This window comes from Mustela nivalis, assembly GCF_964662115.1.
Source record: "Mustela nivalis genome assembly, chromosome: 17".
Lineage (NCBI taxonomy): Eukaryota > Metazoa > Chordata > Mammalia > Carnivora > Mustelidae > Mustela > Mustela nivalis.
Window position 1 is genome coordinate 40717408 of NC_139036.1, and position 132396 is coordinate 40849803.

At 39.4% G+C, this 132396-nt stretch overlaps 2 protein-coding genes and 1 pseudogene across 4 annotated transcripts; 1 reads left to right on the top strand and 2 right to left on the bottom strand.

Moving 5' to 3' along the window:
- Positions 1–7633: 7633 nt before the first annotated feature.
- On the bottom strand, positions 7634–99668 carry IKZF3 (IKAROS family zinc finger 3; the record flags this gene model as incomplete). Its single annotated transcript, XM_082704930.1, is given in 10 exon segments — positions 7634–14251; positions 26944–27060; positions 36391–36507; positions 38373–38540; positions 39488–39748; positions 72346–72447; positions 74797–74850; positions 99341–99488; positions 99490–99647; positions 99650–99668. Coding segments are annotated over 10 exon segments (1848 nt in total). The 3' UTR covers positions 7634–13547.
- Positions 88679–89430, bottom strand: LOC309852248 (ATP synthase subunit ATP5MJ, mitochondrial pseudogene; annotated as a pseudogene). The gene has a single exon. The product of its transcript is annotated as an ATP synthase subunit ATP5MJ, mitochondrial pseudogene (transcript).
- A 3665-nt stretch (positions 99669–103333) lies between the features above and the next one.
- Positions 103334–112381, top strand: ZPBP2 (zona pellucida binding protein 2). Of its 2 annotated transcripts, none has more exons than XM_082704973.1 (8): positions 103334–103571; positions 103718–103783; positions 104874–104999; positions 106296–106457; positions 108595–108813; positions 109445–109527; positions 110481–110661; positions 111238–112381. In XM_082704973.1, the coding sequence occupies exons 1-8, from the start codon at positions 103523–103525 to the stop codon at positions 111330–111332; spliced, it is 981 nt and encodes a 326-aa protein (XP_082561099.1). In that variant the 5' UTR covers positions 103334–103522; the 3' UTR covers positions 111333–112381. The 2 variants fall into 2 exon arrangements, with proteins under 2 accessions (XP_082561099.1, XP_082561100.1); XM_082704974.1 differs by having other exon boundaries at positions 103334–103468.
- Positions 112382–132396: the final 20015 nt, after the last annotated feature.

Consider the following 132396-nt stretch of genomic DNA (forward strand, 5'->3'; position numbering starts at 1 on the left):
CCCTCCCTTCTCTGTAGCCCTGGTCTCTGGCTTGGGGGGGGGGGGGTTGTCCTGAAGTGACCCTGAGAAGGACCAGCCACCACAGTCAGCCCTTGGGCCAGGCTTGTCACCCCCAACCTTTGGGGCTGGGGAGCCAGGCCTGTCAGACAGAGTGGGGAAGATAGGCCTCATTCACCCTCTAGCTTAGAACCTTCTGGGGACTTACCCTGAAGAAATTACTGCGGCCAGGCATGAGAGAGGTACCGGTTTTGTTTTTTGTTAGCAGGACTCCCTCAGGCAGCAGCGACCAGAGCAACCTGTTGCCTGCTGCCTGCCATGGTTTCCTGAACCATCCCATCACCAGCTCCTCCTCGGGCCTGAGCTGACTGGTACTGGCTATGTGACTGGCCAGGGATACCCAGGTCCCCTTCTAAGGTGTGGGTGCTAGGGGTCCATGCTGGGGTGGGAGAAAAGCGGCCAGAATGAGTCATGTCCAGGCATTTAAGCTGTATTTATAGAGCCCGGTGTCTCTTCATAGCCTGAGGCACCAGTCAGGGGACAATGGCCTTCTATGTCAATCAGCTAATTAGAGTATGTGGCACAGATATCGTTTTCACTTCATGCACAGGAAACTGAGGCTCAAAAAGCATGACCCACCTGAGGTCTTATATGGAGTTAGAGGCAGAGGTCAGACTCTGCCCAGCTTTAGGTGGTAGAACGTAGCCCTTCTCTGCCCTTCATTCTCTGCCCCTTCTGTTCTTTTTTTTTTTTTTTAAGATTTTATTTATTTATTTGACAGAGAGATCACAAGTAAGCAGAGACGCAGGCAGAGAGAGAGGGGGAAGCAGGCTCCCTGCTGAGCAAAGAGCCAGATGCAGGGCTCTATCCCAGGAACCTGAAATCATGACCTGAGCCAAAGGCAGAGGCTTAGCCCACTGAGCCACCCAGGTACCCCTACCACCTCTGTTCTTAGTGCTGGCTACTGTGAAGGACCTGGACCACTGGGGACCCTTTGAGGAGGCAGCTGGCTTGACCCTGAGCAGCACACTGGCAATCAACAGATGAACGTCCTCATGGGGTGGCTGAGATCTCTGACTTCTTGGAGGAAAGGCAGCTGCTGAGAAGGTGGGGGACAAGGGCCCCTCAAGATCAGCTTGCAGAGGGATCCAGGACAAGACTCCCCAGCTCTGAAGACATGGGAAGGCTGCTGTTCTACTGCCGAAGAGGCTGAAGCATGACCCACAGAGGCCAGACGGCAGAAGGGACTTCCATGGACAGCTGCAGTGTGGCTAGTGGAGGCTTGTGGTTTTGATGGAATCTGGGCTGCTGGGAGGGCAGCAGGGGCCTTGTGGAGATCGTACAGACCAGCACCTAACAAACGGTCTTTTCAGTATCAAGCTATTGGGTTTGATTTTAAAAAGTGTATGTGATTTTTTTTTTTTTAAGATTTTAGTTGAGGGGTGCCTGGGTGGCTCAGTGGGTTAAAGCCTCTGCCTTTGGCTCACGGCATGATCCCAGGGTCCTGGGATAGAGCCCCACATCAGGCTCTCTGCTCAGCGGGGAGCCTGCTTCCTCCTCTCTCTGTCTCTGCCTGCCTCTCTACCTACTTGTGATCTCTGTCTATCAAATAAATAAACAAAAGCTTAAAAAAAAAAGATTTTATTTGAAAGAGAGAGCAGGGGGAGGGGCAGAGGGAGAGGGAGAGAGAGAATCTCAAGAAGACTCAGCCCAGAGTTCAGAGCCTGCCTAATGCGGGGCTCGATCTCACAACCCTGAGATCATGACCTGAGCCAAAATCAAGAGTCACATGCTTAACCCACTGAGCCACCCCAGTGCCCAAAAAGTATATGTACTTATTAAAAAACATTTCAGAAATCAGAAAAAGACTTTGGAAAAGAAAAAAGAAGATTCCCTGTCATCTCCCTGAGGGGGAGCCAGGCTTTGACAGGGGGTGACACATGGTCCCTATCCAGGCGCTGGCCCAAAATGGTCTGTAGCACATCCTGGACACCAGCTCTTAGGGCTATTATGACTGGTGTGAGCCTGGAGCCAGGGTATGTGGCTCACCCCAGGCCTATAGGAGGACGCGGCCACAGGGCTGACCTCCCTGCCTGGTCAAGTGTGGAGGGCAGGGAGGGCTGCTGGCAACTTTCTGGACTTTGAGAACAGGTGAGCATGATTCTAGGGAAGCCCACCTCCCCCAGGATGCCCTAGGTGGGACATCCAGACAGACAAAGCTCTGGACAATTGATGCTTTCACTGATCCCCAGATATCCTGTTCAGTGAAATCTACACGGACTCCAAGTTCATGGGTGGAGGGCATCCTGGTGTCAGCGGTGGGTTCAACACTGGGTCAGTGATCCTGCCTGGCTCCTTCCTTGTGCCCAGTGCCAGGCACCCTGAGGAGGGAGGGAGGAAAGAAGAAAAGGAGATAGGCAAGAGAGACCAAGGCTATTCAGAAGGATCCTTTCTTCCAAAACGTCTACATAAGCAGTTTTCTACTGCCTTTCTGCAGTCCAAAGGTTCCAGCAGGAGTTGGGAGGCAGGTTGGGGTGGGGTTGGGGAGAGCATTGCCTTTGTATATGGTAGTTCGGCTTCATGGTATAGTTGGAAAAAAAGGCTTCCATGACTATAGGACTGGTCTGGTCTAGCAGACAGAAAAGAGGGCCCAATCACACAGAGGTGGGGTCTGTGGCAGAGTCTGCTTTCCTGTCCCATGCTGTTGGCAGAACCTTAGCTTTGCGGCTTGGGAGTGAGATGCAGAGTGTGGCTTCTTAGGACAGGATTCTCAGCTTCCAGCTGGGGCAGGGAGTTGAGCAAGGATGGAAAAGACATCAGGATCTTGGGGAAGTTGGTGTTGCAGAGTCTAGAGCCACAGAATGGGTGTCCCTGGGGGCTGAGGCTGGTCCCCAGGGGTTCTCCATGATTTCCATATGGGTAGGGGTGTTGGGAAGTGGGGGTACTATCTGGGCTGAGATGGATTGTGCCCTACCGGGCCTTAAGGAAGTCTGAAATTCAGTCCCTTGTGGGGTGAGCTGTGACGGTAGCTAGCACCCTATGGGAGGAGGGCTGCATCTGGTCTGAGGAAGAGGCAGGTTTTTCTTTGCTGGGTACCTGAAGGGGTGTTAGCTGGAGTTGCGATTTCATGGTGGGAAGCTTGTTTTTACTTGGATCAGGTTTATCTTGGAGTGGTTTAGGGGCGACTGAGGGAGACTGGGAGGTTACCTGCACCTCCACAGAACTGCTGCCAAGGCAGTATTCCTCTACGTTTACCTGAACACCTCGGGCCCCGAGGTAGATGCAGGACGTGATAGAAGTTGGTATTCCCACTAGACACGAGCGCGATTTTTCAAAGGATGCCAGGGCATCTCCTCCCTCCCAGCCCTCTTACATCCATCAGTCCCGATACAGGTTCCCACCTTTTGGTTCTCTTCTTCCCAGCTGAGCCACCACGTCCCACAACAGCTAAGGAACGAGCTGGCGGTGGTGGTGGGAAGGGCAGCGGCATAAGTAAGGCGAGACCTGAGTCGGACGAGGCAGGAGTCGGAGTGAGGATCCCGCCGTCGCTCTGGTCCCCCAGCACGTGCGGAACGCTCAGGTCCCCCACCCTGCCCCCGCTGCCCGCCCCTGGGCTCCCTTCTTCCCGCGGCCTGCGCGCGGTTGCTGGACGGAAGGGCGCCGAGCCGTCTAGGGGCTGCGGGCGCTGGGTCAGTCCGGCCCGCTTCTCCAGGGGGCGCGCTCGGGGGCCGCAGAGTACGCGCTTCGGTCCCCGGTCCCCAGGGAAGGAGGCTCGCTTGGCGCCACAGCCGTAGGCCCGTTCGTCTCGGGGCAAGGAGTTAGGTTGTTCTTCACTCGAGTTGGTGGGCTGCGTGGGGGCCTCCGGACGCCAGGCGGGGAGGGAGGCCTGAGCGCCGCAGCCAAGCTTCTCGCGACCTCAACGGCGAAGGCGGGGCAGGACCTGGTGGGCGCCGCGGGCCGGACGCTCTGGTTCCTCGGGACCCGCGCCCCCGCCTCCTGACGGCGTCCGAGCCTCTCAGCCGCGCGGCGGCAGTGACACCCAGTGGCCGTGGCGGGAAGTGCAGGCGCCGCCCCTTGACTCCCGCTGAGCAGGTCGACGCCTCTCGAGGTTCCCACTCGTGGTTACGCGCGGGCACCCCCAGGAGAGAAGGCCGCGCTCTGCAGACTGCCCCGCGGGGCACTTCCCCTTCCCCTCCCCCAGTTTCCTCCCCGGCAGTCGCCCGAGCCCTGGGAGATCCTGCGGGGCTGCAGTGCCCGGAAGGGCGGGGCGGGGCGCAGCGGCGGCGCTGGGCTGTGACCCGGAGCAGTTTCACTTCTGGATCCTACCCCGGTGTGAAGGGACAGCATCTGGGGTGGGGGTGGAGGAGAGGGGGGGGACACACAGGCGTGCGGAGGGCTGGCGCTCAGGACCCCGGAGGAAGGATGGCCTTTTACCCCCGGGTGTCACGCGCCCCATGCCTCCCTGCATTTTCCACCCCCACCCCACGCCACGGGTTCCACCACGCTGTCCCCGGAGCTACCGCTCCTCCCCAGCAGCCGCCTCCGCGGGGGCTGTCGACCCCCGGAGAGGCCCCGAGCGGCGTGGGCGGCAGGAGGAGCGAGCTGTGAAGCCGCAGGCAGGGGGTTAGGCTGCGGGCTGCTGAGACGCCGAGCTGTTTCTCAGAAGTGCAGCTGCCCCTCCCCTCACACCCCCCCTCAGCTCCCACCTCGCACCGCACCCCTTCCCCCTCCTCCTGGCCTTCGCTATCCTCGCCTGGGCACTCCCAACCCGGGAATCTGGTGTCTGAGTCCACGCAGAATTCAGAGAACCTGAGAGAGGCCGGGGCCGGGGGTTAAGACCCAGGCTCCGTGCCCATATTCGGAGGCCACAATTCCACTGTCACCTCCCTGTCCTCCAGACTCCTGTGGGCCAGGATTGGACTTTCACAGAATGGTTTACAACGTGGCCACTTGGGGAGATCATAGGCCGGCCATAACCCTTGCTTCCAGGGCCCCACCTCCCTCAGTGCCTGAGTGTGATGGGGAGAGAAGGGAGAGGGCACAGGACCCTCTTTCTCTCCTCTTCTTTCTGGAGTTAGAGGAAGGGCCTGGCTGGAGCCATGGGGTCGAGGCTAGGCTTAGTCTCCGTTGGAAGGAACTTGAGAAGATCCAGTTCCAGGGAAAAATTTAAGGCCGGGAGAGGGAAATGGAAGTGTCCAGGGTCACCGAGAGAGTGACAAGGCTGGGGTTGGAAGCCAGGAGTCCAGACACTGAGCTGGAGTCTGCACCGGGTTGTCATTTGCTTTATTCATTGACCCTGTACCCTTCTCCCCAACCCCAAGAGTCTCGGGAGGGTGGCTAGGGCCTGTGAGTGACAGGGAGGTTGAGGTGCTGAGACTAATCCAGTGGGGGTGGGATGGGGATTGACCTGGTGGAAGGACAAGTCTGGGGAGGAGGTGGCATCTGCCCCCCTAGTTCCCACCAGCCGCCCCCAGGGCTGTGGTTTATTTGACTAGGCAGCTCTTCTAGGGGGCCTGCGGGGTGGGCCGGTGATGGGGAAGACTGCTGGAGGGCTTCCTGCCCCTTCAGTCCTGGGGAACGGGGGCAGCCTACATCACCCACAGGTCCTCTAACCTCCGTACTTTCCACTGCAGTGCTCTTTCCTTGGGTAAATTCATGTTCTTCTGGGGGAAGATCTGTTATTTGGGGGGCAGGGAGGCAGCTGCCTACTTCACGGGTCAGGACAGAGTTAAAAACAAAACCGCAGCAAATTCAACACCCCGTGTCCTTCAGGGACTTTCCATGACACCTTCCTTCCCCCTCTCCCCCAAGCCAGGGAGTACCTCCCCAGAGGGCCTCCCCACCCCAGGTGCAGTGGCTTTTGGCTTTTATGCAAACAACTGTCTGACCGGGAATGCTCCCCAGCCAGAACTGGTATCCCCAGCCCCACTCACTCCCCAACCAGCCCTCAGCATTCCTGGCCTTCCCTGAGCTCTCTTCTCGCTTTTCCTCAAACTCCGGGTGCTAGGGAACAGGAGGTGAGGGAAGGGACACAGGTCCTTGTCCCCTTGCTTGCTCTTGGATGGCAGTTGTCTGCAGGTGGAGGTTTGGCCTGGTTGTGTTGAGGGATGGGGGAGGGGGAGGAAGAATGTGCAGGTGTGGGGTGGCCTCCCCTGCTAGGCCCACTACCCTCTGAAGTGTCACATGAGTTCCCAAGAATTAGGAAAGGAAACTGTCCTTAGGCTGGAAGCCCAGCCAGTCCCCGGGCTGTCTCCATTGCTCACTGGCAACTAGGAACAGGTCTACCGGTCTTCCTTACTCTTGGAGCTGCTTTTGCTTTGGGAAGGGAGTGGGGAGGAGGAGGGCCACATACCACTCTCTCTTAGCCACCCATAGACCACTCTGCAATGTATTTAGTGTTACACTAAAAAGGCAGGCAGCAACACAATTCCTCTCTCCCTGCCCTGAGCGCTGGGACTGCAAAACCTGCTGGAGGACCTCCCAACAATCTGGCCCTGTGGGAGGGAGGCGGTGCTGAGCTGGGAGCCAGAGGACGCTGCCACCAACCCGACCCCATCTTTGTTAACCCTAAACTTCAGAAATGGCTTCTTCCTGCCTCGCTCACAAAGGAGGGGAAAGGGAAGATGTTTTGGAAGAGGCTGAGCTGAAGGCCAGATCATCTCCTAGACTCTTTACTGATATGTTCTAAAAGAGAACAGAAGACAGCAAGTCAGGGAGAAAGCTGGATAATTTTTATGTCATTCTCCTAGGACTTTGTCTTCAGCGCCTTAGGTTTAGGCCTCCAAGTATCTTAAGACTATATTTAAATGCAGCTGGGGCCCCTGGCTGGCTCATTCAGTAGAGCATGTGACTCCTGATCTTGGGGTTGTAAGTTTGAGCCCCACATTGTGTGTAGAGATTACTTAAAATCTTCTTTAAAAAAAAAAAAAAAAAAAAAGTAAAAAGGCAAGTGTGGCTGAGTTTAGTGATGGCGCTTGAATTTCCCAGATTCCCAAGAAATTTGGATGTTTCTGAGACCCCAGAGATGAAAAAGCCAGGACATGTCTATCTTCTAGAAATAGCCTCTGCTGAGAGCAAGGGCAGAGCTGTGTCTTGGAACTGGGAGACACTGCGGTGTTGATCCTGCCAAATCCAGTTCCCAAATTTCTCGGGCCCCCTTAGAGAGCTAAGGGCCAGTGGAACCAGTATCCCACTCTAGGGGGCTGGGAGCCAGCAAGAGGATGCCAATGGCAGGCTCAGCAAGGCATCAGAACAGATGCCTTATTTTGGTGGTAATTTGTTTACCTTGGTACTTGGACTAAGAAATAGCCAGAGGGGCTAAATTAAGAAAATAGTCCTAGGGGCGTCTGGGTGGCTCAGTAGTTAAGCATCTGCCTTTGGCTCAGTTCATGATCCCAGGGTCCTGGGATCTGGAGCCCTGCATCCGGCCAAGCACCTGCTTGGCAGGAAGCTTGCTTCTCCCTCTCCTGCTCCCCCTGCTTGTGTTCCTGCTCTCACTGTCTCTCTCTCTCTGTCAAATAAATAAATAAATAAATAAATAAATAAATAAAATCTTAAAAAAAAAAAAAAAGTCTTAGAGGCAAAATTAAACCCTTCCATTTTCTGACAACTACAAATGATAGGCATGCACAATGACTAATTTTAAACACACCAGTATTTTTTATTTCTCAGTGTAAAAATCAAACATGATACAGAAACCTTGAAATCTATCAGCAGGGTTTTTTTGTTTTTGTTTTTTTAATGTGACTGTGCACTCATTATGGTTCTAGCAAGGTTAGCATTGCTACATTTCAGAAGCTGACTTTCTTTAAACAGTCTTTACAGAGGAGTAGGACACCTTATAGTGCTCCCAATGGTTGGACTCTGGGTAAAACTCAAGAGGAGTTAAGAGGGAAGGTCACTGCTGGGCAGGGAGGGCATTTCTGAGAAACCCAGATGAGAATGTTATGAGCACAGGCCGTGTCAAAACCACTCGGCAAGGCCTCCCTCCCTTCCTCCCTGGGGGAAGGCCACCCTGAGCCCCTTTGAACCCCCAAACCAGGTTCCCTTCTTCCTCCGCCATTCTGCAGACAAGGGTCATCCACAGACCACACGTGTGGTGGCTTTGGCAACCAGAAATTAAAAATAACCTATGGTTTTTCCAGTAGCCAAAATGATCCCTCACCAAAGCTCATAGACTGAGAACCTGAACATGCAAAACCACAGTCTGGGTGAAGAGATGTCTGCTTTTCAAATGACCTGCTAATTCTTTGCAACCCACAGTAATTTGGTTTCTGTGAACCCACAGAAGCAGGCCCACCAAAAAGGGTTTTTGTTTGCTAACCTGGAAAAGTCCTTGTATAAATGAGTCACTGGCACTGGGATCATTTTGAATGCTGCCCCATTTTCCTAAAGTGTTAAAATATCTGTTCTCAGTCTATTTAGGAGAGGAAGAAGCAAAGTAACTTCAGAAGCTAGGTCCCACATGCTTGAGAGGAGGTGGGTGACATTTTGGGATGCTCTCCAGGATTTCTAGAGTAGGGTCAACAGGGAGATGGACAGTGAGGACCATTTGAGGAAACTCTAAGTTACTTGGGGAGTCGATAGTCGAGAGCTCATGAGACAGGGAGGGAGCAAAGCCATTCTACTTCCCTGGCTACAATGTCATGAAGTATCTTTAGCATGAAGTTCACTTATACTGGTTCTAATTGTCAGCATATTCTTTACTCTTACACATTAAAATAACATGAAGGAAACTCTGTGTTTGAGATTAAAGGCCTCCACTGGCTACTGAATTACTGAATCATGGTCCTAGAATGGCCTTTGAATATCTCCATGTCTTTAAATTCACATATAGTGCATACAGTAGAAAACTTGTAACCATCTCAAACAGCCCCTGCCCAGTAACACCATCCCCTAGACAAAATTACATAAGAGCTCATAACATCCTCGGGAGGTAGATACTACATCCTTACATTTTTTAATCAAAACATTAACATTCCATTTTCAAACGTCAGCTCAATCAACATCAATGTATACGATAGTCCAGTCTTGTAATATTCAGAGGAAACTTGCATTCAGCTTTTTCAAAGTGCAAAGACCTGGTTATCATGTTGATGGCATGGTGGGGTACACACTATCTACAGCTTGGGTGAATGGAGCTACCGTCCTGTGTTCTGAACTCATGTAAGTCTGAAGCCTACACTTCTCTTGAGGGCTCTTCTGAGTCCACGGTCGTTAGAGACAATGGTGTCCAGCCCTGGCTTCACTGATCATTCAGAGAACCATTCAGTCCTTCAGCTTTAGAGAACAGAATCCTTTTCCTAGGGTGGCCCAGGTCTAGCCTTTGGTTTCAGGCCAAAATTGTCTTCTTTACAGGCACTTAAGTCTCAAATCCATTGTTTTTCTGAACTCTGCCTACAGAGAGAGGTTCTCTGATCTATACTCTCTGAGCATAAAAATAGCTCCCAATTCTTTAAAAGAGAAGAGACATCATTGTGTATCTCTTATCTTCCTCTGCAAAGCCTGATGGTATTTTCTAGAACAAAATTTACCTTGCTCCACTATCTTTTTATTTTTTATTTTTTAAGATTTTTATTTATTTATTTGACAGACAGAGATCACAAGTAGGCAGAGAGGCAAGCAGAGAGAGAGGAAGGGAAGCAGGCTTCCCTGCTGAGCAGAGAGCCCAATGCAGGGCTTGATCCCAGGACCTGGGATCATGACGTGAGCCAAAGGCCGAGGTTTTAACCCACTGAGCCACCCAGGCGCCCCATTCACTCCACTTTCTTGTCTTTAGCTCTTAAATCTCAATTCCAAGTCTTTGTGAAAGAACCTGGCTGTCTCTGAAGGTTCAAATCTTGAGTGGTTTGGTTTCTAGATCTCCACTAGAGACCAATGGATCTGTTATCTGTGGGGTACACTTTAAAGTTAGGATAGTAGCCATTTATTTATTTTTTTTTTTAAGATTTATTTATTTATTTGACAGACAGAGATCACAAGTAGACGGAGAGGCAGGCAGAGAGAGAGAGAGCGAGAAGCAGGCTCCCTGCTGAGCAGAGAGGCCGATGCGGGACTCGATCCCAGGACCCTGAGATCATGACCTGAGCCGAAGGCAGCGGTTTAACCCACTGAGCCACCAAGGCGCCCCGGACACTAACCATTTAATATTTCCATTATGATCTTACTGCCTGTGTTGGGCTTTTTCCTTTAAAACATGCTAAACCTCACATTTGGCAGAGGGGAAAAAGCAGAGGAGGAGAGTAAGAACAGTGATACAGAGACTACTTGGAAAAACTTTATGTTGGTGTGAGATTTGTTCATAACACAGTGTTTCAACTGAGCAAAATTTTGTGCTTTTTTTCTTTGCAAAAGAAATCTGAGGTCACTTTATATCTGGGCCACTGTGAATATGGGCCTAGCAAAATGTTAAGCACTGCATTTAAAAGGTGAGAAAAGTTGTCACTGACAAAGTCAGAAGCTGCGTCAGGAACAGTTCAGAGTCGGTAATAAGGGAAAAGATTAGTTAGCTTATCTGTGTCAAGCAAGGATCTTTTAGGGAGAATGACTTAAGGAATCTAAAGGCTGGTGAATTTATCTATATCTTTTTTTCCCCTGGTAGTGGTGGTGGAAGTAATGGGGGAGACACTTCTGTTTAGTTCTTGCCAGTAGGAAGTACCTGTGCAACAATTCAAGAGGAGTGATGAGGAACATCTGGAGAGCCAATTCCCTTCCCTTCCCCCCTCATCCCAATTCTGTCACCTTGGCTGCAAGGGAACTTTTCGTGGGGTTGGTTATTCCCTGGATTGTGGCCCCCTGGGTGTGTGGTGGGAAGTGACAGACAGCTCAGATCTACAGGCTGCTGCAGGACCTCACTGTCCAATGTGGTTGGATGTGAATCCTGACTCTGCCCTTCTCTTTAAGCAACCGTGCTAAGATTGTCCTACACCCTCTCCCCGACCCCCAGCACAGGGAAAGGGCATTTATTGATATAAGCGGTGCCTACAGAAGGACATGTTTACCAGTGTGGTGATAGCCACTACATACTACCTGGTTCAACTTGATGGTTTACAAACGTGGAGTTTGCATATACAAATTTTCTCTGCACTCCGTGTGCCCCAGCTAGGCCCAGAAGGCTACAATGAAAGTAGCATTTGTGAGTGGTCACTGCACTTAGAAAACTGACCTCAGAAGAATGGAAATCATTCAGAAAATCTGTTAGTCACAGGGAAAATGAGGCATGTCTTCAAAAAAAAAAAAAAAGTCCCCAGCTTAGTGGGATGGGCCTCTTTCACTATCTTAAGGAGCCAACACTGGTTTCTTCAGAAAGACTTTCCCACTAATCTGTTGGAAATGCTTGCTTTCCCCAGTTTTCTCTCCAACCAAATTCTCTTTCTTTTGTCCCCTGAAGAGTCAGCAGGACGTGTGGCATTTCAAGAGTATAACAAGCAGCTCCTCTGCCACAATGCGTGTCAGTAACCTGGCGTAGCTTGGAGTCTAGGATTACGGAAATACAGTGAAATGCTGAGGACTACGAACTGAAATACATCCAGTCTTTTAGCTGAAATCTCAAACATGTTGGGACTGTTACCATGGAATTTCACAAAATCTGTTTTCCTGAGACAGACACCATGCTACAAAGAAGGCTAAGCCATTTGTGCAGTCTGAGGGGGAACATTTTAATTACTGGCAGCACATAAGTTAGTTGAGTTTGAATCTAATGCCTAAGCCCTTTTGAAATACCAAGGCAGATACGTAAAATGCAAATCTAACAGGAATTGGGGATTCTTGACTCTGGTAGAAGTGTGCATAAAACTACTCTCAATTTGTAAATAGATTCCATGAAGTTGTCCCTGGAAGCAGAATTTATTCTAACACCAGTTCTTAAAAAAGAAAAAAAAAAAAAAAAAGGCTTTGGCAAGCAGCTGCAGGTGCCACTTTGTGTGTACACTTTGGGGCAAGATCAAAATACCTTCCTGTTTTTTGTTCCTCCCCACCATCCTCTTCACATTCACAACTCAGTAGTTAAAGGAAAAATTTAACACTACCATTTTCACACCAAAGAAATGTGAAACAGGTATTCACATACATATTCTCTTGCTTAGTACCCATACATGAAAAGGCTTAAAAGATAACTGAAGCTACAGCATAATCACATAAATTTAAAGCTGGAAGGGACCTTAGAGAGCGTTTAAGCCCAATTCTTTATTGTTAAAGAAACTTAGTTTTAAGAGTTTAGTGATTTGCCCAAAGTCATATAGCTAATTAGCAGCCAATATGGAATTTGCAAACAGATTTTGGGACCTCTACTGCAGTACTAATTTTACAATTATCCCTGCACTTTTCCTTGATAGCATATCTCTCATAATTAATGACAAAGCTGGCCAATAGATCCGCAGAACCAAGAGCAGACTTTCAGGAATCTTCCTGGCATACAGCAGCTTAAAACAGGGAGAAAACCTTATCCGCCTTGATGAAGAACCTGTTAGCAGGGGTACGCCTCTCTTCACTTCTTCAGGAAGCTTAACACTGAACCAGACAATACTCATGATATCTGTCCCTCATTCATCTCCTGTGGGAAAGGGGAGACTAAGTCATGCTTTTTGGATTGTCTATTTTCTGTCAAAAAAAAAAAAAAAAATTATCGGCAAATGTGCCTTAGGTCTGTATACTAATGCTCCGTGAAGGAGACCAAGAACGTTCACAGAGCTGCCCCTCTCCTCCTGCTGCTGAACTATTTCCCCTTCAGAGTCCAGTTCTGCCAATTTCGACAACAGGAAATGGATGCCTTAAGAGACAACTTTGTGAAGTTTCAATGATAGTCTATGTTTAAAACCATTAGTTCTTCTGGTATAGAATTTCTCTTATATAGGACTGGTTTAACCCAAAGCAGTTTTTTTAATTGGTATGGGAGGCTAGAAGCAGAAGTATCATCGAATAACTTGATTTTTTTTTTTCTTTGTGTGATAAGAAATGGGTCTGCTGCTTGGAGACTGGGGTCTTCAGGAACTGGTAACAAATACTTATTTTATCACTGTTCTTTTCCTTACTATTAGACTCTAATTAGGGATGAGGAGATTATATCCTAGACTTTCAGCCTCTGTTAAGTGCAGAAGGGCATGTCTTCCCACCGAAGTTAGCTGGTGAGCTCTTCTTATGGACCTGGGTGTATGACTTTTCCACATATGGCACTGTATCTCAGAAAGAATGTCTCATGCAGCACAGCTGGGGGACTCTTTTGACTGGCAACAAACTCCAAGGACTGCTTGTTCTATTGCTGCAAAAGGTAATGACCAAATACTTCAATGGCTTTTAAATGTCATAAAAACTCAAGTCCCCGATGAGAAAACAAAGGTCTCACAAAAATGATAACATGATATAAAAGCAAACAATTTCTGAATGAAGACAGCATTTCTCTGTTGTCCATGTGAACTTGACCCTTTGGACACTAAAAGTGGTATGGAAAGGGGTTTGGAACTGAGTTTGTTTGGAGAATAGCTTGTTAGGCGGGGTGTCGGTTTTTACAAATTATGTTGAATGCTCAGGCATAAATCATCTCTGGGACCAGATGTTCACTTTAGCATGGCTCTGTGCTCTCCTCTGGCTATGTGAGATGAGAACTCATACCGATCATGGCTTCGATATCCGCACATGTTACACTCAAAAGGGTCACGAAAGCCGTGGCAACCCATGTGAATAGTGAACATCACGTAATCCAGGAAGAGGACTCGACAGTGGTCACACCGATACACATCCATCACCTCCCCTTCTTTGCTGATCACTTTGATGGAGTCTCTCGGACAGATGGGTGGGGGCTTGAGGAGTTCATAAGAGCGGGGGACCTCCTTCAGAAGTGGTATCCCATTGCGGGCCCTAGCGGGGACCATGTGATTTTGCTGGTAGATGTGATTCTGGCGTTCTTCGTGGTTGCTGTCAGTGTCCGTGGAGTCATGGCCACTATTGTTGGGGGAGAGGCCTCTTTCAGAGGGCAAGCTCTTCTCTGGCAGGTGGATATTCTTCTTTTCTAGGTCTTGGGGGGCACCGTTTGGCATTTCGGCACGGGTGAGGGCTATCGGATACATACTGCTAATTACTGGAACCATCTCTGAGGTGGGAGCAGGTGGGGTCTGGACCAAGGGGCGCAGGGCTTCAGCACCAAGGTAGCTGATGGCATTATTGATGGCTTGGTCCATCATCCGGGTCTGGATTATCTCACTCTCTTTCTCGTACATATAGCTAGGATTATAGTTGACGTCAAAGCAGTGACGCTTCTCACCTAGAAGTGAAAGAAAGAATTATAAGAGGAAGAACACAAAGGCAGAGCTTGTTAAATAATCTTCCGGAATCCTTGAAAAGGGAGGAAAGACATGCGGCTTGCTTAAGAACACCCAGCCCAGGCAGGATGCTTCCATTCAGAGCTGGGGACAATCTCAAGGGACAGTGGCTGACAGCACACATTTGGATAGTCAAAATGAACTAAGCCAGTAGGCAAAAGGGGGAAGTCAGAGATGTTGTTAAGCTGAAGCTACAATGTGAGCTGTTTCTACCGCTCACATCAGAGGGGTGTGCTGGAGAAAAGCAGAGAAAAAGAAACAAGAGGACAACAGGGCAGGGTGCCAGGGAGCCAGGGAGCTGCCCCTGTGCAGGAGCGTGGCCACCTGTGCACTCCGACTGTCCATGGCCTCTCAGCACCCAGTCAATTCCCAAACTATTATTGTGCTTGTTATTTTCTGCTTGTAATACAAGGGAGCTCGGGGGACGGAAGTGCTGCAAGAAGTGGAGACACTCAGCAACTGGCCTCTGCAGCTTTTTAAATAGCTACAGAGGCAGAAAAAATAGCCCCCAAACCTCCAACTTATCACTCCCCAAACACATCGTCACCAGACTGAGATTTAAGTAAAAGAACTTCAAATGTAGAAAGTTTTAGAAAAGTTTTCTTGAAAGATCATGGTCTTTGTCCCTTTTATAAAGTACATTATTATTTTGCTTGAAAAAAAAAAACAGTATCATTGATACACATGTGATCATTAGGGCCCATCTCACATTTTTTTTTTAAAGACTTTATTTATTTATTTGACAGACAGAGATCACAAGTAGGCAGAGAGGCAGGCAGAGAGAGAGGAAGGGAAGCAGGCTCCCGGCTGAGCAAAGATGGAAGACTCGCTTCCCCGCTGATGGAAGGCTCGATCCCAGAACCCTGGGATCGTGACCTGAGCCGAAGACAGAGGCTTTAACCCACTGAGCCTCCCAGGCACCCTGGGCCCATCTCACATTTAACTGAAAAATTTATTTGTGGTCACCCTCTCTTACTGCTCATGTCAAACTGCTGAGAAATTCTGAAAACAGAGTTTAGCCACCTTTGGGGCGTGTGGGTGTTGTGTGTTAGAAAACAGAGGCTCTCTGGCCACAGGGAAGGCAGGAGCAGGGTCTGCCGTGATGGCAGATGTGCTCAGTGGTGAGTGGCTGGTAGAAGGCAGAGAAAGCAGGATGTGTCAGGTACTGAAAGTGAGGCTACCGTATTGCTAATGCTTTTCCATTCTGCAGACACTAGATTCTGGAGAGATTTGCTGAACCATATCCTCTCTTCTGCAACACTCCCTAGGCATGTTATGGTTCCCAGACCTGTCACTGCCACACAGTAAAGGGTCCAATAATGAAAGAACACAAGGAAACAAAATAATTGGAAAAACCGGTTCCTGTTCTTGAGGAATTTCCAACTTAGTGGGAGAGAAACAAGACCTGTATCCGTGGAATCGGAAAAAAAATAAATGTTAGAAGTTGTGAAAGAGTTGTCCTGCTCTGTGGGGACCTTTGATTTTATTCACTTTTTTTAAAGACTTTATTTATTTTGAGAGGTGGGGAGGAGAGCACTCATGTGTGCAAGCGGGGAGAGGGACAGAGGAAGAGAGAGAATCTCAAGCAGACTCCACATTGAGGGCAGAGTCTGACAAAGGGCTCAATCTCATGACCCTGAGATCAAGATCCGAGCCGAAATCAAGAGTTGGACCCTTAACCAACTGAGCCACCCAGGAACCCCTGATTTTATTCTAAATGCCATGTTTGAGGCACTTAAGCAGGGGAGTAACATGTCTTCTGTAAAAAGAATTATAAGGCACGATTACAGCAGGTTGGTGTAAATTGCATATTTAAGTGTTAAGGAAGTGCAAAAAATTCAGGAGTACCTGCGACAGGGAAAGCATTTCTTAGAAAACCCAGATTTTGAGAAGAGTCAATATTACTAGTACAACTTAGATTTTCAGAGAGGTCAACAAGACAATCGAGGGAGGAGCCTGACTGAAGGCAGGGAAGTGGGACTACATAGCACATGACCAGGGAAGAGTAAGAGAGTCTGGCTGTAGCTGTATCTGGAAGTATGAAATACAGAATTTTCAAACTTCACTTATTCCTTCACATTCTGCAATACTGACACCTCAGGGTAATGTGGTGGTTGAATGCCTGGGTTCTTGGATCACGTGGACTGGATCTGACACTGGCTCATCAGTTACTCGTTGGATGACCTTGGGCTAGTTATTTGACATGTCTGTGGCTCCGTGTCCTCATGTGTAATGGGATAATAATTGTATCTACCTCCCAAGGTCACTGAGAAGTGCATGGAACAATGCCTGATACATAGAAAGCACCTGGTAAATGTGACAGTGTTTTGTTTTGTTGCAGTGAGCTCACATTTTTTTTCTTTCTTTCCTTCTCTTTCTTTTTTCTTCTTCCTTCCTTTCTTTCTGGCTAAAATGAATTTCCTTTTTTTAAAAAAACATTTTATTTATTTTTTATTTTTTATTTTTTTTAAAGATTTTATTTATTTATTTGTCAGAGAGAGAGCGAGCACAAGCAGACAGAGTGGCAGGCAGAGTCAGAGGAGGAAGCAGGCTCCCCGCGGAGCAAGGAGCCCAATGTGGGACTCGATCCCAGGATGCTGGGATCATGACCTGAGCCGAAGGCAGCTGCTTAACCAACTGAGCCACCCAGGTGTCCCTAAAAAAACATTTTAAAATTTATTTTTGAGAGGGAGCATGTGTGAGCTCACAAACAGGGGGGAGGGGCAGAGGGAGAAACAGACTTCCCGCTGAGCAGGGACCCCCCCTCATTGCAGAACTTGATCTCTGGACTCTCAGATCATGACCTGAGCTGAAGGCAGAGGCTTAACCAACTGAGCCACCCAGGAGCCCAAAATAAATAAAATCTTTTTTTTTAATGTTATTTATTTATTTTGACAGAGAGAGAGATCACAAGTAGGCAGAGAGGCAGGTAGAAGAGAAGGGGAAGCAGGCTCCCCACTGAGCAGAGAGCCCAGATGCGGGACTCCATCCCATGACCTGACCCGAAGGCAGAGGCTTTAACCCACTGAGTCACCCAGGTACCCCTAAATAAAATCTTAAAAATAAAAAAAGAAAGAAAGACAAGGAAACAGAGAGATTTATTTAAGTTTTGATCATATATTGTGAATACCTGGACACAAAGAACCCCTCTCTTTGTTAAAAACAGAGATTACCAATTGTGAGATCAGTTTGAAAGAAGACTAACATCAAATTAAGTCTAAATCTTTTTCCTTGGTATAATCAGGGAGATTGAGAGAGAACTTAAAAACAAAATAATTTTCTTGCCCTGTGGGCTTCCTGACACTTTGCATCCCAGATTTAGGGAGATATTGAAAAAAGTTAACACGTGGTAGAACCAAAAGATGGGCATTCTGAATGACCAACCATATGATTAGATTTGAACAAAGAGCAAACCGCTTCATGCCCTTAAGCAAGGTAGGCTTGCATCAAAATGTTATTTTCCAAATATTACTGGAAGAACCAAGTGTAAGACCAGAACAATGAGGAACTGGAGCCAGAAAGACCAGCTAAAAGATCTAATCGAGTAAGATGGATTTGTCCTGTGTCCACACTATCTTAAGGCCAACCTGACAGTTTCTAGAGAAATACCTGAGAGAAAAAAATCTGCAAAGAAAAATACTCTGCCTTAGCAACTCAATGAAAAACAACAGGAAAGTAGACCTTTTCCAAGGTCATCAGTGGTTCCTATTTTCAACTTCCAGATTGGATATATCTTTGATCAAAGGTGTTTGAAAGAGTGAGGCTGAGAACATGAAAGCCAGCTAAGGTCACAAATATTCATTCCCCTGAAAGTGACACAGAAATAATGAACGTTGGTTTCTTGGCCTTTTCGAGGTCATTGATGATTTCCCAGTGTGGCTGGCTCTACTCTGCTCCTCAAATACCAGGGTCCCCTGAGAATGTTTTTATCTTTTTGTCTAACGGAGAGGTTCCAGAAAGTTTCCGGGGTGGGGCAGGCACATCACAAACTCTGCTTTTATCCTTTCTCCCAAGAGTTTGCTTTACTGAACTAGACCTACAGTTTCACAGTCTCTCCCACCTGCAGCACATGTCAGAAGACAGCTGAATGCTCAAGTTGTAAGAGGCAAAACAGTAAGAGGAAAATACACCCCTGGATGAGTGGAAATATGTGACTGAGTTCTGTGGTTAAGGCAGACCATTGTTCATTGTGAAGACAGGAGAGCCTCAGATCTTCACGTGCATGCAACCTGCAATCATCAGATCCCCTCATCTCTGAGTTACGGTAACTTGAGTAGTGCAGATGATTATCAGTCACCTGTAGACACGATGACTCAATGTGTATGAAACCCAGAAGGGGTAAGCTACAGTAATTGAAAAGCCAACAGCTCACGTTTCTTTAGTAACACACTCATAAAAAAGGTTAGTCAAACCACAAGAGTATAACTTCTCCCAAACCTGCAAGGAGCCTCTAGTCCAGCTTGTAGTCAGAATCATACCACACCTTTGAATGATTAATGATCGCAGCTTCAGGCTGAATTAGAGGTTTCCTTCTGATCACAACTGGCAACAGCAAGTCCTGACTTTAAGAACCAGGACCATTCCTTACCTGTGCTATTTTTTTTTTTTTTTTAAGGTGTCCATCCCTACCATCAAGGCTTTGGTAAAGATTTTAAAGATTTTATTTATTTATTTGACAGAGATCACAAGTAGGCAGAGAGACAGGCAAAGAGAGAGGGGGAAGCAGGCTCCCCGCTGAGCAGAGAGCCCAATATGTGGCCTAACCCAGGACCCTGGGATCATGACCTGAGCCGAAGGCAGAGGCTTTAACCCACTGAGCCACCCAGGCGCCCCAAGGCTTTGGTAACTTTAAACCGAGTAACTGGCTGACCCGAAGAGCTGCACTGGGGAGAGGGTGTACGGTTGTTGGCTTCCAAGTGCCAACTTGAAAGTACAGAATCACCACCTAGAGCTAAAAGGGACCTTAACTGAGCACGTGAATTCAGACCTCTGCCTTTGGGGCCGAGTGACAAGATCCACCACCCTAATCTGTTTACCTCTGGTTTTTATACTTCACGCTATCTAGCACTCTGCCTTATATATACTGCTACCAAGAACAGCTATGATTTATTGAGCATTTACTATATATCCAGTATTGTCCTAGGTACTTCTTGCATATTCTCTCATTTGCCTAAAATGAATTAGCATCTCTGAGTCAGATGAAAAGCCTAACCTACAAACAGGTTAACTTGCCAAGGTCACTTAGTTAGTAAATGGAGAACTAGGATGCAGCCTAAGGGCCAATATATATAATCTGTCTGTGTCTTACCAGGGAAAGGGAGAGAGAGGATCTTAAGCAGGTTCCACGCCCAGTGGAACGTCTCTTGAGATCATGACCTGAGCTGAAATCAAGAGTCAGATGCTTAACTGACTGAGCCACCTGGGTGCCCCTGTGCTTGAGCTTTTTTTTTTTTTTTTTTTTTTTTTTTAAAGATTTTATTTATTTATTTGACAGAGAGAGATCACAAGCAGGCAGAGAGAGAGGAGGAAGCAGGCTCCCTGCTGAGCAGAGAGCCCGATGTGGGGCTCGATCCCAGGACTCTGAGATCATGACCTGAGCCGAAGGCAGTGGCTTAACCCACTGAGCCACCCAGGTGCCACCCCTGTGCTTGAGCTTTAAGTGATGTTTCCTGGCTGCTACCATGGCTGCACAATCTCACCACTGGGAGTGGCTTCAGATTCTCTGCTGGGATCGTCCCATAAGCAGTGGACAAGCAACTGTGCTTTGTTCCATGTGGACCAGCACCATGCATTCAAGAAATATCTATGATGCACAGAGTTGCTGTGGTGTTTGTATGTGCTTAACAGAGTGCCTAGCATATGTAAGCACTCAGTAAGTGCTAGATCTTTTATTATTACTATTGTTATTATTAGCCTCACACCATGTTAGGTGCTTTGAGGAGTACAAACAGAACTACAGTCCAACAGGAGATGCAGCATTTACACAATTTCATTACAAATTGGTACCCCTAAAACTATGTGGTGGGACAAAGTATAGTCAACAAAGTGAAGAGAGAAAAATACAGCTTCTCAAATATGCCAAGTAATGTGGGACAAATATTACGTTTATTTTTAAAACTCTCCTTGTAATCTGAGGAGGTGGCAGTGGTGGTGGTGGAGACAGTTCTGTACATCACAACAAACTGTTAAACTCATCCTGAGTACAGTGGGAGAACAGAGCAGAAAGAGAACTCAGGAGACTATGGGAATGTAGACCACGTGTACGTTTTTTTTTTTTTTTTTAAGATTTTATTTATTTATTTGTCAGAGAGAGTGAGCACAGGCAGACAGAGTGGGAGGGAGACGCAGAGGGAGAAGCAGGCTTCCTGCTGAGCAAGGAGTGTGATGTGGGATTCAATCCCAGGATGCTGGGATCATGACCTGAGCCAAAGGCAGCCACTTAACCAAGTGAGCCACCCGGGGAATCCTTTTTTTTTTTTTAAGAGATTTGGGATGCCTGGTTGGCTCAGTCGGTTAAGCCACTGCCCTTGGCTCCAGTCCTCCATGGGGCTCCTTGCTCAGCGGGGAGCCTGCTTCTCTCTCTGCCTATGTCTGCCACTCTATCTGCTTGTGCTCTCTCTCACAAATAAATAAATAAAATCTTTTAAAAAAGATTTATTTATTGGGGCTCCTGGGTGGCTCAGTCAGTTAAAGGTCTGCTTTCAGTTCAGGTCATGATCTCACGGCCCTGGGATCAAGCTGTATGTCGAGCTCCCTGCTCAGTGGGGATTCTGCCTCTGCCTCTGCCTCTCCCTCTGCTCTCTCTCTCTCTCTCAAAATAAATAAAATATTTTAAAAAAGAAAACAAATAAAGATTTATTTATTTGTTTTAGAGAGAGAGAAAAAGAGCAAGGGGAGGGGCAGAGGGAGGAGAGAGAGTCCTAGGCAGACTTGTCACCAAGTGTGGAGCCTCAAGCAGGGCTCCATCCCAGGACCCAAGATCACCACCTAAGCCGAAACCAAGAGCTGGATGCCTAACAGGCACTCCAACCACATGTACTTTTTTTTTTTCTTTTTTTCTGTGTGTACTTTTAAGGGCAGATGGGAGGGAGGGCATTCCAGACAGACAGCCTGGACAGAACCATTACATACAAAAGGGAAAGTATTACACAGAAGTGCAAGTAGTTCACTGTGGCTGAATTAAAAGATTAGTTGGCTGAAATGATAAATTTAGAAAAGGTAACTTGGAGACAGATTGTGCAAGGCTCAGAACACCTGGGTGGTTCAGATTTTATTCCAATGGGAAGCCACTGAAAGGTTTTTTGAAGGGGAGGGGGATGATTTGAACTTTAGAAATATAACACATTTCCACTATTATAGGTACCATGAGGGGTGATGGGAAATACTTGGGTTTTCTTTTTAAGTTTCTTCAAGTCACTGAACTGTACCTTCTTTTTCTTTTTTTTTTTTTTTTTCTTTTTAAAGATTTTATTTATTTATGTGACAGAGAGAGAGATCACAAGTAAGCAGAGAGCCTGACACAGGGCTTGCTTCCAGGACCCTGAGACCATGACCATGACCTGAGCCGAAGGCAGAGGCCTTAACCCACTGAGCCACCCAGGCATCCCTGAACTGTACCTTCATGCCATATCCCATGTGCACTATCGCTTACAAAAGAGTTGGGGACCAGGCAGGAGGGTAAATGGAATATCTGTGAGGTGATGGCTCTGCTCTCAAGCTCAATGAAAGTAAAGTGACTAACATTTCTTTCAGGAGGAGGAAAGTAAAAGGGAGCCACAGAATAGGCAGGAAGGAGAGCAAACACAGAGAGAGCCATGGGGTGGCGTGGGGTGAGGAAAACTGAGGTGAAGACCATGTTCTGTTGGGGCAGAAGCCTTGTCCTCTACGAGACGAGCTATTCGGGTGTCACCAGTTCTGATGGAGTCACCAGGGGAAAACTATTTTTCTCAAGAAAATATACCCTCTGGGCGGGAAATGACCACCCTTCCTCAGGGGCTTTTTCTTCCACCAGCTTTCAGTGACTACATTCCTCTCTGTCCAGAGCCTTGGTGCAGCACACATGACACACGCTGCTCAGGGTGACCTCCCAGGGCAGGAAGGCCTTGGACTGTAGCTCGTCGTAGGCCTTGGTCCTTACCCTGCTCTGTCACCGCTAGGTGCATCTCTCCATCTCTCCAATCCTCTCTCCTTCCCTGGGAAAAGACCTCTGCTGGGTGTTCCTGATATCCCTTCAAGCTCTAAAACGGTATGATTCTGTAGTACTTATAGGATTATAATTTCAGCCCTTCGGGAAGGGGTAGTAGAAGATACTTTTTGCTGTTAGAAACAGGTATTCAAACTGCTTCCTGCCGCTCTGTTAACCAAAGCAGACAATTTCTCATTAGTTACTTCACAGGGAGAATTGATGGTGTTTGTTGAAGTGTCAAAACCTCACTAACATGTTTACCGCGGGTGAGTGAGATCTTTTTTCATGTTCTTTTCAACATGCAAACTTCCTTTAATAAAATAATACATAAAATTAAAAATAATAAGGAGATGCTATGGTAACCACTTTGGTCGGAATAACACATCTGTTTTTGGAGAAAGAATGAAAATCAGAAAAAGAAATATGCAGAAATGTAGTCATTTTCCTCCTCCCTCCAGGAGAGAAATCTGGCCTCTATTTTGAGCCAAGTATTTGAAGATGGCCTAGTTAGAAGTCTAGTCAAACAAGTTTATAATAGGAGAATAAGATGCAGAGAAAGGACAACTTTTAAGAGGGTTAGGTGCTAAAAGAGCAATGAAGAATTATTTTGATGATGTAAAGATGCTGATTTCTAATGAAGGTATGTCAATTTACGTCTAAACACAGAATGAAACAAAATTTCTTGGAGAATTAAGAAAGAAAGGATTTTATTTTTCATCTACATGGGCAATTTAATTGTACTTTTACTCTTCAATAGATGAGTGTTTTTGTGTTTCTAAATGCACTTAGACTTAACCCAATCTGTCTCTCTTCCTCAGTTCACTTCTAATGTGTGAAAAATGCTACCTACTGGTAGTTCTCTTGAGCCTGCTGAAAAAGTAGCAGGCTGCCCTGAAGGCATAATTTCACCTTTAACCTCATAGTTCAAGAGGTCAGGGAAGCCAAGGTTGGTCTAAATGCTGTGCAACTGTCAGCAAGGATTAAAGGGAGTGACTCATTCTTCCTTCACACTTTACTTTTTGCCATTTCTCTGGCAGCTGAATCTTTTCAGAAGACGGTGCCGTGGAGAGGAAATACAGGAGACAGGAGAGAAGAGGTAGGAAAACATTAGCCCTGTATGTTCTGCAGCTCTTCATCCCATTCAGGGTCAAAATGCTCCTTCTCTCTCCCCAGTATTACTGTTTTCTCTGAAAAAGGTTGATTCTATTAAATGACTCAAGGGGTTTCCTTTATTTGAAAACGATCTCCAAAAGGGAGGTTCAGGTTATAAACTAATTCCAAAAGATTAGAACAGGGCTTAGGAACAAGAACATCGTGGATATGGCAGGAGTGCTGTCGCCACTTCCAGAAGGGAATGAATGGGTGGGCGAGAGAGCAAATGAACAAGCAGTATGGCCTCAGTAAAAGAGATGAATGTTGGGCTAATGCAGCTGTTTCACAGATTCCCAGATTTAACCACACCTTCCTAAAAAACAACAACAACAAAAAACCCCACAAAAAACCTAAAGTATATGACATGGTTCATAACATAAACATGTTGCCTGTATAACCTTGAGAAAACAGTTACCTGAATCTACACATATGGGCTTAGAAACACAAAATGGTATTCATAATTGCAGCCTTTGCTAATTCATCGTGCAGACTTGTAGAATGAGAGAGCTGGGAGGGACATTCCCGATCACCTCATCACCTATTCAGTCTCCTCATTTCACAGATGAGTAAACAGAGGCCCAGAAAGGTTATGTGATTTGTCTAAACACACACAGTTAAGAAATGACTGAGCTAGAATCGGAACCTGGGTCATTTGGCTTCAAATCCAGTGTTCTTCCTACTATGCAATACCAAATTTACCAAACAAAATTTCCCCTGGTTACTCAGGGCCCTGAAGCCCTGAAGTTGCTACCTCAGCTTAAATCAAGAGCTAACTCTTACTAGGTTTCCTGATTCCAGCATAGAGAGAACATAATGGTTCTGAAGATGAGAGACATCAGTACCTGTAAGCATCTCTCCTGAGTCTGGAAATGAAGGATTAAAAATCCTCTGTTTACAAGGGTAACAAATGGAACAGATCCCTGATGCAACAAGCAGAATGGTATGGACTTGGACATAGGAAATGTGTTTTCTTTCTTTTTTTTTTTTTTTTTAAGTTTTATTTATTTATTTATTTGAGAGAGAGACAGTGAGAGAGAGCATGAGTGAGGAGAAGGTCAGAGGGAGAAGCAGACTTCCCATGGAGCTGGGAGCCCGATGTGGGACTCGATCCCAGGACTCCAGGATCATGACCTGAGCCGAAGGCAGTCGTCCAACCAACTGAGCCACCCAGGCATCCCAGGAAATGTGTTTTCTTAAACCCATGAAAATATCACAGCAAATTTTATTATATTAAGTAGGGTTTCAGCTCAACTATAGGTTAGGACAGGGGCGTCTGGGTGGCTCAGTTGGTTAAATATCTGCCTTTGGCTCAGGTCATGATCCCAGGGTCCTGGGATGGAGCCCTGCATCAGGGCTCTCTGCTTCTCCCTCTCCCTCTGCCTGTTGCTCCCCCTGTTTGTGCTCTCTATCAAATAAATGGATAAATCTTAAAACAAAACAGGGTGCCTGGGTGGCTTAGTCGTTAAGTGTCTGCCTTCAGCTCAGGTCATGATCCCAGGATCCTTGGATGGAGCCCCACACTGGGCTCCCTGCTCAGCGGGAAGCCTTCTTCTCCCTCTCCCACTTTCCCTGCTTGTGTTCCCTCTCTCGCTGCATCTCTGTCAAATAAACAAAGTCTTTAAAAAACAAAACAAAACAAAACAACAACAACAAAGCAACTACATAGGTGTAGGACAGCTACAGGAACCAAGCATCTTCTTTCATATGTTAGTTCTCTTAGACCAAAGAGCCTTGACCATAATTCCATTGAAATTGAGTCACTTCACATTTTTTTCCCTTGCCCATTTCTCCCCATGTCCCTCTCCACATCAAGTACAGGCATTTCTAGAGTCAAAACTGTCCCCAAATCAAATTACAAAGTAAATTACCCTTACAGAATAAAAACCTCTACTTTGCTTTGTTCTGACTCCAGTCAGAACTTCTTCACAGAAGTGGAAATCAAAAGATGTATGAGCAATGTCTTAAGATCATGTCTTGGAATCACAATTGGCCCACTTGATCCACTGCTCCTAAACCCCAAATGAAGGTCACTACACGCCCCCTGACATTTCTCACAAAGGAGGGGTAAGATGGTAACAGGGGTGGGGGGCGGAGGGGTGTGTCTCTCTAAACTGAAATGCACCAACTTTATTCAGTCTGACACAATTCTTTAAGTGATTAAAAGGATACAAAACTCTCCAGCTAATCACAATAAAATAAATAAGGCATAAGCACTTAAACAAGCATAAATATTTACCTAGGTAATTTAAAAATATATTAGTTCTTTCAATATGTCTCTATACTGCATATAAAATATCTGCCTGTAAAAAAAGATCTAGACCAGAATAAAATTTAACCAGATTTAAAAACTAGGCAGGTACTTAGTATCTATCAAAGCTACTGAAAAGAATTAAGCACAAAAGGATTGTAGTAAGACATCAGCAGCACCAAATAGCTTTGGAAAAAGAGATTGACAGGTTTCTAAAATTCTACTGGTTTTGAGGGAGATCTATTTTCGTGTGATAACTATTTTTGTTCGATATCACCAAATTTCAGTTTATAGCAAAACTGATACATTCAATTCAGCTGCCCCCTTTACAAATACAAATCTATTTTAAATACCATGGTCACATTCATGTAAACATCTGGGAGAGTTGGGCAAAACATCTCTGCCGTTCAGCAGCCTGAACACTTTAAAGAATATAATTCTTTCTTTGCCATTTCATTCTGCTATATTATTTGACAATGTGAAAACCGGTGGCAAAAAAATTAACTCCAGTGAGACAAATGATTGAATCCAGACTTGTTATTTAAATCTATGTTTTCCCAACTTTCTCTTAAAGCCAATCTTCAATTAAATTCAAGAAAGTATGAAAAAGAAAAAGGGAAAGTATGGCAATTAGTTTTAGAATGTGAAAAAAGTTGGGGCATGATTACGGAACCCACTTGTAAAATATAATTACAAAAGATTACAAAAATGCTATCTCAAACATCTTACTGGTGTCAATTGCCTAAACTCTCTCATGCAACATATGTCATTCAGAATAAAGAGGAAGGAACAGCATTTTTAACACCAACTCCATTTAGGAAATTGGATGTCAAATACTCCCACCATCAGGAGTTAAGATTATTCAGTTAAAGTATTTTGTTCTATTTGCCCTAGTTATCAAAATGAAGCACGAAGAATAAACGTGTATAATGGAAAACCAATTATCTTATTTTAACAGAGATTAAGGGCCTGTGTAGTATATAAGCATCCTATGTTATCTCATTTAAACTATCTACTAACAACAGCAGGAAAAAGGCTCGTATTCTTACCAATGAATTTCTGAGGCATTGAGCTTTTTCGTTTTGCCACATTGCTTGCTAATCTGTCCAGAACGAGAGCTCTTTCACTTCCCATCTCTGCTTTGATGTGTCTTGCCTCCGCACTTGCTGGTTTGGAAAAATGTAAAAAGAAGAGGGAAAAGAACACGGTGGTAAATGAGGGAGAAAAAGGAAATATACTGGAAGGAAAAGTGTCAGAGATCTGATGCACACTCTGTTGTTACCTGTTATTACTGCTCAGATTCTTGCCTGGGGTACCTGCTGTGGTCAGTGAAGCCAGCACCAGGGCACGTTCAAATCTTGCAGTCTTATGCTGAGATGGGAAAGCCCGACCCATCCCCAACGAGTATCTTCATTAGCAAGAGGAAGTATTAAATAAACAGCCTGGACGTGGTTGGTTGCAAAAAGATAGATAGATGGAGATCTTCTAACCCCTGATCAGCCTTCTTTCTGATTCTGAGTAACTGCGTGTGACACCTGCAGACTGATATAATTCTTCTTAACAACTTAAAAAAAAAAAAAGTATGGTGCCCCAGATTTACTGCTCTGTTTATGTTAATAGCACTTTTGAAAATAGATACACTTACCCAGACAGCAAGAAATCTACTCAGTGATTTGTGTATTGAGATTTTTAGTGTTTTTTTTTTTCTTTTCTTTTTTTTCTGGCATGTTCCTTTCAGTTCCTATCTTTTAAATTCTATTTCTCTGGGCTCTGCATTATCTGTTTCATATGCTCCTCACATTTCAAAGTTGTCTCAGCTAAAATTTCCCTGAGCAACACTTCTGTTTTGAAATTAAAGAGCAATTTGTATAATTCATCTTTATTATATTTCTAATGAACAATGTGAATAAAAACTGCCTAAGAATATGGTCTAGTTGTTAATCCATGAATAGACCATTAAGTGGTTTAGGCCTGTGGTTCTCAGACCTGCTTGAACATTAGAATCAATCTTTCTGAAGAGAATGTAGGAAAACACCTATGCCCAGGTTCTCCTTCAGATCCTGAAATCAGGATCTCTGGGGTAGGCGCCTAGGCAACAGTATTTTTAAAGCTCTCCAGATGATTTTAAAATGCAGCCAGAATTGGAAACCACTAGATTATATAAATAGTACTAACATCTAGTCAACTAAATAGTACACTAGAATAAATAGAGTATAATTTACCCTGGTACAGCAGGCAGTAGTCCATAAGAGTCCAAGCCTAAAGTTCAAAGAGATACCAGCTGCTCTAAATGTTAAGGCTTTGAACCTGAACACATGATGCCAGCCCAGGCTGCAGATCTGCAAACTTTTCTGTAAAGGGCCAGATAGTAAATACTTTAAATTTTGTGGGACACATCTAGTCTCTGTTCCATATTCTTTGGTTTTTCCCCCAACCCACTACCCTTTAAAAATGTAAAAACCTCTGCACACTGTCTGCTGCCTACATTTGGCCCAAGGGTCACAGTTTGCTCACTCCTGTCCTACACATTCATATTGTGTTACTACAAACATTTCTTTCTGTTTTAACATAAACATTTCAGCAGAACCAAACTAAAATGATGTATCCATACATTTCTAACATCTCTAAGGAGGAAGAAATTGAAATTAGCTTAAGAGACTAGAATAAAAAGAAGTGATGGTTGCAGAACAGATTTTTCCCCCCAAACATATGCACAGTTTTAGGAATGGTCAGTGATCATTCTGTAGTTGAAGAGTTTGCTGTGTGAAGAGATTCTAATATACAGAAATAATGTCACGAATTCTATGGTCCTCTCAGACATTCAGTACCACAAACTGACATGTCCAGAGAGGGAAAAAAAAACCAGTCACCTCTGCAAGTAAACAAGCGAAAAACCTCCAGGGCAAGACTGTCAAGTAAGAAAACTGTCAGGGCAAGAAAACTAAAGCCAAATTAAAGAAAGAGAATTCAAAATATTAAATATGTTTTATTTTATTATTAGCATGTTTTTGTTTGTGTTCCCAGTCATTGCACAATAAATTATAAAGCTGATGGTTTTTAAATTCAGGAATAAAATAAAATCTGGCTCCAAAAAGGATTAAAAGGACAATGACCATATTTACTAGACTTTGGGAGTTTCTTGTCAAACGTAATTATATGCTTCAAAGAAGTAAGTCCCAGGCTCCGGGTTCAGTTACTAACAATACTATTTGTGTAAATGAAAACAGTAAAGGTTAGGGCCTGGTGGTAAAGCACTATCACTTTGGCTGACCTGCTGTTGCAAATAATGGGCACTTTAGAGACAGGACATTTTGTTACTGAGTGAAGTGGGTCAAATTCTGTCCAGCACAGGGATAGGTTTAAATGACCAAACAGGAAACTATTATATATATATTATTTCCTTTCACACAAACCACCACCAGATGTGGCACTACCCAGAGCCCCAAGAGCAGAGAGATGAAAGACAAAGGCCTGGGATTTGAAATCAGTTCCTGAGGCTGTTACAAAGACACTTTTTCTTAGAATCATCTGAGAGGCAGTGAAGTGGTGCTTTGACTGAGAACAGTCATTCTGGTTTGAGCAACTTTGAGGGGATTAAATCCAGGTTAACCCCCCTTTCCCCCTCCCACCTCCCCTTCCAACTCTGTATTATTATCAGAAAGCTTTACAGCGAAACATGAATGAAAAACAGTCCTGTGGGAATTTTTAAGTCCACCCCCATTTTACCACTATTCATATTGGTTCTTCAGTCACTCCTCTAATGGGCTAATCATCCCCCAGAAATCTGTCCCTTTAAGCCCCAGGACTCACCCCAAGCATTATATCACCAGCCTACTTTTCCCGTTCAGCTCTCTGCAGTCACTGTCTACATTTTACCAAGTCACTATCAATTACCACTAGCAGCTTTCTGAGGACACATACTCAATACCTTCTATATTCAGGAGGATGCTAGAGCGGGGATGCATGACCTAAATAACATAATGAGGGCATGTCACTAAATGGCAGCCTTCTGAGATAACATCACCTTTTATCCCTGGTTACTCACCAAGCTTGTCTTGACAAGTCATTTCTAGATAAATCTTACTCTGTAGAACAGTGGCCAAATGCCTGACATTTAAAAAGATAACATTCTGAAGTGTTTGGATGGACAGATAATTGGGGGCATGGGTGGAGACTTTCCCATCTCCACAACTCTGGTTAGAGCCAACAAAACCCTCTGAGGCGAATCGAGAGGGCTTCCCCCACCCCACCCCCTCTCCCTGGTTTGTTCACTCAAAATATGAACTCCAAGATCCCAACTGTCATTGGACATGTAAACACACTCTAGAAATTAAGTTCATCTTTACCAAGTTAACCGTTTTTTATTTGGCAAGTTAGGCAAAGGTTCCAACTTTAACAGAATATGCTGCACTCTTTTTTTCCCCCAAACTGCTGGTCTTTTGCCTTGCAGTCAGTTGGACAGCTTGCTGGGTACTACTACTACTTGGGCATGCTTTAAAACAAAAGGAAATGCTCTGGAATTAGAGGATCTCTCGGGATTATAAACTTAGGCAGTACTCTTTTCAGCAGAGGACCTCTGCCTTTTGGTCCTCTGCTTCAACTTGAAGACCCAACTGTCTATTTATATAGTCTAGACTTGTTATCTTGCCACATCATGTCTCAAAAATGTAAGTGGAGGGAAACCAGTTTGGCAAGATAGCAAGGGGACAAGATAATGGGTTTAAATGATGAAATAGGAAATCCGTTCCTGGGTGGTGTTTGGCAGTTTAATGTTGCAAGAGGTGGGTGTGGAATACGGATAGTGGCCAGGAGTACAATTTACATACTTGGTTCATGAGAGCCTTGGAGGAGGGCTGTAATTCTGGATCAATTCCTCATGTCACTTGCCTACTATATAGTGGATGTATCAATTTTCATTAGCAAAATGATTTTAAACACACGTTGAAGATATAAATAATAAAACTAATATGAAGCCATAATTACAGAACCGGTTTCTATCTTTCATCTCCATATAAGTCTTAATTGTCTGGTTTTCAGTTAACTATTTCCATGATGCAATTCCTATCTCAAAGTGACTGCAGATTTAACCATGTAATTGGTTGTGTTTTTGTGTTTGTTCAGAATCTTTCATTTGATCTTGAAGTGTTAAATGGAGCTCAACTAAGAGGCATTGCTTCCTGTCTCTTCTCTGGTGTGGTCAGTAGGTAGCTGATGGACAGTGGAACAAAGGGGTGTTATTGTGTAACAAGAATTGTCTAACAAAAGATTGCTATCAAAGATTGAGGCAGGTTCTAGCAAAAAAGTTACATAAAATTGTTGCCTTTTTGAGCAAGTAGAATAAATACTACCTGTCAGATGGTAGCACTTTTTAAGAAGAAAAATCAGTTGGGAAAATCAACTTTTAAAACATTTTAAAGTTTTTCATTGGCCTCTTACTTCGCAAAAAATGTAAGTTTATTTGAAAATTCTCGTGCTTGTATTGGCTCAGCCAAAACAATGAGCATGAAGATAAAAGGCTGTGACTCAAAGATTCATAAAGAAATTTAATCATTCAGGGTGCCTGGGTGGCTCAGTGGGCTAAGCCGCTGCCTTTGGCTCAGGTCATGGTCTCAGGGTCCTGGGATCGAGTCCCACATCGGGCTCTCTGCTCAGCGGGGAGCCTGCTTCCCCCTCTCTCTCTCTGTCTGCCTCTCTACTTGTGATCTCTGTCAAATAAACAAATCTTTAAAAAAAAAAAAAAGAAATTTAATTATTCAATTACTTAAAAAAATCTTTTTTTAAAAAGATTTTATTTATTTATTTGACATAGAGAGAGATCACAAGTAGGCAGAGAGGCAGGCAGAGAGAGAACGGTAAGCAGGCTCCCCACTGAGCAGAGATTCCCAATGTGGGGCTCGATCCCAGGACCCTAAGATCATGACCTGAGCCGAAGGCAGAGGCCTACCCCACTGAGCCACCCAGGCATCCCAATTACTTAAAAAAAATCTTGTTATTGCTAGAACTCACAGTCAAAAAATGTCCCACTTCAAGTACTCATAATGTGTGTGAAATTAGGCTAAATGAATTTCTATTCCAGTCCCTTTCTGGAATAAGAATCAAGCTAATGTGAAAATGAAGTTCGTGCTCATCTCCATTCTTCTTTTCATATATACTCCATTAAGACCGTAGAATTGGAGCATCGGATGACATCATCTGTGAGGTCTGGAGTAGAAACCTGGACTGATGTAGCAATATCACATGTGAGTGATAGACCTTGGTAGTTTATTAACAGATCAAGCACCCATTGCCTTGCTGGATTGCGAGTTGTCCAAGGGTAGGGGCTAAACTTTCACTCATTTTTATGAACAGCTCTGGCACACAGAGAATCCAACGACTGCTATCTGAATGAAATAAAAATTATTAGTAAGGCCAGAAGTCCCATTACCTAACACAGCATTCTTTTGTAGACTGGTGCCTAGCCCAGGGCTTTTTTTCTCTTTTGCTTCCATAAAGACCTGCTTACCCAAAGCTAGGGATTTACACTAGGCTGCACTTTAATTGACAATAAGCACTTGATGAATAAAGTGCCATAGCCACAGTAGCAATGGAGTGTCATCTCTTTAAAAGCAAGGGAGGAAGGGGTAAGAAGTACCACTGGTTAGGTTGGTCAGGTTCAGAATGGAACATGATATCCAGACTGGGACTCCCACTTTAAAGAAGAAAACAGAAATGAAAACCACATCAGGAGTAGTGGCAATAACAAAAGGCTTGGCTTGTGTGAACTGAACATTCTTTACATTTTAGGGGCACCTGGCTCGCTCACTCAGAAGAGCCCATGACTCTTGGTCTTGGAGTCATGGGTTGGAGCCCCATGGTGGGTGTAGAGATGACTAAAAGAAATAATAAACTAAAAAAACCACATTCTTTACATTTTGGATTTCAGGAAAAATCATGGGAACTATCTGAAATACAAAAGAGTAATATATCGATTGACATGCTGTTTTTATTTTACTTGATTAAACTGTGACTTTATACATTTTATAACATGAAACCAACATTACAAAATATTTGTTTTAAACAAAGAAATGAAAATTTGCTGACTTAGTTAACCCCTTATTTTTTGCTGAGACTTAAAGAATTTGCACGCATAAAACCACCCTATGAAATGCAAATTAACTCAACCTCTGTTTTTCAGCATTTCCTGAATCACCGTAAACCACTGAAGATAGCTAAAATATTTCTTTCATACTTTCCTAATTTGACATTCCTAAAAAAATAAAAAAAACGTTATGGGGATGGGAAATAAGGTGGTAACCTCACTTTGAAATCAGTATTTTGAACTTAATACTCATAGAGGATAGTATACTGGTTTTCCCCCTAACTCCAAGAAACTCAAGATACACATACACGCATATGTGTCTACTGGTGTGTGTGCTTCTCTATTTCTTTCACAAACCAGATAATATATAACTTTAAACAACAACTAATCAAGCCATATTTTCCCAAAGTGGAAAAAAAACCAAGATGTGTAATTTTTTAAAAAGATTTTATTTATTTAGGGATGCCTGGGTGCCTTAGTCGGTTAAGCCACTGCCTTTGGTTCAGGTCATTATCCCAGGGTCCTGGGATCGAGTCCCACCTCGGGCTCCTTGCTCAGTGGGGAGCCTGCTTCTCTCTCTGCCTCTGCCTGCCTCTCTGCTTGCTTGTGCTCTCTCTCTCTCTCTGACAAATAAATACAATCTTTTAAAAAATTGTCAAAAGAAAGATTGTATTTATTTACTTGACAGAGAGAGACAACAAGAGAGGGAACGCAAAAAGAGGGAGAGAGAGGGAGAAACAGGCTTCCCACTGAGTGGGGAGCCCCATATGGCGCTCGATCCCAGGACCCTGGGATCATGACCTGAGCCAAAGGCAGACACTTAACAACTGAGTCACCCAGGCACCCCCCAGATGTCTATTAACTGATGTACGGATTTAAAAAAAACAACAACACTAAATCCATACAATGGAATATTATTAGGCCATAAAAAATAATGAAGTGCTTATATGGGATACAACATGGATGACCTTGAAAACATTATGCTAAGTGAAAGAAGCCAAACAAAAAAGGCCATGTATTGTATGATTCTATGTACGTGAAATGTTCAGAATAAGTAAATCCATAGAGACAGAGAGTAGATCAGTGGCTGCCAGGCGCTAAAGAGGGGGGAACTGGAGAATGACTGCTAATGGGTACAAGGTTTCTTTTGAGGGTGATGAAAATGTTATGGAATTAGTGGTGATGGTTGTATAACTTTGTGGATATATTAAAAACTACTGAATTATACACTTTTTAAAAAGGTGAATTTTTTTTAAAAGACTTTTTATTCATTCATTTGGCAGGCAGAGATCACAAGTAGGCAGAAAGGCAGGCAGAGAGAGAGAGGAAGAAGCAGGCTCCTTGCCGAGCAGAGAGCCCGATGCGGGGCTCGATCCCAGGACCCTGGGATATGACCTGAGCTGAAGGCAGAGGCTTTAACCCACTGAGCCACCCAGGCGCCCCTAAAAAGGTGAATTTTATGGTAGGTGTATTATATTGCAGTGAATTTTTGAAAATAAATATAGCTAACCATGAAAAAAACAAAACTTCCAGTGATTTTGAAGCAAGTCACTCAATTTTTTATGAGTTTCAATTTCCTCACCTCTAAAATGAGGTGGTAGGATTAGATGCTGTCTTTAAACTTCTAGCTTTAAATATTAATAATTTTATTTGGAATATAATAGATTTTTATAACCTGGGAATGTCTCACAGAAAGAGCTCTATTGCAAACATTTCTCTTTAGAAATAAGGAGGAAATCCAACTCTTTGATAAAACCAAAGATGCCATCAGGATAAAAAGCAGAAGCATTGCAAACAACAGAATTCAGTTGGCCAGCTCCTAACACCATAAAATAGGCTTTATCTAAAAGAAAAGTTTCCTCTCACTCAAAGTAAGTACAGCTAGGCTACTAAGGATTTCCAGTCCATTTTCCCTGAGTTTCACATTATTTTTTTCATATTTTTGTAATCTTTCTGTTTTACAATATTCAAACCATTCAACAGCACCTACTGCTGGCAAACAACACATCCCCTAAGGATTCAATACTCGGAATACACAACATGTCCAATTAACCAAATAAAAATGTCAGGCAACCCAATCTATGGAACCAGAATAACAGTCACCTGCATGGGACAAAGGACAACTGCAAAGATGTGAAACAAAGACGTTTCATGCTGTTTCAACTGTAGAGTGAGAAGGAAATAAAACCACAATTGATATATGAAAAGCATCTAGTGTTTCAACCAATTGCCCCTAGGCATATAATTCAAAACACTGAATAAAATATGATATTCCTGAAGCCAAAGACAGACATCACAATAAATCATATGAGTAGACAAGTATATGATTTGAGGGCTTTGGGCAAAGAAAATCCTTGTAGTGTTGTTGTCAGTGTTTAAAGATATTTATTTATTTATTTATTTATTTATTTATTTATTTATTTATTTATGAGAGAGAGAGAGTGGGGAGGGGGAAAGCATGTGCATGGGGAGGGTCAGAGGGAGAGGGAGGAGACTCCCTGCTGAGCAGGGAGCCCAATGTGGGGCTCGATCCCAGGACCCCAAAATCATGACCTGAGCCAAAGGTAGACACTTAGCTGACTGAGCCACCCAGGCGTCCTGAAAATCCTTGTAGTTTTAACTGACTCAGCCTCAGCCAGCCCTCAACCTGCTCTACTCTTAATTGCTCTTTCAGGGAATGGCAACTGCATTCTTCATCACATCCCACATCAATCTGTTAGGAAATCCTGTTGGCTCTACCTTTAAAATGTTTAGAGAATTAGAACATTTCTCATCACCTCTACCACTACCCCAGACACAGTCTTCTCCCACTTGAATTACTATAATGGCTTTCTAACTAGACTCTCCAAATCCCAATCTTGTTGCAAATAAAAATTTCTTCTTAATAGCCAAGTAGAGTGATTCTTCTAAAATGAAAAGTCCAATTATGTTACCTCTCAATTCAAAACCCTTTGAAGATCTTCAGTTTCACTTGGTAAAAGCCACCCTTTATAATGGCCAACAAGGCTTGATAAGATCTGGTTTCCCATTTCCTTTCTGGCCTCATGTTCCCTTCCCCACTCTGCTCCAGCCACACAGGACTACTTATACTTCTTCAAACTCAAGCCACAGGGCCCTTGCACTTGCTATTTCCTAGTTCTCTGCAGGGTTTTCTCCTTATCCCTTTAAGTCTGTTCAAATGTTGCCTCCCTGACTTACCTTCTTTCCCCCCAGGACGTACTTCATTTTGCTTAATAGTACTTACTACCTTCTAATATACTGTATATGTTACTTATTTACTTTGCTTATGGTGGTCTGCCTTTCCCCATTAAAATATAAACTGCAAGGACAGACTTTTGTTTGTTTGTTTGTTTACTATGTCTCCCATCACCTAGAAGAGTAGATGCTCACTACATGTGTGTAGAACGAATGAACTCACCAGTCTCACCCAGGTCCGTGTTCTGAAGTAATGTACGGCAGCGCTCCTTATGCTCCTCGAGGGAACTTCTCTGCTTGTAACTCCTTCCACAAAACTCACATTTATAGGGTTTCTCAACTATAAGGAGAGCACAAGGGGGCACTCAGTGACCTTTAGGGGTTACAGAACAAGTGGTGTCGTGGGGCTCTGTGCATATTGTCCTTTAGGAATGAGGCTGCTGAAAGAAGTCAGGGTATTTGGATACCTATGCAGCTATATTATTTTTATATTTAGTAAACTGAAATAAAGTGATAATCTTCAATTGACTGTTATATTTAAGTTTTCTTTAAAAGAATAGCCTCCTTTCACATGTGGAAGGATTTGGATTTAATGACTATCACTGAGCACAGTGTTTTGGTTCTAGATGAAATGTTATTTCTTTAGGAAAAAATATAAGGCTGTTTGTTTGTTTTTTTCTCCTCAAGGAGGTTAGTGTGGCTTAAAAATGAAATAGAAAGAAATCCCTTATTTTGTGACATCCATCTGGTTGTAAGTAAAGAATGCTGGGAGTTAGACATTCAGCCAGAAACTGATGGATTTTTCAGAGTTCTGACATATTTGGATAAATTTAGTTTATCCTTGCTAAGTGGTTATAGTGAAGTCTGGGCTTGAAAAAAACTGAGCTAATTATAAGTAATAACTTCAACTCTGTGTCCAGGGCTGGCCTTTCTGATTTGTTGATAAATGTACCCTATGAATATGTCAGAGTTTTAGGAACTGAGATTTTTATTTTCTAATCCTGCTGCTCTGGTTAAAACAGAGTTTTGGGACTTAAAGTACTAAAAGATCCCTCTCGAATCCCAAATTAAAATAAATGCAGGTTTGCTAGGGCTAAAAATGTTGTTATCCGCATAGTGGGGTCCTTGAGAATCTATCTAAAAAGTGACCACTATGTTTGGATCTTACTTGAAAAAAGCAACAAAAGAGAACTATTCTAATTTATTTGGACCAAATTCATCCTTAATTCATTACTTTGAACAATGAACTATAAAAGAAACCTTTCTCTTACTACTTATGGTCTCTCATGGTGGGTTTTGCTTGGGCTGACTTGTTTAATCCTTAGTCTCTGAATTGTGACCAGTTGTGGGTTTGGGGCTGGGTTTTAGTCAAAGCAGTATGTGGATTGACATAAAAACAAACCTTTTTTTTTTCTTCAATTAAAAAGTTTGTCAGATAACATCAAGAACATGAGGTCCCAAATTTGAAAATAAACTCAGTTTTATTTTTCTAGGAGGGAAATTCTAAACGTTGAAAAAAGTTTTATTATCTTGCTTGGTTAAAATAAAGAGTGAAAACATCAAAATAGAACATAGTTGGGTTTTTTTTTTATGAATTCTTTTGCTGCTCATCTTCTAGAGATTAAAAATAAATACGCTGACCAAGAAGAAAGTCAGGTTTAAGAGATGCACACTTAAAACCAATACAACGTTATACTGTCAATTATATCCCAGTTTTAAAATTTTTAGCCCAGAATGGCCAAAAGGAACCCTCTGACAATGATTCATACTCCATTTACACTTTTATGTAACTTACAGACTGTATGTACATCATGTGCTTGTCCAGACTTCTGAATGAAAAGTGTGTCTGTGTGTTTTTTAGGAAAGTAATCTCTTAATAAAGTTTACCATAAGAAAATACTGATGACCATAATTTTTTCACAAAAAATTTAAAAGGCATTTTTATAGAGCAGACTTTTCCTGTCTCACTGTCTTGTTCTCTAGGGGAGCAAGGATGGTAAGGAGATGATCATCCCCATTGAGCCAGACGGAGAGCAATTAATGCCTTAATGGAAGTGTAATTAGCCCTAGAGGTCTCTGCTGTTGTAACCCTTCAGAACAGGAATGACGGATTGAAACCTCCATACTTAACTCTTTCTAGTTTCCTCAATGGGCACCAAGGAACACATATTTACTAGATATGGAACGCTCATTGCTCTCACTTACCAGAATGTGTCCTAAGGTGACCTGTGAGTGCGTCTCTTCTCTGGCATGCATAGTTGCAGAGGTGACACTTAAAAGGTTTTTCCCCTGTGTGCAGTTTAATGTGGCGGAGGAGGTTACCTTTCTGAGTAAAAGATGCCCCACACTGATTACACTGGAATGGGCGTTCACCTTTAAAAAGGACAAAAAGGAGACTTCTGATCACCCAGCAAGCAAGTGGCAAAGCATATGCACAGATTAGATGCCTATGGCAAAAGCTCATCTTTTAGATAATATCTGTTCATATCATATTGGGATCAGCTGGAGCTATACTTCAAGGCAAGTGTACAACTTACTTCTGGAGTCTTCCCTGTAGGAGAGAAAAAACATTTCCCTTCTTCAGTCCTCCATTCCCAAATAGCAAGGCTATTTTACTTATCGTCTTGGATTACAGCAAAAAATAAAGAAAGAACCAACATTCCCCCGCCATAAAAAAAACAAGAGTAGCTCTGGAAGTGCTTTCCAGATGTAAGTTTGTAACACCACTTACCATTCTTTTTTAATATAATCTCAATCTGAGAAAAAAAGAATCACAGACTCAAATCTTAATAAGGTATGGAGGGCCAGAAGTGCTTCTTTTTTAAAGTTTCAGATGTCAGATGGAGTCTATTGGGCTCAGTGGGACTGTGTGTTTGTATGCATTTCTACAGGCTGGCTGTTTATTGTCTGAAAATAAAATTTTTAAACTGGTAATAAAAACTATATCGTTTCATCTATCAAATTTGAACCCAAATTGTCTGCTTTTTAAAAAGTTATGCAAAAATGTATGAATGATGCTTAGGAAGCACATCACACAATTCAACTTTTACTTATTAAGTGAAGAAAAATATTTGGCTGACCTAGAACACTCAGCTTACTACAGTATTTTTATTCATGACATTTGCAATGTTTGCCAAACGGATAGTAAAACAGGAATAAAAATCACTGGGTAAATGAAAAGGCAGAGAGGGAGCAATACATCAGAATTACAGCAAAAATCAATGGAAGTAATCAAAAGTCATCCCAAATTCCACCATTTCACTTCTCACATGGTTGCATTAGGACAGTTTTCAGAAGAATGGATAAAGAAAACTATTTACCAGTATGGCTCCGCTTATGAACCATTAAGACATTGAAGCTAATGCAGGATAATCCACACACATCGCAGTTCATCTTGCCACTGGCTGGCCTGCTACTATCATATGAGACAACATGTCTTTCCAACTTAATGTTTTCATATTCATTATATTCTCTTGAATAGCTGTATGGAATTTCAGGCTCTTCCACATTTCCCATGGGCTCTGGCTTTAAAATATTCTCATCCCTTTCAGAGTATTCATCTTTCACTTTCATGCAATCATCTGCAGGGAAGGAAATGCAAGAAATGAACAATGATTGTATTTGGAGTTATCAAAGCGGCTCAAAGAGAGAGACCCACAACTGACAATTAAATACCAAATGAAGCTAATATAATACAAGAAACCACCATTAGGATGAGCATTCATTATTTGAATTCAGAACCACAGTCAGTGGAAAACACACACACACACACACACACACACACACACACAAATAGATAAGAGTTTTAGACCATCCAGAAAATGAGAGAACGGATTTAGCCGTCACTGCTTAAAGCGACCATGAAAAAAACATTCTGAGCAACTCTTCTCCAGTATTGGGGGAGAAGAAAGGTTCTCAGATTTAGTACCTTTTCTGGTGGCTGTAGTTAAAAGGCAATGTGGTGGAGCTCTTCAGTTTCAAGAAGAAAATACTGTTTTAATCCTTTAAATGCATTCAATTTAAGCAACTAAGAGTGAGGTTTGAATATTTAAAATGATTTTTCTGATTTTAAGAGCCATGCTTTGCCTCTTCCCCTTCCATGTATATGTACTGCTAAAATGAGTCTTATCTCTCTGTTTCTCTTGGAACTGATAATGAGACAACCTTGTATATAGAGGAAGCTGGCTGTGCTAGTGAAATACTGTTGAGAAAGATAAAAAGAGAAGTAATTCTTTAACATACTCTTCTAAGGAGTCACTTTCATTGACATAGGTAAATGGAGCTCAGCCTAAGCAAGGGGAAGCACACCTACACCCATGGCAGGGCAGGTGGAACTCAAAATCTTAGAACTGTAGGACGGGACAGGAGAGGAGGGCCTGGCCCACATGATTCAGCTGACCAGGCACTGTCTTACAAAGAGCTGCAATACTCTTAAGCTGAAGAAATAAGAAGTGAAGAAGGCAAATTTATGTAGTGACACTAATAACACCTAAATAATTGCCTGATAAAATCATAATAAATACTTGCCAGGGATTTTCATATATAAAATAAGCTGTATAAATGCTTACTTTTTCCCAACATTTATTCTTAGAAATTGGAAGTTATGCTTCCTCATGAGGAATCATAAATCAGTGGAGTCTTTGGGCTGGAAGAGATCACCTAGTCCAACCCTTTGGTGTTTTGGGTAAGAAAATCTGGCACCAGAGATCTTTTCAGTGACTTGCCCAAGGTTACACAGTCAGTTAACAGCCAGTGTGTGATTAGAATGCTGACCTCACACACTAGATGTAGAAAGTCTAGGTGGCTTCTTACTAACATATTCCACTCTCCCATCAGTGGTGTAGACATTAAAAACCAAAACACTGAACAAAAGATACTTTAAAAAACTGCATCCCTTCCAAAAAACACCAGTAAGTGCAGCTCCTGTTGCCACATAGGAGGAAGTACAACTGCAGCTGTGCCTGGCTTGCTACCTTCAACTCAAGTTTCAATTTTCACTTCTATCAAGGTTACCTTTTATCTATATTAACTGTGTTTGCTTAATAGAGCAAGACAGGGCCTAACCACCAACCCAGGAGCCATTGCTGCAACACTGTTCCTCTGCTTCTCACCACGGTTCATGGTTCATAGCATTTCACTCTTTGCTTAGAAGAGATGTAGGGCTGTAGGATCAGTCCAACATGTTTAAAATTTGCCCATTTAATGCATCTGAGTCACATATGAATTCATATCCATTTCCTACATGGAGAGAGATTCATTCCCTTCTTTCTCTGGATAGGTCTTGCCTGCCTTTCAGATAGAATTTGTTTGCTTAAGAGGTTTAGTTTAAGAAAAAAAATTTAAAAGAAGGATGCACCTGAGGCTTGTACCCTCCTCCCTTCCTTCATCACTCCAGCTGTGGGTGATATCCCACCAAAGCTTGAGTGCTCTTCAGTTTGCATGTAGGCGTTTAAAAGAACCTCAACGGAAAACTTCAGCTACTGAAAACCAAAAACAGCAGATAGGGGCCAGCAGAAAGAAGATCCTTTTCATTTTGGTTATAAAATGTTAATATGAACAGACCCAGGCCAATCCATGGACAATGACAATTAAAAACTAGGAAGATAAATGTGTGAGGTCTTTCTGAAAACACAGGACAAAAGAGAGTTGTTCCTTCCCTCAGTACTTGGTCTTTAATGGGTTTGACATCAAATTGAAATACTATACCGACCCGGCTCAAGAGAAAATCTTGGATTTTGTCCCTTAGGATTTAGCTGTAGAACAAAAAAGATGGTATTTGAGACACAGAATTCTGCGGGAAAGATAAGAGACACATGGATAGGATATAGGAAAAGTCCCTGGTACTTAATGGACCAAGAATTCTTCGGACAGTTGTTGGTTTGTCTTTGGAATTGTACTACTTTTAGATGAAAGAACTGAATGGCCTCTCTGTATGGTTACTGGGGATGAACAATTCATCATGCTTTACCATGTAAAGATACACAGAATTGAATATTAGAATACATTAGTACTGAGATACACATGGGATTTCTGAGAGATTACTGGGTGTAGCACTTAGCCTCCAAACAGAGCCCACCACAAAGATCAGCAAAGACACTAATCTCCTTCTCTTGGGAAGATTTATTGGAATCAAAGGGGAGCATTCTACTACTTAGTATCCCTTGAAAATATTAAAAGTATGTCTAAAATCAAACTTGTCATCTTTGAACCCAAGCTTGTTTCTAATTTTTTTTTAAAGATTTTATTTATTTATTTGAGAGAGAGTGGGTGACAGAGAGCATGAACAGTAGGGAGGGGAGCAGCAGAGGCAGAGAGAGAAGCAGGCTCCCTGCCGAGCAAGGAGCCCGATGTGGGACTCGATCCCAGAACCCTGGGATCATGACCTGAGCCGAAGACAGCTGCTTAACCAACTGAGCCACCCAGGCATCCCAGCTTGTTTCTAATTTATGACTTCATTATAATTCCAAGTGGCATCTTCCTTCTTCCCGTTCCAAGTCTTAAAAGTGGAATCCTTTTCCTTTAAATCTCCACATCAAATCAGTCTTCAAGGCCTACAGATTCAGGGTGCCTGAGTGGCTCAGTTGTTAAGCATCTGCCTTCAGCTGGGGTCATGATCCTGGGGTCGAGCCCCATGTTGGACTCTCTGTTCTGAGGCAGAAAGCCACTTCTTCTCCCACTCCCTGTGCTTGTGTTCCTCTCTCACTGTTTCTCTGTCAAATAAATAAATAAAATCTTAAAAAAAAAAAAAGACCTATAAATTCTATTTCCTCAGGCTCTCTGGTGACAATTCCTCTTTTCTGTTTCCTATTGCAATTTGGTCTAGCCTCTCATCCCATCATACCCAAACTCATCCTGTCTCAACACTCCTTTCCAGACAGTTCTACTACAAAAGTAAGCTATGCTTTCTATATCCATATTCTCAAATCTTGTGTAAAATTCCCTCTAATAGGGCTCCCACTTTCACAGTTCACTGAACTCACTGAATCTGCTCCCCTGAAGATTATAAGTCATCTCCTGATTCCTATACCAAATGGCCTTTTGTGTGCTATTCTCCCCAACTTCTCTGTAGCCCTTTATACTACTGACCATCCTTCCTTCCTCTTCTATACTCCTATTTGTTCAGTGAAACTGTAACTTCTTTCCTTACCTCTCTGATTGCTTTTTTCTATCTCTTTTTCCTCCATCTGCCTCCAAAACACTACCTGTAATGCTCTTTTTCCTTCCCTTGACATCTTATCCCCTGTGGTAATTTCATCTACTCTTCAGGCTTCAACTACTGTTTTATATATGATTAATTCCTAAATGTGTGTGCCTGATCCAGATACACACACACACACACACACACACACACACACACACACACATGCAGGTGTAATCTCTCTCCCCTTCTTCAGTCCTCCATTCCCAAAGGACTCCATAGATATCTCCCCCGTTACTCAAGCTAGACTCCTTACAATCATCTTTCCTTCGTCTTATTTTTGTGCCCCACTTAATCACCCATTGGTTCTATTTTTGTATCCTCTCTCCAATCTGTTTCTCCTCCCTACTACTTTGTATTCCCAGTATCCTGGATCTCAGGTAATCTCTGATTACCCTCCACATTGTTCTCCCTGCTCCCTTTCTCTCTCCTTCCCAGTTCATCCTATACTATACTACCACACTATCCTTCCTCTACTATAGCTCTGGTCATATCATGACCCTGTCAAAATTCTTCAATATTCTCTATTGCCGAGTTTAAAAGGCCTTTCAGCATCTGGCCCCAACCTGTCTTCGTAATGTTTATTTTGAATACTCATATATCTTTAACCAAACTAAACAACTTCTAAATATTCTTGCTTTTATTTATTTATTTATCTATTTAAGATTTTATTTATTTATGACAGAGACAGTAAGAGAGGGAATACAAGCAGGGAGTGGAAGAGGGAGAAGCAGGCTGTCTACTGAGCAGGAAGCCCAGATTCCAAGCACTGGGATCATGACCATAGGCAGATGCTTAATGACTGAGCCACCCAGGGGCCCCTATTCTTGCTTTTATTATTTCCACTGCCTATAAGGTCTTTCCCCAATGTTGCCACAGGTGGGTCCAAAACCTAAAGATTCTTTAAAGCCAATACTAGTATGTTACTTCTTACCCACCCTCCATCCCCTCCAGGTGCAAAATAATCTGTTTCTTGTTTCTCTGAGTTACTTATAAATTCACCTCATCTCCCATATGATCATATAAGCTATCTGAGGTCAGAAGCTACACAGGTTTTTTTTTTTTTTTTTAAGATTTTATTTATTTATTTGACAGATCACAAGTAGGCAGAGAGGCAGGCAGAGAGAGGAGGAAGCAGGCTCCCTACCGAGCAGAGAGCATGATGTGGGGCTTGATCCCAGGGCTCCATCCCAGGGCTCTATCCCAGGGCTCTGGGATCATGACCTGAGCCGAAGGCAGAAGCTTTAACCCACTGAGCCACCCAGGCGCCCCCCTCCCCCCCTTTTTTTTAAACTCAGTATCCCCTTTGACACTACTTGACCTGTATCTGTAGAGACCAGAGGCTTTGTGGTTTGAAGATAGAAATGTTGGGGGTCTCATCATAGACCTACTAATTTGGGTGTGGAGACTGGAAATATGCATTAAAATTATGCTCTGCAGGTAAATCTTAGGTACAAATGGACTTTAAGAACTGCCACTCCAGGGGGATGGGATGGGGGCAGAAAAAAGCACAGCTGCTCTACAGTTTGACGCAATGCTCTGCATAAACTACACACACATTAAATACTTAGTACACGAATATACCACTGCATTAGCCTCCTAACTGGCTCACAGTGTATGTGACCTCTATTTTATACTACATTTTATTTCCAGATTAATCATCCTGTAACACTAAAACTCCTTTTCAGAAACTTTTCAATGATTTCATTTTGCTTATAGAACAAAATCCAAACTCCTCAGCAAGACCTTCAAGGGCCTGTCCAGAACCTGCCCTGTGCCTACCCAATCATCTCATTCCTCCTCAATCGACCTTTTCTCTATACTAGAACCTTGCTACTAGAAATGAGGGCCTTGGATCAGCAGTTCCAGCATCCCCTGGGAGCTTGTTAGAAACACAGACTCTCAAGTCTCACCCCAGACCTACTTGATCAGAATTTGCATTTTAACAAGATCCTCGGGGCGCCTGGGTGGCTCAGTGGGTTAAGCCTCTGCCTTCGGCTCAGGTCACGATCCCAGGGTCCTGGGATCGAGCCTCGCATCAGGCTCTCTGCTCAGCGGGGAGCCTGCTTCCTCCTCTCTCTCTGCCTGCCTCTCTGCCTACTTGTGATCTCTGTCTGTCAAATAAATAAATAAACTCTTCAAAAAAAAAAAAAAAAACTTTTAACAAGATCCTCAAGGATTTCTATGCACATTAAAGTTTGAGAAGTTACAGCAGCAATCTAATGGCAATTTTCCAAGCCTGTTTTCTAGTCTTTCCAACACCCAAATGCCCTTCCCTCACATCAATATTCTATTCAAACTTCCAGATGCTATATAAATGCCATTTCCTCCATGCAGTCTTCCTCGATATCCTAACATAGAAAAAAATTCTCATTTCTATTCTTTCTCCTATACCCACTTCACTCAACTTTATGTATATAGCATGATACCATTAATCTCTACAGATTCACCTTAATGTAGTTGATGTGTTCATAAAATGTTACATGTAAAACTGATAATATTGTTCCACTGATTTACATTACACGTTCAGAAAAGTTTCTCTTCATTTTTCTTTGATTTTCAGTTGTCAGTGACTAGCAACATTTGAACTGTTAATAAAGGCCAAAAATCTTAAAAGATCTGGCAAGAAATACTTGAATATAGTGAACTGCTCCAAAATACCCTAAAGTTTTTATGAAGCGAATACAACTTTTGTGATGTGAATAATCTCCCATTTTAGTTTTGTAAATTCCAGTTTCCTATAATACATGTCATGTTTCTTAGACACTTAAATTGTCACTTAAAATACTATCAAGAATCTTCACAGGCACTAGCAATATTTTATTTCTTAAGCCAGGTGGTGGGTCCATGGATGCTTGTTTTGTTGTTATTCTTTAAAGTATACATGTAATTATATCTGCCTTTTTGCATGTATGATGTATGTCATACTAAAAAATGTTAAAGGCTTCCTGAGTAAATTTTTTCTAAGTGAACTTGTGGAGAAAAGAACATACCAAACCACAAATTGCTGATAAAGGTAATTGCTAAACATTCCCAGAGGGGGGAAATAGATGTCTAAATTGAATCTAACCCATAGAAAATTAGATTAAACTGAACTTCTTCCTAAAGGAGCTACTCTGGGGTACAATTGCTCCCATCTTTGTCTATGTTCTGGAGACCTCTTAGGAAGATGACACACACTAACACACACACACCCCCCAGAGAGAATTTTGTAGGCTGAAGAGAACAAAGGCTTGGCTCACTGGGGCTGATGCACATGGTTTCATTTCCTGGGGTGATGGTTATCACATGAAAGGCTTGCACTCCAGAGTAGACATTTTTGGTTTCACCTGAGACATTGCAAAAACAATGGGTCTTGGAAAGGATCCAAAATCTAAATCCTTCAGGGGCAATAGCAGTCTCAGCCAACTGTGCCTCAGTTTGTTTTTACAGGCACATAAAATGCTCAGTTGGAGAGAAGAACCTATCAAAGATGGCAAATGGAACAGACAACTTGGGTGTCCTGGATAACATGTTAGTAGGAATTTCCCAGTGCAAAGAGGGGATTCTGAATTTCCACTCTGAATTACGGGCTCTCAGAATCCAACTCAAAGAACGACAAAGTTTAGAGTGATAGCCTTAAGTTTGCCAGAGATACTGTGAGAAGAGGCAAAATAAGATAGAGGCTGTTAGACAAGGAAGACACAAAAGGGTGATGTTGTTTAAGTGTTTTACAAGGATTAGGGGTCATAACCATGAAATCCTCAGCACATGCAAAAGTCAACTGGATAACAAAGAAGCTTAATCATCTTAATGTGGCATTTTAATGATGCCACTGATTTGCTATGCCAATTCAGAGATAATGAGGCCCTAATGCTACAGATGTTCAGCCAGGCTAAAAGAAAGGGGGGGTAGGGTGGGTGGGCTTTTCTAGTATGCCATTTTCTAACTATCCAATTAAACAAATTGTGAAAGCATCTAAATAGTTTACCAGGTTTTGACAGCTGTTAATAGGATTTAGAAGCTTGAAGCACTAAAGAGCAAAATGGGAGATATATGTATGGTAGGTATTTAGTCTACAGAATTTGTTGCTATCATCCAATACCTTAGAAATAGATAAACTAAAACAGTCTTCCTTATAAAATTAATATCTCTAATCCTTTCCCACAATGGCCTCTTTGTATTAGGAATAAGAACACTGAAATCATGGGTCATTTTCATTTTCTAATTTACATTTTTATTTGTAAAGTGAGGAGGGGGGAAAACCAATGATATTTTGCCAACTAAAGAATACAAAGTTCTAGTATTTGTTAACCCATAAAATTATAAAGCTTCAACAAAAGCAAAACTTCTGGGCATTGATTTACACGATCCATTGTGTTGTCATGTTTCTCTTCTTTTAAAATTTAAAATGATAGGTATCCATTAATTTTTAAAACATGTATTTAAAAATTAGGGGAAAAAACTGGAAAGGGTGAATCAGACCACTAAGAGATTAAATATTAATATCTCATTAGTAGTGAAATAAGAGATAAGCAGTTTGGATAATACTTGGTTTAGTTAAAGTTTGCATTAAAACATATTCTCATCAGACTTTCAAATTTGCCTTTAAAAAATCTAAACTGGTAATTACTAAGTCATGTCACTTCAAATTCAAGAACATTAGCATGAAAACATGAAGAAAGTTTCAGTTGCAAAGGAACCACCCTCCGTTTTACTAATAACATTAATCTTCGTGTTATTATCTGACTATAAAATAGATTATTCATTGCCATAATAAAAATAATTTTAATAATTTCAGTATAATGCTTTACTTCCCCATTAGAACAAGAGGATATTTATTGCTTTTAATGACAGGAATATACTACATATCAGCAGTAGGTGAGATTCCCACTGCTCAGTTGGCCTAACTTTACTCTTCAGATATGTGGTTGGGTGAACTCTTCATCTACAGTTGTGAGGACTGAAGAACATGATGTGTGGAAGTTCCTTCTAAACTATGAAACAGTATATAAATGTAGTGACTTTTTCATTTCTGTCCATTGTAACTATGAACTCTTCCTATTGATCATGTAACCTATATATTATATTATTTTATATTTGTATTTCTGAGAAATAACAGCAATCCATTAGAAAATAATGAATGAAAATCTAAAAAAGATGCAGTTTTAGATGCTGCCCAAACTTACTAGAGATAGATTAAGGTATTTACGTGGTAGACGCTTCATTTATAAACCCAGAGGAAAAATATTATTTTTCTTTTATAATTCCTTTGTATAGAATATTCTATTTTTGACAGAGTTCAATCAAAAAATTTAAAGCACATTAAAATATGCTACTTAGAAAAACTAAAAAATTATCACCCAAATACAGTTAAATTGGCTAAAAACATTCTGATTGTCACAACATCCACCTCAGGATCATATGTTAGGGAAGGAATGAAAATGTCTCCATATCTACAACATAACTTCCTGGTATGCATAGTATGTGTTGTGTTACATGACAGTTAATTTATTCCCCACATAGATTAGGAGTATCTTCAAACCATGGGCCAGGTTTTGATAATATTTTGTGTCCCCAGAATCTTTCAGAGGACTGGCTTATAATAGATGTTAAATGAATGAATGAATGAATGAACTCTTTGATCAGCCTGAATCAATTTAAGAAGAAGGCGGCCAGGCAGGGAAGAAGGAATAGGGCACTTTTCTGTACCATTCTCTAATTTGTCTACAACATTCTGAGGCTGATACATAGTATGCAGAATTTCTCCTCATGATACATAAGAAAAAGACACAAGCCCCATAGTGATAACCAGTCCTCTAGCTTACATCTTTGCCCATGGTGGTCAGCTTTTATCTCCACTATTCCCTGCTTTGGAATAGGATGCCATCCTTTGGAATAGGTTGACCAGTTCCTGCTTCTTGAACCTCTTCCCTCAGATCTATTCCTGCTTGATTCATTTCTACCTTACTTATTTCCTCTGTCTACTCCTCTTTTTCTTTCTATTAAGTGTCAATGTGTCAATGGTCTCCTCAGGTCTGTTTCTTCAACCTTTTGTTTTCTCACTTTACATATTCTCCTGATCCAACGTTCTGTGGCTGATGACTCCAACATCTATATTTCCAGCCTAGTCTTCCCTGTTCAGTCCAACAGATATTTCCAATCACTTCTTGGATTTCTTACACTTGTTCCACACTCAACGAGTTGCAACCTAGCTCATTATTTCTCTCCCTTTGACTTCTCTTCTAAATCTGCTCTTTCTGATAGTCCCTGTTTTCCCCCTCTACATAGTGGTTGCATGATATCAATGTCTGTATATTATTCCACTCACACCCTTAACATATAGTAGCACTGAGCCAGGCACACAATTTAGCAATTGCTTACCAAATGAACAGAAGGAAGGCAGGAAAGAGGGCAAGAAGGAAGGAAGGGGTGAATGATTATCCTGTTCTTTGCTTCAAATATAAAATTAAGGTTGGAGACTTTTTTAAAAAATTGCACATATTGCAATTTTGCCCAAGGCTAGCGTATTAGGCCACAGCAACAACAAATTGTATTTCTAACTTAAGGTATGCCAACCTGACCTGAAGGGCATAAAGGATTCTTGAAAGAGAGGAAAATTAATATTAGGATCAATAATGAAAAGATTCTTGCTCTTTTTAACATTAAATCAATTAAAACAGAATACATAAAAAAATAATATAAAATTTACTATTTGCTACATATTAATACTCTTCCTCCTCTATGCTTCCTCCATTCTCTTCTCTCTGGCTAAGAAACATGGAAGAACTCAGCACTGATTTGTCCTAGGTGAATGTATAACACTAAAAGCCCATTAGGGAATAAGCTATCTTGTCACTGGAACAGGCTTGTCCCTGGGGGTAAAGTATAACAACTGCTTAACAGCTGCCCAGTAACACACTTCAAGGCTGCAAGCAAAGATGCATCCTTGCTCCACTAGAAACAGTGGAGGGAATATTGTCTGGAAGACTATAACTAGAAGGAATCTAACCAGTAAACTGGAGTATAAGTTTTTCTTCATTTCAAAAGGCAACTTCCAATGATCACGAATAGAGGGGTTTGTACTAACGGTATTCAAATAGCACCAGAATGGGTACTGATAATTACAAGGAAAAGACAGTATAGTATTTCACTCTTATTTTGCCCACTGAAAATGGATTTGAAAAAAAAATTTTTTAAGTTCTGATGAAAGAGCACAGGCTTTGGAGTAAGATGACATCTAGGTTCGAGTTGTACTCTGCCTGTATGATCTCAGCAAGTCACTTGATTTCTGTGAATTTTCTCACTTGTGCAATGATGATATTATCTACCCTTAACAGGGTTGTTACTGTAATTACATTAGGCAAAATAATGTACAGAAATATAGCATAGTAGCTGACACATATTATCTTCATGACTTTGAATTAGGCAAAGATTTCTTAGTATGATATCAAAAACATGAATCATAAATGAAAACATCTTATAATTCAATAGTAAGTCAAATAATCCAATTAAAAACGTGAAAAATATTTGAATTGACATTTTACCATAGAAATTATACAAATGAGCAATCGGCAAATGAAATTATGTTCAACATCATTAGTAACTAGAGAAATGCAAATTAAAACCACAATGAAATGCCACTTCACACCCACTGGAATGGCTATCATCAAAAAGACAGACAACAATGAGTGTTGGTAAGGAGGTGGAGAAAATGGAACTGTAATCTGCTGCTGGTGGGGGTGTAAAATGATATAGTCATTTGGAAAAAAATTTGGCTGATAGCCTTCTGAAAATGTTTCTAACAATCCCTGACTCCTAGTATTCGTATCCTTGTACAATCTCTGCTCCTTGAATGTGGTTTGGACCTGGATGATTTGCTTCTAATTAAAAGACCATGGTGGGGCACCTGGGTGGCTCAGTCAGTTAAGCATCTGCTTTCAGCTCTGGTCATGATGCCAGAGTCCTAGGATCAAGCCCCCTATTGTGCTTCCTGCTTCCTCTCCCTCTGCCTGCTGCTCCCAACTTGTGCTCTCTCTCCTTTTCTCTGTGCCAAATAAATAAATAAATAAAATCTTAAAAAAAAAAAAAAAAGAACATGGTCAAAGTGATGGGAAATCACTCCTGCTGTTAGATTATAACTGTGACTTCCATTTTGTTCTCACTCTTTCCCTGGTGCTTCTCGTGTGCTTCTCTGACAAAGTACGCTAGGGAATCCACATGGCAAAGAAGTGAAGGCTGTCCTGGCCAACCTACAGTGAGGAAATGAAGTCTATTCCAATAACTGTCAAGGAACTGAATCCTGACAATGACATGAGTGAGTTTGGAATTTTATCCTTCCCTAGTCAAACCTTCAGATAAGACCACAGTCTGGGTCAATACCTTGACTGCAGCTTCATAAGAAGCTGAGGACCCAAACAAATCATGCCTGTATTCCTGAGATAATCAATTTGTATTGTTTTAAACTGCTAAGGTTTGTTATATAGCAATCAATAACAATATAGATGTTTCTTATAAAATTAGACATAAATTTATCATACAACCCAGCAGTTTGACTTCTAGGTATCTACCCTAAAGAAATGAAAACTTATGTCCACACAAAGACTTGTACACAAATATTCATGGCAGGATCATAAGAGCCAAGAAAATGGAAATAGAAGGCCCACTATTTCACAAATTAATAAACAAAATGTATTTTATCAATACAGTAGGATACTGTTCAGAAATAAAGAGAAACGAAGTACTGAAACATGTAACAACATGGACAAAGTTAAAAAAAAGAAATATGCTATGCAAGTGAAAGAAGCCATAAGCAAAAGATTATATACTATATCATTCCTTTTGGGGTGCCTGGGTGGCTCAGTAGGTTAAGCCTCTGCCTTCAGCTCTGGTCATGATCCCAGGGTCCTGGGATCAAGTCCCATCAGGCTCTCTGCTCAGTGGGAAGCCTGCTTCTCCCTCTCTTCCTGCCTGCCTCTCTACCTACTTCTGCCTACTTGTGATTTCTCTCTCTATCAAATAAATTAAAATATATATATATATAAATATATAATATGTAAATATATAAATATATAGTATAGAAATAAATAAATATTTAAAAAAACAAAACAAACAACAAAAAAAACCCCTGTATCATTCCTTTTTTTTTTTTTTTTTTTTTAAAGATTTTATTTATTTATTTGACAGAGAGAAATTACAAGTACACTGAGAGGCAGGCAGAGAGAGAGAGAGAAGGAAGCAGGCTCCCTGCTGAGCAGAAAGCCCGATGCGGGACTCGATCCCAGGACCCTGAGATCATGACCTGAGCCGAAGGCAGCGGCTTAACCCACTGAGCCACCCAGGCGCCCCTGTATCATTCCTTTTATACAAGATGTCCAGCAATTGTAAATCTATAGAGACAGAAGTCAGATTAGAGGTTGCCTGGGGCTGGGAGTAAGAATGGGGATTCACAGCAGACTAGAGATTTTTTTTGGATGATAGAAATGTTCCAAAACAGTGCTAGTTGCACAATTCTGTAAATTTACAAAAAATCCTTGACTTGAACACTTAAAGGTATGTGAATTAAAGCTGTTAAGGGAAAAAACTCAATAAGTATTAAAAACAAACAAACAAACAAAAAAAAAACGGGGCGCCTGGGTGGCTCAGAGGGTTAAGCCTCTGCCTTCAGCTCAGGTCATGATCTCAGGGTCCTGGGATCCAGCCCCGCATTGGTCTCTCTGCTCAGCAGGGAGCCTGCTCCACAGCCCCCCGCCACCTACCCCTCTGCCTACATGTGATTGTTCTCTCTGTCAAATAAATAAATAAAAATATTTTTTAAAAACCCAACAACTGATATTTAGCTACACTGATACTGACTCTGTCTTAAGAGGGTAGAGTTTAGTTACTCATTTACCAACTATTACAAGAAGCATTGTGACAAGTGTAGCTTTTGGTCTACTATTGAGCCTTTATGACAAATCCTCATGAGACTATCTTTAACCCCTTTTGTTCCCATGTAACTAAAATCATGTCCTTTTCACAGAAATTAATAAGTGTTGTGTTTTTTTTTTAAAGATTTTATTTATTTATTTGACAGAGATCACAAGTAGGCACAGAAGCAGGCAGAGAGAAAGGAGGACGCAGGCTCCCTGTGGAGCAGAGAGCCCGACGTGGGGCTCGATCCCAGGACCCTGGGATCATGACCCGAGCCGGAGGCAGAGGCTTTAACCCGCTGAGCCACCCAGGCGCCCCGCAATAAGTGTTGTGTTAAAAAACACAAGGTGCATCTGTTACTTGGCAGTAGGGAAGACTTCTAAACCAACTCGAAGAGTTGGCCTCACAGGACATTTCTCATACTTAACTATTTTATTATCAACTTCAGAGAACACCTAAGTAACTACTGATTTTGCTATTTTCCTAAGTTGTGCTAGAATCCATAAAGATCCTGATTTTCTAATTACATTTTTTCTTTATCATATTTTGTACTTTTATGTTTTCATGTCTCACTTTCTATTCTGTTAATAATTTAGTGCCTTACTAGGCTATGATTATTAATCAATGAGCACTATTCCTGACCTACAAGTCAGCAGTAGTATAAAATCATATGGGGAAGCTCTCTGAGGGTTTACTCAGTGATATGAGAGTTTAGTTCTCCCATGAGAAAAGAAAAAATAAAGAAAAATCTTTTTTATATCATCTCAGAGACGGAACTAGTACAACCTGAAGTATTAGACCCAGAAAATCAAGATGATTGTAAGGAACAGTTCATAACAAAATGCCAGGAATAGTCCTGGGCTCCAAGCAATTAAGGGACGTAATAAAGGGACAGTAAATTGTGTCTAAATTTTGGTGAATGAGAAGTATGGCCATAAGCTTAGACTGACTTAAGAGAAGCTAATAAAGAGCCTTTCCTGTTTTCTCTAGGGCTGCTATGAACTTCCTTAAGGGTAACAAAGGCATGACTAGGATTTCTGCTTCTATAGACGCAGGTGCAAGAAAGCCTGGTTCTAACAAATCTTGTCAATGTTTTTAATGCCACCAGACTGACTAATATAGTGAAATATCTACCACGATCCCATTTTTACTTATTCACTTGACATAATTAAATAATCTATTAAGGGTAAGGTCACAAATTATTTTTAATTATTAAACCATCGGTCTCCATATGTTACTGTTTAGACAGCATCACCCCCTGCAGAATAGAGTTTTCAAGACTGTCATTTCTACAGCCTCAAATCTAGATCCAATTGCAGTCAGTTAAAAAGCAGATTTCAACCACACAGCTGAATGAGAAAACATCTGGACCTAACCAGTCAGAATGAGAAAGGTCACATGTTAAATCCAGATAATCTTGTTTATTGGTGTTTGAAGGTTATACACCAAGGGCTGGATTACCAGGGTCCTCCTTTAGGCTTGGCTCTGACATCTTCACTCATCTGCTGTGTGTGTGACACTTTAAAATCCAAAGCTTTCAAACTACTGTGCTGTCAGTCACCTCCAAATATAAACTTCCTAATTCTAAGCCTGAATACTACATCAACCTATTATTAGACTGCTGAGTATTAGGCGCTAAATTAGATGCCATATAACAGAATCATCAGAGGTAAATGCTGTCTATCTATTCTTTAAAAAACTGTTTTCAGAATTTCCATCTGGAATTTTTCTATGGATGAAGCATCTGTAACTTTCTTTATCAAAATTAAGAAAAAGGCCTTTGATTTACCCAATAATAAAATCAAAAGTTTGCCCTACGATAGCTTTCAGGTTAGTGAGAAAGGAGGATTATGCCTATTTCATGATTTTTTATAATAAGTATATGTTATTTTATATACATACAGAGCCGATCCAAAATTCTTTATGTTGGAAGCTGTTCTATAGACCATTACATATGGAACTATTATAAAAACAACAAAGTCTAGAAGCTGTAAGACCTTATATACCTTGGTCAGAGCTTTTTAATCTTTTGAGTTATGGACTTCTATGAGAACTGTACTCTTGGCCTAGATAAAATACACACATGCCCATAAACACAAAATTTCATATAGTTTTGAGACATTTCCCAAACCTTGAGATTTCAGGTTGAGAATCTTTGTATTAGGCCTTTAAATAGGCTTAAATTGAAGGCTCCTCTGTGCTACACTGTCTATACTTTATATGACGGGGGTTGGTCTTCAAATTATTGGCTCAAGTACCCTAAAAAGAATTTTTGAAAAGTTATGTTTCTTCCTTATACACAGCAGACATTAAGTGGAAATCAAGTTGACATCTACAATTTTTCATCATAGTTTAAACATTTTCTAAACAAATACAAATTTTGTTTACTATAAATAATAATGATTTAAACTGTTAATGCACTCTTTGAAATGTTTCCAATGAAATATAAATATTAGTAATTTTATTTACTCCATCATAAATTTAAAAATATATAAATAAGTTTAAAAAAATCAGAAAAATTTCTCCCTGAACTTCTATATCCGTTTCACTTTCCCCATTGAACTTCATCCTTAGGTACTGTTCTTTAAAGATTTATTTATGAGAGACAGAGAGAGAGTGCATGCACACACACGCACATACGCCCCTTTGCACTTATGTGCATGCAACGGGGGGGAAACGAGATTCTCAAGCAGACTCCTTAAAGAGCACCAAGCCCTACATGGGGCTCCATCTCACAACCCTGAGACTATGACCTGAGCCGAAATCAAGAATTGGATGTTTAACTGATTGAGTCACCCAAGAGCCCCCTTACGTACTGTTCTTTCTTTCTTTTCTTTCTTTTTTTTTTTAATTTATTTGACAGACAGAGATCACAAGTAGGCAGAGAGGCAGGCAGAGAGAGGAGGAAGCAGGCTCCCTGCAGAGCAGAGACCCCCAATGTGGGGCTCGATCCCAGGACCCTGGGATCATGACCTGAGCTGAAAGCAGAGGCTTTAACCCACTGAGCCACCCAGGCACCCCACATACTGTTCTTTTATTTTTATTTATTTATTTTTAAAAGATGTTATTTATTTATTTATTTGACAGACAGAGATGACAAGCAGGCAGAGAGGAGGGAAGCAGGCTCCCTGCTGAGCAGAGAGCCCAATGCGGGGCTCCATCCCAGGACCCTGGGATCCTGACCCGAGCCGAAGGCAGAGGTTTTAACCCTCTTAGCCACCCAGGCGCCCCATATACTGTTCTTTTATGCCTGAATCTTTGTTGCTCATCCTATCATACTTTTCTACAGCAACAACAATATATGTATGTATAAATAAAAATATTTGTTAATATGAAGTGCTAGGGGTAGAAAAATTTCTTCTGGATTGAGTTATTATAATTATTAGCATATAATTGATTAAAACCATATAGGTATGTTACAAATATTTATGAATAATTATTAAATATAAAAAGTAAAATTTGTTTGGGAATGTATCTTTTTTTTTTTTAAAAGATTTTATTTATTTATCAGAGAGAGAGGGAGAGAGCGAGCACAGGCAGACAGAATGGCAGACAGAGGCAGAGGGAGAAGCGGGTTCCCTGCTGAGCAAGGAGCCTGATGTGGGACTCGATCCCAGGACGCTGAGATCATGACCTGAGCCGAAGGCAGCTGCCCAACCAACTGAGCCACCCAGGCGTCCCGGGAATGTATCTTTTTAAGATTTTATTTTATTTATTTGAGAGACAGAGAGAGAAATGAGAGAGAGAGAGCATGAGAGGAGAGAAGTCAGAGGGAGAAGCAGACTCCCTGCTGAGCAGGGAGCCCAATGTGGGACTCGATCCTGGGACTCCAGCCAGTATCATGACCTGAGCCGAAGGCAGTTGCCCAACGAACTGAGCCACCCAGGCGCCCTGGCAATGTATCTTTTAATGAGATGGATGGAGGAGGAAGGATTTACAAAAGTTTGATTAAAGAAGTTATCTAATTGATCCTTTATGTGGCATCTTGGAAATATTTACACATTAGGGCAAAGAGTAAGGTTTGGGATAGGTGAATAATGTGTCCTTCTTTTATAAGAGGGATAATTGTGAAGGATAATGAGAAGGATCATTGTGAATGGGGAGATGGGGAAGAAGAACCTTAACTATAGCAGTCTTACAAGGCAGATCAGATTTAGGAAAAAGAACATACTGAAGTTGAAACCCCTGGAAATTGATTCACTTAAAATTATCCACACCCACTCAATCTTTGAAAAGTCTTCCCATATCTCAGTTTGATGGCTAAAAGAGACCCAATGCCAAAATGTATTCACATGTGCTTCCTTACTCTGCTTAACTGACTGACAATTATTTAGTGAGCACTTAGAACAATGCAGGGGATGAATGGATAAATGGATGGCTGGATGGTAAGGCAGAAAGAAAAATGGGTAAATACTGAGTATTAACTATATACCCCAAATTCTGGCATAAAAGAATAGTACCACTGAAAAAGATTCTACCTTTGCCATGTTGTCAGCTCATTGGTAGACAAAGTACAGGAGCAAGTTAAAATTCTTATGTTATGGGATTCAGAAAGAAGTAACTGATTCATGATTACTTGGGACATTGTAAGTTTAAGGTATGGTCAGTTGTGTCTAGTCTAAACCTCACTGTTGTTGCTTTGTGCTTTTTGTAACCATATCTACCAAAAAACTCCTATTATTTCATTAACTTTACAGTAATGTGATCCTCATTCTTTAAAGATAAAATGTACTTTTCTCATCTCCAACACTGTTTTCCTTCACGCAATTTACCAAAGAAAAAAGAAAAAGGTCCCCTCTGACAAATTATGAAAAATGATGAGCTAGGGAGGCAGAACAGGATTTCATTCAGTCCTCAGTCTGGTGGTGTGCTAGCAAGTGCTCAAAAACCAACTCAGAGTTGGGGGAAGGGCTTATTTGTAGCATTTGCTGATGTCAGTGGTATAAATACCATGGCTGAATTCAAACTACCAACGTGAAGCCAGCCAGCTGACAAAATTCCTGAAAGTTTAATAAGCGATTATGAGCTGACTCAGGCACACCACTGGGATTCCTCACTTATTCCTCAGCAGGGTGCCTTCGTGTGATTACCAAATTGCACTAGAGTACATAATGGCCCAGGTCACCATGCCCAGTGCCAAACTTAGTTTGAGAAGCTGAACTTGCAAGGCAAGATGAGATGCTATGAGAATTATCAGGCACACATGGGTGTTCCATGCACACAGCTAAATAACTGGACCGGAATTTACATTTTATTTTGCACCTTGTTTCTACTCCAAGGAGGTACAAACACTATTGCTCCACAGTTTAAAAAAAAAAACAAAAAAATACAAAAGAAAGGGATAAAGAGTCTTCAAGGACCCACTAAGGACAGTGAGCAGATCCATTTTTCTGTCAACCATTACAATTACCCATTCCTCCTTTGCAGATGCCAAATATTTTCCTATTAAGTTCCTTTTAGTTCACTGTGCTACACAGCTTGGTTTAAAAAAGAAAAAAAAAAGAATCCAGAGATGTTTTTTGTTAAAAAATTCACGGAGGTGTTCTGTCACCAAAAGAACATACCCGTTTGACACAGTAGAAACGGTAAAGCCTCTGCCCATTGTGAGCACTTACAGAAATCCCCTGTGAGTGAACTTCTGCAGCAAAGCACTGCTGATTTTGTAAGATAACCCCTGCATCCCATGAGCGACAGGTCTTGATCTGGGCTTGAGAGATGTAATATTTTGATAAAAAACGGTACTTCCTTTTGAAGCATATATTTGCGTGTGCTGAGCAGTACCACTGGAACCTCAGTGAGCGCCTCGGCGAGGCTCACTTGGTCTCTCCCAGCTCGCTCCAGCCATAGACCCCTCCTTCACACATCTAAATGTAGCAGTAATTAGCATCCATAAACCACAAATGTGGCTTGGGTTTTCTGCCTCCCCCTTTCAGAAGCATCAAAGTAGTTTTTATTTCTCATGAGCGCAAAAATGTTGTACACCTCTGAAGAGACAGACTTTGACATGGAAAGCTACTGAAGACAGGAGCTGTATCTCCTGAGGTGGGAAGAATTTCTTTTCAGCAGACTTTCTAATTAAATTTTTTATCTTTGATCTAAGGTATCACAATAGAAAATAACTGTACAAATAATTAAAAAGCAATCTATTTCATCTATTTTATTTCAGGCATATTTGATAGTTGTAAAGATGAGAGAGAGAAAAAGTATAGTCTGTTGAAGTGTCTCCCCAAAATTCATGTTTGCCAGGAAATTGAGAATGACTTTTGTAGATGTTATTAGGTAAGATGAGATCACACTGGATTAGGGTGGGCCCTTAATCCAATGACTGCTCTCTGTATAAGAAAAGAAGAAGGCCCCTGAAGGAGATGGAGGTTGGAGTCACACTGCCACAAGTCAAGAACACCAGGGGTTGCTGGGAGCCAGCAGAAGCTAGACAGAAGCAAGGCAGGATCTTCCTAGAGCCCTTAGAAGGAGCATGGTCATGCTGACATCCTGATTTGAGACTTCTGACCTCTAGCCCTGAAGTCCAGTGGCTTATATTTTATTGTATTCCTTGGGGAACATGGGGCCCATACAAGCAATAGGGATATTCTTTCTTACAGTATGTTATAAATATTTCTTTAACTTCTGCTTTTGACCTTATGGTATCTCAATGACATTTTAGGTCCAACACAAAGGTCCCAATGTCCTTTATATTCAGTGAAGTGCCTATGGTACCCCTGCACTCATCAAATTGCTAAACAAAACCAAAAGACTTGGAGATCCTTGGTTATTTCCGACTGTTCAAGATTAGTCTGATGAGGGTTGTGGTTGGTCACTGAAAAGAGAAATAATAATAGTTCATAGGAGTCAATGGCCAGGCTTAAAAAAGAACTCCGAACCTCTTCATTTCTTGTGTTTTTAATCCACTTTGATTACATTACTTTATAGGGTAGGTATTTTTACAAAGATATAAATGTGGGCTATTAGGGCTCTTTTTTTCAAAAAGCTTATAATGTAATGGGGTGAAAGTTTGTCATGCACAGTTTCAAACACAGTATAATTAGGTGCTTAAGCAAGTACTAATTAAACACACTCCAAAAACTCAGCCCTAAGACTACACTTGAGGGAGCTGAGATAGTACAAGGAGGTCTCATGGAAGAAATAAACTTGAATTGATGTAAATATCTCCAGTGTATTAGTCTATTAGATTTAAATTTTCAAGAAGAAACAATGAACCAACTAAAACCAACTAAGAGGTAACACATTTAATCCATAGATCATTTTATTTGTGACCAATTAATTTACATAAGGAGCTAATCTATGTATAAGATAAACAAAGCTGTTAGTGATATATATTTTTTCTCTTTACAAAATAATAGCGTTAGACTCCCCATTGATGTTCTTTTGAAATATTTACATGATCATTGTTCCTTCAAGGAGCAAAAACATTCTTAACTCATCACACAATAAATGTTACATCAGGCCAAGAGTCAGCAAACTATGATCTAAAGGACAAATCTGACTCACTGCCTGCTTTTGTACATAAAGTTACTGGTATACATATGGCCATGCACACTCATTTATATATCTTCTATGCTGTTTTACAATACAATAGCAGAATTGAGATGCTGCAACAGAGATCATTTGGTCACAAAGCCCAAGATATTTGCCATCTGGCCCATTACAGAAAAAAATTGCCAACTCCTGCACTAAGCTCATAGGAATATATAGTTTTAAAAAAAATCATCTCTGGGTCGTGAGTTGGAGCCCCACATTAGGCCTGGGGATTACTTAACACAACAAAAACTCTAAAAAACGGTCAATATCCGGATGATAGGAAACAAGTGAATTTATGTTAAATGTTAATATCTTTTAGAAGTTTTTTTTTTTTTTTTCTGAATATTTTTTGTTTCTCACTCAATACTTCTAGCTGGGTAAACACTTTTTCCCCCTAAAAAAATTTAGTTTTCTTTCCATAAGAGAAAAATAAAGTGAGCACTTTTAATCTTCTATAAATAATTTTCTAAAAGCTGGAAACTTAGAAAGATACAGATGACATTTCATTTTCTTTAACATATAAATCAGACATGATTACAGTATTCTGAGTTTAAAACATTCTAGGACAGATCTTAATTTCTAAAACTTTTTGGAGAACTTAAAAAAATGCTTTCATTAAACTTAAATAGAATAGGATCCTCTAAAGCATGCTTTTAGATAGCTAAATTTCCTTTAAAGGTATAATTCTAATTATCTTTTCTTTTCTTTTTTTTTAAAAGATTTTATTTATTAATTTGACAGAGAGAAATCACAAGTAGATGGAGAGGCAGCCAGAGAGAGAGAGAGAGGGAAGCAGGTTCTCTGCTGAGCAGAGAGCCCGATGTGAGACTCGATCCCAGGACTCTGAGACCACAACCGGGGCCAAAGGCAGCGGCTCAACCCACTGAGCCACCCAGGCGACCCTCTAATTATCTTTTCTTAAAAGATTTTTATGTATTTGAGAGAGAGAGAGAATGAGCAGTACGGAGGGTCCAAGGAGGGAGAGAGAAAGAGAGAGAAAAGCAGACTCTCTGCTGAGCAGGAAGCCCAATGAAGGGCCTGATCCCAGGATCTGGAAATCATGACCTGAGCTGCTTAACCGACTGAGCCACCCCTAAGTCTAATTATCTTTGAAAGTATAATCCTAATTAGTTTTAATGTTTCCCTATGCTGAATGTAACAGTAGTACTTTATTATGCAGCACACATAACTTCTTCCAGGCAATGCTACTTTCCTTTTTTTTTTTTTTAAAGATTTTATTTATTTATTTGAAAAAGATCACAAGTAGGCAGAGAGGCAGGCAGAGAGAGAGAGAGGAGGAAGCGGGCTCCATGCTGAGCAGAGAGTCCGATGTGGGGCTCCATCCCAGGACCCTGGGATCATGACCTGAACCGAAAGGCAGAGGCTTTAACCCACTGAGCCACCCAGGCGCCCGCTACTTTCCTTTTATTAAAAAAAATATTTATTTGAGAGAGAGTGAGAGCGAGAGCATGAGAAGGAGGAGGATCAGAGGGAGAAGCACACTCCTCACTGAGCAGGGAGCCTGACTGGATCCCAGGATTCCAGGATCATGACCTGAGCTGAAAGCCGTTGCTTAACCAACTGAGTCATCCAGGTGCCCCAATGCTACTTTTCAGTTCTATTATTTTACAGTTTAGCATGTATAACTTATATCTACTGATAATATTTTATGTTTTTAAAAAGTAGAGTCCTGGTAACAATCTTTCCAAAGGTATATGACTCAGATTAAGTGCCAACATTAATAGTAATCAGTTTGGAGCTTAATTGTGAAATAAAGGATTAATCTTTTAAAGCTAAAGTCAGCCTGTTCGTTTCTTTCTTTCTTTCTTTCTTTCTTTTTTTTTTTTAAGATTTATTTAATTTAGAGAGAGAATGTAAGGGGGGGGGGAGGGAAAGGGAGAGAATCTCAAGTGGACTCCCAACTGACCACAGAGCTGGAGCCCAACTTGGGGCCTGATCTTGCAACCCTGAGATAATGACCTGAGCAGAAATCAAGAGTCGGATGCTTAACGAACTGAGCCCTTCAAGTGTCCCTCATTTCTTTTTAAATCAGGGTTAGTGGAAAAAGCCATTTCCTCTGTTTTTCCCAAATTATTTAGAATGACTGATTATATCTTCTAGTCTCTACCAAGAAATGTTACAACACTCTTAGATCCCTAACAACTGGGAAAAATACACTGATACTCCATTCATCAACTGACATAGAATTGGAGGTAAGGAGATTGAAATGACATTGGAAGCTATAACAGTCAAAGATGATCCAAAACGAGTGGACCACAGAAGCTGAATGTCTCTTTTTTCTCCTTGGATGTACTCCTGGAACAGGGTCAAAATGCAGAGGCCTGGAATCTATTGTATGGATTCCTATGGAAGTGCTATATCACATGGGTTTTTACAATATATCTTTAAAATTCCTACTATTAAATGGAGTTGTTTGGGTTTTTTTGTTGTTATTGTTTATATTTGAGTATTTATTTATTTTAAAGATTTTATTTATTGATTTGAGAAAGAGAAAGAGTGTACAAGCCGGGGCAGAGGGTGTGGGGCAGAGGCAGAAGGAGAGAACGAAGCAGACTCCCCACCAAGCAGGAAACCCAATGTGGGACTTAATTCCAGGACCCTGGGATCATGATCTGAGCCGAAGTAGCTGCTCAACCAACTGAGCCACCCAGGCATCCCAATATATTCATTTGAGTATTTAATCTGGTGCTTACTTCAGAAGCAAGTATACTAAAATTGGAATGATTGAGTATTTAATTTTCTGTGTTTTTTTTCTGACCACCTGAAAACATAAAATGCATAGGCTACTTCTGAATCCAGAGTGACTTCTAACATAATTATAAATTTCCAGACCAAAGGTCCAAACATAAACTTAATGGCATCACCTATCAAAATTCAGAAACCCTAACTCAGAAAAATACAAGCCAAAGGCAGGGTTATCACTTGCTTCATTATGAGTATGACTCCATGGATAGCATCTTCAAGAGGTTGCAGGGTGTAGTTGGTAGAACATTGTATGCCTTTCCTCAGCACAAATGACCACATCCTGTGCCAGGCAGCATTTTTCATCTCTGTGGTTAAGAACTGGTACAAATGAATGTATAGCTAGGCAGAGCTGGAATGTTAGTTGAAGCTGTGATTTGAATCTCAGAAGTTTTAGACATAGAACTATATTTCTTGGTCCCTTAAGAATCTAAAACAAAAGAAAAATATCTTGAGAAGGCCAAGTACTATTCTAAGTGTTGTAAATACTAGCAGTGAAAAAGCCCAAGACCTTGGCTCATAAAAGATAGAGAAAGACAATAAAGAAATAAATAAAATTCCAAAATTATCCATGGTAAGTGCCACGCAGAGAATTAAAATAGGGAATGTGTTAAAATAGTGACTGGGCTGTCAGGGAAAATCTTTTGAAAAAATTGACATCTAAGATGAGATCTTAGTGACATTCATAAAGTAATAGTGATCAGATTTATCAACATAAATATTAGCATAAAATGTGTGCAATGTTAATATAAATATAGTGCTCAGAATTCACAAAAAAACCTAAAAGTATTCCATAGTGCTGATAAAGACTATCTTTGGGTCGTAGGGAGAGAGGTAAGTTTTTCTTTTTTCATTCTATGAACTTTCTAAAAGGTGGTAAAATTTTAAGCCATACTTAGTCTTTGTCCCCTGTTCCTGACAGAGTTCCTAAAACCCTTGGAATTTCCCAAGGTTTAAGAGTGTCTTTTGTTATTCATAACAAGCTCCATTCAATCACACCTGAGTTTATGCTAATGAACATAGGGTGGGGCTTCTAGATAACCTCAGGATGGGAAGATCACTGGGAAGACAAAGTGACTAAGGGTTAAGGGTTTCAGCTCCAACCACCAACCTCTGGGAGGGGGAACAGGGACTGGAGATTGAGCTCTATGAAAACTCTTGAACAACTCATTGAACAACTTCAGAGAGTTTCTGGATTGGTGAACACATCAAGAGGATGGAGGGTTGTGTACCCAGAGAGGGCATGGAGCTCTCATGAAGTTGTATCCTTTATAATAAACTAGTAATAGTAAGAAAAATGCTTTCCTAGATTCTGTGAGTCATCCTAGCAACTTATCAAACCTGGGGTGGATGGTGGTGGAAAACCCTGCATATGTAGCCAAGCAGGACAGAAGTGCTGGTAATGTGGAGACCTGGTAGCTTCAACTGGTGTCTAAAGTGAGGGCCGTCTGGGGCACCTGGGTGGCTCAGTTGGTTGAGTGTCTGCCTTTGGCTCAGGCTGTGGTCCCAAGGTCCTGGGATTGAGCCCCCATCAGTCTCCCGGCTTAGTGGGGAGTCTGCTTGTTCCTCTCCCTCTGCCCTCCCCTTTCCCCTGCCTATGCTTTCTTCCTCTCTCTCTCTCTCTCAAATAAATTAAATTTTAAAAATAAAATAAAGTGAGGTCACTGAGCCCTTCAACTGTGGGTTCTATGCTAACTCTAGGAGTTATTATTACGAGAATTGAATTGAATTTTTGGATGCCCATTTGGTGTATGGAGAAATTATTGGTGTTGGAAAATAAATCCCAGAATTGGTGTCAGGGGTGGGATTTGTTAAAACAATCTGGGCTCATGGAAACATGTGGTTTGGGAAGAGAAAAGAAGAGCAAGGAAGGAGGAACCTCTGATTCCTGGCCACATGGTCACCCATGTTATGGAAAAGCAGCTGTGTTATGATCAGTGACTAAAGGTAAAATTACCAAGGGTTTTCAGAGATGGATCTCCTTCCTGTGGAGCTGGCTCACTGGCTGCATAAGGAAACGCAAACTAACAGGAAAAAAGTTAAATTGGTTACTGTTATCTGAATTAACTAAAATGAAATGAAAAAAGAGTGTTAGATCAAACCTTGATGTTGGACCAAGCTCAGACTTCAGTCACTTTAAGCTTCAGATACTAAGCTCAAAGCTGCCCCAAAAGGTAAAATTTTGAGGGAACAATAGAGAGTACCTCTAAGGCCTCTGGTCACCAAAAAGATAGTTCACACAGTTGGAGGGCAAAATCGAGGGGATATAGTGTTGAAAGGGCTGGGCTGTCTCATTTTGTGAATCAGTATCATTAGCTCCTGAAGAACCATTACTAAAATGGACAGTAAGAGTGACTAATTTAGGGACGCCTGGGTGGCTCAGTGAGTTAAAGCCTCTGCCTTCAGCTCAGGGTTCTGGGATTGAGCCCTGCATGGGGCTCTCTGCTCAGCAGGGAGCCTGCTTACTCCTCTCTCTCTCTGTCTGCTTCTCTGCCTACTTGTGATCTCTGTCTGTCAAATAAATAAATAAAATCTTTTAAAAAAAGAGTGACTAATTTAGGGGAAGTGTATTTGGTTTTGATTCTATAGAGAAGAAAAGCATGTTTGGGTTGATATCCAACCCACAGCACACTATGGAATAATCAGATGGCTGTATGTGATCCAGACGCTCAGCAGCCTTGTAGATTAGATGAAAGCCACTGTTAGAGTCAGTTTTTTACTCTGAGAAGAGGACTATCTGACTCCCTCTATAAATGCCAGTGGAACATCCAGATGAAACAGCTGATAAACTTTGTATGTAAGCCATATGGGACTGGCTTTACGATAACAGAGATATTAATTCATTAAATATGCCTGTTCCCAAGGTCATGATAAATGCTGTGCTTTAAGGGGGTGTTATAAGAATGTGCATATTGGATATGGTATGGTAAAATTAGTAAAGCCATAGGAGGAGATGAGGACAAAGATTGGAAGGAAGAAGTTTATTATATTCACAGGACCCATAGAGGGGTAGTGCCCTCACAAGCCTGGAAAGCACCAATGTCAGTCAGGAGGCAGAAAAGAGCAGTTAAGGATATCCTAGGCCAGAGTTTTTACTGGAGTTTCTGAGAAAAGGCAAGGCAGGCAGAGTAAACAGTTTAGGATTGGCTGCTTTGAATAATCCTGGAAGACTTTGGGACACAGAATGGTCTTTAGTTACCTGATATACTTGGCTGTGGGATGATTTTGGGCAGGGAAATATTAGCTTGGTATATGAGAAATAGGTAAGGAGATAGTTGGGAGGTACAGGCTCTGGACTGATTGGTTTGTATATGAAAAGCATGATCCTGGTTAACCCTTCTGCCATCTGTAAGAATTGGCTACCCCTGGGAAAAGCAGTCTTTTCCCCAGTCTATAAAAGCCTCAAATATCAAAGCGTACAAAAATAAGACAATACAATTAATAAAACTGGTCCTATGATGAATGGATTCCAAAGAGACAAACACAGAATCTAAGAAAACACAAAATAGGGAGCCCCTTTTGTATGGGTACCCCATGTAACCTTCCTACTCCAAAATCAAGCAACAGTAGAAGAAACCAGAGTGAATCTGCAGTCTTAGCTTCCCCTCTTGGGTTTTACAGAGGCTAATGAAAACATTAAGAAAGGCAGAAGGGAGAATCAAGGGACTTGTCCCAACAAGGTGGAAAATTGTAAATGGTTACTAAGAAATAAGAAGAATAAAGGAAAACATTGGTTAAGGTCAAAACAAAGAAAAAGAAAGAAAGGGGAGAGTCAAAGGACTCATTTCAGCAGAGTGAAAATCTTTAGACTTTTATTAAGAAACAGGATAAAGGAAACAGACATTGAAGGGTTTGAAACAAAGATCTTAAGACAACACTGTGCAAGATTGGGTGGACCAGACTTCTTCCATTAAAGTGCCCAAACAACTCCACTCTATTCATTCCAGTGTAGAGGAACTTACAAAGCCAAAAGACAAAGATTACAAACAGAAATCTGATCTGAAATTAGCTAAGGCAATAGGCAGATTAATCTTTGTTATGACAAAGGGGACAGGGCTCAGCCTCTCACTAGGGATGAAAAGCCTTCTGCACATGAAAGGGTAAAATGGTCAGGGGGTGGAGAAGAAAATTTTCTGGGACTCCCTGACATGGCAACCTCATCCACTGTGGTATCAAAACTTGTTAGTGGGGTGCCTGGGTGGCTCAGTTGGTTGAACGACTGCCTTCGGCTCAGGTCATGATCCTGGAGTCCCAGGATCGAGTCCCGCCTTGGGCTCCCAACTCCATGGGGAGTCTGCTTCTCCCTCTAACCCTCTCCTCGCTCATGCCCTCTCTCACCGTCTCTCTCTCAAAAAAAAAAAAAAAAAAAAAAAAAAATTTAAAAACAAAACAAAACAAAAAAACTTGTTAGTGAAGCCCATCAGGAATATTCACTTTGAGAGAATATAGAAATGTTTAAGGGTTGATAGGATTAAGGTGGAAGCTTAGATGGAAATAGGAATGTTTAAATAGGCTCTATGTGAAGAAATTGTGTCTCCTTTACCTGAAAGTATTATGAGAATGGATATTTGTCTGACTGGGGAACATCTCCCTTACCTCATTTTATAAAACCAAAACCTGTTGATAGGTCACAGTTAGGAACGGAAGGGTTGAAGGATTAAGACAAAAGTCTGGAGGAAAGCTAGTATGTTTGAAGCGGCTGCATCTCTTACCTGAATGTCTTATGGCCGTGGATATTGTGTGTGACTAGGGAATTAACTGTTTCTATAAAACAGAAGGCATGTAAATCTGTCCTATTAATTCAAAATGCTAAATGGGGATGGATGAGATTGCCCAAGTCCACAGTGTAGATGAGAAGTAGCAGTGCTGGGTGGGGACAGAGTCTGTGTGGTAGCTCCATGTGGAGCATAAACTGGGGTTTATGGAAAAAGCCTGAAATTGCTTCCCAGCAGCTGTTAGGACTATGGGATGGAGAATTCCATTTGAAGGGCTATTAGCAGCCTGCTATTGGACATTAACTGAAACTTCCCCTATGACTGCAGTACAAAAACAGTCTTAACATCTGAAATACACATACTGTCTTAGGTGATGTCACAGAAATGCTCTAAGGCTTTTGGGAGAGCGATGTCCATAATAAGACAGAAATGGTTTATACAGGATTATGCTACCTGAGGCATGCAAGCAGGAGGTACTCACAAGCAGAGAATCTTTCCCCCAGGGACCGACTTCGGAACAATGTGAAGCTATATCATTACTTGGATGGTGCATGATAGACAGCTGTGACTGAACAACAAAGAGCTGCTTGGTTTATGGGTGGCAGTTCCAAGGTAAATGAAAAATGTCCTGTGTGGAAGACCACCACTCTGACTGAAGTTGGAAAAACAAATCAACTCAGTGGATGAATTCCGTGCTGTTTTCCTAGCAGTGATGGAGGAATAGAACAATGACAAAAGCCTCTGTCTACATTTTGGGTTTTACCTGAGCCATGGGTGAGGGCCAGTGGCCTGGCCATAGGGATAGGCAGAAGGAAAACTGATCTTTTAAAGGGATGCCCTTTGAAAGCATGACCATACAGAAATTTGAGGGGTACATTAAAGTAGGACATGTTGATGCCCATCAGAAGAATTCCCTTCCAGGCTTGGAAGGTCATTAGAACCAAGTAGATATCACATTGTACTTATTTGAAGTGACTACCTGGGTTCATAAAAGGAGGAGACATTTGGGGACCACGGCAATACAGAGGGCTGAATCTGGACATATTCCCTTTGCACTCAAAATGCCAACAAGAGAGACAGAGGCAGCCTATGTCTATGGGAAAGGGTCCTCAGAGGGAAGGCCCCTCCCACTAGCAAGTAAATTATACTGAACCAATGCCAATAACCATGGTAGAGGGCTACAAATGGGTTTTAGACATTGATTCTGGACTGTGCATTGCTTACCTGGTGGTAGATGCAAATGGTCAGAGTATTAACAAAAAAATGGATTGGAAGATACTGTACCAATTTGGACCACCAAATCACATTTCTTTAAGACAAGAAATACACTTTACAGCCTATAATATTAAATGACAGGCAGAGAGATATTGTCCTCAGAAGAATAGTTTCATAGAGAATTGGAATAGGCAGCTGAAACGTTTAAAACAGGGAAACTTGTAGTCATGAAAGGCTTGTATATGTCTTTAAGAATGTGTGCTCACACTCAACATGAGCAGGGCTAAGGGGGTATCCTCACTGATGGATGCCTGTTTTTCTGGTGGATCTGGGGCAGAGGGTTGGGGGAGGGCACTAATGTGACTATGCAATTTCTTTCCATGGGGGGAATATATTGGTATGATTATAATTCTTCCCAAGGGGAGAGGACACTGGTTTGATGACCATACTTTTTCTTTCACCCAACTTTTTTTTCTTCATCACCTCAACTTTCTCTTTCCTACTTGTTGGAGTAGTCATGGGATACGGCTGCAACAAGTGCTGGAAACAAAATGATTCTCAGGCAAGAAACCATAACTACAGTTTTAAATCTTTATGTTGGAATAGCTAAAGGCCTGATAGGGCAGGTTATACCTTCAATCCATTTGCCCAAACTGAAGATAACAGTGAAACCAGCTCTGCTGCTAGTGGTGTAAAGATTCAGCAGGTTTTGTACCTGAGTACCTCTACCCTGTAGGAACAAGAATGGATTGAGGGGGAGGCACTTGCTAGACTAGTATTGCTGCCTGCAATCTAGACCAGCACAGCCATTAAACCTAAAGTTCCTTCCAAACATGGAAAGGTTCAGGTAGAAATTAAGACGGAATAGTAGCTGAGGGTAAAGAAATGAATCAAAATGAATGAAATGAATCAAAATGAAATGAATCAAAGGGTAATGAAGGAAATCCAGTATTACATTAAAATTTTAAGAGAGGCTCAGAGTAAGATGATAATGTATATTGTCTCTCAGTTCAATTATACCAAATGCTGAAAAGGGGAAGCTATATATTGCAGAGACCAGTCCTGTTTTTGGAACCTGACAAAATCAAATGGAAGCCTGCAAATCTAAGTGGCCTCACCCTGGGAGACATTTTCATATGATACGATGATGGGCTGGAATAATTATTATTTTTTAAATTTTTTTATTTTTTATAAACATATATTTTTATCCCCAGGGGTACAGGTCTGTGAATCGCCAGGTTGGGCTGGAATAATTATTAATGACTGAATGTGACTGTAGTAATGTGTCAGTTCCTTGACTTTATTTATTTTTAAAAGATTTTATCTATCTATCTATCTATCTATCCTATCTATCTATCTATCTAACCTATCCATTCATCCATCTATTCATTTATTTAAAGCCCACGGACAGGGGGAATGGGCAGAGGAAGAAGGAGAGAGAGAATCTCAAGCAGCCTCTGTACGGAGCATAGAGCCAGACACAGGGCTTGACAGGGGCTCAATCCCATGACTTTGAGATCATGATCCTGATAATGTGACCTGATAACCCACTGAGCCAGCCAGGCACTCTACCAGTACCTTGACTTTTACAATCCTTTTGCTGTAAAAGATTCATGGTCAAAGACCAGTAGGTAGCTTATGGTAAAATACAAAAATATATTTGGTCTTTGTCCTAGGTTCCTGGCACAGGAGTTCCCCAAACCCTTGGAATTTCCTGAGTGAGAGGAGTATCTTTTGTTATTTATAACAATCTCCTTTTGATCTCATCTGAGTTTATGCTAATGAGATGACTTCGGGTAAGGACCTTAGATAACTTTAGGACAGGATGGTCACCAGAAAGACAAAGTGATGGGGTGAGATGGACTGAAGACGGAGCTTTATAAAAATTCTTGAACAATAAGTTTCAGAGAGTTTCTGGGTTGGTGAACACACCAACACGATGGGAGGATGGTGTGCCCAGAGAGGGTGTGGAAGCTCCATCCCCTCCTACTTCATACCTTGCCCTATGTATCTCTTCCATCTGAGTTTTATCCTTTGTAATAAACTAATAATAGTAAGTAAAGTGTTTTCCTAGATTCTAGCACCTTATTAAAATTGAAGGTAGTAGTTGTGAAAAACCCTGCATATGTAACCAAGCTGGACAGAAGTGCAGGTAATGTGGAGACCTGGTAGTTTCAACTGGTGTCTAAAGTGAGGGCAGTCTTGTGGGACTGAGCCCTTAACCTGTGGGTTCTGTGCTAACTCCAGGAGTTAGTAAGAGAATTGAATTGGATTGTTGGATGCCAGTTACTGTATGAAGAATTGGAGAACTGGTTGTTGGTGTTGGGAAATACCCCAAACTTTCTCTAATGAACATTCCTTATTTTTAAAATGGAAAAGAGTCAAATACACATTTTAAAAATGAAGTTGGTATACTTGAACTCTGAATAAGCACCTCAAATTCTCAAAGTTTGCTGATATCCTTTGGGAAATAATTAAATATTAATTTCTAAAAAATATTTTAAAATATCTCTAAAATATTTTTTAGAAATTAATATGAAAGTGAGACAGAGTGGGTGAGAAAGCACAAGCAGGGGGAATGGCAGAGGGAGTGGGAGAAGCAGACTCCCCATTAAGCAGGGAGCCCGATGTAGGGCTCCATCCCAGGACCCTGATATCATGACCTGAGCCAAAGGCAGACACTTAACCAACTGAGCCACCCAGGAGCCCCTAAATACTAAGCTTATAAAATGAAGAAAACTTAATTACTCCCAACTCAATCCATAAATCCAAGTTTTCCTTAGGAGATCCTGATTTCTTCTATATATTAAGCCTCAACCATATCTATAACTATTTTTAGTCCGTAACAATGACTCACCTCCTAGATCTTCATCTTCATTGGTTGGGCCTTCTGCACTGTCCACATTTTCTGTTTCATGTGATTTGGTTAAATCATAGTCATTCAAAATCACTGGGCCTTCTAGGAGATAAAAAGAATTTTAACTGTGTAGGCCAACTTTAAAGGATTTTTACAATATAAAATTTTTTATATGTAAAAATGTAATATTTTTATTAAGAAGAATCCCATTTTAGCATAATCTCTTAATGACCCAGTATCCCTTTCATATATACCCCAAGTGGAATATATGTGAAAACTCTTGAGGTTCAGAAATATGCCCAGGGTGCACCCGAGTTAAAATGCATTCACGTTCTTTCCTGGCAGAAATTCTCTCTCTTTTGGGATGTCTCACAATATTCAGTAGAACACTACTGCTATTTATGAACAAGAAGCATTTATGTAGTGTTGAGAAATACTGAGCTCAACAACACTGGCATAACCCAATTTGGGAAACATGTTTTCCTGAGAGAAAACCATAAGCAACAGTATATCAAAACTTATTTTCCTTTTCTGTTCACATTATAAAGGTGATTCTGAGGAAGATGTATTGACCCTCGTGCTCCTTTATTTCCTTGAACATTTACTAAATGCAGACAAGGCTGCAGATATGAGTAAGTCATAATTCCTGTCCTTAAGGAGCTTATAATTTACAGATGTAGATAAGACAAGATCATAACTATAATGCAAGACTCAGACAAGAGATAATACAGGTCTATAATGTAGACTCAGACAAAGGAGTAAGGGAAATATAACATATTACAGGAGTTCATAAGTGAAAGGGAACAGACATAATAAAAGCATGCTTAAACAAATAGCAAAGATATTAAAAATCAAGTTTAATAGAACTATATTTAAATATATTTGTATATTATATAAATACTGATAATATTAGATATTAGAAAAAAAGGAATATGTAGCTGGTATTACTTCATATTCAAACATGGTAGCTTAAAAAGATGTTATCAAAAGAAATAAACTAAAAATTCATTCACTTTCTATCAAACTCCTAATGTCCTCCCTAATGTTCAATGAAATATTTATTGAATAACAATTAAATACAACAAATAGTCAAAGATACTGAATCCTATGGCTTTTAAAGCTAGGTGAAGTAGTAGAAGTGACTAGAAACTTTGGGGTGGCATTCCTTTCACCTGCACCCTTGACTGAACACATGGAGCAGGACTTTTGCTGGAATCCAGTAGTAAAATGGAAACATATTTCATAAAATCCATGATGAAGAAGTGCTAAAAATATGGTTATCATGGACTCATGTTTTTATTTATAAACACATTAAATTGCTCATTTCTGCATGTTGTAATATATACTCTGTGAACTCTAAAACACTGTTCTAAATAGTAGCTCACTTTTCTCAAGCTCAAAATGACTAATATAAAGTGCACACCTGAACAACTAACATGAGGTACAGGTTCAATTAAAATATAAGATTATAATTGATAATATAATTGACAAAAAGATACTTGAGTGATAAATTTTGTAATATAGCATAAATTTTTATCCAAAGTGAGTTAATCAATCTAGAAAACATATAAGTTATTTTTAGGAAAATATTTTAAATGTTTATAGTTTGTTTTGGAGTAGGAGTCAGCAAACTATGGCTTGAGACCCAAATCTAGCCATGACTTGTTTTTGTATGGGCCCAGGAGGTAGGAATGGTTTTTATATTTTTAAAGGATTATTTTAAAAGTAATATGATAATTAACTCTCTTCTTGATTTATTTCACTCAGTATAATCTCCTCCAGTTATCACATGGTTTCACTTACTTGTGGAGCATAAGGAATAACATGCAGGACATTAGGAGAAAGAAAGGAAAAGTGAATTGGGGGAAATCAGAGGGGGAGATGAGCCATGAAATACTGTGGACTCTGAGAAAAAACCTGAGGATTTTGGAGGAAAGAGGTGTGGGGGGTTAGGTGAGCCTGGCAGTAGGTATTAAGGGGGCCACGCATTGCATGGAGCACTGGGGATGGTGCATAAACAATGAATCTTGGAACACTGAAAAAAAGGAATATGAAACAGAGATTATATATGGCCCACACAAAGTCTAAAAATGTACTAACTTTCCCTTTACACAAAAAGGTTTGCTGACCTCTATCTATAGTGAAAAGCACAAGTAGATAAAAACAGGAGCTACTACACCATTCAACAAAAACGGTCTTTATTTAAACCAGTCCATTAAAAAAAATTTTTAAGGAAAAAAAAACAACAGTGATCAACATTAAGTAGGGTGTAATTTGGCCCAATAATGCCAAAGGATTTATGTAATCTAAATGGATGAGTTATTTTTGTGTCAGAAAGAGACAACCAAATTTTTTCCAACATACTTCCATAGCATTTTTACTGTGATCAGAATATTCTTCTACTTTTGGTAATTTCAGTAAAGATATATTTCTAGAAAGACCTGATGTTACCTGTGGACACAGACTGTTCCTGAGTGCTTTTCAGTTCCACATTTGGTTTTGTATCTGAAAATAAAAAGGATTATAAATATTAGCTACTTAGAGTAAATTTTTTTCAGATTTGGAGCATTTAATAAGGATACCATTTTGGAAGTTTTAGCAGATTTCCTCTTCAGAGCAGGACTGTTCTTTCCTCCCTCTATCCTCCCTAAAAAGTACCTCAAGGAGAATAAAAGGAATTATCTATACAGTAATTGTATTTTAAAGAGATTAAGAGAAAAAATTTATTACTTTGTACTTAACATTTCTAGTACTTTTCCATTTTTTCCTGAAAACATGAGTTCCCATCTGATATCATGTTTCTTTGGTCAAAAGAGCTTCTATTAGCATTTCTAGTCATGGAACTATGTGAATGACAATTTTTCTTGGTTTTCATTTATTTGTAAATATCTTTATTTTGCCTTCAATTTTAAAGGTTTTTATTTATTTATTTGAGACAGAGAGAAAGAAAGACAGCAAGGGAGGAGTGGGGGGGAGTGACAAAGATGGAGGAAGAGGGACAAGCAGACTCCACACTGAGTGTGGGGTCCAACATGGGGCTTGATCTCGGGACTGTGAGATCATGATCTGAGCCAATATGAAGAGGTGGCTGCTCAACAGACTGAGCCACCCAGGCATTGCCGCCACCCCTTTTTAAAGATTTTTATTTAATTTCGCTTTTAATTTTAAAGGATATTTTTACTTGATACAGAATTCTGGGTTAACAGTTTTCTTCCAGCACTTCAAAGATGGCATTCTACTACTTCCTAGGCTCTATTGTTTCTGATGAGAAGTCAGTGATATTTGTATTATTTTTTTCCTATATATAATGTATTCTTTTTCTCTGAATGCTTCAATATTTTCTCTTTATTTTTGATTTTCAGCAGTTTGACTATGATATATCTAGGTGTGATTTTATTTGAATTTATCCCACTTAGGATCACTAAACTTCTGTGAAATTATGTTTTCCACTAAACTTAAGACATTTTCAGCCATTGTTTCTTCAAATACTTTTCCTCTTCCATCCTCTTGCTCCTTTCCTTCTAGGACTCCAACTGCATGTATGTTAGATTTTTTAATATTTTCCCACAATTCCCTGAGTATCGTTCTCCCCCCACCCCAGTGGCTTTTCTTTCCTCTGTGTTGTTCAGATTGAATACTTTCATTGATATGTCTTCAAGTGCACTTCCTATTTCTCCTGTCATCTTAATTTGTTAAGTTTGTCCAGTGAGTTTTCTATTTCAGATATTATAACTTTTAGTTCTAGAACTTCCATTTTGTTCTTTTATCATAGTTTCCTTGCCAAGATTTCCTATCTTGTAATTCATTACAAGCATATTTTCCTTTACATCTTTGGGTATAATTAGCATAGCTGTTTAAGATCCTTTCTTCCAGTTCCAACATCTGTGTCATCTTGACGTCAGTCACCATTGATTTCCTTTTATCTTGAGTATGGGTCCCATGTTCCTACTTCTTCATATGACTTAATGATTTTGGATTGTACTCTGGACATCGTAAATGAAATGTTACAGAATTTCTGGATTCTGTTAAATTCCTCTGGAGAGTATAGGAGTTTTTCTTTGTTTATTTTACTTTTTAAAGCATGCAGTTAACTTGCCTAGACTCAAACTCAAATTCTGCCTCTAGTGAGCAGCAACTAGAGTAACCAAATGTTCTAGCATGCCTGGAATTGAGAATTTTTCTAGATCAGAGAACTTTCATAGTCCCAGGGAAATTGGCACAAGCTGATATCTTGCAGAAGCATAAATCTCTGTTCAATATTTTAGCCTCAGATGGGCTGCTCAGAGTGTGACCCCATATATGTGTGGTTCAGTGATCAGCTAGAGATCTGGAGCAGCCAGAGAATTTACAGATAAAAAAGCCATCTGCCGGGGCGCCTGGGTGGCTCAGTGGGTTAAGCCTCTGCCTTCGGCTCAGGTCATGATCCCAGGGTCCTGGGATTGAGCCCTGCATCAGGTTCCTTGCTCAGCAGGGAGCCTGCTACCCCTCTCTCTCTCTGCCTGCCTCTCTGCCTACTTGTGATCTTTCTCTCTATCAAATAAATAAATAAAATCTTAAAAAAAAAAAAGCCATCTGCCTTTTTCAATACCGATTTCCCTCCTTACTTCCCAGCCTTCTATGGTTGCTATGGCTTCTTAAGCTAGTGTAACTGCAGATTATCTACCCAAGTTTTGGTCACCCTGAGGCTAAAATTGGTGCCTACCCTTGGGTTAAAACAAACAAACATAAAAACAGGTTGGTTCTGACATTTTCCAATGCTTTCATGTAATAGATTTTTTTCATATTTTGTCCAGAATCTATCATTGTTATCTGTTGGAAGGCTGGGTCAATAGGAGGTACTCCTCCACTGCTGGAAAAATCTTCTTTGTTCTTTAGTTTAATGATGATCATATACCCAAAACTGTTCAGGACAGTATTAATTTCAAATATTCAATACTGTTGTCTGGTCATATTTTAATTTTTGTTTTGAAAAATATAGTCACTGTATTTATATTCTATTTTAATTTTAAAATTTTAACAGATTATCCATTAGATGATAGCAGCAAAGCATAAAGGCAGGAAAAATACACATATTTTTAAAATAAGCAAAGGAGCAGCCTGGTATGGAGTGTCAAAACCTAAGATGGGAGAGAGCAATATCTATGCAAGGAAGGGACAGAGCCCAGGGCAGGCTGCTGGAGACTAACTACCCTGAAGAGTACGACATATAGAATGGGCAGTCTGAATGAGGTAAGGACGGATTCTATATGGAAAGCAGACAAATGGGAAATCAGATCCTGAGTAGGCTAAAGAGGGCATTCGGGCAGGAGAATTGCCTGACCTGGAATGCTGGAGTTGAAGAAGGATAAAGAAGGTATCCAAGATAAGGGACAGCTTAGCATGAGTCAGAACCTAAGCACGATACATAGGATATCTATGCGTAGAGGTGGTCTGGTGTGAGTTTCAAGAGCCGAAGTGGATTAAGCATTGCACCTACATGGGGACAGTGGGCAGAGCTTCCATGCAGAGGGGTGCTCCAGTGTAAAATACCAGAACTTGAGTGGAATGAAGAGGGCATTTACATGTTAGGGACAGCCTTGCATGGAGTGTCATAGCCTGAGCAGTTGAAAAGAATGTCTACATAGCACCATAGCTATTGTACAGGATGTCAGAACCCAAATGAGGTAAGAAAAGCATCCATGCTAAGGAAGGGATGATAGAGGCAATGGATGATTGATTGTACAAAGAGGCTTGATCCAGTAAGTAAATATAGCAAAGATAAGAGCCAGATTTTTCTCTGTCAGAGAGGGAGTTACAAATACAAAAAACCCTGTGGTACTGTATTGGAAATGAAAGTACTGGTGTGAACACATGACTTCTACTCTATATAACAGATATAAAATACAGATGTAAATGTGTGTATATGTATATGTATATATATATAGTCCCTAGCCCTGTCCACTGAGAGCTCCTGGGAGCAATGACACCACAACAACTTCTGGCATCCAGGTATTAACTTCTAAATATCATTCTCTGCCTAAAGGAACCAGGCTCCTTGGAGAAATGGCTTGAAGAAATGGCAGGGAAAAGTGTAAGATGGGCCTGGAATATTTTGTTGTGTTGCAAAGCAAGGAAGTGCTTTCTGAATAAAGAGGATATGTTAAAGGATACAGAAATCATCTTGAAGGGGTTTCTATTGGACAAATATGAGACAGGGAAAGTATCAAAATAATAATGATAGTACTGGATTATAACTTATTGAAAAAGACAAATTCATGAGTCCATATTGACATTAATAAGTAAGTAAACTGAAAGTCAGATGATGAATGGAATATTTATATAGTTTCAAGGCGCTTCTCCCAAATTACTTATTATTACAAAGATGAAAAGAGCACTACTGTAACTAAACAAAGTGATCATCATCAGTAATGGGACAAATGAAAGTTATGTGCCATCTGATAACAAAAGGCAGAATCACTTCTGTGATATTTCTGCCAAACACATATAAGATGAATCTAACCATGAGAAAATGAACTCTAACTGAGGAATATTTGACACGATAACTAGATTTGTAGTACCCAAAATTGTCAAGGTCATGAAAGATGAGGAACCAAGAAGTTGTTCCAGACTGAAGGAGAGTGAGGAGACTTGACAACTAAATACAATGTGTGATTCTGAGCTGACTCCTCCTGCAGTAAATTCACACTGTAGAATCAAATGAAGAAATCTGAATGGGGTCTGAGGATTAAATGGTAGTAATGTATCTGTGTTTATTTCCAGATTTGGACGTTGTTTTATGTTATGTAGAAGTAGTACACTTTAGTACATTTAAGTTTTCAACTGTGATAGGGCATCATGTCAGCAACTTAGCCTCAAAATACTTTTTTTTTTAAAGATTTTATTTATTTATTTGACAGAGAGAGATCACAAGTAGGCAGAGAGGCAGGCAGAGAGAGGAGGAAGCAGGCTCCCTGCTGAGCAGAGAGCCGATTCAGGACTCGATCCCAGGACCCTGAGATCATGACCTAAGCCGAAGGCAGCAGCTTAACCCACTGAGCCACCCAGGCACCCCACGCCTCAAAATTCTTGAAAAAATAGTTTTTGTACTGCACTGCAACTTTTGTTTAAGTTTGATAGCGTTTAAAAAAAAGTTAAAAAAGAAAAACCTAAATGTGAAACTTTTAACTGCACACGAAAGGGATTTGTAACAGGAGAAAAAAAGAAAGAAAACTAGCTCAAAGGTTTCACATAAACAACCTTCATGTGAAAATATCTTTTAGTTACTACAGAGCAAGGTGGCTTTTGATTTGGTGACCTAAAGGAAAAAGGTCCCAGTCCCCTGAACCTTTTAAAGTCTCTGACAATGGCATTTAAATAGCTCTCAATATTTTTTCAAGCAGCTTTTGTATGCTGTAAATAACACTAGAAATAACTTAGTACAGTTTCTAAGAGAAAAAGGAGATTCTGACTACCTTAGTATTCAGATAAAGGAAACATTAAAATCAATTATAATCAGGCTACATGGATATTCTTCGTAGGCACTAAAAAAACAAAACAAACAAACAAACAAACAAAAAAAACCCCACAAAACATAAAGACAAAAGAGATTGAAGTACATTTTTTCCATCTAAACTTAAAGGTCCTCATAAAAACATGAAGCCCGGTAGTGGGTAGTGAAGGAATTTCCAACTGAAGACTAGAACCTGTTAAATAGTTCTAAGCACAGCAAAAACTTTTCAGTTTTTAATGGATCATTTTGTAATTTCTTTAACTTTAGTCCAAACTCTCAGAAATGTTCTATTTGATGGGGTCTGCTAGGGTTTTTTTAATATGTTGGCCATCAACATAGCTTTAAAATATTTTCCAAAAGAATCCTCTAGAATGTTAAGAACGGAGGGTCTTTATATTTCTTTTGAAATAAATATAATTTCCTGTGCTGATGTTTACACATAAATGGTGCCAATGATGGAAGAATTCCAAAATGGGTTAATTTTAAGTATAGATCTCCTCAAAAAAAAAAAAAAAAACTCCTCTATTTTCTACATCTCTTCTCTTACTTGATAAGTAAATCATATTCCTGCCTTAAGACCTTTATATTTACCTTTCCTTCTGGCCAGAATGCTCTTTCCCTAGATCACCATGGGGCCCACTTCCTCTCTTCATTCAAGTGTGTGCTCAAAATTCACCTTACCAAACAAGCTTTACCTAACTACCTTATATAAAACATCGTCCTCTATGGGGGGGGAATTGCAGGGTTGGGAGAGGATGGGTAGGTGAAACAGGTGATGGAGATTAAAGAGTACTCCTATCATGGTAAGCACTGATTAATGTAGAGAATTGCTGAATCACTCTATTGTACACCTGAAACTACTATAACACTGCATGTTAACTCTAGTGGAATTAAAATTAGAAACTTAACAAAAATGTCATCCTCCACCATTATGTTCTTCTCTTTTACCCGTCTTTATTTATCTTCATTAAAATCTCTTCATTGTCACCACCTGGCACATATACACACATATTTGGGAGGGGCTGGGCAGAGGGAGAGGGAGAGAGAGAATCCCAAGCAGCTTCACACCTAGCATAGACCCCAAAGTGGGGCTTGATCTCACAACCCTGAGAAAATTACCTGAGCAGAAACCAAGAGTTGGACACTTAACCAACTGAGTCACCACGCACTCCTTGTCTATATTTTTTATTGCTATTTTGCTGTATCTTCAGGTCCCAGAAGAGTGTTTACTCATGATCGACACTCCATGAATATTTATTGAATGAACACATGAATTTTTGCATCTCTATCATTTATCCTTATGGACACTCTAGATCAAGGTTCTGCAAACTACAACTTACCACCTATTTCTGCATGGCGTGTGAAATAAGAATGGATTTTTACCTTTTTTTCCTCCTCTCCTGTGCTGGCTTTTACATTTTTATTTCATTCTATTTTATCTTATTTTGGTTTTTACATTTTTAAATGGATAAAAAAATTAGAATACTATTTTATGCCACTTGAAAATTATGAAATTCAAATTTCAGTATCCAAAAATAAAGTTTTTATTGGAACACAGCCAAACTCCTTCATTTATATACTGTCTATAGCTGCTTCTGTACTCCAATGGCAGTCAAACAGTTGTGACAGAGACTATATGAGTCAAAAAGCCTAAAACAATCACTGTCTCTGGTCCTTTACAGAAGCTCTGCTCTAGATCTTTTATTAATACTAACACTATATCATCCAATACAGTAGCCATGTGTGGTGATTTAACTTTAAATGTAAATTAATTAAAATTAAAAATTTAGTTTCTCAGTCACACCTGCCACATTTCAAGTACTTAACAGAACATGTGGCTAGCAGTTACTATATTGGACAGCACAGATAAGGAACATTTCAATCATCACAGAAAGTTCTACTGAATGATTCTGCTTTAGATTTTAGAATACCCTGCCATTGCTTGGGATACCGCTGTAAAGCTATTTCTTTAAAACAAACAGTAAATCTCTGGATCGGGAAAAATTAAACCAAACCACATATAAAAATTATGGATGCCTGGGTGGCTCAGTCGGTTAAGTCTGCCTTTGACTCATGTCATGATCTCAGGGTCCTGGGATCAAGTCCCGCATCAGGGTCCCCGCTCAGCGGAGCTCCTGCTTCTCCCTCTGCTTGCCTCTCACTCTGCCTGCTGCTCCCCCTGCTTGTGCTCTCTCTCTCTCTGACAAATAAATAAATAGAATCTTTAAAAAAAGGCATATAAAAATTAAATATAAAGCAAAATTTTAAAGATACTATGTCAGGAAACAACAATGACCATCTCCTACCAGTATTTCCAAAATTCCTGCAATTGGAATTTCAGGGAAAAGTTATGGTTTCCAGTAATGCAGTAATCAAAGATATAAAGCACTGAGACAACACCTTTCATACTCTTTGAAACATTAATATTACTCTTTGGAGGGTAAAAAACAAAAATGAAGCAAAAATAAAACACTATATGATACCAAACACCCAGATACAATATTTTAAAAATATACTTATATGTATGTGTACAAATAAATATTTAGCATCATATTACCATTAGGGTTATTTTGCTATCATTAGATAAAACTATTTTTCTTATCTTATTTGTTTTTAAGATTTTATTTATCTTAAAGAGAGAGAATGAGAGAGTTGAGGGTTAGAGGGAGAAGTAGACTCCCTGCTGAGCAGGGAGCCTGATACAGGACTAGATCCCAGGACTCCGGTATCATGATCTGAGCTGAAGGCAGTCGTTTAACCAACTGAGCCACCCAGACGCCCTTCTTACCTCATATAAAAGCCAGAATTATAATCTAGCAGAAAATCCTAGCAAACACTCTTTTCCAATCATTTGCGCTCTTGCCCTTCCCACAACTAAATATCTAATCTCCTGATACAATTTAATTAAATCATCAGTGTTATCCATTGACACCTTATGTCTTAAATAACAAATCTTTTTTTTTTAAATTTTATTTATTTATTTGAAAGACAGAGATCACAAGTAGGCAGAGAGGCAGGCAGAGAGAGAGAGAGGGAAGCAGGCTTCCTGCGGAGCAGGGAGCCCGATGCGGGGCTCGATCCCAGGACCCTGAGATCATGACCCGAGCCAAAGGCAGCAGCCCAAACCACTGAGCCACCCAGGCGCCCCTTAAATAACAAATCTTATAAAAGGTATAACCATTCTATTACGGAGATAGCTGGCAAAAGTATTGAACTGTCTTCTGAAGCTTTCCAAGTACTCTAGAATTTCAAAGTTTTACTAGCAATCCCAAACAGTTTTCTACCGGTATTGAAAACCACCCTTCACCATGTTTACTGAGAGATGACAATTTCAAATTTGTTTTTATTCCTTCAGACTCTCTTCTCATTGACAAAGATGGCTTTGAAAACAATTTCACTTGTTAGAATTTTTTGTTAAGATACTGAGATTTTGGGACGCCTGGGTGGCTCAGTTGGTTAAGCGGCTGCCTTCGGCTCAGGTCATGATCCCAGCGTCCTGGGATCGAGTCCCACATCAGGCTCCTTGCTCCTCAGGGAGCCTGCTTCTCCCTCTGACTCTGCCTTCCACTCTGTCTGCCTGTGCTCGCTCTCGCTCGCTCTCTCTCTGACAAATAAATAAAATAAAATCTTTAAAAAAAAAAGATACTGAGATTTTTCTCAGAGATTCTAGCGTTTTATGTACTGCTAAATGAAAGGAGGTAGATTACAAATAAAATTTAAACTTGGAAATGACAGCAGTCCGGTTAATTGAGAATTCATCAAAGTTCCTGGGTGAAAGTTTTTACCGCTTAGCTCTATTATAAATTATCTATGAACAAAACCAAATATTTATATTGGCAACAAAATTTGTAATCTTATTTTTAACTCAAATGGTTGTAAACTTGCCTTTATTTTAATACTATTATAATTACCATTCAATTAAGAATACCAGCTAACAAAATTCTCTTCTTACTTTCAGAAATCAGATTTCTATTCACTGGTCTGTTCTCCTGGTAGAAAGTGGAGGTGATAAAGAAGAGCCAGATGTTAAATCTTAGAGAACTCCTCCACTGAGTTTGCCAGCTGCCAGCGACACTGATGCCTGACAGCTGCCAGAAAGCTGTCTCTCAGTGTTGACACTCCTTTTAATCTTCATAACGGTAAACTGACTGCCTATCCCCATGCCTCTTTTGAAAAAAATATTCTCTCTTACATAAAATGTTCACTTTTTCTCTTTTACTAAAACCTTTGGAAATTGAATCACTGACTACAAAAATGTGTTCAATCGCAACGGTAACAGTCAGTACAGTAAATGTGGCAATGCAACAGAAGTATGAGTTACTATTTCTGAAAGGTCTTTCACCAGTTCTCTTAACACTACCACTTAAAATCATTCCTGGATTCTTAACACCACAAGAATAATATTATGTATAATGTATAGTATAGTATTATAATGTATAGTGAAAAATGACCTCTATAAACAATGAAATTAGAATATCAGCTTTAGAGCGGTTATCTTAGCTATCTGGCTTCTTCTTCCCCTGAATTTCCTCAAATATCCCATTTGAGTTGCACAGTCTCCACTTAGACACTTCCAATAATACAGAATGTTATTCCTTTCCATTTCAGAAAAACTCAAATGATTTTTAAAAAGTTCCTCCTTAAATATAGCTGAACTCAAATTTCCTGAAATGTCCATTTTGGGTCCTAGTTCAGCTCTCTGGAAACATACAGGATAAATTATCATCCAGATGCTACCACTCAGTTCCTAACAATGTTGTGAGAGCTTTCTTCTGAACTTGGTTTTGTTTGCTTCTGGCTCTCCAAAAATGGGACATTCAGCACATAGTCCAGTGGTGCAAATGAGATTTCATATTATCTCACAATATTTCTGCAAGATAAACAGGTGCAGTGGCATTTATTATTCTCCTGATTATACACACCAAATTTAAGGCACAAAGACAAAAAAATACAAAGTCACATAATTGTCTAGAGGTATGATGTCAGAGACACATTAAGAAGAGAAGCAGGATTCATGTCTTGAATTATACTTAGTTTCAAGTAATTTAAACAATGTTTTAAAGTATTCTATATAAATTATACATTTTAGAAGTAGGTCAGATATTGCAAACACTTCAGTTGACTATGATCGAGGAGAAAGGAAGATATAAAATGAGAGTAATTCCTCTAACCCCAAAATACTTCTTTCCTTTCTACCTTGGGCTAAGGTAAAAGTTAAGAAATAGCAAGGTTACTTCTGTAGGGACACCAGATCAAATACAACCCACATCACCATTCCAGTTTTTCCTACCTTATTCTTTTTAAATAAAATATCCCATTTTCTCCCTAGATTAAATGTCTAATGAGGAAATTAAAGACTGTTGGGCACAGGGCTAAAATAAGCAATGCAACATCTAGTGTTATTTTCTTTAAAAGGTCAATTACTCTAAAATTGTAGAAAAATAAATATGCTTTTATTTTACCATAGATATCATGTGCCATCAAACAAACATGTAGAGAGAAAAGGAAGAATGGGCATTTCATGTCATTGCTTCTTAAAAAGAGAAGTGCTAAAATGATTGAATCCAACATATTCCAAGTAAGATTTTTATCTTATAACCACAAAATATATAGTTTCTGTTATAAAATAACTGGAGTCAAAAACAATCATTCTTTTGGATGCCTGGGTGGTTCAATCAGTTAAGCGTCTGCCTGCAGCTCAAGTCACAATCCCAGGGTCCTGGGATTAAGTTCTGCATTGGCTCCTTGATCAGCAGGAGCCTGTTTCTCCCTTCGCCTGCCTGTCTCTCTCTCTCTCTCTCTGACAAGTAAATAAATAAAATCTTTTTTAAAAAAAATCATTATTTTGATGTGGGTAAAAAAGCTAAATGTGAAAGTTAACACAATCAAATTTCTAGAGAAGAATATTTTTATGGTCTTTGAGTAGGTAAAAATTTCTTAAACAGGATGTAAGAGGCACTCAATTCCAAAAGAAAAAAAATTGATATATTTGTCTTAATTACAGTTAAGAATTCAACTTATCAAGTAGATTAAGAAAACAAGCAAGTAATAGGCCGGGAGAAAAAATTTGCAATACACATCTGACAAAGTACATATTTCTTTTCTTTCTTTTTTTTTTTTTTTTTTTTTTTGCTTTTTGCTTTTATTGTTGTTGTGGTGGTGGTTGTTTTTAAAAAGATTTTATTTATTTACTTGACACAGAGAGAGAGATCACAAGTAGGCAGAGAGGCAGGCAGAGAGAGAGGGAGAAGCAGGCTCCCTGCTGAGCAAGGAACCCAACGTGGGGCTTGATCCCAGGGCCCTGAGATCATGACCCAAGCCAAAGGGAGAGGTCCAACCCATTGAGCCACCCAGGTGCCCCCAAAGTACATATTTCTAAAATATTTTTTAAATGTCTATAAAATCAGTAAGAAAAAATACAAACAACCCAACTTAAAAAATTGTACAGAAGACTTAACAGAACTTTAGGAAAGAGGATATCCAAATGGCCAATAAACATATGAAGAGGTATTAAATATCATTATTTATCAGGAAAATGTGAATTAAAACCACAATGAAATACCACTACACACACACACCAGAATGGCTAAAATTTTAAAAGATCAACTGACAGTAACAAGTGTTAGCAAGATGTGGAACAACTGGAACTCTCCAATATTGCTAGTGGGAGGGTAAACTGGTCCAACCACTTTAGAAACTATCTGGCAGTATGTATCAAAGCTATATATATACCTAACCTATGACCCAGAAATGCTAGCCCTAAATCTATATCCAAGAGAAATGAATGTGTATGTCCATCAAAAGACATGCATATGAAGGTTCATAATACAGATAAACACTGGAAACAATCAAATGTCCATCAAGAGTAGAATAAATATACAAATTGTGGTATATTCATACCTTTTAATGATAAAAGAAAATTAACTACCAACAAATATAACAATGTGGGTAGATCTCAAAAGTATGTTGAGCAGAAGAAGCCAGACACCAAAAAAACACATACTGTATGATTCTACTTATATGGAACTCAAGAACAGGAAAACTGATCTATGATGGTAGAAGTCTGAATAACATTTAACTTATGGCTAAGGGGGCATGCAAGTTATAAATGAGCATAATGGAACTTTCTGGGCTGATGCAAATGTTCCATAACCAAAGAAAAGTGTGTATATAGGTAAAAATTAATTAAGCTATATAATGTAAGATGTGTACTTCATTGCATAAATTATTGCTTAATTTTTTATAAATCTGTTGAACACTCAAACATATTCAAATATCTAAAATCGCAGACCTTAGAATTGCCATTATAGCACTATCTTCCCACTTCCGAAAAAAGTAAATTTCAAGGTTTTCTCATGCTTCTTTGTAGAAGAGTACAGATTATACCAACCATTTACTAAATGCACAGCATACATCTTAAAAATTCTCACAGTGAGGAAATATATTTACATGGCATGTGTTCAAGTAGATATGAAGATATATTCAGTGACAGCTAATACTGCAATCAACCCTCCCTGAGAATTGAGATTTCAAGATTTGTGCTGGTGTGTGTGTGTGTGTGTGTGTGTGTGTGTGTGTGTGTGTAATAAACTTAGGCTACAGATAGTTTAACTCTCATTCATCTTTGGAAAACAAAAACAAAATCTCTTGATCCACATTTCTCTCCAGCAACAGCTCCGCTTACTTCTCTGCTTCTTTCCTAGCTAAACTTTTGGGGGAAATGGTCTACATTTCTACTTCCTCTATTCCCATCCTTTAACCACTTTAAATTTGGTATCCACCCCCACCACTCCACAGAAACCACTTTTGTTAAGATCACTAGCAAGTTTTATGTTGCTAAAACCAATTTGTACTTTTTCCTCCTTATATTACTTGATTTTTCAGCAACATTCAACATAGCTGACCACCTACTCCTTCAGGAAACACTCCTATCTCTTGATTCCATTACACTACACTCGGCTGGTTTTCCTCCTGTCTTTCTTTTTCTCTTTTGCTGGCTCTTTCTTTTCTACCTGACCACCTAAATTAAATGTTTCTCAGAGCCCAATCCTGAGCCCCCTTCTTTTTTTTTTTTTTTAAGATTTTATTTATTTATTTGACAGACAGAGATCACAAGCTTGCAGAGAGGCAGGCAGAGAGAGAGAGGAAGAGGAGGAAGCAGGCTCCCCACTGAGCAGAGAGCCCGATGCGAGACTCAATGCCAGGACCCTGGGACCATGACCTGAGCCAAAGGCAGAGGCTTTAACCCACTGAGCCACCCAGGTGCCCCCTTCTTATGAAACATTCTCTCTTTAGGTGATCCCATCTACTCTCATGGCATTAAATATCACCTATGTGCTGCAGATGACCAAATTTCTATCTCTAACCAAACCTCTTATTTAGAGGAGAGGTTCACCAACCATGTCCCTGACCATTAATCTCCATGTTAGCACTCTTTCTATTTCCTTCATAGCACTTACATAATTTTAATTATTTCATTTGTTACTTACTTATTGGGAGGAGGTGTCTGTCTTTTTTACCCAACTATAAATTCAACGGCAGCAAAAGCACTGCCTATCTTGCTTACCATTGTATTGCCAATATTTTGTATACATGGCATATAATAGGCATTCAATAAATATTTTTTAAATGAATAATGAATGAAGATTTCTGGATTTTGGGTTAGGTTGTGTTATAAATATTGTATTACAAAACAAATAAAAAACAAATGTTATAAAGCTTTTTGTTACTCAACTATCTTTTAAAATCAGCATTTAAATAAAAAATATATGCTAAATACATATATAAAAATGATCTACCACTACTAATCCAACATTTACTATGAGACTGATGATAGGCTGCACTGATACTTTTCAAACTGTGGGCAATGTTTATAAGGCTTCAACATGCACAAGAATTCCCCAAAAAACTTGTTAAAATGAAGATTCGAATTCATCATGTCTGGCCTAAAATTCTGCATTTGTAACAACTGCCAGATGTTGCTAATGCTGCTGGTCCACAGACTCTATTTCTATTAGCAAGGGTCTAAAGGATCTTTTAAATGACTTATGAACTGAAATAAACATTTGCTGGGCCTCAGCTTTATGTCTAGTACTATGCGAGGTGATTTTCATATGCATTATCTTATTTAGGCTGTGGCTATTCTCTTGTAGTATAGTAAACTCAGAGCGGTTTTCAACCTTACCAAGGCCAAGTATCCCCCCCTTTTTTTTTTAGTTTATTTTTTTTCACCTCATGGTTATATTTATTTGTACCACAAAGGAAACAACACATCTACAAGTGTATAGCAATACTCCATGTTCCCATCTAACAGAGCTTCTGAGATTTATAGCCAGACTAATGTGCCATCTGATGTGTACTCCAAGTAAAGCTGGTTAATGGTGACCATGAACAGGTGCAGGATTCAAAGCTTTTAAGGCTTTACTTCTTTTATCAGCACTCCTGATTTCATAAATGATGAAGCCCATCAACCCCATTCCTACCCAAATCTGGCAAACTTGGGTATAGTAGGACTTCAATGGGACCCAAATATTTTTAACAAGGCTTTGAAGCATCTCAACACAGAACCCCTAGTTCAGGCCACCTTTGCCCACACAGCCAATGATCTGGAAAGAAGTGTCCTCCTTTTAGGAAAATATTTTATAATACCTCTTTTATCATCACGAATTAAATACAACCCATCCATACATGTAAGATTTTTCCTTTTTTAAAATAATTATTTGTTTATTTGTTTATTTATTTATTTAAGAGAGAGAGAAAGCATGAGTGGGAGAGGCAGAAGAAGAGGGAAAGAGAATCCCAAGCAGACTCTACCCTGAGTGTGAAGTGTGACAGGAGGCTTGATCCTTGGCTGAGACCATGACCTGAGCCAAAGCCAAGAGTTGGAGGTTCAACCAACTGTGCCACCCAGGCACTCCTTTAAGCTTTTAATAAAGCCACATTTGTCAAGCAAAGGTGAAAAATGATAATAAAGTAATCTGTATTTCAATAGGTAAGTATACCAGCACAATTATTTTAGAACAGATAATAAAGTAGTCATATATATTTGTAGAATCAACATGAATGCAAGACCTAAAAATACAGAAGGATACAGGTTCTATCAATAATGGCAAAAGAGCCTTGGCTCTGAACATAATAAAGAATCATCTTCCCTTCGTTTATATAGTAATTTCATTCTTAGACAATTTAGACTGTATTGAAACGATGCAAAAATACTGTTTATCCATAAAATGGAGTTAGATTCTGACAGTCATTAGACATAAAAAGCTACTGAGTTTCAGAAAAAGGGAAAAACTCCAACCTGGAATGAAGGATGGCTTCCTAAAAGGGATGGCATTTGCAATAGAACATAATGAATGAACAAAGATTTCAATGGGATTGTGATGCTATTAACAGTGATGGGAAGTCAGGAGAAGTTAGTTTGGGTTGAAGAGATGAAATCATTTTTGGACTTGCTGGATTTGAACAGCATTAAAAAAATGAGAGGGTAGGAAAAGTAATGCATGTTCAGAGACCACTAACCAGCCCACCAACAGTAGAGACAGAGGACACCACTGGCAAGGTATATTGAAGCTACATTGTGGATTTTCTTAAATGCTCTACTAAGAAATCCTTAAAATGGTTTTTCAGTAGGGGAGTAACTTGATATTTTAGGATGATCATTTTGGCAGCAATCCTCAAAATGGATTGAAGGAAGTAAGTCTAGATACAGGGTTACCAGTGGAAAAAAAAAAAACCATGTAAGAGTCTGAATCCATAGTTTTCAAAATGGGTTCTATGGAACTCCACGAATATGGAACTCCACGGCAGAGGGCTCCCACAGGTGCCACTCTGTTTCAGGAGAAGAAAAGGGCTAACAGTAGTTGTTTCTCTCTCCTTCATCTCAACTGGAACATCACCCTTGCATCTGTCCCACAAAAGATTTTTGTATAAAAGCGTGTTCTGTTGATTAAAAATAAATTTTTGTCATTTTTTGTGTGTCTCATTCAATTCTTTTTTTAATATAATTTTTTATTTTTTATTAACATATAATGTATTATTAGCCCCAGGGGTACAGGTCTGTGAATCGCCAGGTTTACACACTTCACAGCACTCACCATAGCACATACATTCCCCAATGTCCATAACCCAACCATCCACTCCCTACCTCCCTCCCCCAGCAATCCTCAGTTTGTTTTGTGAGATTAAGAGTCTCTTATAGTTTGTCTCCCTCCCGGTCTCATTCAATTCTTGTTGAATGGACCATGGCATACCTCAAGGAGTCATCATATAATATCAGTGTCATTGTATAGAGTACTTGCCACAAGATCTATAAGCATTACACTAATTTTTACTATAAATTTTTTTAAGTCATTATTGTTCCATTATACAGAGTATGTCTCCATCCCTAAGTTAGATTACCTGTATGTTAAAATGGTGACATATCCTAATTCTTTTACCCATTAATTCTGAGGAATTTTGTTTTTATGGTGGCAAGCAGAAGTGTGTTGGTCAGGATGGTCCATGAAGTCTTTTGTCCTGCTGAAATGATTCTCAAACCAAGAGAGGAAGAGTATCAGTGGCTTACACCAGTTATAAATAATCTCTCTCACCTGGTTCCCTTGAATCTGCTGACATACAATTGCTTTAGACAACTATTTCTTGTAGGCCAATGGGCCAGCTATTTCTCAAGGACTGAATGATACAGCATAGTATTTACAGTACCAAAATGAAGTTAGGAAACTTAGTCTTAACAAAGGAAGTTGTAGAGCCAAAGGGAAGGGGTTTAATTTCTAATACTCATAATTTCTACAGAACTTGCTGAATCTTAGACAACAGTGGCTTCCAGAAACTACTTAGTTAAAAAGGATCTGTTTCTAGCCCGGTAGTTTTTAAACTTTTCTTGAAGAAGCACTTCATTTTTCAAATGAAATCTCACATAGATTACCATACATAAAACAGATAAAGTAGTATCTTAGTAGTATACAATACACTAAATTCAAATATATAATAATTACTGAAAGGTGAAACAATCAGAACAATAAGCTGTTTTAATAAACAAAACCCAAAAATCTATAGATACAGATGAAACTTGCAGCTTTATATCAGCTTCAAATAAATACATTATTACTGTGTTTTTTTAATTTGTCAATATAAAAAGAAATGAAGATGCTTATATATAAAAACTGTTACCACTTGCAAGTGTTTCATCTTATTATTTCAGAATAGTTTTTAAACTATTCCCTGAAATTTGAAAGAGGATGGAAAAATAACCTTTCTTTCAGAGTTGAGTCACTAAAAATATCTAATCTTTACACTCTTAAATTATGAACATAAAAATCAGCAAGAAATAACCAACCTTACAATAAGTATTTAAAAAATTTATAATATAGAATCATGGTTACCATGCTCACATTCTTATTATTGAGCAGTTGGTTACTACACTGGTAAAAGCATGTTCCAAGCACATTAGTCTGAGCCTTTATGGGCACTTAGTTAAATAGAGGGAATAGGAGAGTTAATGATGTTCTTATATAATTTTACATGCGCAATTATGGACAGGAAAAAAAATACAGGTGCCGAAACACAATCTTACTCGTCACATTTATAAAATGTTAATATTTCAAAGAGTTTCAAAGAATTGGTAAAAAAAAAGTTTCATTTTGAGGTCAGAGTATAAATTTATACATTGATAATCTTCAATGCATTTGGTAAATGATACTCAAGAAAGTCAAATAAAATTTAAATCAAGTTAGCTTCTGATGCACATCTGTGGTACTGTCTACATAGTATGCAAGCATAAAATCAACTATTAATGGCTATTAGTGAGTGATTTCCTAATTACAGAGATAAAGGCAGATGATAACAAAAATGATTAATTGTTAGGCATAAAAATTAGTAACTTTCAGTTTTCAGACCAGAGCTATTATATATAGCTGTGATGTAACTCCACATCTATAAACTATTTACAGGTTTACGAGCATGATCTTTTTTTCATATCCACTGACTCTGTATGACGACTATTTTAGGAAACTATTTTGATGTGCCAAATATTCAGATAAGGTAAAAGTCTTTCAAATAGGTATCACTTTGCAAGTGAGCTGATAGTGCTGCAATAGAAAACTCAAATTAAGAGAAATATGTTGTCAATTTTAAGAATCACAACATTTGTTATAAAGAAATAGTTTATTGTGGAAAGTACAGTGCTTCACTGAAATAAAGAATGTAGCAAAAAAAATTTTTTTTAATCCAAAAGTTAGAAGACACTCTATTATTCTGCCCAAAGTAGAGCCAATATTGGATTAGAAAAAGATGGTAGTATTCATATTGTTGGATTTAGCCAACATTCTAAACTCTTCTATCAAACCTTTAACAGCTCCACTGACAAATTAGCCAGCAAAATTAGTTTCAATGTCACTCTTCTCCTTATTTTCTTTACCCTAAAAGCTGAACAAATAATCAAAAGACCAAACACACAGGCAATTGATTCATTAATTTATTCATTTAATATGACCATAGTTCTACTATGTGCTAAGGAATGGGCTGATGATAAAAAGATACTTACACTTTGGAACCTGACAGTCTAGAAGGATCTACAGTTATATTAATTACCAAAATAAGCAAGAAATCTAGTTAAATAATCTTCAGATAATTAAGAGTTACAAGTAGAAAATATAGCTTTATATTGTTTCATCAGTGATGCTATGGAAATAATTCAGTTTTGCTTATTTTTTAAAAGTTTCTGTATAGGGGCGCCTGGGTGGCTCAGTGGGTTAAAGCCTCTGCCTTCGGCTCAGGTCATGATCTCAGCGTCCTGGGATCAAGCCCTGCGTCGGGCTCTCTGCTCAGCAGGGAGCCTGCCTCCTCCTCTCTCTCTGCCTGCCTCTCTGCCTATTTGTGATCTCTGTCAAATAAATAAATAAAATCTAAAAAAAAAAAAAGTTTCTGTATAAACCCACAAATAATCTGATGTGCCAAAAATTTCAGCTCTAAGAACATATATTAATAACCACAATTTGTGATATAAAAAGTTGGGAGATAAACTGATTTTGAATTTTTGACAGTGAGTAAAGAGTACTGTTTCATAAACACATTTTATTCTATTTCAGATCTATTATTAAACACCTACTTTTTTAATCTCTTCTAAGAGGAACACATATACACATATCCACTATAATCCAGTATCAACTCTATATCATTTTGATTTACTCTACACTACTTTGGACTCTAAGAATTTTAATTTTGGATGCAGAAAGTAGATTTTCATTAACGCTGAAAAATTATCTCATTCAAAATCGTGGGAATTAAAGTGTTTTGATAATTATGTAGTAATAATAACTAAAAAGTATACATTGGTCATATTTAAAATAATCTACATATAATAGAAATCTAATTATTGTTTAATTATTTCATTTTTTTTTAGAGATTCAAAAGACCTTAGAGTCATCCTTATGGTTTTAAATTTTTATAAATATACCAGTTAGGGGTGCCTGGGTGGCTCAGTGGGTTAAGTCGCTGCCTTCAGCTCAGGTCATGATCCCAGGGTCCTGGGATCGAGCCCCGCATCAGGCTCTCTGCTCAGCATGGACCCTGCTTCCTCCTCTCTCTCTGCCTGCCTCTCTGCTTACTTGTGATCTCTGTCTGTCAAATAAATAAATAAAATCTTTAAAAAAATAATAAATATACCAGTTAGTAAAAATTTGTATTTTTAAAAAGCTAGATAGCAGAGTGATCTCTATGTCCTTGTGATGTTTAGGATCTCTTTTCAAAATAATTAATGAATTCTTAATACAAAAAAATCCTTTTATTGAGCACCTACTACAGGCAGGTTTCTGTATTAATCTCTCAGTTCCTCTCATACATGATCTAGAACTACAGCTTGAGTCAGGCGCCAATTAACACTGGATGTCTAATAAAAGATGTATGAATCATCTTTTAGTCCTAAATAAGTGAATATATACAGTTAATACGCTGACAAGTTTATAATAATGTATAAAAAGGCATTACTGGAAAGTTGTATGCTAATTTTATGGTATCATCTATATCTTACTGACTGAGAAAGCAAATTTCTATTCATATTTGATCCATATTTTAATGGACTAATACGTGATCCAGAAATCTGTCAATATAAAGTTAATAGAATACATTTGATTTTAGGAATAGTTTAGCCAATAAAACCAATAACATTTTTGTTTTCTTGGCATTCTTTTCTATTATACTGTTTAATTAAGTACTTTAAATTTTTCTGAGTTCTATCAAAAAATTGCTATCATCAATAAACTACTACTCATAAAAATTAATCAAATAAAAGGCATCATAATAAACATAACAGAAGTTGCTTTTCAGCACTATTTTTTTTTCTTTTAAAGGTTTTATTTATTTATTTGACAGAGAGAGAGAGATCACAAGTAGGCAGAGAGGCAGGCAGAGAGAGGGGAAGGCAGGCTCCCTGCTGAGCAGAGAGCCTGATGTGGGGCTCGATCCCAGGACCCTGGGATCATGACCTGAGCCGAAGGCAAAGGCTTTAACCCACTGAACCACCCAGGCGCCCCTCAGCACTATTTTCTTAATTGAATGCACCAAACTCTGAGGTTCTTTTATGAACCAAGAACTATTCCAGGAACTAAGTACACAAAAATAAGACATATTCTCTGCCTTCTAGAAGGAAAGACCAGGGAGAATAAATATTTAAATCAATAAATAATTTCAATACAATTGGCAAAAATAGGCACAGAAAGGAAAGGCTCTTAGCTTAGGTGGAAGAAGGTGAGGGACCAGTAGGGTGACCACCAGAAGGCACCAGAGAAGGTCATCAGAAGGAGGGCATCTGCAGAGCCTTCAGGGTGTGATGCCTGAGCAGAATCTTGAAGGACAAGTAAGCATAATCATGTACAGAATGGGTTGAAGACTTCAGTGAAGAAACTGTGAAATCCCATGTTGGATCATAGAAAGCATGAACAGGAATCTTTTTTTTTTTTTTAAAGATTTTATTTGGGGCGCCTGGGTGGCTCAGTGGGTTAAAGCCTCTGCCTTCGGCTCAGGTCATGATCCCAGGGTCCTGGGATCGAGCCCCGTATCGGGCTCTCTGCTTGGCAGGGAGCCTGCTTCCTCCCCTCTCTCTCTCTGCCTGCCTCTCTGCCTACTTGTGATCTCTGTCTGTCAAATAAATAAATAAAATCTTTAAAAAAAAAAAAAGATTTTATTCATTTGCCAGAGATAGAGAGAGAGAGTACACACAAGCAGGCAGAGAGGCAGGCAGAGGCAGTGAGAGAAGCAGGCTCCCTGACGAGTAAGGAGCCCGATTCGGGACTTGATCCAAGGATCTTGGGATCATGACCTGAGCTGAAGGCAGTGGCTTATCCAACTGAGCCACCCAGGCGTCCCACGAACAAGAATCTTCTAAAATTATGTTCTATCAGGATCCTGTGGCCTTTCTGTAGCTTTTGTTCTTTTGAACTTTACCATTTCATCCTTCATATGCTCATAATGGAGGGCTCAGTAAACTCCACCATTTGGAGGCTGTATCTCTGTAAACGCAACCATCCAGAGCATAGAAAGGGAATTAGAAATGAAAAATTGCTTCTACAAAAGCCATGTGGAAAGAAGCAGAAGCTGACATCAAGAAGAAGACAAAATTTGTTCAATAACCCTGGAATATTTAGTGTGGGGGGCATTCAACTCTACAGTTCAAAACACCCGCGAGTTTATATTATAGAATAATAATATACCACCTGATGGTCAGAATAGTAACCCAGGTCACCAAGATAAAGTTATCTCTTGTGTACTTTGTTTATAAGACAGGGAATTGTGTAATAAATACACTTAGAAAGATCTCTATCCAAAATAGAAAAGTTTTATATTAAATAAGAAACATGTCAATACCTATGAAATTTATATTTGTGAACAACCTCATTTCTCAACCATAACAGATAGAAGAACTACTGCTATTACAACACAAATAACAAAATTTAGCAACATCAAGAGTCTTTGGATAGAAAATATCTCAGATCACAGATTGTGAGAAAAGAAAGGAGTTACAGTTCCTGAGTTATTTATTCGATGTACTAACTTTTCATTTTGAAATTGAAATTGACAAAATTTCAATTTCAAAAGCTTATGTCATCTGACATCTTCATAGATAGAATGTCTCAATAAATGTTTGCTAAAGAATGAATTTAAAAAATTTTATATGCTGAGAGTATGAATAACTAAACAGCTTTACATTTCACAATAAACTGTAGCATGTTAATTTGATCACCAAATTAGGCAGAAAATAAAGGTATTCCATAAAGTATTCTACTTTCTTATACTGCCAAGAAATGAGAGGTATAGGGGCACCTGGGTGGCTCAGTAGGTTAAAGCCTCTGCCTTTGGCTCAGGTCATGATCCCAGGGTCCTGGGATAGAGCCCAGCATCGGGAAGCCTGTTTCCTCCTCTCTCTCTCTCTGCCTGCCTCTCTGCCTAATTGTGATCTCTATCTGTCAAATAAATAAAGTCTTTAAAAAAAATGAGAGGTATACACTATAGTTCAAATCTCTGTATTTTGAGTCCAAAATGTCAGGATAATAAAAAATATTTTAAATATCAAGCACATGTGCCAGATTAGTCAATCTGTTAGCTATAATAAACTAGATATTTTACTACATTGACTACTCCATCTTCAAGGACCTGATGATAGAAAAGCCAAATTCACATCGTTAATCATTTTTAAATTTTATTTTTTGATGTAAGTGTTGAAGTTTTTACATTAAGCACACTATATACTATCCATCTCTATGGACCTATGAATTTAATCTAGATATCCAGACATACAACTGATCACTGCCTATATCCTATATCCCACCTTTCCCCCTTTATAGTTTGTACATTCTAACTCAAATTCTATACAAGGGTTCATTCCTTTCTAATTCAGACAGTCTTTATTCAGGCTTATCTAAAAGTTTGTTAGGGCCATTACTATCCCAAATTATGCTATTAAGCTAGTAATTTATTTATTTCACATTAAATGAATTCAGGAGTATTAACATTTACTAGGAAATATTCTCCTTCCCACAGATTTACACTATTCTGTATGTTAGTTTGGAGAAGCGAAAGGACTAAGAAAAAATGGTGTTGAATATTAATTTATAACTTCACAAAAACAAATTTAGCAACTCATCTATAATAATGAAAGCATGAGAGTTTTTTAAATTATTTTTTCGTAATGTATAGTGACCTAATTTTTTCCTGTTCTTGGACAACCAGACCTTTACATGTTAACAATTACACTTCATAAACCATTTTTAAATATTCACAATGTCAAATTTTAGAGCACCCTCAATAATTTAAAATTTAATACCATAGTTTTTCATAAGAGAAAACACCTGAAGCATTATTCATAATGGCCATTTAAAAGTTTCCATATCCATACTAAACACATTGACTTGTTTGGCATTCTATAAGAAAAAAAAAATTATATGGGCCACAGCAGTTAGAAAAATTGTAAGCATACCCATGTAAATACTTCAGGATCATAATATTGCATTCAATGATATTATGTTTGGGGGGGGGAGAACCTCTACCTCCTATACCTTGTATCCCAAAATATTTAATCAAATTTAAATAACTTCATATATTCTAGATTTAGAGTTGCCAAAGATCAAGGTTAATTGACAACAGAAAATCCTTCGATTATTATGAAAAAATCCATGTTATTCATAAGATTTATCAAATTAACGTTTTTATTAGATGTCAGTATCTCATTTATTAAGACAATGAATATGTTTCTCACAAATTCTGATCTTCGAAATATCATCACCTTCCCCAACTTGAAATGCATCTGCCATTTTCAAGGTTTTACAAACATTTGTTGAACAGACCACTGAGAAGTTTACAATAGTAGTGTGAATTTTTAGTTACCCAAGTAAGTATATACTGTAAAATTTTTGAGAAACGAGGAGTTTCACGACTTTCAAAATTAATTCAAATGAAATTTTTAAATGGAGCTTGATTTTTGCTTTGGGTAAAGAAAGATCATTAGAAGATAGAGTTCCAAGGGAACCACCAGTGCCAACCACATAAAAATTTACCTTTCCCATATGATAACATTTACTCTTAGAAGAAAAAAACTGTCACGTTTCATTCTAAAGAAGTCACTCAGATTAGCATAATTCCAATGGACACTAAGCCATGGAGGAAAAAAGCATCCAAAAAGATCAGGGATTCCAACCTAGTTTGCTGCCATTTCAGGGACGCCCCACAAGTACTCTTCCTCTGCAGACTTTGAGTTGACCCCTCATGTCTGACAACCCTTAAGACATAAAACTGAGGAGAAGTTATCACTTTCCAAAGTTAGGTGGGGGCTTGGGGGGGGCAGTATGAGAGATGTATGAGAACCGACACGCTTTGCCTTCTGAAATACCTCATATTTACTTTTGACAAAAGAAATAAATAGAAGCAAAACCGAGATTCAGAAGGAACTCTCTCTGCTGCGTGCACCGGTCGAACTTTTCAAAGACCCCTTAGAAAAGAAGCGGGCTGGAGGCTCACCTTCCATCTCGCCGCGGGGCTGGGCTGGGCTGGATTGGATTGGAGTTGCGCTCTGGCTCCCCGGCCGCTCCACGTGCTCCTGCCGTCGCCGGGACGCAGCGCGCAGCTGGCGGGAGATTCCCGGCGTGGGGAGTCCCCGGGATCCGGCAGCCGCGTCGGCGCAGATTGAAAGGGGCAGGAGCCGGCGACTGGCCGGTGCGCGGGGTTACAGCGGCGCTGGCTGGCGGCGGCTTTAAAGTACGCCCGCCAAGGAGAGCCCGAGGTTCCGCACCTCCAGCCCCCTTTTGAATGTCAAACCTGAGAACCAGATAGGATGGAAATGGCGCATCAGTAAATTGTCCCAAAGTATCTATTTAAGAAGGATAATGGATGGGAGGGTAATATGTGGGGGGAGGGACGATCTGGATTGTTTTCTTAAGTTCAACGTTTAAGTTCCAAGAGGTTTGTCTTAAATTTAACAAGATCTGGAACTATTGGTCTAGATTCGGGGATGATAGCAATGAATATCGTCAAAGAGAACTCACTCCGTTTGAAGTCTTATGTTTTTCTTCCTGTTTTTCTTTTCACGTGATAATTCTTGGTCCAAGTTTTCAGAAAACTCTAAGACAGTTCAAAGGGATTTGGACCCTTTTATCAACTTTTTCATTTAAGGAAGCAAAAATTCTCTCACTTTTGTTTTCACTTACTCTGTACTCTATGTGTTTATTTTCTACTACTCTGCTTTCTTCCAAGTAGGATCTGAGACAGCTTACAAAAAACATATACATATACATACATACAATGTATCAGAAAAGTAAGTAAAGAAAATAGAGCTAAGGGGAGGGTGTGATAAGATAGTAAAATTAATTAAAGGATGTTACTGCACAGAAACATACCAGTCAACATCTTTTCCTAGTATCCTTCTTGCTTTATAGAGGTAAAGCACAAATTTGACTATAGGAAAAGGAAAGGGGAAGTGACTGGATGACAATTTTTCAAAAGCAGAACTTTTCTTCACATTGAAGTCTAAGGGACATTGTTCCAGTGAATCCTTATAAAGATATCCATTGTGTTGAATTGGACAACATGTGAATGATTCTCAAAAAGGTCACTTCCACCCTTGTTAGAAAATTACATTGTTACTGCATACAAATCTACTTCAGACTTAAGGTTGGGGGGTTGTGCATCAGCAGACCATATCAGAAGAAACCCACACTTACAAACTAAAGTATCCATATTGTAATTTATGAATTTTAGTTTATTTTAAATATGCGTTGGTATAGAAGGTCAACATACATGTGTGTGTATCAATATACATACACATTTATGTGTGGTGGGTGATTTTTTTTTTCCTGAGTAAACAGCTTGCATTGTCTTTGTTTTAAGATCATGACACCATGGAGGTATCTCTGTAGATTGTATGGTTTAGAGTTCTGTGGGATAATATCAATTTTGGAGAAATACTCTAAACACCAGGTCTAATTATAGTATTGAAAGGGGAAATTTGTTGTTTGTTAGTTTCTAAAAGCAAAAATAGCACATCAAAAGTAGCAGAAGAGGAACTGTAAAATTTCACAGGGATGGTTTAAGGATGAATAGTTATTTGGTTATTAAAAGGATGTAAAACTGTTATTATACTTAGCAGTGGAACGTGTTACTGCTCTGTAAATAATTAGTTCAAAATGAAGTATTTCAGACTCCAGAGAATGGTACTTAGGGGAATAAATAAAAAGTAGGTGGATGAAATAATTTATGTAGCTACTCCACCCTCAAGGAGGTGGAGCATAATACTCACTCCTTAGTGTGGGCTTTCGATAGTGACTTCCTTCCAAACAGTATGGTGCGTAAGGGAGGGAAAAGAGTAATTTTGAAGAAGAGAAATCTGACAAACACTACCTTAGCCAGGTGATCAAGGTAACGTCAACAGTGATAAAATACATTGATAGTATGTACGTTTAATACAATTTTATGGGAATGGCACTTATCTCTATAGTTATCTACCCAAAAATCTATGCCCTAAGTAAAATAATGAGAAAATGTCAGACAAATTCCCATAGAGAGGCATTCTGCAAAGTACCTAACTAGTTAAGGTCAGGTAATGGCATCAAAATGGTCATTAACTCTCAAGGTTGTCAAAAACAAGAAATGTCTGAGAAACTGTCACAGCCAAGAAGAACCTAAGGAAACATGATGACTTAATGTAGTGTGGGAGTCTGGGTGGGATTCTGGAGCAGAAAAAGGACATTTAAGTAAAAGCTAAGAAATCTAAATAAAGTAGATGCCTTATTTAACAGCCATGTATTGATGCTAGTCCATTAATTGTGAGAAATGTACAATACTAATGGCAAGATGTCATTAGTAGGGAAAACTAGGTGGGAGTACACAAGAACTCTGTACTACATTCACAATTTTTCTGTAGATCTAAAACTTTTTTTTTAAGACTTTATTCATTCATTTGACAGAGAGAGACACAGCAAGAGAGGGAACACAAGCAGAGGGAATGGGAGATGGAGAAGCAGGCTTCCCACTGAGCAGGGAGCCGGATGCGGGGCTCCCTCCCAGAACCCTGAGATCATGACCTGAGCCCAAAGCAGATGCTTAAGGACTGAGCCACCCAACTGTTCTAAAACTAGAAGTTTATTTTAAAAGAATGGAGGGGTACTTTCAACAAACTACTACTACTACTCATTTGGTTAAGTCTCATGTCACAGTATTCAAAGTTTATTACACAGTATTTATAAGAATCGATTGCTTCTAATAACTGGGAAACTAATTTTAAAAAAAACCCACTGTGGATTATAATGTACTTTGACTAAAACTGAAATGTCAAACTGCTAGGGAATTAAAGATAATCCCTAAATTTGTCTTCATCATCACCACCTCAAGAAGGAAGAGAACAGTTGAGACTAAACCATGAATCTAGACACAGTAACCGACATGGGTGGATCTGACTCACTGAATTACATCTCATGGCTTAAGCTACGTAGGTATAATTAACAGTGACTAAAAATGAAATCACTGACAAAGTTTGCTCCTGGACCATCTGAGATAGTCCAAGTACTGACTTGGCTCAAAGGAAATAAAACTGAAAACTCTTGATCTCACCCAAAATAATCATTCTGCACCCTGTCTGAACCTTGGTTTCTTTACCCACCGGCCTACTCAAAACCACCCCTGAGGGTGTCCCGCTGCTAAGAAATAGACAACAAACATGCCGCCAAACTGGTCGCCAAGAAAGAACCATAGAAGACCCGGGCATGGTCTCTTTCCGACCTCTGTGATCTTTACTCATCTGTTATCCGTCCCCACAGGAAAAGCAGACTTGGAGGAATCTTGCCTTTCGATTGGGCCCCTTTTCAAAGGCAAGGTTACTTCACGACCCTAAGTAAATTTGCATGGGGTGGGGGGTCTTCCAACGCCGTCTCATACTCGATGTGGAAAATTAAAGGTTCAATGTTCCTCTAGCGTGCGAGAAAGGGTGGGGACGCCTTGTTGGCGCACGAGCGGTTCTTCGGGTTCTTCGTTGGGGCGGGGGGGGGGGGGCAGAAAATGCAGTTAGGTAAAAATTGGGTGGAAGAGTTTGGAAAAGATGTTGCACACAACTTTAGGCAGAATTCGTGAGAAGCAAGGCACCAGAAATTCCCGCAGGCTCTTTGCTTCCTGTAAGGAGTAAATTCTTAACACGCTTCTCCCTCCCTCCAGTTCTAAGGTAATTGCACCCTTCCGTGCCTTACCCCATTGTCCTACATGGGATCCACACTGTTCCTCTCCTGGACGTCTTCAGCCTACAAAAAAGGAAATAACCGAACCGCGAAGGGTTGTCTTCCTTAACATTACTCTTTCCTTCTCTCAGGGCTAGGGGGGTGCTACTCAAAGAACGAAATCACAGAGAGCGCGGGAAAATGGCGCCAAGCGCGAGGCACTCGCACAAGGGCGGGCGCATGCGCGCGAAAGGGGGCGGGGGCGCTCGCCTCCAGTGATCGGGCCCAGCACGCGCCCGCCCTGCCCCCGCTCTCGAGGCGGCGGAGCGCGCACGCGCTCTCCTGCGCGTCCGCTCTGGCTGTAGCGACGGACGGGTAGGGGAGCTGACCCCGGCGGTTTGCTCCGCTCTGTGGAGGAGAGATGGGGAGGCGCTGGGCCTGGGCTGAGGTAGGAAAGAGCCCGACCCTCGACGCCTCCCGCGAAGCTAGCCCCTGAGCCGTGATGCGAGCGTGGGTCCTACTCTCCGCGGTGCTCTGGTACCTCACTGGAGGTGGGGCTCCTCCCGCCTGCCCGGTCCCCCTCCACCCGCCTGGCCCCTCTTCCCAGTTCTGCCCCCTCTGCTTCGCCACGCCCTGCCCTACTCTGTGCCCCCGCTCCCCTTCTACCTAAACAGTCAGTGGTTTCTTTCTTCCACAGCTGGATGGCAGCGTTCTTCTGAACGTACCGGGAAAGGCCTCATTTATGGCAAGCCGGGACACCCAGGTACTAAGGACCTCTTCGCCCGCAGAGTCTTATCAGAAGAGCCGGGTGTGCAGTGGACCTGCTTAGTGTTCTTCCAGCGAAGGGAAAGGGAGAGAGAGCTCACTGGCCGTCCACCTGGTGCTTGGCCCTCGCATCATTTCATCCTTACAGGGATGCCTTAGTGTTATCCCCTGGGCTAAAGCCGCACATCTCATAAGGAGCTGGGCTTCAATCCAGATCTTTCTCTGATGCCACCTCACTTCCGGGTGTCTCTGCTGCTTTGCAGCGCGCAGGGCCCGCACAGAGTGATTTCCAAGGCTGCAGGTCCCTCTATTTGGAGCTCCTACACATCCTTTAAGGCTCAGCTCAAATGTCGTTTATCACGGTGATGATACTTAGCGGCACTCCCCAAGGAAAATTGGTCACGCGGCTAACTTTAGATAATTTGGGGCCAGTTCACAGCATTTGTCATGTTTGGGATCTCTCCATGTTTGGAGCCCTTCCCCTTTTTCCCACCCCCCCCCCAAATTGTGGGACTGTATCTTCTTTGTATACTGGTATTCAGTAGACTTAAAATCAGTATCTTGTGGGACTGCGTGGGTTCAAAGTGCCTCTACCAGATCCGAACAGAATAGGTAACTGCAGAAAATCTTTCTAGTATGCCCCCACATAGGCTTAATTATTGTTCCCAAAAGAGGAGGTTTATACTTAAATATCAAGTTCCTCTTAGGGATGACAGTGATTATCTTGAGAATAGTTTCCTTTTCTGATCTCTAAATCAATTCTACTAACCCTTCAAAGAATTGTGATTCAAGTGAGTTCTGAATTTGTACATTAAAATGAATTAAATATACTATGTACATTTTTATAAGCAAAACTATAATTATGTACATTTTATAAGCAAAACTATAGTTATAACTATAAAGAATACTATCAGCCTAGAATTTTAAAAACTTATAGGAGAAGAAATTTATATTAACATTTTAAGTGTTATAATGATATGCTGATTTTTAAAATACTGAAATCCAAAAAGAGCTAATCAGTATGTCTTTGGGACAAAATGGCAGGAAGTGTATTTCTTAATTTTGTTTTATATTTTATTTTGTCGCAGTAAAAATATATGTAAAATTACATCACAGTAGCCCAATCCTTGCCTGTATGGATTTTAAACGTGCTAAAAAAGAAACAGTGGACCCCACCTACTCATGGATCGGGCCTAATGAAAAGCCATTAACAGGTAATTTATTTGATCTTAGTTATTTTGTTAAATGATAGGGACTTTTATTTAAAGAAAAGCACTGTGACTTATTAGGATGAACAAACTGAAATTTAATTTTAACTGCAGCTTCACCTGCTCCATACTTAGAGTAAATCATATTCTATTTTGGTCTGTGCCTTATTTTCTCTTTATTAAAAAAGATGAAGCAATAATTTTTTTATCCTACGTCCCAGAGCTATATTAGTTCAAAAGTTTTTATAAAACCTAATATTTGGAGAACCTGGGTGTCTCAATCAGTTAAGTGTCTGTCTGCCTTTTGCTCAGGTCATGATCCCAGCGTCACAAGTCCAGCTCCCTGCTTAGCAGGGAGCCTGCTTCTCCCTCTTGCACTCCCCCTGCTTGTGCTCTCTCACTCTCTCTGTCAAACAAATTTTTAAAAAATCTTTTAGGGGTGCCTGGGTGGTTCAGTGGGTTAAAGCCTCTGCCTTTGACTCAGGTCGTGATCCCAGGGTCCTGGGATCGAGCCCCATATCGGGTGCTCTGCCTGCCTCTCTCTCTGCCTACTTATGATCTCTGTCTGTCAAATAAATAAATAAAATCTTTTAAAAAATTTTTAAAAAACTTTTAAAAAAATTATCTGTGTAGCATCTATCTTGGAGATGAAGTATTTGATGTGGAATTTTTCATGATGTTAGAAGAGTGTATTGGGGTATTAGCATTATTAATTTCTGTCTTATATGAGGAAATTGTGTAGTACTACAGAGTAGTGTAATCTCATTTACTAAATTACCAGCATAAAGCAAACGAAATTAGAGGCCAACGGGGCGCCTGGGTGGCTCAGTGGGTTAAGCCTCTGCCTTCAGCTCAGGTCATGATCTCAGGGTCCTGGGATCGAGCCCCGCATCGGGCTCTCTGCTCAGCGGGGAGCCTGCTTCCTCCTCTCTCTCTGCCTGCCTCTCTGCCTACTTGTGATCTCTGTCTGTCAAATAAATAAATAAAATCTTAAAAAAAAAAAAAAGAAATTAGAGGCCAAGAAATGAATTAAAGAAAACCAAAATATATTTTAAAAGTGTACTTATGTGGTTTTCCATAGAGATAACAGAATTAATATTTTTTAAATTTTTTTTAAAAGATCATGCCCTGAGCTAAAAGCAGAGGCTTTAACCCACCCAGGCGCCCCAGATTTTTTTTAATTCTTGAAGTTAAATAGTCCATTAATTTTTTAAGTTTTGTGTTTATTTATAACCCCATTTACTAAATAATGTTTGAATTGTTATATGTTAAATAACCAAGTAATTTACTATTTCTGTTTAGAAAATAATCAAATAAATATAACTAAAACAGGAAAGCTGAAGATGGAAGATTTTCAGGAGGCTTTGTCTGGACTTTACTCATGTACTCTTTCTTATAAGACTGTCAAAGCAGAAACTCAAGAAGAAACAGTAGTAAAGCAGAGATACGACTTTATGATCTTTGGTAAGAATATGGGCACATTTTAATTTATACATTTAGTTTGGATAAGAATTAAGTGTATAGTTTCTTAATTTAGTGAAAATGAGCCTATTATATATAATTATTATGACTTATGGAGTATTTTGGCATATTTGACCATGCAAACTCATAAATTGACATCTAGATAGTATGTCCTAAATATCCTCTTTTAACCTCTCACTTACCACCATCTAGGTATGCAAGTACAATCTACTTTACCAAAATTTTGCCAGGTCATTTAAAACTGATGTTTAATTCTGTAAAAGCAAATTGATCATCCTTTTCATTGGACTATACTGACAACAATAACACTTTCTGCAAATTAAGACATTCCCCCATCTTACTGTTTCTGATACTGTTAACTTATCTATATATCCAGCCATTTCTTCTCTTGTACTGAGTAGATAATGTATCAGATGAAAACAAGCTTTTTCTTTTTTCTTTTTTACGTATTCTTTACTGCTTTGTCAAAATTGACCATATAGTTGTGGGTTTATTTCTGGGTTTTCTGTTCTTTTCTGTTCTGTTGATCTCTATGTATATTTTTGTGGCAGTACCATACTGGTTTTTAAAATTATTTTTATTTTTATTTTTTTTTAATTTTTTTATTTTTTATAAACATATATTTTTATCCTCGGGGGTACAGGTCTGTGAATCAGCAGGTTTACACACTTCACAGCACTCACCAAAGCACACACCCTCCCCAATGTCCATAATCCCACCCCCTTCTCCCAACCCCCCTCCCCCCAGCAACCCTCAGTTTGTTTTGTGAGATTAAGAGTCACTTATGTTTTGTCTCCCTCCCAATTCCATCTTGTTTCATTGATTCTTCTTCTACCCACTTAAGCCCCCATGTTGCATCACCACTTCCTCATATCAGGGAGATCATATGATAGTTGTCTTTCTCTGCTTGACTTATTTCGCTAAGCATGATACGCTCTAGTTCCATCCATGTTGTCACAAATGGCAAGATTTCATTTCTTTTGATGGCTGCATAGTATTCCATTGTGTATATATACCACATCTTCTTGATCCATTCATCTGTTGATGGACATCTAGGTTCTTTCCATAGTTTGGCTATTGTGGACATTGCTGCTATAAACATTCGGGTACACGTGCCCCTTTGGTAAATACCCAGTAGTGCAATTACTGGGTCATAGGGCAGTTCTATTTTCAACATTTTGAGGAACCTCCAGGCTGTTTTCCAGAGTGGCTGCACCAGCTTGCATTCCCACCAACAGTGTAGGAGGGTTCCCCTTTCTCCGCATCCTGGTCAACATCTGTCCTTTCCTGACTTGTTAATTTTAGCCATTCTGACTGGTATGAGGTGGTAACTCATTGTGCTTTTGATTTGTATTTCCCTGACGTTGAACACTTTTTCATGTGTCTGTTGGCCATCTGGATGTCTTCTTTGCAGAAATGTCTGTTCATGTCTTCTGGCTATTTCTTGATTGGATTATTTGTTCTTTGGGTGTTGAGTTTGATTAAGTTCTTTATAGATTTTGGATACTAGTCCTTTATCTGATATGTCATTTGCAAATATCTTCTCCCATTCTGTCAGTAGTCTTTTGGTTTTTCTGACTGTTTTCCTTTGCTATGCAAAAGCTTTTGATCTTGATGAAGTCCCAGTAGTTTCTTTTTGCCCTTGTTTCCCTTGCCTTTGGCAATGTTTCTGGGAAGAAGTTGCTGCAGCTGAGGTCGAAGAGGTTGCTGCCTGTGTTCTCAGAAAACAACTTTTTTTCATTAAAGTTATTAGTTTTGTATATATTTTTAGGACAAACATAAAACTTACTAGATAAGTTTCTATGCTAATTTGCAAGATTAATGAGATTTAATATTACATATTATTTGCAAATTGTTTAGTAGCACAATGGTAAGCACAATTGTTTTTTTTTTTTTTAAAGATTTTATTTATTTATTTGACAGAGAGAAATCACAAGTAGATAGAGAGGCAGGCAGAGAGAGAGAGAGAGGGAAGCAGGCTCCCTGCTGAGCAGAGAGCCTGATGCGGGACTCGATCCCAGGACTCTGAGATCATGACCTGAGCCGAAGGCAGCGGCTTAACCCACTGAGCCACCCAGGCGCCCAGCACAATTGTTTTTATTCTCATCATGTTTTACAGCCTATCGGGAACCTGATTATTCATATCAGATGGCTGTACGTTTTACCACAAAGTCTTGTGAAGGAAGATACAATGACCTGCTTTTTAGAGTGCTGAAGAAAATCTTGGATAATTTAATCTCTGATTTGTCATGCCATGTCGTAGAACCATCATATAAATGCCATTTTGTTAAAATTCCAAAACATGGCCTTGTACATGAACTATTTATAGCCTTTCAAGGTAAGAAAAAAAATTTAACATTTCTTTAATGTGAGATATCTTACAAATAGGCCTTAAATATTTGTTAAGCACTAAAGTATACTGTTGGTTCTAGCCTGGTTAAGGTTTTAAATTTTAATATATTAATTATTTACTTTAAACAATGATATATTGATATATTGTTACTTACGGTTTTTTTTTTAATTTATTTTTTTAAGTAGGCTCCACGCTCACTGTGAGGTTTGAATTCACAACCTTGAGATCAAGAATTACATGCTGTACAGACTGAGCCAAACAGGCACCCCAATATTGTTGTTTATCTTTTAGAAGTCACTATCATTTTATAAATTCTATGCAGCTAATATTTAACTTATAAATTCCTGAAAATTTAAATTGTATTTTTGAGAAGAACTTAATAAAAGAGAGGAACCAAACAAAATTGATTTCCATTTATTTTAAAGCCTTGTAGTTACTTTGATTAGCCCCCAGATGGAGTGAAATCATAATGTATAAGTCATTCAAATTGTGCACTTTATTACTAGGATTAGATAGATTAAACACATGCATGCATACATACTGAATTCAGCTTTATTGGAATGGATGGAACGTTTTAGAATTCTTTTGTGACGATATCATTTTTTTTCTTCTCCAGTTAATCCTTTTGCACCAGGGTGGAAAGGTGCATGCAATGATTCTGCTGACTGTGAAGATATAACTAATCATAATATCCTCCAGGTGAGAATTTCAATGTAGGGGGGAAGTATTTAAATAATTAATAAACTATGTAAAAATTTTTGTAAATACTTTTTTATTAAACATTTCTTCAAAAATTGATTTTTCCATGTTGTGAATATTAATAGTAGACATTCTAAGTAAGTAGATTTAAATTATTGTTTTTAAAAATATAAAGTATTATTGATTTTTTTATTTCAGTTTTTTAAGCAGAGAGTCTTGGCTTTATCAAGATGTTTTGTTTTGGAATAATACATCTAGAATAATAGATAGCTCCCCAAGTTAGTAATATGTATTTTTTCTATGTTGGAAGGATGGATCTCTGGTTTTTGTTTCCCAGAGGGTAACTAAGCAGCAGCTTGAAGAACAGCCCCAACCCCACAACCATGTAATCCTAGGTTAAACAGTAGTTCTTCCAAAATTGTGTCTCTGCTGGTCATAATAGTTGCTTCCCCTCTGCCATTCTCAGAGGCTAAGGGCATAGTCTAAAAAAATCCCTTTACTCTCCTGACCTAGTTCCCGAGCCCATACCCTTAATATTATGCATGGCGTATGGAAAGCACTAAGTTAGTATTAGTTATTATTAAACTCTGTGTTCAAAAAATAAAATTTACATCACTGGTTTGTAATATTGATTAGAGAACAGTTTTGGTTTCCATTTGGCTTGCCTCTTTGGAATTAGAAATAATGAACTCTCCGTTATCCACACATGAAATAGACATGCTGCAAATTATTTAAACCTCAATTTAATTTTTCTTAACTATTGTACATATGAATTGACAATAATTGATAAGGTCAAGACTAGACTAATTTTAGTATAAACACACAACTTTTCAGGAATTCATCTGTTGGATAAAGCATGACATGCTTATTACTATGTTTCATTGCCTCTGATACTGGAGGATAAATTTGGTTCACAATTCAGTAATTGTACTTCTGGTATTTTAAAATCTTAGGCAAGAGATCGGATAGAAGAATTTTTCCGGAGCCAAGCATATATTTACTACCACGACTTTAATAAAACTATACCAGCTATGCATTTTGTGGACCACAGTTTTCAAGTAGTACGTATGGATAGCTGTCGTCCAGGCTTTGGAAAAAATGAAGGTCTACACAGTAATTGCGCTAGCTGTTGCGGTAATTATAAAATTTAAATATCTAAATATTTAGGTTATATAGTCAAGAATAGATTATTAATTCCCTTAAGATAATTGAATGTAGTGATTCTTTCACAATACGTTATATTTAGTTAAAGGGAAGTAAAACTTCAAAGACCAAATTTCTAAATATAATCATTTTTATGTGTATTAATTCTTCCTAATGCACTCTTCTGTGTTATAAAACATTTTTATAGTGTTCTGAGTTAAGCTGCTATGCTACGACGGAAAAAAACAGAATAATGCTATCTAGAAAACAGAATTGGAAACAGAAACTAGAAAACTAGAAATAGGAACTCATAAATGGGACATTGCAGAAGATACTGTAAAATGCTGATATTGAAAAAATAAGATTCCAACTTTCTCCTACCTTTAAGATCATCAAATTAAAATGTTTCAAACTCACAAATAATCTTCCACAACTTAATTGGCTGAATATTACTCAGTGTAACATAAGTATAGAAACAGTGTGATACTGAAGGCAGATTTATATTACTGGTATAAAATACCTCTAACCGAAATGATAATAATGTACTCCATGTTTTTTCCTCTGCAGTGGTTTGTAGTCCTGGGACTTTTAGTCCTGATGTTGATGTTACTTGTCAGAGCTGTGTTTCCATCCGTGTTTATGGAGCTAAATCTTGCACATAAACTTCAAACAAAAATCGTATTATGAAGACTAGAGGTGAAAGTATTATTACTTGCTTGTGGAGGTGGGGAACATAACATAATTTGTTCACATCCCGGAGCATCAAAGATTGATTAAGTAAGACCAATAAGACCAAAACATTGGAAAACATACATTTTAGAAACTTTAAAAAGATAGTTGACATGGCATTTCTAAGAAGGTATTTAATATCTCCAGTGGACAAAGGAAAGTGTATTAGTGGATGATTTTCAAAGAAATATGTTTTGCTGTTTACAGACTGAATCTCTTGCTCTGTACCTAAGACTATATTAAGGTCAAAAAGAGTAGCAAAGTATAATATAATAAAAACTTTATACTTTCCGTATATTAATTTGTTTGAAATCACTCTGATATGACATAAAGGCATATTTACTACCTTCGTAATTAGACCAAAAAAAGGTTGTTTCTTTTGATCCCTTTGCTATTAGTTTGTTTTTTAAATAGTTTTAAAAGTATAGTTTCAGATTTATAGAATAATTGAGCACATATTACATACAGTTTAGTATACCTCACCCCTCCCCAATATACCCTACTACCCTATTGCATCAGTGTGATACATTTGTTAAAATTAATGAAAAAAGTTGATACTATTATTAACTATAGTTCATAGTTTATATTAAGGCAGTCTTTGTGTTACACAGTTCTATGGGTTTTGACAAATGCATAATGCCTTGTGTTTACCGTTACAGTTTCATTCAGAATAGTTACACTACCCCCCAAAATCCCTTGTGCTTTACCTATTTCATCTCTCCCTCTTGCTTCAAAACTCTTGACACCACTGATTTTTTTTAAACGACTCTATGGTTTTGCCTTTGCCAAAATGTTATGTACTTGCAATTATACCATATGTAGACTTTTCAGGCTGGCTTCTTTCACTTAGCAATATACATTTAAGCTTTCTCCACGTCCTTTTGTGACTTGATCATTTTTTATTGTTGAATAATATCCCATTGTATGGATACATGAAGGGCATCGTGGTTGCTTCCAGGTTTTGGTGATTATGAATAAAGCTGCTGTAAACATTCGTGTGCAGGTTTTTGTGTGGATTTAAGTTTTCAATTGCATAAATATCTAGGAGTGTGATTGCTGGATTGTATGGTAAGATTATGTATTGTAAGAAACTGCCAAACCATCTCCCAAATTGGTTTACCATTTTGCATTCGCACAAGCAAGGAATATGTTCTTGTTGCCTCTCATCCTCACCAGTGTTTGGTATTTTCTGTTTTTTGGATTTTGCCATTTTAATAGGTATGTAGTAAAATTTCATTCTTGTTTTAATTTGAAATTCTTTAATGACATCTGATGCTGAGCATCTTTCATATGCTTATTTGTATATCTTCTTTGGCTAGGTGTCTAGATCTTTGTTCATTTTTTCATTGGATTATTTAATCTCTTATTGCTGAGTTCTAAGAGTTCTTTGTGTAGTTTAGCTACAAATTCCTTCTCAGATACATGTTTTGCAAATATTTTCTCCCATTCTTTCTCTTCACTCTTTTAAGAGTGTCTTTTATCAAACAGAAGTTTCTGATTTTAGTAAACTCCAACTTACCAGTTTTTCTTTCACAGATCATGATTTTGGCATCATACTTAGAAACTCTTCACCAAACCCATAGTCATCTAGATTTTCTCCTCTTATATTCTAGAAGTTAACATAATCTCATGTTTACATTTAAGTGTAACATTAATTAATTTTTCGTGAAGAGTAGAAGTTGTGTGTCTAGATTCCTTTTTTTTTTTTTTTTTTTTTGCATATGGATGTCCAGTTCCAGCATCATTTGTTGAAAAGACTATACTTCCTCCATTGAATTGCCTTGCTCCTTTGTCAATGATCAGTTGACTACATTTGTGTGGGTCTATGCTTGGGTTCTCTCTTCTGCTCTACTTATCAATTTGTCTATCCTTTCATCAGTACCATGGTATCTTGATTGCTGTATAGTAAATCTTAAATCTGATTAGTATCAGTCCTCTGACTTTGTTTTTCTTTAGTATTGTGTTATTCCGGATCTTTGGCTTTCCATATAAACTTTAGAATCAGTTTGTTGATAACCACCAAATAACTTGCTGGGAGTTTGGTTGGAATTGCATTAAATCTATAGGTTAAATTGGGGAAGACTGACAAATATATCAAGTCCTCCTATCAAGGAACCTGGGATAGCTGTTTATTTAGATCTTCTTTGATTTATTTAATCAGAGTTTTATAGTTCTCCTCGCATAGATCCTGTACATATTTTCTTAGATTTATGTCTAAATATTTAAAGTTTTGGGTGCAGGGCGCCTGGGTGGCTCAGTGGGTTAAGCCGCTGCCTTCGGCTCAGGTCATGATCTCAGGGTCCTGGGATCGAGTCCCGCATCGGGCTCTCTGCTCAGCAGAGAGCCTGCTTCCTTCTCTCTCTCTCTCTCTGCCTGCCTCTCAGTGTACTTGTAATTTCTCTCTGTCAAATAAATAAATAAAATCTTTAAAAAAAAAAAAAAAAAGTTTTGGGTGCAAATATAAATTACATTGTATTTTTTGCATTTCAAATTCCAGATATTCATTGCTGGTATTTAGGAAGGCAATTGGCTTTTGTATATTGACCTCATATCTTGTGATCTTATTGTAATTGCTTATTAATTCCAAGATGCTCTTTGTTGATTCTTTGGGATTTTCTTTTTTTAAAAAAGATTTATTTATTTGTGAGAGAGAGGAAAGGTACATGATGCATGTGTACATGTGTGTGCATGGGGGAAGGGCAGAAGGAGATGGAGAGAGAATCCTAAGCAGACTCTGCGCTGAGTATGGAGCCTGATTCTGGACTCCATTCCATGACCCCCAAGATTACAACCAGATTGGAAACCTACTGGAGTGGAAACCAAGAGTCAGACACTCAACTGACTGCCCTACCCAGGTGCCCTGATTCTTTGGGATTTTCTATGTTACGCAATCATCTTATCTATGAACAAAGACAGTTTTGTTTCTTCCTTCCCAGTCTGTATATTTTTCACTTTCTTGTCTTGTCTTATTACATTAAATAGAACTTCCAGTATGGTATTGAATAGGAGTGGTAAGAGAGGACATCCTTGCTTTGTTCTGGATCTTAGAGAGAAAGCATCCTATTTCTCAGCTAGCTATAGTTTTTTTAATAGATATTCTTTATGAAATTGAGGAATTTCTGTTCTATTCCTAGTTTTGCTGGGAGTTTTTATCATGAATGGGTGTGGATTGTACCAAATGCTTTTTCTGCATTTATCCATGTGATCATATGATTTTTCTTCTTCAACCTGTTGATGAGATGGATTGCATTAATTGATTTTCATATTGAAGAATCCCAGCATATTTAGAATAAATCTCTTTTAGTCATGGTATATAATTATTTTTATACACTCTTGGATTTGATTTATTAATCGTCTATTGAAGATTATTGCTTTTATGTTCATGAGACATATTGGTCTGCAGCTTTCCTTTCTTGTAATATCATTATCTGGTTTTAATAATAGGGTTATTTAGCATTAGTATTAACATTGTAGATATGTGAGTCAGTCATGATCCTCTTAGGAGACAGAAAACATGAAGTAATTTGAACAGGAAAAGTTTAAAGAAGTATTAATTATAACAGGGAGTTAGAATAGCAAGGAATTGACTAGGAAGATATAAAGAGAACCCTAAAGAATATAGGAATAGCAGATATAAAGAGCACTACTGCCACTAGAACTGAGATAGAGTGTCCAAGAATGAGCCACCATCTCCCAGAGCAGATATCCAGACTTTATTGAAGAGGGCACAACCATGGGTCACTGAATGGCAGAAGTCACTGTAACTTCCCAGAGATCCACCCTTCGGGATGCCAAGGAAAGTTGTTCATGGGGTAATTTCTCACTCAACTACAAAACCACACAAGGAGGAGAGGCTTTTGCCAAATTGCTGGCCACCATGCACTGTGGGATATGAACACTGGAAATGTCTCGGGAGGCTGCCAAGGCAACAATCTAGAACCAGAAAGAAAATTCCTTTCCTCCTCTAGGATCTCCCTAGCATCATCTATGACAAAATTTAATTCTGTGCCAGCTGGTAAAGGAAAACATTTACAAGACCCAAATCCATTTTCATAAAACAGACAAGAAGGATATATTTGGAGCCGAGAGGCAATAAATTAATAACTGACAAGGTGCAACCCTTTGATTATTCAGCTTCCATATGTACCTTTCTACTACCTGTGAACACTTGTACATTGACAAAGAGCTTTTATATTTCTACCTAAGAAGGTCCATCATACAAGTATTCACCATTTCCTAAAAATACAATGAAACATAGTTCCAACAGTCATTGTTTATATCGATGACTATATTAATTATTCCTCAAGTTCATTCATAGTCCCATTCATTTCCTAAGGACTAAATTGTAAAATTCACAACCAACAACTTGAATATAAACTAAAAATCAGGAAGAAGAAAATGGGTAGTGAATATAATATAATAATAATAACCATGAATATAACAAGCAAAGAGAATATGTGCAAAGTTTCTGTAATTGGTCGTGAGGTTGTAATTGTTATCTTTGCCTTCCTTTTTCAAGTACTCAGTCCATCTTTTTCTTGGCCTCAGCCAGAATTTCAGTTGCCCTGGGTTTTTTATCTTGTGGAATGACCCAAACCTTCACACCCAAAGGGTATGGGTCCTTATGTTCGCCTTTTTAAATTATTGTTGTTGCTATGTAGTTTTCTGTTGACCCTTATTATTGGAGAAGGAAGAACTAAGTAGTACCCCAGAACATCTAAGTCCTAGAAAAGTTCCTCCTTGCTGCCATCATGTAGTAACTCAAATCTCCCTTGGTAATCAGGATAATCGCTCCAGTCAGTAGGTTAACACACCACTTACCTTGTTTCTGGCCTGTTGGTTCCATAGTATATGGAACTTAAATGTCCAGGTGACAATCTCATCTTCCAGTTCAGGAAAGAAGAACCACTGTTGTTGTTCCTGGTGGAAGCATTCCCCCACTTGAGGACAATGATCTCCAAACCAGTAGAGCTCACAGTTGCCAGGATAGAGAGTAAAAATTCTGCAAGTAGGTTACTAGGTGTAATTTTGAGAGGGCCCACTTCTACTTCCACCTCTGATTTCTAGACTATTCTGGCTATGAAGGAGACAGCGCCATATATATTAATCTCTGAGTCAAAGCATATACAGAACCCCTTTGTTTCAGGGTATTATCTCTCAACTGACACTGTAACTGAGATTTTGGTAAGCCATTTCACCTTTCAGTTATGCCAGTTGCTTCTAGGTGATGGGGTGGTAAAACCATTTAATTCCATGGTTATGAGCCCATTGCTTCACTTCCTTTGTTAAGAAGTGAATTCCTTGATCAGACAAAATGTGGTGTGGTATGTCAGGAAGGTAGATAAGGCACCCTATGAGTCCACTGGTGCTGGCAGAAGCATTCTGAGCACAGAAGGCAAATCCACGCCCAGAATTTGTGTCTATTCCAGTAAGGATGAATCTCTGTTGTTTGGACAGTTTTACTTCATCAGTGTAAAAAGAATTAGTCACACGGGTTAATGGATATAATGCTGTCCTGAGACAGACTAATGCATTATTCTTTTTTATTTGTAATAATCTGTCTCATTTTGAAAAAGAATTTTATAAAAGTGAGAAGCAGAATGTGAACTTTTTAAAAATTAACATATGATGTATTATTTGCTTCAGGGGTACAGGTCTGTGAATCATCAGTCTTACACAATTCACAGTACTTAATTCATAGCACATACCCTCCCCAATGTCCATAACCCAGCCATCAGCAGCCCTCAGTTTATTTCCTGAGATTAAGAGTTTTTTATGGTTTGTCTCCCTTCCCGGTCCCATCTTGTTTCATATTTTCCCCTTATTCCCAACATACCCTGCCCTGCCTCTCAAATTCCTCATATCAGAGAGATCACATGATAAATGTCTGTCTCTGATTGACTTATTTCGCTCAGCATAATACTCTCTAGTTCCATCCATGTCATTGCAAATGGCAGGATTTCGGGGGTTTTGATGGCTTCATAGTATTCCATCATATATAGATACCACATCTTTATCCATTCATCTGTTGATGGACTTATAGGTTCTTTCCATAGTTTGGCTATTGTGGATATTGCTGCTATAAACATTAGGGTGCACGTGCCCCTTTGGATCACTACATTTGTATCTCTAGGGTAAATACCCAGTAATGTGATTGCTGGGTCATAGTGTAGCTCTATTTTCAACTTTTTGAGGAACCTCCATGCTGTTTTCCAGAGTGGCTGCACCAGCTTGCATTCCCACCAACAGTGTAGGAGGGTTCCCCTTTCTCCACATCCTGGTCAACATCTGTCCTTTCCTGACTTGTTAATTTTAGCCATTCTGACTGGTGTGAGGTGGTAACTCACCACACTGTGGTTTTGATTTGCATTTCCCTGATGGCGAGTGATGTTGAGCACTTTTTCATGTGTCTGTTGGCCATTTAGATGTCTTTTTTCCAGAAATGTCTGTTCATGTCTTCTGGCCATTTCTTCTTCTTCTTCTTCTTCTTTTTTTTTTTAAGATTTTATTTATTTGTTTGACACATAAAGAGTGAGAGAGGGAACACAAGCAGGGGGAGTGGGAGAGGGAGAAGCAGGCTTCCCACTGAGCAGGGAGCGTGATGTGGGGCTTGATCCCAAGACTCTGGGATCATGACCTGAGCTGAAGGCAAACGCATCTTAACAATTGAGCCACCCAGGCACCACCACCACCACCACCACCCCGGCCGTTTCTTGACTGGATTATTTGTTCTTTGGGTGAGTTTGATAAGTTGTTTTGTTTTGTTTTTTAAAGATTTTTAAAAATTTATTTGACAGAGATCACAGGTAGGCAGAGAGGCAGAGAGAGAGAGAAAGGGAAGCAGGCTCCCCACTGAGAAGAGATCCCAATATGGAGCTCCATCCCAGGACCCTGGGATCATGACCTGAGCCGAAGGCAGAGGCTTTAGCCCACTGAGCTACCCAGGTGACCCAAGTTTGATAAGTTTTTTAAAGATTTTGGATACTAGCCCTTTGTCTGATATGTCATTTGCAAATATTTTCTCCCATTCTGTCCATTGTCTTTTGGTTTTGTTGACTGTTTCCTTTGCTGTACAGAAGCTTTTGATCTTGATGAAGTCCCAGTAGTTCCTTTTGCCCTTGTTTCCCTTGCCTTTGGCGATGTTTCTGGGAAGAAGTTGCAGCAGCTGAGATTGAAGAGGTTGCCATCTGTGTTCTCCTCAAGGATTTTGGTGGATTCCTGCCTTGAGTGTAAACACTTTAATGACTGAATTCTAAAGGGAAACCTCTGTCCCCTTAAGAATTAAAGTCTCGGGGCACCCGGATGGCTCAGTCGGTTAAGGGTCCTCTGAGTCTTGTTTGGCTTAAGTCATGATCTCGGGATCATGACATCAAGACCCATGTTAGACTCCACCCTCAGTGGGGAGTCTGCTTCAGATTCTTTCTCTCTCCCTTTGCCCCCCTCCCTGCCATCCCCCACTTGTGCTCTCTCTCAAATAAATAAACACATCTTTAAAAGAAAAAAAAGGAATTAAATGTCTACTTCTTGAAGGTGGAACTACCACCAGAACCATCCTTGAGAGACAGATGCCCAGGGGACCAAAGGAGGCAGCTCCATGTGCTCGGAAAGAACAGCTGACACATACATAGCACTATGTGCCAGGTGCTGTTCTAAATGCTTTTGATGTAGTTATTCAGTAGTCCTCATGTTCATCGTAGTAGGTACATGCTCATTATTCACATTTTATAGAGAGCAAGCAGAAGGACATAACTGTTAAGTAATTCGCCCAAAGTTACACAGCTAGTAAGTAGAAGAGTTGGCATGGGAAGTCTCCAGAATCTTATTTACTAGCTATTCTGTCTTTCTTAGCAAGTTTTATTTTAACAAGTAATTAACGATTCCTAACATTTTTTAAGGATTTTATTTATTTATTTGACAGAGAGAGGCACAGTGAGAGAGGGAACACAAGCAGGGAAAGTGGGAGAGAATGAAGCAGGCTTCCCACTGAGGAAGGAGCCCAGTGCAGGGCTCAATCCCAGGACCCTGAGATCATGACCCTAGCCAAAAGCAGATGCTTAACAACTGAGCCACCCAGGTGCCCCTCCACCTTCTGCTTTCTGGTGGTATGAGCTGTGACTTGACTTTTCTTCTCTAGCTCTTTTAGATAATCCCACAGAATGTAGGCACTGCTCTTGAGTTTGTGAATTTCTTTTTCCTGAGCCAGGAAACTATTTTCTCCTTTTACATTTTGTTTTTCATCCTCCAGTATCCTTTTACATTTTAGATTGTTGCCATATTTGCATCTTAACTGTGTTCATCCTTGGCAAGCTCTTCTTACCCCACAGCCCATGCATGTGATAAATGTTTCTCAGGGCTCTTCTTGCCTTCCTCCTTCGGTTTTGTAAGCTTCTTCATTCCCTCGGAAGGAAGAATGTAGATAAACTGACAGATTAGTATGATTACCTTTAGTTTTATGAGTAGAAGTAGTTTTACAGTCAAACAAAACCTGATCTCAAGAAAAAAAATTTTAAGTTACAATAATGGATTAAAAAAAAAAAAAAACAGAAGATTGCCAGCTTTGTGCAGGTGTCAGTGGCTTAGAATGGCTTATTATTTCACCAGTAACCCATTCCTCAGAACAGAAAATTCAGTAGCCAAGAAAGAACAAATTGTAACTGTTAGGAGGTAACATAACTTCAGACAGCTATGGCACAATAATGAATTATGCAGGCCTGAAACCCCCTGAGGTTGCAGAAACAGGACTGGTGCCAGAGTGTAGTCTCAGAATGTCAGTGTTTTTTCTGAAGACTGCTACAACTGTGAGGTGGAGTTTGGATAAACAGATAGTATGCTCTGGGTTTGGATCCTCCCAAGGTAACACATTGATATCTGGTATCTGAATCCAGAAACAAATAGAGAACAATGAAGGTGTTTGGAAAACAAAAGAGATAAGGAAACAGGAAGCAAAAAAGAGAAAAAGTGGTTTTAACCACCAACCACTGATTAGAAGACGTTGCATAACAACTCAGAGAGTAGGGGAAGTACACCTCAGTCCAAAGGAGCTTGAAGTCTGTGTCTTGCAGACAGAGATCACACAGCTTTTGATTTTAAAAGCTCCTGGACCCTCCCTCATATCTGTGGAAGTTTTCTGGTATGTAGGTCACTTAGAAGAAAGTCAACCAAATTAAAATGCAGAGGATGACTAAATTGAGGGTAGAGATGTGTGCCTGCGCCTCTCTATTCTTTCCTTCTGACCAAGCTCTGTTTGAATCTACCATTCAGTGGTCTTCAAAGCATCTCCCAAGACATGTCTGTCCTGAATGATGGAAAACAAGTGAGGAAGAACCTGCAGTCTACAGTGGGAAGACCCTGGCTTTCTGATTCTAGTCCTGCCTCTCTCATTTTCTAGTAATATCTTTGACAAAGACCATTTTCTCATCTCAGCCGTGGGGAAACTAATCCCAGTTTCAACCTGTCTTAGAATGTAACTTTATGTAGTCATATAATTTATAAGAAAGAACTTTGTAAACCATAAAACATCAACAATTTCAAGGTTCTGTATTAGATTGCGGAACCTGTGATAAATAAATGATTCTGTACAGCAAGGAATCCATGGCTTTCACCATAATGTGTATACATTGGTTAATAATCTTTTATTTACCATAACCCTCAATAGCCTGTCTCTTTCACCAGGGAGGGCACAGACTAGTGTCTGAGACAGATTACTACAGTATTGTTTGGTAAAGTGCTATTGTAACCTAGATGGTGGCTGAGAACCCTTCGTCCCTTGATTATTTCAGTGGTAGACTCTACGGAAAATTTCAGAAGGCAGATGGAGGAGGGGTTTACACTACTGCAGCACACACAAAAAGCTTCAAGTAGAATGGTAAACATCACCATTCTTCTACCACTTTTACTGTGAATTCTAATGTGCATACAGAAATATGCATTACACACAAAAGTATAGTTTAACAAATAATTATCAAATAAACATCTGAACTACCTACCACCCAAGTGAAAAAATAAATCTAGCATCCTAGAAACCCATCACTTTCCATGCACCTCTTCCTCCTCCAAAAACAATGATTCATAATAATTATTTTCGTCTTCTTAGATTTTTACCACACAAGTGTGGATTCCTAAATTATTTTCTTACCGTATATTTACCATATTATTTCAACAGTAACCCATTCCTGAGAACTGAAAATTCAGTAGCCAAGAAAGAACAAATTGTAACTGTTAGGAGGTAATATAATTTCAGACAGCTATGGCACAATAATGAATTATGCAGGCCTGAAAGCCCCTGAGGTTGCAGAAACATGACTGGTGCCAAAGTATAGTTCCAGAGTCAGCATTTTTATGAAGACTGCTAGAAATGTGAGGTGGAGCTATTGCTTTGGATCTCTCTATTTTTTAACATTATGTGGAGAGAATCAAATATATTCTTTTATGCCTTGATTCTTTCTTTCTAAAGATTAATCTCATATAGCATTAATTCATTTGTATCCATTGCTATATAGTATTCCATTATATAGACACAGTAATCCCCCCTCATCTGTGAGGGAAACATTCCAAGACCCCCAGTGGATACCTGCAATTGTAGATAGTACTGAACATATCCATTAGGATTTCTCTTTTATTTATTTATTATTTTAGGATTTTTCTCTCTCTTTTTAAAAAAATTTTATTTATCTATTTGACAGAGAGAGAGTGATCACAAGTAGGCAGAGAGGCAGGCAAGAGAGAGGGGGAAGCAGGCTCCCTGCTGAACAGAGGGCCCAATTCGGGGCTGGATCCCAGGACTCAATGATTCATAATAATTATTTTCTTCTTCTTAGACTTTTACCACCCAAGTGTGGATTCCTAAATTATTTTCTTACCATATATTTACCATATTATTTCAACAGTAACCCATTCCTCAGAACTGAAAATTCAGTAGCCAAGAAAGAACAAATTGAGATCATGACCTAGCCCGAAGGCAGAGGCTTAACCCAGTTGAGCCACCCAGGTGCCCCAGGATTTTCTCTTTTAAAAATTTCTGTAAAAGACTTTTGTCTATTTGTCTGTTGAGTCATCTTTTTAAATTGATTTTTACAATCTCCCTATACTGTATACTGGATACTATTGTTTTATGAGTTACATGTGTTTTAAATATCTTCTCCCACTCTGTGGCTTATCTTTTCACCTCTTCATGATGGCTTTTGGTGAATATGAGTTTTTAATGTTAATATAAGGGCAGTTTAACTTTCACATTTAGATCCAAAATCCACCTGGAATTAATTTTATATATTAGGGATGTGAGGTAGGGATCAAATTTCCTTTTTTAATCCATGTGGTTACCCAATTGTCCTGGCATCATTTCTTGAAAAGTCTAGTCTTTCCCCACTAATCTTCTCTCATATATGAAATGTTCATTTATGCATGAGGATCTACGTCTGAACAGTCTCTTCTGTTTTTCTATCCCTGCTCTAATGCTAAACTAAAATTATAGCTTTTATAATCCATCTTGATATCTGGTAGAGCAAGTATTTTACCTCATTCTTCAAGAGTATTATAGCTCTTTTTGTCCCTTTCCACTTCTATATTAAATTTTAGAATCAGCTTAAGTTAAACACTCACACAGAACTATTGAAATTTTGGTGGGATTGCATTGTACCCATAAATTAATTTGAAAGAATTGACATTTTCACAATATCGTGTCTTGTAATCCTTCAACATAGTATCTCTTATTTAAGTCTTCTCAGGTCTCTCAATAAGATATTTTAAAAAGATTTTATTTATGTATTTATTTGAAATATAAAGGGAGAGAGAGAGGAAGCGAGCCCAAGCAGGAGGCGCGGCATTGGGAGAGGGATAAGCAGGATCCTCAGTGAGCAGGGAGCCCTACCGGGGGCTCAATTCTCGGACCCTGAGAATAGGACCTGAGCAGAAGGTAGGCACTTAACCGACTGAGCCACCCAGGTGCCCTTCTCAATAAGATTTTTTAATTTAATATGTTAGAACTCTTCAAGACCTTTCGTTAGATAGATTCCCAGGTATTTTGGGTGCTATTACAATGAATATTTTTCCAAATTTCATTTTTTTGTTGCTGATATATATATAAGAATATGATTTCTTTGTGTATTTTGATTTTAGCAAATTGCTAAGTTATTATTCACTTTAATAATTTATCTGTAGATTCTTTTGGACTTTCTTTTTTATTAATAATTTTTTAATAAACATATAATGTATTATTAGCCCCAGGGGTACAGGTCTATGAATCGCCAGGTTTACACACTTCACAGCACTAGCCATATCACATACCCTCCCCAATGTCCATAATTGGACTTTCTATATGTATATTAGATCAGCTGCAAGTATTGCTGTTTTTTTCAATCCATATATATATTTTTTTAACTTACTATATTTACCAGACCTTCTGTACAATGTCAAATAGATATACAGTGAGAGCAGGCATCCTTTTCTTGTTTCTCATCTCAGAAAGCTTATAATATTTTACCATTAAATATGTTTACTACAGATATTTTGCAGTCAAATGCTCTACCACTGAGCTATACCCCCAGATATTTTGTAACATGTTATCAGGTTAGGGAAATTCCCTTCTATTCCTAGTTTTCTAAGAATTTTCATCATGAATGGAAATTGAATTTTATCAAGTGTGTTTTCTGCATCTATTGAGATTATCATGTTATACTTCTTTCTTAAACTGTTAACGTGGTGAATTACATAAACTGATTTTTTATTTTAAACCAACCTTAAAATCCTAGAGAAATCTGACCTTGTCCTAACGTATTTTTTTTAATTGTTTGATTTGGTTGGCTAATTTATTTTCTTATTTTTACATGTAAGTTCATGGGTAAAACTGGCCTGCATTTTAGGGTTTTTTTTGTTCTTGTTAGCACTAGTACTATAAATAGGTTGGGAAGTGTTCCCTCTTTTTCTGTTCCTTGGAAGAGTTTGTATAGATTGTAACTATTTATTCTTGAACACTTAATTGAATTTATCGGAGAAACCATTGGGCTTAGATTTTCTTTGTGAAGGTATTTTACTATTGATATAATGTCATTTGTGTTTATAGGATTTTTCATATTTTCTGTTTTTTCTTGATTTAGTTTTGGCGAATTATAGTTTCCTAGAAGAGTGCCCATTTCATCTAAAATCTCAAATTTATTGGTATAACGTTGTTCTTAATATTCTCTTATATTCTAATATTCTTTAATACCTGCAGCACTTATAGGAGTGTCCACTTTACGTATGTGCTTACTTTTTCTTTTCTATCACTCTTGTCAGAGATGTGTCCATTTTATTAATCATTTCAAAGATCCAATGTCTGTCTTTATTGTATTTGTTTCCTGTTTTATAAACATGTGCTTTTATTTTCTTTCCTTCCATTTGTTTGGATTTATTTTGCCAGCTTTTTTTTCTAGCTTCTTGACATACTTAACTCTTTGACGTTTTTTCCCCCCTTGGTCTTCTTTTCTAACATGAATAAATTAAGGTGACACATATTTTTACCTCTAAAAAATAGTTTTATCACACGAGTTTAATATGTATATTTTTCTTATTGTTAAATACCCCCCAAAGTCTAATTTTCATTAGGATTTCTCCCTTGACTCATGAGTTATTGATAAATGTGTGCCTAAATTTCCTAAGATATAGTGATATTTAGTAATGTTTTGTTATTGATTTCCATGTTGTTTTTATTGTGGCCAGAGGAGATACTATGTATGATTTCATTTTTTTTGATGTTGAAACTTATTTTATGGCTCAACATATGGACAATGTTTTTAAATATTCCAAGCATATATTCTACAGTTGTTGTTGAGTATAGTTTTCTAAATATGTCTGCTAGGTAAAGTTTGCTAATCATGTTGTTCAAAACATCTGTATTCTTACTGATATTTTTAGCTGCTTATTCTATCATTTACTAAGGGAAGTGATTGAGTATTTGACTATTTTGTCTTCTGGTCTGTCAATGTTTGCCTTGTCTATTTTAAGGCATCTTATTATGTGTATAGCAATTCAAAATTGTTATATCTTCCTGGTAAATTGAAACTTTTATCATTATGAAGTGACCTTCCTTGCCACTAATAATGTTTTATGCCTTAAATGTATTTTGTCTAATATTAATATAGACTCACCCATATCCCTTTGGCTAGTATTTACATATCCAATATATTTCTATCCTTTTATTTTTAATGTTTATATCCTTACGTTTTAGATGTCTCATAAACATCAAATGGATAAAATTTATCCATTCTGACAATATTGGCATTTTTACTGGTTCATTTAGCCCAGGTATATGGAATGTAGTTTCTAATATATTGGATTTCATTCCATATTTTCTTTTGGGTTTTTTATTTGTTTCACCTGTTCTAGGTTTCTCTTTCATTCATTTCTTGTATTTTTGTTGATAGGTTTTTTTTATCATTACACCTTTTTTCCCTCCATTGGTTTTTTCTATTTTATTAATGGTTATCTTAAAATTATAGCACACATACTAAATGATCAAAGTCCAAAATTAAACAATACCTTTTCCTTTTTCCCAGATAAAATATAACATTTTAATAGAAACTTTTAATAAATTCATTATATTATTATATTATGTTACTGTTACTTAACCTCACAAGATACTATTAGTATTTTAAAATTATTTTTCTATACAATTACTGTTCATTTATTTTTAAGTAATCTCTACAGCCCACATGGGGCTTAAACTCATGACCCTAAGATCAAGAGTCCCAAGGTCCATTGACTAAGCCAGCCAGGTGTCCCACAATTACTGTTCATTTGGATTTAACCATATATTTACCAGGTTTTCTATAATTATTCTTCATTATTTCATGTACTTCTTAATTACTCCTCAGACCTTTCACCTGGGGTCTCTTTCCTTTTGCAAGAATTTACTTTAGTGAGAACCTACTGGTGGAAAACTCTTCCAATTTTTGCTTGTCTAAAAATAACTTTTTTTACCTTCATTTTTTTTTCAAGATTCTATTTATTTATTTGACAGAGAGAGAGCACAAACAGGGGAAGCAGCAGGCGGAGGGAGAGGGAGGAGCAGGATCACTGCAGAGCAGGGAGTTCTATGTGGGCCTCCATCCCAGGACCCCAGGATCATGACCCAGGCAGAAGGCAGAAGCTTAAGTGACTGAGCCACCCAGACACCCCTATTACCTTCATTCTAAAAAGATAGCTTTGCTAGTATAAAATTTTAGGTTGACAGTTATTTCAACACATGTTAGATATAACTTCATCATCAAATGAACTCCATTAAAGTCAGTTTTAGTTAAACTATATCTCCTTTGAAGGTAAGTTATCTTTTTCTCTGGCTGTTTTTAACATTTTATCTTGGCTACTATTCTGCAATTTTACTATGATTTGTCTAGATGTGGATTTCCTTTTATGGATCCTGCTGTCATTCACTGAGCTTGAATCTGTGGCTTGGTATCTTTGATTAGTTCTGCAAAATTCTTAATCATTAACTCTTCAAATATTGTCCTCACCTTAATCTCATTTTCCTCCTCTTTTGGAACTCTGATTAAACATATTTAATACCTATCATACTATCCTCCATGTCTCCTGACCTCACTCCATATTTTCCATCCTTTATCTCTCTATATTTTGAGTATATTTTTCTGATTTCAATTTCACTCTCTGTTCAGTTACATCCAATATATTCTTTTATCTATAATGTTTTTATTGCATGATCAAATTTCTCATTTCTAAAAGTTATATTTGGTTTTTTTACAAACATGATAGGTGACTTTTTAATGGTTTCTTCTTGCCATTGGTATTATCAAGCTCATTTTAAAATTTCTTTAAATGTAATGAGCATATATTTGTAATCTAGTCTAATAATTCCAATAATAATATCTTTATAAGCCTCCTTCTGCTGTTTGTTGTTTCTGCTTATTCTCATCATTTCCTTATATGCTTTGGTATTTTTTACTGGGAACTCCTCATTGTCCTTAAAAAATTCTTTGTGGAAATGAAGATGACTTCTTCCAGAAAAGACTTGTGTCTAATTCTGACTGACATCTAGGGACCAATGACATCTAGGGACCAATCCTGGACTCTTGAAAACTAAGTTTGCAATTTGAGATTCTCTGAAATACCTAGATGATGCAAATACAGGTTGAGTTCTCTGAAAACACAAGTCTCTGGCCATAATATTTCAGACATTTTCTTTCTTTCTTTTTCTGTCTCTCTTTTTCTCTTTCTTTCATCCTTCCTTTCTTCCTTTCAACCTCTTCTTCACTCAGTACCAAGAGTCTTCTCTTTATTCCGTGCAGGTGAAGCAAGAGTATGGGTTTCCTTACTCTGATTTACTTACCTCAATGATGTGGCCCCTTGAGATTCCAGTTTAATCTGGGGAAGATCGCCTTTAATTAGATTTTCCACCTGAGCGGGTCCCTGGCCTTGGCTTCTGGATTAATCAATCCACAAGGCTAGCCAAACTGAAGCCCCAGCTTGCCTGGATTTGCAGATCTCGGTCTCTTTCATGTGGGGCAAAATGATATTACTGTTCTAATACTTCACTTACCTCTCCGGGTCTCCTTTTTACTTACATTTTGGCTTGAGCTTCTTGTCAGCAATTAGATGCTTTTTATGGTATTAAATGATCTTATTCAGGGGCACCTGGCTGGCTCAGGCAGAAGAGCATGCAACTCTTTCGTGATCATGGGGTCATGAGTTTGAACCCCATGGTGGGTGTAAAGATTACTTAAACAAATAAAACTTTAAAAAAATGTAAATTATCCAGCATTTTAAATTGTTTTGCATGGGAGAGCTAGAGCAAATAATCTAGCTGGATTTAAACCCTGTTCTCCAGAAACAAGTTTTTTGTTTGTTTGTTTTTTGTTTTGTTTGTTTGTTTGTTTTTAAGGGAGAGAGGAGGAAGCAGACTCCCCAAGGAGCAGAGAGCCTGATGCGGGGCTCGATCCCAGGACCCTGGGATCATGACCTGAGCCGAAGGCAGAGCCTTAACCCACTGAGCCACCCAGGCGCCCCTCCAGAAACAAGTTTGGTATCACCATTCTTGAATGTTCTACACCTATCTCATATCTAGAAGTTTTTACTGCCTCACATAGTTGCAGCCTCTATCTTGCTTGTGCTTCTCTCCCTCCTTCTCTCTCCTTTCACTGTCCCTCATCTCCATTTTAGGAGCAAAATCAATAAATTCTTTTATTTGTCTCCTACAAAGTAGTTTTCCCCTTTATCCAAGATATCCAACTCCATAGGATAAACCAGCATAGTTAAGCTGGCTTAACTAGCATTTCTCCAAAAGTGTTTCCTTCCCAAAAGTGTAAGCACAGTGTTAGAGGTCTCTAACTCAGCCTGGAGAGATATAGAAACTATCAGAAGTGGTATTGCTTGAGCTAAGAGTTCTGAAGAATGAGTAAGAGTTGGTGGAATCTCCCCCATCTCTCCCAGCTCAAATAATGACTATCCCAACTGCCCCCTACACAAAGCCATCTCTATTACAGTTTCAGCTGCTAGAACAGGAAATTCCTTACAGACATAGGCAGTTAATGTATTGAATTCCTTTTTTTTTTTTGAAGATAAGATTTTATTTATTTATTTGACAGACAGACCGAGATCACAAGTAGGCAGAGAGAGAGAGAGGAGGAAGCAGGCTCCCTGCTGAGCAGAGATCCCGATGTGGGGCTTGATCCCAGGACCCTGAGATCATGACCTGAGCCGAAGGCAGAGGCTTTAACCCACTGAGCCACCCAGGCACCCCGCCCCTAATGTATTGAATTTCATACTGGAATCAGGAATGTGAGTTAAGGGAAATCAGCAGATTAAATATGAACCTCAAGTTTCTGGGTCAGTTTAATCTCCCTTAGACAAGCAATCCCTTGCTGAGACTCTGAGAGGACAGAATAAAAATTTTTAGTGGCAACTGGTAGTTCTGAGGTTGAGCCAGCCTCATGAAATTCTGGATATGTCTCCCAAACTTTCCCCAACTCAAGGGTACTTCTGAAGAAAATTGTTTACAGAACCCTAGCAAAGAAAAGTTAGATTTAAACCCTGTTCTCCAGAAACGTTCACATTAGTGAAACAGACATATGTACTAATAATTTCAGTCCATTAATGATGAATGCCGTAGTAGAGATGTATTCAACGTGATGGGCCATACAGAAGTAACCCACTTCTTTCAGTAACGGGGTGACTACTGAAAAAGAGATATTTGAACTGTAGCTTAAAGGATGGGTAAGGTGGGGAAATGTGAGGACACCTGGCTGGCTGTCAGAAGAGCATGAAACTCTTGATTTTGGGGTCATGGCTTTCAGCCCCACATTGGGCATAGAGAGTACTTAAATAAATAACTTACAATTTTTTTCCGAAAAAATAAATGAATAAATAAATAAAAAGCAAATATGTCATTGTACAAGTAGATGTTCAAATAGAAGGCCAACAGTTTGGTGTAGCTGGAATCAGAATTTAAGGAAGCAGGAAGGGGACAATGTCAGAGTTAAGTTGGGATCATCCTATTGTCTTTCAGTAAACACTTCCATTAGTACCCTGCATTTTTAAAATAACATTCTTCCTATTTTGTACTTCTTGTTCAATGTCTGTTCTTCCCAATATTCTTCTTCAATAAATACTATCTAAAATTAATAACTCAAGGAAACAGTTAACAAAACCAAAAGACAACTGACAGAATGGGAGAAGATATTTGCAAACAACATATCAGATAAAGGGATAGTATCCAAAATCTATAAAGATAAAGCAAACCCAACACCCAAAGAACAAATAATCCAATCAAGAAATGGGCAGAGGACATGAACAGACATTTCTGCAAAGAAGACATCCAGATGGCCAACAGACACATGAAAAAGTGCTCCACATCACTCAGCATCAGGGAAATACAAATCAAAACCACAATGAGATACCACTTCACACCAGTCAGAATGGCTAAAATTAACAAGTCAGGAAATGACAGATGCTGGCAAGGATGTGAAGAAAGGAGAACCATCCTACACTGTTGGTGGGAATGCAAGCTGGTGCAACCATTCTGGAAAACAGCATGGAGTTTCCTCAAAAAGTTGAAAATAGAGCTACCCTGTGACCCAGCAATTGCACTACTGGGTATTTACCCTAAAGATACAAACATAGTGATCCAAAGGGGCACGTGCACCGGAATGTTTATAGCAGCAATGTCCACAATAGCCAAACTATGGAAAGAACCTAGAAGTCCATCAACAGATGAATGGATAAAGAAGATATGGCATATATATACAATGGAATACTATGCAGCCATCAAAAGAAATGAAATCTTGCCATTTGCGACAACGTGGATGGAACTAGAGGGTATTATGCTTAGCGAAATAAGTCAATTTGAGAAAGACAACTATCATATGATCTCCCTGATATGAGGAAGTGGAGATGCATCGTGGGGACTTGGGGGGGTAGGAAAAGAATAAATGAAACAAGATGGGATCAGGAGGAAGATAAACCATAAGACACTCTTAATCTCACAAAACAAACTGAGGGTTGCCGGCAAGGGGGGGGTGTGAAGGGAGAGGGTGGTGGAGTTATAGACATTAGGTAGGGTATGTGTTACGGTGAGTGCTGTGGAGTCTATAAACCTGGCGATTCACAGACCTGTACCCCTGGGGCTAATATTATACGTTTATTTAAAAATTTAAAAATTATAAATAAATAAATTAATAACTCAAGAACAAATATAAGAATATCATTTTTAGTTGTAATAATAACAAAAACAAAAACTAAAACTAAATAATAACAAAAACTAATGTTTAGTGACTAAAGAAAGTGGGACTATGTCAAAGGGTAAAGGGATTTGATAGGAAATTTTAAATCTTTTATATTATTTTTTGTTCAGGTATGTTTTCATGTGTAATTAATGTTTTTAAATTAAATTTTTCATTGAGGTTAAAAAAAACTTGGGGCGGCTGGGTGGCTCAGTGGGTTAAGCCTCTGCCTTCGGCTCAGGTCATGGTCTCAGGGTCCTGGGATCAAGCCCTGCATCAGGCTCTCTGCTCTGCAGAGAGCCTGCTTCCCCCTCCGCCTGCCTCTGCCTACTTGTGATCTCTGTCAAATAAATAAATAAAATCTTTAAAAAAAAAAAAACTTGCAGTAAGATGAAGTTAAAAACTAAGTGCCCAGATCTTAAATGTATGTTTTATTAGATTTATATACATGTAAACATCCACATAATCACTATCCTGATCAAGTCATAAAATATTTCCAATGCCCCAGAAGATTTCCTCATGCCCCTTCTAAGCCAGTACTGCCCTCACTATTCTGACTTCTACCACTATCATTTAGTTTTGCTCGGTTTTCACTTCATTTACATGGAATTATATACGATGTACTTTTTTTTTTTTACTTTTTTTTATTGATGTAAAATATAGTGAACTATATTGATCAAAAATGTTAGCACAACGAATCTTTATATATTTCCAGCACCCTAGAAGATTCCCTCATGCCTCTTCTCAGTTAAGACTATTCCACTAAGATAACCACTATTTTGAGTTTTACCACCATTGCTTAGTTTTAAACCCTGCTCTTGAGCCTCATATAATGGGATCATACAGTATTGTGGTGGCCAGGGAGGATTTTCTTTAGGAGAACCTGCTGCAGGAAGCATAGCTGACTAAGAAGCTCTGTCTGCTCCCTTGTACATCTCCCTCCGGAGACCAGGCTTCCCCGGGCTGCTTCCAGCCAAAGGCTGAGCTTGGGGTGGACATTAGAGCCTGGCCAGTCCTGCCTGATGGGGACTCAGGGCTGAGGAAAGAGGCTCTCGGAACTGCCAGCAGTCTGAGACTCTTCTTACTCAATCCTTCCCTCCTTCTCTCCTTTCTTAGGTTTTAGACCCTCGTCGAAGTCGTGCCATTCCCCCTCCTTCTCCCTTTACTCTTTAGAGTCGCTTCCATTACCATGTCGTTTGCACATCCAATTCTGTTTTGTCATCTGCTCCTCAGAGAACTCAAATATGTTCTTTTGTGTCTAGAGTGATTTGCTCAGCACTGTGTCTGTGAAAGT

Bases quoted from the DNA above. Each gene is read 5' to 3' on its own strand.
- ZPBP2 (XM_082704973.1), top strand. From the start codon at position 103,523: ATGCGAGCGTGGGTCCTACTCTCCGCGGTGCTCTGGTACCTCACTGGA. The intron at 103,572-103,717 runs GTGGGGCTCCTC...TTTCTTCCACAG, and splicing joins GCTCTGGTACCTCACTGGAG to CTGGATGGCAGCGTTCTTCT. The intron at 108,814-109,444 runs GTAAGAAAAAAA...TTTCTTCTCCAG, and splicing joins ACTATTTATAGCCTTTCAAG to TTAATCCTTTTGCACCAGGG.